This window comes from Gobio gobio (assembly GCF_949357685.1).
Source record: "Gobio gobio genome assembly, chromosome: 18".
NCBI classification, from domain to species: domain Eukaryota; kingdom Metazoa; phylum Chordata; class Actinopteri; order Cypriniformes; family Gobionidae; genus Gobio; species Gobio gobio.
This window is the reverse complement of record NC_137111.1, coordinates 32,628,332-32,731,795: the sequence shown is the minus strand read 5'-3', so window position 1 is coordinate 32,731,795 and position 103,464 is coordinate 32,628,332. Positions and strand designations below refer to the sequence as shown.

Genomic DNA, 103,464 nt, shown 5'->3' with positions numbered 1-103,464 from the left:
GCTTTACATGAGGTGCTGGACACACACTTGACTATGAATGAGAAAGCAGGCCATTTCTTTTGGCTGGTCACCAGAATTGTTATGCTCTTATCACCTCTTGCTGCTCCTGTCTCCACTCAGAGTTAAGTAGCTCAGGAAAGAGATGTTAAAGCTGAATTACGAGAAGATAAAAAGTCAATGGATTTTATATAATGTCCTGTTTTTCTATATATTTTATTCAGTTACAAAGAGCTTGAAGGGATAGAAAAATTTAAATGCTGTCATAATTTACTCACCAACATGTTGTTCTTGTTCCAAACCTGTTTGACTATCTTTCTTCTGTGAAATAGACAAGAAAACATTTTCAATCGTTTTTGAATGTTTTTCATGGAGCTTTTAAGCTTACAAAAAGCTATAAAATAAAATACAAAAGCATCATACATGAATCCATACTACTCATGTGCCATACAGATATATTTCTAATTTATTTAGAAATTATTTTATCCAGCAAGGATGCATTAAATTGATCAAAGGTAAAGACAGCAAAGACATTTTTACAAAAAAAAAAACTGCTGTTCATTTGAACAATCTATTAATTAAAGAACCAGTTTCCATAAACATATTAAGCAGCACAACTGTTTTCAACATTGATAATAATAAGAAAGGTTTCTTTAGAAGCATATCAGCATATCTGAATGATTTCTGAAAGATCATGTGACACTGAAGACTGGAGTAAATTCAGCTTTGCCATCACAGGAATAAATAATATTTTAAAATAGATTCAAATAGAAAAGAGTTATTTTAAATTGTAACAATATTTCACAATATTACGGTTTTACTGTATTTTTGATCAAATAAACTTAGTCTTGATGAGCATAGGAGACTTCTTTCAAAAACATCACAAAATCTTGATGAGTGCATATATATCTTCTGATGCCATACGGTAAATTTAGTTGCATCTTATTAATTAATCGGTTTATCTGGTTCACAAAACCAATTTTAAAATTGAATGAATCCTGTTCTAAAGTTTGCTGACTCAACGAACCAGTTACAGCGGTTAATGGCTCATCAGAGTGAAAGATAATCCGAGAAGAATAATTCAAATTAAGACAGTCTGTCTCTAAAAAATATGGCTTCAAAAGACAAAATTATAACTGCATATAAACAACATTTATAATTCAAAGCATCAGTCCCTGTTCTTTAGAAATTGCATGGAAACAACCAATATTTTTTAAATAAAATCATACAGGTTTGGAACAATGTGCGGGTGAGTAAATGATTCTCATTTTTTTCCCTCACTATCCCTTTAAGAGATATGGAGTTGGGAGGCCCTCCTCTGGCAGAAGTATGTGAGGAAACAGAGATTTATGAAGTTCACTGTTTAGTCAAAGGATGAGTCAGTGTTTTAGTTGAAACAGTATAGGTTCTCTGCTTTACCATACTTAACAGATGTTTTAGTGGTTTTGTACAAACAATGATCAAATGTTTTGTCTAGCGCTTGTGAAGAAAGACTTGTATGCAGTTTTTCTTCAGTAAACTGTGAAGCTTTGACCTGTTAGCAAGATTAATGGCACAAAAACAATCATTCTGCTTTCACTCTGAGCTGTCTGGAGGGGAATACCATCATTTAATAGTGTTCAACAATTTGTTTAAAAATAGAGATTGAAATGTAACAAGCTTTGGGGGGGGTTATGTATGTAAGCCATTGAAGAAAGTGTGATATTGTGTATTAAGATGTTGGAAATACTTCATTTTTAGGGGTGAGGTCGGGGGAAGGGGGTCGTTTTCATTGCATGGTTTATAAACACACATCAGTTTGAAAACACCCACTTTTGCTCCGCAGAGACCTCGGGAATTCAAATAACTATGATGACTATGACAATCAAGGCTTAAGTTTTTAAGGCGACGCACATGAACAGGACACAAGTATATGCAGGACGCAGTTACTTATAGTCACCAGTAGATGTCAGTGCTGTAAAAGTGAAAGCAAGTACAGCATGAAGATGTTCGAATTCAGGGGTTCTCAACTGGTTTGGCCATGGGACCCACATTTTCCCATGGTTATTAAGTCGCGACTCACTTTTTTAGGAATTGTGTATATATATATATATATATATATATATATATATATATATATATATATATATATATATATATATATATATATATATATATATATATATATATATATATATATATATATATATATATATATATATATGTTTGTTTGTTTGTTTAAAAATATCCCCCTCTCCTTGAACTGTCACCTTATCGTGGTGGAGAGGTTTGAGTACCCGAATGATCCTGGGAGCTATGTTGTCTGGGGCTATATGTTGTCTCCCAAGGCAAACAGGTCCTTGGTGACGGGTCAGACTAAGAACAGTTCACAAACCCTTTATGAATACAATTACATCAAGGACTGAGACGTCGCCCGGCATGGTGCAGCCGGGGCCCCACCCTGGACCCAGGCCCGGGGTTGTGGCTCGTATGCGAGCGCCTGGTGGCCAGGCCTCCCCCCATGGGGCCCGGCAGGGCTCAGCCCGAAGGAGTGACGTGGGGCCTGCAGGAGGGAGCGTAAGGGGCTGGTGCATAGTGGATCAGGCGACAGTCGAAGGCGAGGCCCCTGACGACCCGATCTCTGGACATGGAATCTGGCTTTAGGGACGTGGAATGTCACCTCGTTGGCGGGGAAGGTGCCAGAGCTTGTGCGGGAGGTCGAGAGGTACCGACTAGAGAAAGTCGGGCTCATCTCCACGCACAGCTTGGGCTCTCGAACCACGCTTCTTGAGAGAGGCTGGACTCTCTACTACTCTCTGGAGTTGCCCATGGTGAGAGGCGGAGAGCTGGAGTGGGTTTGCTTATAGCCCCCCAGCTCAGCCGCCATGTGTTGGAGTTCACCCCGGTGAACGAGAGGGTCGCTTCCCTGCGCCTTCAAGTCAGGGATAGGTCTCTCACTGTCGTGTGTGCCTACGGGCCGAAGTCTGTCCCACTTTACTTAACATACATTGTATGAATATGACTAATATTTATGAATAAATAGGCCTATAAGGTAAGGCTAATAGCAGTCCCATACTAATTTTAAATATACAAAATCAAGTGAAAATAAAGTGCCATTTTCACTTAAGTGAGCTGCACAGCAAACCAAAATAATATTTAATGACTAGAATACTTAAATTTAGCAAGAAAAGGAACATGCAATCGTCTTTTATTCCCTGTTGTGTCTTACATAAGTGCAACAGCTTCTCAAGCAAGACAAAATCTAGGGTGGTACTTGATTTTTTCTATTGGGATTGGATCATTGTGGTTTGCTGGGATCTCGTGTGAATGGCAGTCAAAAAAATTATTCTAGCTATTTGCTCAGTTTATTAAAATAAAATAAGCTGAAACAACACAAATCTTTATTTTTTTTACTTAATTGCCATTTGCACTAATTTGTATTATGTTAAATGAAATGAAATGTGTAAAATGTTAAGTGAACCTAAACTATTTGTGTTGGGACTACATGATTCATTTCTGTTGCGCTGACTGAATTGGGCAGTGTATTTCTAGTTCCCAGCATGCTTTGCATAGGGATAGATAAGGAGAGTAATGTTGAAATTGAGTCCTGTTTAATGTATTTTTTAGTAAAGGGAAAGTGGTGTTCAGTTATATTTGACATTTAAAAGAGTTTATGTTATGTCGATTTTGAGGTTAGCATTGTCGTGAAGTGTAGACCTTGTGGTTAGGTTGTGGGTGGCTACGTGAAATAAGTCTGTTCTCAATGAGCTGTAACTGTGCTAATGCCAGAGGACAAGTGATTTACTTGATCATTACTTGTATGCTACAAAAGACACACTTTACTTAGCATGTGAACAAGTTGTGTGTTGGTTATTAGTTTTTATAGACATAAAAAATATATATATATTGTTTGATTCAGTTCACGCAGTCTACATATGCAGCTACTCACAACCTGAGCACAAGCTCACCTCTTCACTGTAATGGCAACAAAAACAAAAAAAACTATTCTCTATTAGGCATGGCAAAAATGTATCTAGTTGGAATGACAATTTTTTTAGTAGCCTTGACTAAATTAATTTAAGTTCATACAACAAGATTACAACAAATCATTTCAAACAAATTAGATTTTGTTGGAAAAATGTCATTCGATTTTGTGGAAAAATTTTATGAAATTTGTTCAACAGGGTTTTTTTGAGTGCAGGAAGAACCAAAAAGGGGTTTTCACGGCGATGCAATAGAAGAACCATTTTTGGTTCCCTGAAGAACCGTTTTTTGAAAGGTTCTTTAAAGAACCATTTTTTTCTAACCATTTTCTAGTCGAAAGTACCTTTCTGCGCTACAAAGAACCTGTTGTACAATGGAAAGGTTCTTTGGATATTAAAGGTTCTTTGTGGAACCATACACCCTGCCAAATAACCTATATTTTCAAGAGTGTAGCCCCGTCCTCGCGCCAGTAAACACTGTATACGCCAGTAATGTATCCTGTACACCCTACCCATCATCACACAAAACTTTCTGAATTTTTACATTTTCAAAACTAATTTTGTATGATTTATAAGCTTGTTTCCTCATGGGGACCTCAGGTGGTCCCAACGGTGACACGAGTCCCCATGAGTCTGTGTGCATTCAGGTTGAAGTCCCCACCGGGATAGAAATAGCCTACACTCTAAAAAAAAAAAGGTTCTATATTGCACCAAAAATGGTTCTTGGCTCGTAATCATAGGGGAACCTTTTTTAGTGCTATATGGCACCAATTTTGGTGCTTCAGTGGTTCTTCAGCGGTTCTTCAGAGGTTCTTCAGCGGTTCTTCAGTGGTTCTTCACCGGTTCTTTGACTAAGGTGCTATATAGCACCTCTGAAGAACCGCTGAAGAACCACTGAAGCACCAAAATTGGTGCTATATAGCACTAAAAAAGGTTCCCCTATGATTACGAGCCTTTTTTTTTAGAGTGTACACACACACAATTTACAATTTAAGACCTTACCAAAATACCAAACTTTTGAATATTTGGCTAGTGTATAAGGATTATGTAATTGGTTAGCAGAGACAATGCTGCAATGGTCTTATCAATAATGGATGAGGAATCAGGTTTTATAGCCTATTGGAAATTGTGTTGATATTACAGATTTCAATGCTAACACACAGTTTGATCAACCATTACTACCAGCAATGTACATTTGCAAGTGTCAGTTATACTCATGGCATGGTACATAAATGATCCCAAGCTGTGGGCAGTGAGAGATTCAGGCTATAACTTACAGAATATGTTGTGCCTGAGGAAGGCTTCCACTAGCAGTGCATTAGCTTCAGTGTGGTCAGGAGGAATGGCTGATGGCACAGTATATGTACTCAAGAGACCTGTGCTGCTGCTGTTGTTGGTATACAGTTGCCAATAACATACACTGGTATTTGAGCAAGGCTTGTGACTGTTTTCAACGTATGTGTTATTTAGCACTATTGTGCAAATTTGGTAGCGCTTGAAGAGCTACTTAGACGTTTAGAGAAAAAGTGTCTTTTCACAGTTCTCACCTTTGAACTAATTCTTTAGATGCTCAATGTTCAATGAAGGAAAAAACATTTTATTGCTAGGCAACACAAGCTGTTGCAATGGATTTTCAAAGTCACTAACAGGCCCTGTGCATGCTTGTGTGTGTGTGTGTGTGTGTGTGTGTGTGTGTGTGTGTGTGTGTGTGTGTGTGTGTGTGTGTGTGTGTGTGTGTGTGTGTGTGTGTGTGTGTGTGTGTGTGTGTGTGTGTGTGTGTGTGTGTGTGTGTGTGAGAGAGAGAGAGAGAGAGAGAGAGAGAGAGAGGGGTCTTTTAAACTGTAAGAAAGTTTTAAAAAGTTGCCTTGCTTAAAATACAATGCAACTATAACAATACACTTTCTTTTCATTTCACATCTTACAGTTTATTTACTTGAGTATAAAATGAAACAAATCAAATCTTTAAAAAAAATGGACATCAGTGTTTTCAAACATGCAGCTGTATATGTGAAATTAATTCTACAATTAATACAATTTTGAATAATGAAATGGATTATAATAATTGTATTAATCATTTTGAAATAGAGTTCAAAAATTCCACTAAACTAATGAAATTAGAATGTCTAAAGACTTCGCCTTTAGTCCTAAATTTAAGCTTTGAAAACATGGGAGTGTCCCCATTGAGATCTCTGAGGACACTTAAAAACAATGACAGTGTTTTCAAAGGTCTGCCAGTCGCACCATGCTGTAGCTGCAATAAAAACTTGTACTTTTGATGCAAGCCTCACCCTTTCTACACAGCAAGGATGTGGTATGATCACAAATGGGATTTTTCCTTTCTCAAAGCAGCTCTACATGGCTGCTCTGAACCTAGGCACATTAGGACGCCAGTTGCTTCATCGCTCTCTTACATTAACCGCAGTCAGATGATCAGTTTGGTCAACCACAAAGACTTCTGTTACAGGCAAGAGACGGAACAAGAGATAGAGAGAGAGACACGGAGACTTAAAAGGCAACTGATCTTTCCATAAAAGAGCAAATAAAACAACTGACCTTCATAATAAAAAGGAATTAACCATTGGAATGGTTTTATACTGACTGTAAATGCATAAGATGCATATAGTTAAAACAGTGCAGAACTACACTCCAGCTTTTCAGCATAAGAGTCCTCTTTGTCCACTGACGAATTCTATTAAATTAGTGCTGAGATCAAATGAGAGAACGTTTTAGTTTAGCAAAGTTTGACGAATATGCTCTAGATACGGCTTCAAAAGTGATTCGGTTGGATGAGATATTTCACACTGTTCTGTCATCAAGTTGGTGATTAGTTCGGTACTGATCATGCTGTTCTCCCAGGGACTCGATTTTTTCCCACGTGATGGATACATATTGACCCGATAGCGCCGAGTTCTGCGCAGCCAGTATTAGATTACATTCTCTCATTGTCCTGAGAAATGCAAGGTGTTATTTTTAGACATACAGCCGTGGCCATCTAGTTAGCCTGAGGAGCACTTTATCATGAAGGTGGATAACAAGGTCACATGACTACTGGTGACCAGACACTATTTCTGCTCAGAGAACCGTCTGCAACCTGATAAGTAGCATATCAGGAGCAATTTTGTATGTTTCAGGCACAGCTTAGAGAATGAGTTGTGCATTTATGTCAGAATGAATGATGACAGAACCATTGCATTTATGGACTGCTAATGCATTTGTATCAACTCTCTACTCATGCCAGGAATTCAAGTAAAACAGACAATCCAACAAAACACCAGAGTTCTTGTGTGAATATAGAGGCATTAATAACCAGATGAACCACCATCAAAATACAACAGATCTCTTTTCTGATCTTTTTGCTTGGTGGAATGTAAGGTAGTCAGCTGGATTCAGGTATATTAAATAACCTTTAATTTTCATCTTGACAGGAATTAGTGCACACTAAAGATAGAACTCTTAGATACAACGTTGTCCCTTTAACGGGGTACTGCCCCATTGACAAGGTACCCCTAAAAGAACAACTTTGTGTTTATTAGTACCTTAGAGAAGTAATATGTACCCTTAAGGTATGAACTGTTTTAAGGTATCAACAAAAAACAACTTTTTAATTGTCACTGTGTATTACCCTTAAGAGTACATTTTTGTACCTCTAAGTAGTGGAAAACAATGGTATAATTGTACCCTAAGAACCAATTGTGTACCTTTCAAGGTACAGTTATACATTTTGTTCCCCAAGGAACAAATTTGTACCTCCACTGTACCTTTTATTTTTTTGAGAGTGTATAAAGATGTCCCTTTAAGGGTATAGCCCTAGTGACAAGCTGTTGTACTACTTCCACTGTTGCACTAATTCCTATCTGGATAAAAAACTATGTTATTTAGTATACCAAATCAAGCTTACTACCTTACATTACTCCAACCAAAGACATTTTCAGGGTTTAGATCAGCTAGAAATATCTCCTTAAATAAGCTATCGCATGTTTGGACTTTTTACAGTATCAGCATATATAATGAGAATAGCTATTTGAAAAAAGGGACAATCTCCTGAATATATACTGCCCAAACTTCATGCATAAATACAGGTAAGAAAACTGCTTTCATTAAGCGATTTCCTTCTGTACTGTGCCCCAGTGTGATTTTATTAAGCTCTTATCAAGATACAATTATCAATATCCGTCAAGGTTTTTTTCTTTCATATACTGCATGCATCATAACAACGTAATTACGGTTATGAGGTACTTTCTTAATTTCACAGTTTTATATCCCATACCACAGATTCCCAGTAGCTTTAAAGATATGATTCAAACTAATAGAATCAATATTAGATTATATAGCAAATTCATACACTCATGTACACTCATGACAGGTTCTGTGAGCCTTAGGAATGTTGTCCATCCAATTTTAATAAGTTATGTTCATTCAATTTCTTAATTTTAATTTGCATAGCACTTCCAAAAAGAAATATAAATTTTTATCCAAAACCAAGCGAAAGTGGCAATGAAAACCCCTCAAGATCCAAAAACTAAAACAGAAAACACTTTAAAAATATTTAGTTTTAAAAAACTAATAAAAATTACAAAAGCACATTACAAACAAAAACCTAAACTAAAATCAAAATTAAAACTGGAAATATAAAAAGTGTCTTGGAAATTCTCAATACGAATATCTGACTTCACCACGGACAATTCAAACAACTCCCAGTTGTTAATATAAACTAATACAATACTGTACGATACAGTACTACAGTACCTTTGGGGTAATTCCCGTCCCGAATATATTACAATATAATACTATAGTATCTGGAAGTAATTCCCTTCTCGAATACTTCTAATACAATTCAATACTTCAAGGTAATTCCCCTCCCGAAGTAAGGTGACGGCGTCCCGTCGAGAAGCTACAATCACTACCCCAATCACACATGAGCACACAGGTCTGCACATTTATGTGCATGTAAACCTTAAAGTTGAGTGAAAATCAATGTCGCTCAAGTTTCCTTCTCTGTGATTTGTTCTGGTGATTGGTTTGTAATGATCTAAGCTAATAATTTGACCGTTCCATTTTGTTAAGCACTTTCTGGGTAAGTCTACATGGTCTTTGACCTGAGCATCCTTAGTCTGCATTTTTCTATAGTTTCATGTTGAATAACCCTTTTACAACTTCTGAGGCCATTATATAAAATATTTCTATCACATAAGTAATGATACTATATAAATAATATTTTAGCATTTAAAAAATAACACATCGGGATGGTGTGTGACAGACACTGGTTTTGGCTGGCGTGCAGGTTTGTGTTGTGGTTTGCATATGCTGTGGCAGGATTAAGGGAAGAGGTTGTTTAATAATTGTATGAAGCTGTGCACTGATGCTGGATATGAGCATTAACAATTTAATCTTCCAGTATGTGAATCTCATTTATTATGGGTGGCTGGAGAAAACAGGCCAAACTGAAAAAGCTTTCTTCTTGTGGATTCCATTTCTCGGCATTCCTATCACCCACTTGTTATTATTCTCTCTCTCTCTCTCAAATTATCTCTATCCTCGTGCCTTCTCCACCTCCGCTTGACTACTCCTCTTGTTAAGGGTGTCCCAATCTGTCTGAGTACCGAGTGCCCATCCCACTCTCAAAGGAGCTGCACACACACGCACACACACTCTAGCAAACGCACTTACCACACTGGCAGTCAGAGCACACACAGCTCCAGCCACCAGTTATAAGACGAGAGCCAGTTCCAGTTAAAGGACATAAAGCCCAGCTCCGAGTTCCAGAATGGATGCACTGAAGAAGGGATTCTCCATGGCCAAGGAGGGAGTGGTGGCCGCCGCCGAGAAAACCAAGGCCGGGGTGGAGGAGGCAGCTTCCAAAACCAAAGAGGGGGTCATGTATGTAGGTATGTACAAATTCAACTGAGGGGAGAAAATTCAGAGAATTAGATCAAAGTCAGAAAAGGCTTTTTGCACTGTATAAAATACATTTAATATAATATTGCTTACTTTTTTCTTCAGCAAAGTGTAGTGAAGACGAAGCTGGTTTACATTTGTGTGCCATTTTCATATTTAAAAACGTCGCCAATTGCCAAAACCAACTGCAAAATTACAAAAACATATTTAAAAGATATATATAGTTTGTAGTATAATATAATAAATACGTAATATTATAATCAATTAAAGGAATACATAAAGTCAAATCTTATTGAATTATCTCTATCAAATATATTCAAGCAAGAAAATTGCCAGGAAGTAATTGTTGGGTTTGACCTTCTTTTTAAATTATTAATTTTATCATCATCAGGTTTTTTATTGTTGCTTACAATACACGAATGAAAAAAACAAAATATCACTGATGCTGGCACTGATGCTAAAGTGAAAACCAGGGCAATGAAGATAAAATTGGGGCATGAGCCCATTACTACACGTGACTGCTGTGCTCCGTCACTACATTATGTGAACAACAGCGAGCGTGAAAAACAAACCACCTCTATCCATCTGCCTGTTGACTTTTATCAGATCACAAATTCATCTGCCTAGAGACTATAGTTACTAGTACCGTGGTTATTTACTCTGTCTAGCCCTCTCTGTGTTTATACTGCCAGGAATGGGTGGGGAATGAAGAGGGAGATAGAAAGAGATACAGAAAGACAGAAGAAGAAGGAAGGAGGCACTTTCTGATTTCAATAACCTTCAGGATGCAATCAATCGATGAGCTGTGAGTGGCAGACACATTATGAAGTGAAAAGCCTAACTGAACTCCATTTATATTGCATGTTAAACGGATATGTAAACTACAAGATAGGTCTTATTTTATTTTAATGTCACAAGAAGGTCTAAATATGCGGATCATCTTGCTTTTACACTGTTACTGCTATTACTATAGTACTATATTATATTAACATGTAATATAGGTAACATTTCACAGTATGTGCAGTACAGTTCTGCTGTAAAATACAGCATCTTGTGTGTAACACAATTTCTTGGTTGTGCTACTACGCTCACAGGAGCACACAGCACTGTAATCCCATTCCCTTCCGGTCCACTTCAGAGAACAGGGTCTATCTGGGTCAATACACAATCTTTTATGATTCATAATGGCTCTCAGCGTGTGTACACACCAGTGACAGGAACCTGTCATTCGGTTTTCAGTGTTATGAACAAAGCACAATGCGCTTGCTATATTACAAGGACTTTAACTCATGTTGGAGAACTTATGTATTGCAGCTGGAGGTAGAAGCTTTCCTCCAGACCACACAGACCATCTTCAATCTACTTTAGTCAAAGAAATCTCAAGCCTCTCAAAGAAAAGCAAGGTCACTTTGCACTGAACTGTGACAAACTGCTAACACTTACAGTACACATCTCTCTTGCCAGCTTAGGACTCAACTACTCTATACATAGACATCAATATTCTTTAGTGGGGAAAGACTGAGACCTTGAAAATCAGTTATTCAAAATTGACTTGGAAATACCAACGTTTTAGGGTTTAAAAAAATGTAAAAACAAGAAACATTATAATCTATTCTAGAATTAATTAAATATTCAAGAAATATTTTCGATTCTCCACACTAATTATAGTTAATTTGTGACATTGATCAGGTGACTCTTTGTTCAGATGTTTTTCCATTGAAACTCAAGATGCTCTCAAATTAAGCTGGAGAACATGATCATGGGGTTTGAAAGACTGGTGGAGTTGAGTGCTGCTGTCATTTTAGCTAAACAGCACTAAAGCACAGAAAGTCTCAGACCTTTGGACCAATATATAGATCAGGCTGAGCTCATAAAACTGTCACTTTAATTTCTGTTGTATTATATAACACCGATTTCATCACATAACCGTGTGAGCACAGTCCAGATGAATTATTTTTAGGATTTAAATCCATTATGGATCAGAAATTAAGAGCATTGGGATTGGAGCAGAGAGGGAGGTGATGTAATTCAGACTAATGTATAGAATAAAAAAGCTTTAAATTGTGCCCTGCATTAGTCTGAAGTATAGATCCTGCTAGCGTTATTGTGTGAAAAAAGTGTTGTGGTATATTAATATAGAATATCTTCCTCTAAAATCTACACAGCTATATTTAGTACCACAGTCTCCTCCTCTTAATCTTAGCAGCAAGCTACAGCCGTAGAGACGTTTTATGCTTCGTCATGTAATCAGAGATGCTGTGGAAGTGACATCATATTGCAGCAGGGGTTGGGCGGTAGTAATGTTCTCAATCTCTATTGATTATAACATTAATAATATAAGATTCCTGGTTTGTGTCTGTGTCGTAAGCAGAGGCTAAGCCCTGAAGAATGTGCATGTCTTGATAGTAAATAAGCTCTTTGTCCAGAACAACAAGAACAATGTCATGTCTCTTTTGAGGGGTGTATTTGTTGTGCTGTGTGAGCGCATGTTGGGAAGGAGGAGGAACTATCACAGACACATTGCTGTGGGCTCAAAGGTTCTGGGAAGAAACAGAGCTTATGCTTGTTCTATGGGCCATTCGTGCAATGGAGTTTCAGCGCTAGAGACGCCAGGGCCCTTTCAGAGGCAGAAGCGGGATTTTTCCACTGTTAGCATGAAAGAAGCATCTCAGTAGAAAGGATGTTTCTCAATCTGTAAAGCTTAATAACATTTAGTGGTGCCAATCAACAGCCTGTACACTGAATGTATCAGAGGCATATACTTTCCATGATTTTAGAGTCTCGTCTTGGGTATTGGATATAGCCTTTAGTTGCACTGCCAGACGCAGACTAAGTGTATGGATCTCAGGACAGAACAGGAGCCACAGATATCTGTCTAAAAATAAGATGAATTAGGCACAAGTTTGTGGAAAAAGCATTTGTTCACATGAGTGCATGTCTGAGAGCTTAAAGGGATAGTCCACCTAAATAGTAATAATCTGTCATTCTTTACATCATTTGCTCATTCCAAACCTGTAAAGTTATGAGTAAATGACAGAATTTTCATTTTTGGCTGAACTATATGTAATTCCATCAGCGATATTACTTGTTCACAATTAACTTTTTTTTTTTTTTTGACAGGCACAAAGACAAAGGAAGGCGTCGTGACAAGTGTAAATACAGGTAAAAGATTTAATAGAAACATAACCTAACTAAACAACACTCGTCATTAACCTAAATACCCTAATCCATGGAAAATCTCAAATCAAAATGCAAGGATGCTTTTTCATCTGTCCTAGTTGCCCAGAAAACAACTGACCAGGCAAATCTTGTGGGTGAGAGTGCTGTGACTGGAGCCAATCAGGTGTCAGAAAAGGCAGTGGAGGGGCTGGAGACTGTGGCCGTATCCTCTGGCCTGGTCAAACCGGTAAGGATTTCTTATGCATCATATGCATGTGGCCAATAATTGGTCAAATTAGTTGGATTAAAAACATTTTTAAAAATGATGTGTTAGGTGCACTGTATTATTATTTGGTCGTATAATTCAGTACAAATTCAGAAGACTTAAATTGCTTAAAGGGTCAGTTAACCCAAAAATTAAAATTCTGTCATTAATTACTCACCCTCATGTTGTTCCAACTCCGTAAGACCTTCGTTCATCTTCGGAACACAAATTAAGATATTTTTTGATGAAATCCGAGAGCTCTCTGACCCCTCCATAGACTGCAACGAGATTGCAATAGTCCATGTGAATACAGTGATTCAACCTTTATGTTATGAAGCGACGAGAATACTTTTTGTGCGCAAAAACAAACAAAAATAATGACAAACTTTTCTCTCCTGTGCCAGTCTCCTACGCTATTCATTTCACATATGCACCACAACGCATGCATGTGATCATGGGATTGAGCTCATCCAATAGTGAGCCGGCGTTTTGCTATAAAACCCGGAAGCGCTGTACTTTGTGAATAGCCCAACAAAGTGAATAGCAAGAGAGTGACAGGGAATAGATGACAGGGAATAGATTGTTGAATAAAGTTGTGATTTTTTGTTTGTTTTTGCGCACAAAAAGTATTCTTGTCTCTTTATAACATTAAGTTTGAACCACTGTATGTATTCACATGGACTATTTTAACTAATTTTTAAAGTTGCAATTACATTGCAGTCTATGGAGGGGTCAGAGAGCTCTCGGAATTCATAAAAAATATCTTAATTTGTGTTCCGAAGATGAACAAAAGTCTTACGGGTTTGGAACGACATGACGGTGAGTAATTAATTACATACATTTTATTTTGTGGTGAACTAACCCTTTGATGCACAGTTCAGTCATAAAACTTGTATTTTTTTTATATTATGCTCATGTTTTACTTTCTTACCCAATCATGGACAGGATGAGCTGGAGAATAATGAGGTGCTTTCAGAAACTCAATAAATGCATGAATGCAGTAAAAGCATGCTGAATGATCACATTTACCTCAAAAACATGAACATTAAAGTCTAAAATCTCTCCATTTGAATACATCAAATCATATAGGCCTACGTGTTCTCGCAGTTTAAAGAAACACGCTGACTCTTTGGGACTTACGCTTATTCACCGTATCCCCCAGAATAATCAAGGAACTTTGCTGCCATACTATGGGTGCAACAGGCGCAATATTATGCAGCAATAGGCTAACTTCCGTCAACATAACCAACTTGACAACCTGCTTGCGCAGAGAGCGTGCTGGGGACTATTTTCAGACGCTGCGTAATATCATTGCGCCGCTGCATCCATGGCACGGCAGCAAAGTTCCTTGATTATTACGCAGGAATGAGAGAATAGTTCCTAGCCATATCGTTCTAGAAAATCGCAACTTTTCATTTTCTGTCGGTACACGATGTAACTATAAACATCACACCATGTAAATAGGAAAATGTTGGCGTTATTTTGTCACTTATTGAGCAGTAGGCTAGATGGAGCTGTTTACCTCTAGTCTTTGTGTTAAGCTAGGCTAGTGGTGGGTTTCAGACAGAGTTATGGCACGCACGGAGATGAGAATGGTATGGGGTTTTTTTTACTCTCTATGGGATTTATCTAACTCTGGGGGATACGGTGAATAAGCTAAAGTCCCAAAAAGTCGGCGTGTTCCTTTAAGAGCGAGGCAGAAGCAAAGAATTTGACTCACTGCTCTGCAAGAGTGATGTTCTTTATAAATAACTAATTTCTGCTTTCCAAACATTGATCTGCATTTTTAAAAACGCATCCCAGTTTCATTCAAATGACTATAAGCAGCCATGCATCTGTCGCTGTAATGCATCATCAACAAATATGAACATGAGTCTGACATCTTCCAGAGAGCAATTAACAACAAAACAGATGTGTTTCACACATTAAAAAGTATAGTTGTTTTTTTCTGTTTTGTAAATACCTGACTTGGTAAAAATATGATAATCGTCGATTTAAAAAAAAGGAAAAGAAAAGCCGTTGACAGCTGAGTTGTGTTATCTTTCTGCCTCTAGGGGGAGCTGTTGAAGCATGAGGGAGCTGTAGAGCAGCCTACAGACGCTGGACAGTAACTGAGGTGAGAAAGAAGTTTTGCTTGAAATGGGATTTTTTTTTTTTTTTTTTTTCAGCAAAAAAAAATCAAACCCTTAAAAAACTTTCAGAAACAATAATCGAAAAACTGATTTAAAAAAAATACAACTTTCAGTGGGTCTAAATATCTTGAATTAAATTTAGGCTACTCCTCTCATATTTTTTCCCTAGTTGCAATAAATCAGCATATTTTTGATGGCATAAATCTAACAATCCATTGATCTAATTTAGTGATTTGTACGCTTAAGGGTGCAGTGTGTAAAATGTATTAGGATCTATTGACAGAAATGCAATATAATATACACAACTATGTATTCGGTGGTGTATAAAGACCTTACATTATGAACCGTTATGTTTTTATTAGAATGAGCCATTTCTATCTACATACACCCTTTACAATGAAGTCACCATTTTGCACCGCCATGTTTCTACAGTAGCCCTAAATGGACAAACTGCTCTACGGAGCAATAGCTACTCTCTGCTGTCTCAGACGACATCTTTGTCCTGTGTCGGCCACTGTAGCTTCTCTACGTGCTTCGAAAGGGAGGGGTGAGCGGTGGGCGGTTGCAATTCGCAACATCACCACTAGATGCCGCTAAAATTTACACAGTGCACCTTTAAAACAAGAAGAAGAAAAAATCCAGTGGTATAAGAAAACAATTTTTTTTATATATATAATATATTCTCTAGAAATTTGCATCATGTACAAATGAAAAAAAGATTGCAGTTTAAATTGCTTTTAAATTTTATATGGAATAAACTTTCTCTACAGAAGCATATACATTTAAAAAGCGGTGTGCATTTCATTAAAGGGTCATGATACCCTAAACCACATTTTTTGAGATTTTAACAGAGTTATGAGTGTTGAGTGGTTTCATGACCCTTTAAGCCCATTTGTAGTTATTTAGAGTCATTTTTTTTTTACTTTTTGGTCTTTGATTCAATACATTCTGTGACTGTTTTGACAAACACAGGACATACACACAGCTTTTAAAATCCAGGCAAAACCTTTAGAAAGTGACTCAGAATTTAGGTCAGCATGTTTATACAGTTTTTCTTTCTTTAAACACTGAAACAAATTCAGTGTCATGTCACATTCAGCAGTTCGTGTAGTTTACGGTCTTATCAGACAGGTTTTACTGTTACACACATGCTTCAGCTCACAAATGCAGCAAAGATAAAGGACACACAGACTCTGTAGCATGTGTAGGGAGTTTATCAGTTGTTTAAACAGTGATATTTTACAAATAATGTCATTTGCACAGTATGTCGAGCATATACCCACGTAAACATCCTTCTGTTTCATTTCAGGCTGACGTCACACTGAACGCCCCTGTGATGCTCTGCTTCTTGCTTCAGAGAAGAGAGATCATGAGCTGCTGCTGACTATGCCTGAATATTATCATGCTAAACCTCTGATGGACACTAAATAATGTCTAACTTCACAGAAAACAGACACCCACCTCTCTCTCTTGCTCTCTCTCCTCATGAATAAGCTCTCCTTACCTCACATAGACCTACAGAAATACTATTCACAAGAATAAAACAGCTACTTTATCTAGCTATGCAATATTCACGTATACTGTGCGTGTCATTACCACATTTGTGCAAGTATTACATGCATGTGCTTGTGATTTAGAGATTTGATACAAGTCTGTCTTTCTTACCTGCCCTGAAACTGATACCTACCAGTTTTCCTCCACCCAACACAATGAGGTTCGATGGATGATGATGGTTTCACATGATCATTGTGATGAAAAGGAAAACATTCCAGTCCAAATACACTCTCATTGTTGTTATCTGAGACAGTGTTTGAAACAAGGAGCAGAAAAGGATAAATCACAGATGGGCAAATCCCAAAAAAGAAGGCAATTGAAAGCCGTTAAACATGAAGATGGCTGATTAAATCTGTTTCAGTATTATCTTAAAGTGTGGTTATAGTGTGACAGGGCTTTAGAATCATTCTTATGTAGATTGCGACAGTATCCATTACAAACAAATCACAAAATCTGCAAATGATGAGCAAATGAGCAGTTGCTAGGTTACATCATTTGTTTGCATGCTGCCTCACGCCTACACTTTAACTGATTATAATCATTTACTTGACTTACTGTTTCCAATGAAGTCTGAAAACAGTCGATTTTTTTGAATACTCCATCTGTAATAAATTCATTTTGGTGAAAAATATTTTTTTTTCTCCAATTTTTTCCTTATGTTTAATACAGAATATTGCTAATAAATATATGAGACTATATAATAGACAATATTGCTAAGAAAGCAAACAGGTATAGTTAGCACAATATTTGTAATATAAGAAGCAACTCAATATTCAATATTGATTAACATGCATAGGCCTACAGGCTACATTCAGCTCCACCCTTAAATTCACTGAAACTATGAAAGTGAATTTAATAGCGTCAAGACACGCGCACCCAGATTTCAGATTTCTCTTCCCCTCCCTGTTCCCGGCGCACCCGCACATCCAATTAAATATGCATCTTATCAACAAACAAGGACTTCATGACATACAGCTAACATCCCATATTGCCATTATAATGCTATACATAGAAACATTGTGCCTCAGCCAGAATGTCAGCCTTTATGAAGCTTTCATGTTCTGCATGCGTTATCGAGCCATTCAGCTTTTCCACATTCCAGCTATGGGAGGAGACAGAGAAGTCTATCAGCCCATAATTTTCCTCTTGCTCAGAGGAAAGTCATTTACAACAAAACATAAACAACGCAACCAAAATCAGGAATGGCCACAACAAAATCTATCAACCCTGAACATACCTCCCAAACTATCTCCCTTTCCCCTGACTTATAAAATGAAATCAAGAAATAACTAAAAATAAAGTAAAATATGGTAAATAATACAGAAAATATATACATTTAAATTACATAATTAAATGACTATATGCTCTTATTTTAAGAAAATAGAGTTCTGCTGAAACCCTGCCTGATGATGAGGCATGACACTGGGCAAACCAGTCAAGCAGACTTGCTGTTCTCTTTGTTGACATCTTTCTACTCCACCTAAGCCGCAGTAGCCAATGGGCACACACATCCCTGACATACTTTCATGGAGCTGCAGCCAAATAAAATCTCAAGCATCTTCAGCTCCAAAACACTGACAGATACACGCTCTTGCAAACATCACCAACTGCGCACTCTAGAAACATGTCTTTCCTTTCAGGATTTTTGGGTAATAAAGCAGGAGATTCATTTGTCGACCAGGCTGTGGATAAAGCAGGTGAGTTCCTTCTGTGGGAGAAGCTTAAAGACACTTTCAAGTTATTTTTACATGTAAAGTTTTTGTACTTTTTATGCTTGCTCATTTACCCAGACAAGTATTTTTGAGTTTTATACTACTTTCAGAATTGAAGGGCACAAAACTATAGATGATATAGATTAGATTTTACCTAAAACTATTGGCTCAAGTAAACAAATAATTTAATCTAACTTTCAGGGCGATTATTATGGTTATTATACTCAAACTAAAACTAGTTATTAAGTCAAACTAAAACTAAAAACATGTTAACTGAAGTGAAATAAAATATTAAAAAGTTAGTCAGCTAGTCATTTGTGATTTTCATTTAGTTTACCTTGATAAAAAAAAAAAGAACCAAAACTGAAATATGAATAATGAATAAAAACTATATAGATGTATTTAAAAAACAAAACAGAAAATACAAAAACTTCAACAAACTAAAATGAAATGTAAAAAATTCAAAATATTAATACAATAATATAATAGTATCTCAATACGAAAATAACACAAAACAAGACATCTTTTCATTCATTTATTTCTAATCTGTTGTCCTTTGTACACAAACTCTCTGGACTCGAACTAAATTAAATCATAAAACTTTCTTTCAGGCTGGGAAAGTTGTCTCCCCATCTTTTCACAAACTCAATGTTTCAGTGAACATGAATGTACTGCAATGTTTCACCTTTTAATCCTACTTATAAACTAGCAGTGTTTGTTCTCTAAAAAAAGATGAAATATTTCTTGAGAATGCAGTCAGCCCATTAGTCATGCCACTCCTTATAAGGTGTGAAGCAAGAACGGGCATTAAAATGCAAGTAACTGTCCAAGACTCTTTATTTTTAGACATAAGAAAAAAAAATTATATACTTTTTGGCCACAATCTGATGGGAAAGTGGGAAAGAGGAGCTGTGGTGTGTGAAACATTGTCATATACCTTTAAATAACATTCCTGTTTAATTCTCAGCTGCTGTGGCTAAAAGAAAGGTGAAGGAAAAACTTACTGGAAAGAAACAGGAAACCGATCAGACTGGGGGCATGGGAGGTATTTTCCCAAGTAAAGAGGATAAGGACAAGAAACCAAAGGAAAAGACAGGCGGTGGAATATTTGGTGGCCTCCTTTCATCAGAAAACCCAGGAGGAGCCATCAGTGCAGGAGGAGGCAATGCAGACAGCAACAGCGGAGCAGACAGCAGTGAGTTTGCTCATCCTTCTTAGCAAAACAAAATTATAGTATATATTTTTATGTTTGAACTTCTAGAGATCACAAGTCAAAACCTGATGATTCTAATATTTCATAGTGAACATTACAAAAACGTAAATCCAACATACACAAATATAATAACATATTCATATTTTGTGTTTGATTAGGTTTCAACGATGCACTGGATGACCTTGCTAATGAGTTCGGTGAGAAATGATGTTCTGGCATTTGGGAAAAATCTTTTTGGCTGAGGTTTCCAGCTGACGAACATCAGAAAAATCTCCTAGTGTCATGGACTGTGTTACTCATGTAAATAGTTTGATGTCTCTTCAATATCTTATGTAAGACCACTACTTAAAAAAAAGAAGAAAAAATTACATCCATATTATGTATTTTGTTCAAATAAGTTTATTTAGCATGTTTTTTGTTTTTAATAATACCTTGTGATAAGATGCTGAGTGAATAAAGCCGAAAAAGGTTTTTATTACTGAAAAAAATCTCTTACTTTATCATTTAAATGAACTAATATTGCCTTAATTGCTTAGTTTGCCATAATCTTGGTTGGAAAATCACATTGTATTTAGTCAAAAATGTTAAACATTTCAAAGGACAAATGAAATGATCCCAGTAAATCAGCTGACACACTGCACATTTTCGTATACATTTTATTAATTTTAGACCATTTAAAAAGGCAATACAAAGTCTTTTTTTCAAAGGCCAATTCATATTAAATGATAATATTATGATGAAAATAAACATTTGCTCCCAAATATATGCCCTACCATTTGCATATTGTTAAGAAACTAAACACATTTACCCATTTTAAAGGAAGGCTTTGGGTTATCACTGAAAACCGTTACAAAGAACAGCAAAACCAGAGATTTATGTGCAATATTTTGGTAACATATAAAAAGCCTGAGATTCATCCTGCATCCCATCCATATTTTTGTCAAAACAGGTGGGAGGAAAAAAGTAACCAACTAGAAATTCTAGAAACTGGTCTGAGGAACAACAGTGTGCAAGTGTTTGGCTGTGACTAAGGCTTAATGTTTGTAGTAACTTCTTCATTAACACATAGCCTGAAGAAAACATTACAAAGCGTTGGAATACTGTAGCTCTAAAATAAGGTACATTGTTGTTGATTTTTGGTGTTTCTTTGCAAAACATTACGCTATGCTCTGAGATGTGACAAAGATAGTGAATTAAAGGGGCTTTGGCTTATAGGCTTTTCTAAAAGCCATGAAGAGTTGAGAGGATGATGAACTAGACAAGAACAGAAGTACCCAGATTTCAGATCTGAACACCCCTCCCGCTCTTCCCCTACCTGTTCCCGGCGCACCCGCACATCCAATTAAATATGCATTTTATTAACAAACAAAGACTTCATGACATACAGCTAACATCCCATATTGCCATTATAATGCTACATAGAAACATTGTGCCTCAGCCAGAATGTCAGCTTTTATGAAGCTTTCATGTTCTGCATGCGTTATCGAGCCATTCAGCTTTTTCCACATTCCAGCTATGGGAGGAGACAGAGAAGTCTATCAGCCCATCATTTTCCTCTTGCTCAGAGGAAAGTCATTTATAACAAAACATAAACAACGCAACCAAAATCAGGAATGGCCACAACAAAATCTATCAACCCTGAACATACACTGTAAAATCGAATTAGTTAGACTTACTTGAAAAAAGCATGCAAACCGATTGCCTTAAAAAAACCAAGTAAAGTGAAATAGGAATTGTATGTTGTGCTAACAAATGCTGAATTTGTATAGTTCACTTACACAAGAGTTCTAGTGGCTAAAAAAGAACTGTAGAGAGTACTTGATCTTTTAATTTAGGCTTACTCTTGACTTAGTTTAGCTACCATAGATGTTACCATTGTTGTGTTTTGCATGCTGAATGTTGAAGTCTGTGTGTGACTCAAGCATGATCAGCTGCAAGATATTGTTACAAATATAGAGGGATTATATCAACTCATTTAAAAGTTCCACAGGTGTTTATGACGTAAGTGTTAGCAATACAATTGTAAATGATCGTTATATGACAAAGGGAAATATTACATAGGTTAATTTTAAAAGATGATCTTAATTTCTGACTCATTAACTATAGTTAATTATTCAGTCAGAAGCTAGGTCAACTTTTAAAAGCAACCTATTTATTACTTCTCTTCCTTTGAAACCAAATAACTGTGATTTCTTGTTGCATCGCTGCATCAGAAAGAGAGATTTAATAATATAAATGTTCCAAGTGCTCAACCGAAGTGAACACTTATCCCCATAATGGTAAGTTTTTTTTTTTTCTTTACCAAAATGGCACTCAAACCAATCAATTAATCTTAACTTGTTTTTTCTGAGTAAACAAGGAATAGTATGTGAATAGTACAGATCACTAGATTTTTTCAATTGAGTTAAGACACTAAGTAAAGTTAACTAAAAAGTGTTAGTCAGAATCACTGTTGGATTTTACAGTGTACCTCCCAAACTATCTCCCTTTCCCCTGACTTATAAAATGAAATCAAGAAATAATAAAAAATAGTGTAAAATAATACAGAAATAATATACATTTAAATTACATAATTAAATGACTATATGCTCTTATTTTAAGAAAATAGAGTTCTGCTGAAACCCTGCCTGATGATGAGGCATGACACTGGGCAAACCAGTCAATCAGGCTTGCTGTTCTCTTTGTTGACATCTTTCTACTCCACCTAAGCCGCAGTAGCCAATGGGCACACACATCCCTGACATACTTTCATGGAGCTGCAGCCAAATAAAATCTCAAGCATCTTCAGCTCCAAAACACTGACAGATACACACGCTCTTGCAAACATCACCAACTGCGCACTCTAGAAACATGTCTTACCTTTCAGCATTTTTGGGTAATAAACCAGGAGATACAACTGTCCACCTGGATGTGGATAAAGCAGGTGAGTTCCTTCTGTGGGAGAAGCTTAAAGACACTTTCAAACTATTTTTACATGTAAAGTTTTTGTACTTTTTATGCGTCCTTGTTTTGTGTCCTCATTTACAAAGACAAGTATTTTTGAGTTTTATATTACTTTCAAAATTGAAAATAATTGATGATAAAACTATAGATGAGATTTTTTTTCTGAGATTTTACTTAAAACTATTGGCTCAAGTAAACAAATAATAATTTAATCTAACTTTCAGGGCGATTATTATGGTTATTATACTCAAAGTAAAACTAGTTAAGTCAAAATAAAACTAAAAACATGTTAACTGAAGTGAAATAAAATATTAAAAAGTTAGTCAGCTAGTCATTTGTCATTTTCATTTAGTTTAACTAGATAAAAAAAAAGAACCAAAACTGAAATATGAATAAAAACTATATAGATGTATGTGGCGAGCAGCGAGGCTGAGGGACTGTGAGAGCGGGACGAGGCCGCGGTCATTATTATGATGATGAGCGCCAGCTGCGTGCCGCATTAGCCTCGTGTCTCACGGAGGACTGCCGGGAGTATAAAGGAGGAGCGACGACAGTGAAGGACGAGAGAGGAGGATTTTAATTTGTGTTTTATTTATGTTTTGTTTATGTATGTGTGCGGCAGTCGTCCGTGAGGGGCTGCCGCTTTTACTTTCATTTTGTGTTCAGTTATTTTATTAAAAGTATGTTTATTGTTCGCCGGTTCCCACCTCCTTCTTCCCACACGTACAAACCTCGTTACAATGTATTTAAAAAACAAAACAGAAAATACAAATACTTCAACAAACTAAAATGAAACGTAAAAATAAAAAATTCAAAATATTAATACAATAATATAATAATATCTCAATACGAAAAAAACAAACTCTCTGGACATGTAATGGAAATATAATGTTTCACCTTTTCCAGTTTATACTTTTAATCCTACCTATAAACTAGCAGTGTTTGTTCTCTAAAAAAAGATGAAATATTTCTTGAGAATGCAGTCAGCCCATTAGTCATGCCACTCCTTATAAGGTGTGAAGCAAGAACGGGCATTAAAGGGGTGGTAAAACACACTCTTTTGAAGGCTTGATTGTGTTTGTGGGGTGCACTGTAACATGTGTTCATGCTTCGTTTAAAAAAAAAAAAAGCATTATTTTTCATATATTTGACCTTTATTCTACACTGCTCTGTCCCTCCTTGTAAAACGGTCTGATGCTTTCCGGGTTGTATGAAGCCAGTCCCTCAAAAATACGCAGTGGGCTCAGATTGGTTTGCTGGTCCAGTGTGTTGTGATTCGCTAACCGCAGTGCACGTTTATCGGAAACGTCACGCCGCTTACCTTTACCGGTAGACTGTGCTTTGGTAGTATTAGAAACAATGGCGTCAATAAAACCATACCAATCTGAGCCCGAATCAGACCCAGAACATTTTAGTGAAGATGATCGAGCAGAACCTGTTCAACCTGTTCATTCCTCAAGAGTAAAGACTGCGGAACTATAGTGATCGCTACTGAATGGCTCTGTTACTTTTGTATTTTTAGAACGATTATAGCCAAATATCTGTCGCAAGAACTATTAACCCACACCAAACACTAAACACTGACTTTACTGGCAAGTTAGCCAAATCACACACAGAACCATGTTTAGCAAGCCTGTAGATAAACAATACATAAAAGCTCTAATCAAAGAATCATTTACACTAATGCCAAGTTCGCTGTTGAGATTTTAACGTTAGTGTTTGTAATGTTAGGTGTTCGTCGGATAATGTTAAGTATGAATGAGCATTTAACAGACTGGTTTGCAGAACAGCGTTGTCATCTGTTTACTTCCTTGCTACAACCTATTACAGGAAAACACATCGATGAAAAATAAATCAGACTTACAGGTTGTGGCCCGTAAACAGCTTCTGTTTGTAAATCCAGCTTTCAGGACAAGCCGTTGTGCATATCCTGCATTGAACTCGCGAACATTGTGGAAGTTTTCCTCCGTGAAATGTGCTGCGGGAGGGAGCCCCGCGCGCGTCGTGCATTCACACACTGGCCGCGTTTGTCTCACGCAGCTGACGAAGATTGTGGAAGTTTTCCTCCGTGAGATGTGCTGCGGGAGCCCCGCACGCGCCTGTTCCCTTCTGTCTCATACACACGTGCATATAACATGTTGTATGTTAAACGCTCTGCAACGCACCCCTGTCCCAAGTAAGGCTGAACAAAGCAAGTACCCCAGACCTGCAATGCGGATGAAAATAACAGCGTTTCCTCGGCATCGCGGCAACAACACTCCAGCCTAACTATACCACAACAGCGCCGCGATACAAAATGGCCTCATATATATATGCTCATCAAGCCTGCATTTATTTAATCAAAAATACAGAAAAAACAGTAGCCTAATATTGTGAAATATTATTACATTATATTCTTTTTAACTTTTTATTAATCAAAGAATCTTGAAAAGAGTATCACAGTTTCCATCATTGACATTAAATCCTCATATTAGAATGATTTCTGAAAGATCGTGTGACACTGAAGAGTAATGATGCTGAAAATCCAGCTGTGATCACAGGAATAAATTATATTTTAAATTATTTTAAAATAGAAAACCATTATTTTAATAATATTTCACAATATTGCTGTTTTTTATCAATGCAGGCTTGATGAACATAAGAGAGTTCTTTCATAATGCTGCATAATATTCAAAAATGGTAATATAGCTAATAAAGTCCTTTCACGTAACCATTTAACACGTACAATTAATGCGACTTTTGCTGCTGCATGGTTTTGTTTGTTGTCAGTTAAAATCCATTTAGTCAGTGATGCAATTTATAAAATGAGACAAACCGAAGGAAATCGTTCCACAAACGTTAGTTCGTCTGTCCATGTAATTTTCAACCGATTTATGAATAAGAACACAAAATGACCGCTTCACATCGCCCAATGGAATTTGAACTTGCTTTGCCAGATCACGATTGGTTGGTGTATATACATGACAAACGGGCATTGGTGAATTGTGTAATACTTTAAATTATATAATATATAGATTTGTAATTAAATCAACACGTTAACTCTGATTATGGATGAAAAAAAAAATTGGTTTACTTTTTTCCCGCGAGGCCACAAACTCTCTGAAAGGAACATATTTGGCTCGAGAGCCGTTTCCGAACAGTGGAAAATCAGCTGTCAATCAAAACGCACGCAACCCATAGCAACGCGTTATAGCAACGCCTCAACAGAAATTGTCTGACTTTTGAGCCGTTCGTTACTATTGTATACATTGTCATGTTATAATAATCACATTTATTTAGTTTTATTGACCACGATATTATCATTGATATTTGTCTGAGAGGGGCACTTTTGATTCATTTTGAAAAAGGGCAGGGGCTCGAGCACCCAAAGCCCCCCCCCCTCTGTACGTGCCTGCTGGTGATGTCACCAACCCTGGAGGAATGTGTGTAGTCGCCTACTGGCCGTTTGCTGTAGTTCTTAGAAATTGATTTCTTTAAAAGCAAATATCTCCCTTTGCTTTAAACTTTGAACGTTGTAACTTTGCAGATGTTGTTTATGCTCAAGCAGCAACATTACACACTAGCTAAAGTTAGAATACTATCCAAGACTCTTTATTTTTAGACATAAGAAGAAAAAAAAACTATACTTTTTGGCCACAATCTGATGGGAGTGTGTGGTGTGTGAAACTGGACTACAAAAAATTGTCATATACCTTTAAATAGCATTCCTGTTTAATTCTCCTAGCTGCTGAGGCTAAAAGAAAGGTGAAGGGAAAACTTACTGGAAAGAAACAGGAAACCAATGAGACTTGGGGCATGGAAGGTATTCTCCCAAGTAAAGAGGATAAGGACAAGAAACCAAAGGAAAAGGCAGAAAACCCAGGAGGAGCCATCAGTGCAGGAGGAGGCAATGCAGACAGCAGTGAGTTTGCTCATCCTTCTTAGCAAAACAAAATTATAGTATATATTTTTATGTTTGAACTTCTAGAGATCACAAGTCAAAACCTGATGATTCTAATATTTCATAGTGAACATTACAAAAACGTAAATCCACCATACACAAATATAATAACATATTCATATTTTGTGTTTGATTAGGTTTCAACCATGCACTTGCTAATAAGTTTGGTGAGAAATGATGTTCTGGCATTTGGGAAAAATCTCTTTGGCTGAGGTTTCCAGCTGACGAACATCAGAAAAATGTCCTAGTGTCATGGACTGTGTTACTCATATAAATAGTTTGATGTCTCTTCAATATCTTATGTACAACCACTACTAAAAATAAAAAGAAGAAAAAATTACATCCATATTATGCATTTTGTTCAAATAAGTTTATTTAGCATGTTTTTTGTTTTTAATAATACCTTGTGATAAGATGCTGAGTGAATAAAGCCGAAAAAGGTTTTTATTACTGAAAAAAATCTCTTACTTTATCATTTAAATGAACTAATATTGCCTTAATTGCTTAGTTTGCCATAATATTGGTTGGAAAATCACATTGTATTTAGTCAAAAATTTTAAACATTTCAAAGGACAATTGAAATGATCCCAGTAAATCAGCTGACACACTGCACATTTTCGTATACATTTTATTAATTTTAGACCATTTAAAAAGGCAATACAAAGTCTTTTTTTCAAAGGCTAATTCATATTAAATGATAATATTATGATGAAAATAAACATTTGCTCCCAAATATATGCCCTACCATTTGCATATTGTTAAGAAACTAAACACATTTACCCATTTTAAAGGAAGGCTTTGGGTTATCACTGAAAACCGTTACAAAGAACAGCAAAACCAGAGATTTATGTGCAATATTTTGGTAACATATAAAAAGCCTGAGATTCATCCTGCATCCCATCCATATTTTTGTCAAAACAGGTGGGAGGAAAAAAGTAACCAACTAGAAATTCTAGAAACTGGTCTGAGGAACAACAGTGTGCAAGTGTTTGGCTGTGACTAAGGCTTAATGTTTGTAGTAACTTCTTCATTAACACATAGCCTGAAGAAAACATTACAAAGCGTTGGAATACTGTAGCTCTAAAATAAGGTACATTGTTGTTGATTTTTGGTGTTTCTTTGCAAGACATTACGCTATGCTCTGAGATGTGACAAAGATAGTGAATTAAAGGGGCTTTGGCTTATAGGCTTTTCTAAAAGCCATGAAGAGTTGAGAGGATGATGAACTAGACAAGAACAGAAGCTTCTAAAGTTGCATATTGGTAACCACATGCATAAATGAAATGACATATATATTTGAACGTATAAAATGTAAACGTGAAGAGGGGTTAAGTGATATAACTCAGGTCTGTGCAGACTATACAGAGTCGGGTGAATAATACAACCGTCTATGTGAAGGTAAGGCCAGCGTCATGGTACACTTTGAAGACTTTCTCAATGGCGTTGACATAGGCAGCTGTCCTCAGGTCCAGCCCAAGGTTATACCTGTTGGCTGTGCGCATGATTTGCTAAAAAAGGACAAAAGATGATTTATGTGAACAATCTGATCACTTCTGAAGCAGCATTTTACATCACACAGGCTCTTCATACATCAGACTAGCCCAAACACAGACAAATTAGTATGCTGCCTCCAGAGACAGCATTTTAAGGCATCATACTTGTACTCTCAAAGTGAATATTTTTCTAAAAGGCATCTTAATTATGCTGCCTCCGACAACACCTAATTTTGATCAAATTCTAGGGCAGCATCACATGTATCCTTTATGGAGAAGCCAATATAAGAATACAATGTGATGAGCACAGTGAGAAAATAATCCAAGATGGATATCGAAATGTTGATTATAAACTTATATTCTATTTACCGGTAATATGGAAAATAATAAATCAAATAGCTTTATTTAACAGTCTAATAAACAATTTTACACAATAATTGTGTGGGGTTATGGGGATACTGGACTGAGCAAATCCTCTAACTAATGCTTTAAAATCACAAATTGGGTGTGGATCTCAGAAACAAATGACTGACAGAAACAAAAGCACATCAACAAACAGATGCTGATCTCGGGTTACCAGATCCCAGTCTTACACAAAAGCTGTTGCTAGGTGTGTAACAGGTAAGATTATCTGTTTGTTCAAAAAGGCAGAAAGGATTGTCCTGGAGGGGCATATTAAACTTTCATGTAGAAATGTTCGATACCATCTCACAACCATAATCAGGGAAGTTAACAATTAATCGACTAACGAGTAATTATCATTGATAATTTTGCAGATTAAATGTATCTGTCAGTCTACCTGACAGGGTCAGATTTGTCAGAAGAACTAACATCTCACTGTGACTGACAGGTGTAGTGAAATGCTAAATTTATTATATGACTTAAAGATGAAAATAAAAAAAAATCTGCAGTTTTATTGAAGAAAGAATGATCAGTATTACTAATTTGAACTAAATGAGATATATATAATAGCATGTATAAATGAATAAAGGAATCATATATGTTTTTATGTTTATAGTCCAATTCTTACTATCTATTAACTAGTTGCTTATTAGCATACGTATTACTAGGATATTGGCTGTTTATTAGTACTTATAAAGCACTTATTAATGCCTTATTCTGCAGGACAATATTCTACATCCATTAATCCTACTCAATTCCTACCCAATACCTAAACTTAACAACTACCTTACTAATTATTAATAAGCAGTAATTAGGTATTGACCATAATCTAAAGTGTGGCCATTTTTATATAATATATAAATAAATAAATTAAACAGATATTTAGATATGTATATATACTTACTCTGGCTGATCGCTCCATTGTGTAAGCCAAACCAGAATGAACAATGTCCTTTTCAGAAGCTCCCTAGCAGATGAGAAAAACAAGTTTATAAAAGGTCTAGTAGTCTAATTTTAAATGGTTAATATTATTATGTGACAAGAGATTTTGCATTTATTCTCACAGCAATTCTGTCTTGAAAGTCAGATGTGGGAACAATAGGTATGGCTCCACCATGTTTCCCAAACTTCCTTTCCAGACTCTCCTGGACAGACACTGCCAAAAGACACATTAGATCCCCATTAGGAGTGAGCAAACTGACACATGGATTTATAATGCTATTTTTCCCTAAACAAAAAGCTTATTCTCTCCTACAGCTTCTCTGGGGTTCAAATATGTGACTGATTTAAATATTGATATTAAATATTAAATACAAGTTAAATATTTCATAAAGGGTGCAATATAATATGGTGATGGTATCAGTATATGAATACACTAAATACGCGTTTCACACGTCGTAAGAAATTGCATTAGAAATTTGAGGATTTCTGGACAGGCAGTATTGACAGTATCTGTCTGTCTCTTCCCCTGTTTCTGTCTGCCTCTGTGTTCTATCTAACTGTACCATCTGACTAGCAGTGAATCTGAGGTCATTTTAGGCCAGTCAGATGAAAGGCGGGACAGAGCACATGTTTGTGTTTATGTGCGTTTCTATGTGTTTACATGCCCAGATCTTCTCAAGGGGGCAGCAGTGCCATTGTATTTGCTTGTGGGAGCAGAATAAACAAAGTGAACAAAAATACCACATGACCTATTCTAGCCGAGTGCACCCTAACCTAGTAACATAACCTAGTGTAGCGCAATTTGAAAATGGAAAACAAGCCCTTCTAGAGAACTAAATTAACTGATCATCAGTAAGAGCCAGTCCCGCTGGTGGCCGTCTTGATGCCCTAAGCGTAATTACTTTATGATGCCCGCGGTTGCGGTGTTCGTTACTTTGTAGAGCTGGGGGGGGCATTTTCTTGCGGTGCCCCCCTCAGCACTTGGTGCCCTACGCGCAGCGCGTGATGCACGTGGTGGGAGTGGCGGCACTGGTAAGAGCAGTAACTGATTTGTAAACAATTATACCATTCATGCTAGAGAGATTTCTATCTGCAAACACTTCAGTTTGTTGACCATGTATGTAGCATTGCTTTTTTTTACTGCATGACTATACATCACATTTTCTAGAAAACAAATTTTTGACTTACTAAGGAGATGGTAGTTTGAGTCCCTTTCGTATTTGAAGGTCAGTCTTCCATAACTGACATGGTTAAGGTTCTTCAGCCACTCAAAGTAGGAGACCGTCACACCTCCAGCATTCAGGTACATGTCCTATTTATGGAAATTAATATTTAAACATGTATTTATTTATTTTTATTTTCATGGCAAGATCAAAGAAGTTTATAAACAAGGGCAAAAATGTATTAAAATAAACATGAAATATATTATATATTATATATATATATATACACACACACATATACACACACACATACACACACACACACACAGTATTGACCAAAAGTGATGTCCAGCTTAGGAAAATTGACATCTTCAACTTTTTATGAATTTATTTTTTTGTAAAAGTGTTCAAGATTTTGTAATCATACATAGTTGTGCTTGGACTCAATTATTATATTTGTTATAACGCAATGAAACATGCCAAATTGTGTAGACTAATATTTGGCCAAGCTGTCATACAAAGAAATTATGAACAAATGCAAAAACAAAAACAAGAGAGAACCAATAAAATTTGTATAACTGATTATGCTGTAGTCTATGCTTTTTCCTCTGAGCTTTTTGTTTTTCTATGCATTTCTATGCATTTATGCATGCATGCATAGTAAAATAAAATCTCTAGCTATAGTTTGTCTTTTTTGCTAAATAATTTTGTCAGATAAATACCTTAACCTTAAGTTTAGTGTTTTGTTTTTTTCCTTTATATTTAAAACCTATCAAATACTTTCCTCATATTTTGATCATTTAATCAAATTTGTAGGGTCATAAAAAACAAATATCACCTCTGGACATCACTTACACCACTACAGTAAATCAAATATTTATATTTAATATTAAAAGAACATTTAGGACTGGAAAACGTACAGGGATCACCATGATATTCCTCTCTAGGAATATCTTGTCTGCCTCAGGTGTAGTGGGACCGTTGGCTCCTTCAGCAATGATCTGTGAAAATAAGAAAAATATTTTTTTTTCTTTCATATTCTCATTGCAGTTTCTCTGGAGTGGCATAACACTATCAATAACTTATATACATTAAAATAACTATTGTTATGGTTGGCTCTGTTGACCTCTGACCTTGGCTTTGATATTGTTGGCGTTTTTCTTTGTAAGCTGTTTTTCACTTGCAGCAGGGATCAGGATATTACAGTCAGCTTCCAAGATGCTGCCTTCATATGGGGTGGCCTTGGGGAAGCCAACAATAGTGCCATTGGCCTGGAAAACAAGAGTATTTATTATATTAATACATTCAGATTATAGAGTTGCCGTGTAGTACTGATAAATGACCACAAGGTAGCTGCCTTACACTGAATATTTTTACACTGTGGCTATGGCTAAACAAGAATATTACTACAATGCTTGCCCGGTGCCACAAGAGATCTCTGGTTCTGCTGCAAAGGAAATAAGCAGTTCAACTTCACACTCACCAGCTTATAGTCTTCCAGCTCTTTGGGATCGATGCCGTCAGGGTTCCAGATGCTTCCGTCCAGCTCTCCGATGCCCACACACTTTGCTCCGTTACGGCGCAGATAACGCATGGAGTGCAGGCCCACATTACCAAAACCCTACCCCAGAAATTAGGATACTGCATTAAATAGTATTCATACTGGCAGCTGAGCTGAAGGGAATGTGTAATGCTGATGAATTTAGTGCAAGAACATAGATAAACAAACAAATACACTGCAAAACAGCCAGCATTTCAGTATTGTGTGCTACAGTGAAAAATCTAAACATCCATCAAACAAAATACATTTGCTTCAGAAGTTAAAGATAATATGAATTGCTTTCAGATAATTAATTAGGTTACTTTTTTCAGTCATAATATATTTTGATCTTATGGAATTTGACCTATTTTGAATTTACAGTATGTGGTTTGAATTATGTTTAGACACATTTAGGCAAAAATACTGATGAATAAAATTACTTATTTTCAGTATAGACATATTTTTATATGTATATTGTATTCCATGTTCATGCTGAAGAATGATCAATATTAGCATCTAGGCAAGTAGGCATCATCTTAAATTGGGAAATAAAACGCACCCTGTCCCTATTACTGTAAATTATATTTACATTTCTCTCACATCACAATGAAGTCTCACAAAATACAGTAAAATTGGTAACACTTTACAACAAGATATCATTGGTTAACATTAGTTAATGCATTAATTAACATGAGCTAAAAATGAGCACTGTTAAAGGTAATACAATTCTTCATGTGTTCAATGTTCATAGTTCACAGTGCATTAAGTAATGTTAAAGTACCCCTATTATGGATTTTTGAAAATTACTTTTCATGTGTGGTGTAACAGTTCTAAGTGAACGAAAACATCCTGCAAAGTCTGAAAGTGCACCGTATATAAAGTTATTGTCTCTCAAAAGTAAGTCAATTAAACAAATCGTTTTTTAAATGAGTCCCAAGACGTTTCGTTGTGACATCAAGATGAAACATTAGCATATTGCCCGTCCACTTATCACGCACGCAGACACCAGGAAGAACTTGAACCACCTCAAACACTGCAGCTGATTCCTGTGGATACTGGATAGCATCATGTCGAGAAGACGCTGTGCTCTACAATGTGTTTATTGTGTAAGTATCTGGCTAACCGGCTAACTCACATTATTACTGTCTTACTGAAATACTACTGTAATTCAGCTGTGGGCAAGTATTGCAAAAGTGGCCTGAGAGAGCTCAACTCGCTGCAACTGAAGAAAACACACGCAAAATGGAAAAAACAACAGCAAATTAAGAAAACATCATCATTTTGACAACACGTGCTGCAAATACTCTCGACGCAACCAAATACACAAACGGGCAATGCAAACAAATACAGAAAATCGCTGCTAATAGCACAGAACGCAATAGAAACGTTTCAAGGGGATCCTAACAAGTGACAAACCTTGGTGGGACCGCTTATTTTTCAATGTCTACTCATCAGTATACCATTGTGCAGCGTTTACTACAGTGAAGTTGACCGAGTGGATCTCTGAGCTGGTGTGAGTAAGTGAAGGCGGAGCTAATTGGCATATTCATGAATTCACTAAATGAAGCAAGGGTGTAGAGTTACATTCGAGCTATTTTAAGGCATGAAGACATTTTTTTCAAAGGAATACATTTTTAAATATGTAATTTTGGTGATCAAAGATTAGATTTAAGGGACTACAGGGGACTTTAACTAATGTAGTTAACAAATTTTAACATATGAAACCTTATTGTAAAGTGTTACCGTAAAATTAGTGATAAGTAGATAAGCTGGAAGCACAACATTTGAAGGTTTCACACTCGTTTAATCATTCTTTACGCATATTGATTGGGTGTCTAAAAGCACACACTGAATATTTAAAGTCCTTAGATAAGCAAAGTCAGAATGGTCCATGTCAGCGTATACTGTGCTGACATAGAGTCATGAGATAATGTACAAAATATACAGTGGTACTTTTCTCTTTTAGATAAACATCCTAAATCATTCTTAAAACATTAAGTTTTAAAACAACAGTTTTAGGCAGCCAGTGCATTTTGGACAATGCAATGTATAAATAACTATTCTTTAGCCAACTAATTTGATATGAGTAAAACCTTTAATCGAAATAAGAAAATCCAAACGTAGTATCATAAACTTGAGTGTGGTTTATGTGTGACATGCACAAACCTGAATGACAAACGTCTTGTCTCCAAACCCAGGATTCAGGCCCAGCTGGCTCATGTAAGCAGCCTCATTGACAAAGTTTTCAATGCCATGAAAGACTCCACGACCAGTGGCAGATATACGACCGTGGATGCCACCCTGGCTGATGGGCTTACCGGTAACACAGGCATGAGCATTGATATCCTGATAAAGAAGAATGATAATTACAAAGAGCCCTTCTAAGCATTAGAAGAAAATTGTTTGCATTCAAACAGAATAATCTAAACTGCAAAGCAAATTATGAGGTACAAAGCAATGAGATCGCTGTGCTAGCTTGTCATGTGAGATAAGAGAGTATAAGAATCTGTTGATGTCTCAGTAGATCTCTCATGTCCTTTCTAGGGCTGGACCAGAATATTTGAATATTCGTTCGATGGGTTGGTATTCGATTTTCAAATTTGTGATTCGAATATTCATTGTTGTCGCTTTTTCCGCGAACACCTGGCATCCCGCTCAAACCGGCTCTCATTCGTGCTTGCATATGTTTGCACTATAAAATCACTATAAAATACAATACTTTTTTTCAATTATCTTATAGCCAAGCCATTTTTAATAGCCTCGTTATACTTAATAAATATATTTGCTTCTTCTTGGTGTTCCCTGCACCAGAGCGCACAACTGCACAAGCTTATGTGGCAGAAGCTATGTCTGAGCTTGCATTTTGGGTTAAACTGCGTTCATTTGACATTGTGGAAAATGGAATAATAGAATCAAAATGTACTATCCTTTTTATACGTTAGGGATGTGACGGTGAAAACATTTCCCCTCACCGTTTCCCTCATTGCTGTGCTTTTGCACTGAGCGGCTGAACTTTCGGTTTGCCAATTCAGGGGCGGGTTCAAAATAACTTTTACATCGCTTTGAAACTAAATATCCCGCGACCATCTTGTAATTTAGCTCCTCGCTCTCGTGAAGAATATGATCTGACTGCTGCTGCTGCTGATCTGAGACGCCCGTTAGTTTGGCTCAAGTGGCACGTTCAGTGTTTTAATTGTAGTTAGTCTTAGAGCCCTGCACGGGCCTCAAATCTAGGCCCTAGTCCGGCCGTGTCCGACAGCTTACCAAAAACTATCGGCCTGAGTCCCTGTGATTTTTTTATTTTATTTTTTTATCCTCACTATTAGGCTTACACATCGTTGCAGCCATTAAAATAGTTCAGTTTTGTTTTTATTGTCAAAGTAGTTATATTTCGTTTAGTTTCTTTATTAAGTTAATTTAGAAAATGTTTTAAAGCATTTTTTGTTTGTTAAATTAAAGTTTTCGTTTTTTTTAAAGTAACGACCAAGCGGCCAGCGGCTGACAGTGAGTTAACCGCATGTTTGATCAATTTAGCCTCTCAAATCAACACGGGACTTGTCTTAGGCCATGTCCACACGAAGCCAGAACTTTCCCTATCCAATCTTTTTTTTCTTCCTCGTTTCAAGAAATATCTGCGTACACACGAGAGCATGAAAACGGCTCAAAACGATGTCGTATACATGCCAGGCCAGTATGTGGCACTGTAATTCTGCCACAGAAATACACTAAAAACGGAGAAGAAGAGTTGTGGCTAGAAGGGGTACGGCAACAGTCGGAGGTGAGGTAAAATCTCACAATAAAATAACAATAAATAAATTTGCTACTTACCAGATGTGTTTTATTAACGCATACACCTACCCCAACCCTAAACATACCCTTACAATAATGCAAATACAGTAATTAAACAACGCAGTATTGATGTGCGCATGCCCAGTGCCCGTAGTTGTATCCCTTTTAGTCTTCCCATGACATCACCGTTTCAAAAATATACATAAAATTTAAACATTTAGCCTACTATCACCACCACCACAGTAAAAAGGCATTTTGACAAGCTGACGCTGATGCTGCTAGCAACGGCGCAAATGAAACAAATAAAGTGAAGTGACGTGTTTTTTTAATTTATTTATTTATTTTTTATTTAATTTTTAATTTTAGTGCCATATAGAACCTTTTTTTGAGTAAACATTCCTCCCCATTTTTCTAAATTAACTTTGCAGCCATTAAAATAGTTCAGTTTTGTTTTTAATGTCAAAGTAGTTATATTTCGTTTCGTTTCTTTATTAAGTTAATTTAGAAAAAAGCATTTAAAGCATTTTTTTGATTGTTAATTTAAAGTTTTCTTTTTTATAAGTAATGACCAAGCGGACTGAGTGAGTTAACAACACGTTTGATCCATTTATCCTCTTAAATCAACACTTGTCTTGCTTATAATATATATATATTTTTTTTTGTTGAGGAAACGTGTTCAAAAATAAATAAATAAAAAATAGGCTGGTTGTCTTTACTTACACCTCTCCGCAAAATTAATATAAATCCGATCTTCGATTATTGCGCTAGCATATACACATTTAACGGAGTTCACGTCAACGAAAGCAACAGATATGAGCTGCATTATAGTCTATTCATCAGCTCATTTCAAGATCAAAGACCGCAATATCAGAACGAGTGACCTAAGCACTGTAAGAACATTTCGTCTCATTCGTTTTAATGAAGATGATTGTGTTTTTGAGCATCTAAGACGTTCGTGTTGGCTTGCTTTACTCATTCGTGGTGAAACTCTCAACACTGTGCGAGTCGTCTTGACAGTCGTGGTGTCATGGTCTCATGTTGTTTCCACCAGCGCTGCACACCTCATTGTTTCTTTTAATTAATGAATGTCTAAAATATAAAATGAAGGAAAAAGCCCGCGTTTGAGGTATGACGTGAAAATTGGCACGAAGCCCGGCTCCAGGGGCAGAAATAGGGGCTTAGTCTGTTCTATAACTGAACAATTTTTTTTAATTATTTTTACTAGCTACTATAATATATCAAAACTGGGACGGAACAGATCTGTGTGTTTTATATCACTAGTTCATTGCCCGTTCGCGGAGCATATAAGCCCTGCCCGCTTGAGGCACGCCGCTTCTCCAGATTCCAGCCTTTATTAGAGAGAAGGATATGTTCAGCTCCTTCCCTCCGAAGCTTCGAATATTCGATGTTGATTACTACCAAAGCTTCGAAGCTCAAAAAAATGGTATTCGGACCAGCCCTAGTCCTATCATGTATCTAGCCAGCTCGCAAAAAGTACAGAACGTCACAGCTACCAAGACAAAGCAAACGACTGCCATGGGAGGACAGACTGTATTGAAAGAGTCTGTCAGTAGAGGGTGGAAAAACACAGGGGCGCTTTGTTCTCCTGGCCTCATAAACACCACATTCTTTGTCAGGGACAGTAAAGCTCTAGGCACTGAGTGAGTCATCAATATAACGAGAGGTCTTACAGATATCCTGAGTGATTTTTCAACATGACTACAATATGTGAAAAGGTATAATTGCACCATATCAAGGTAATGTTTGCATAAAATTGCACCATATCAAGGTATAATTGCACCATATCAAGGTAATGTTTGCATAAAATGATCCATAAAAATATCTGTATGCATGCACTTACAGCATTTATCAACAATATTATGCTATAAAAATGTGTTTTTGGGGGAAAACAAGATATGCATTTCCTGAAGTAAGTGTTTGTAGGTCAGCCCAAGACATTTAACGTTTTAAGTTTAGGTATTAGCCTTTTTTCTAATGCAGCACATTATTTAGGAAACCCATTTTTATGACAGTCTAAACATCTTGTTTACAGTCAGCTACACAGAAGTATCAACACAAAGAGAAATCTCTGGTAATCACAAATAACTATGCTACTACAGAGATAAAATATTTTATAAAATGTAGCTATATGCTATCTACATTCTCATCCTGTTGGAATGGGGCACTTTATTATATATATTATATAGTGGTATTTAAATTTTTTTATCTATATCACTGCTTGTCAGTTCAATTACAACATGCAAGTGCAAACATTCCATAAGTAAATACATAAATAATGTCCATAAGTATGTGAGGTCAGTGGCATGATCTGTAATAATGCATCATGCCAAACACCCCAATAAAAAGGGTCTCTTATAGATTCTGCTTAAGCAAACCAGTTGCGTATTACACAAACACTTGGTCACATTGTTCAACTTACATTATGGCCCATTGTGTTAGCATACGTGTCAGCAATCCAGGACATTTCCCTTTCTCCTGTGCTCATATCTGGGGCGGGGACATCGATGCCAGGCCCTAACGCAGGAAACAGAAATGAGTGTGCTACTTCCCATGGCTCAGCTATTTATCCTAACTCATCCTTCCCTCGGGTCGTTTTGACCAATAGAATAAAAAAAAAAAAAAAGAGTGTTCATCAGAGTGGTCCAAGACCTTAGGACTTTTGTAGCACTTGAACCACGAACACACACACACACACACACACACACACACACACACACACACACACACACACACACACACACACACACACACACACACACACACACACACACACACACACACACACACACACACACACACACACACACACACACACACACACACACACACACACACACACACACACACACACACACACACACACACACACACACACACACACACACACACACACACACACACACACACACACACAATTTACTTTATTTGAGGTTTATGTGGTTGTAATAAAAAAAGTAACAAATCCTGATTTGACCCCCTTAGGAAGTAAAACTAAGTCAAAATAAAAACTAAACCTTACCAAAAATGTAAATGTGTATCTGTATGCTTACTGAAGAGATAAGCTCAAAAACTTACTTTAGGACCCAGCGGAAAAGCTCATTTGCTCAAAAGAGCTATAAAGCCATCTAGTGGCAAGAGTAATGAAATATCATGTTATATTATTTTTTTTTCACAAGAGGTCAGCAGAGACACCCAATTTGACCCAATGTGAGATATTTTGAGCTGTTTTGAGCTGGTTATGCATGTATTGGAGTTATTTTGAATTTAAGTTGAAAGAGACACTGTGAAGAATGTGCTTAAATTATATTATTTATTAATCAAATCTAGTAATTTAAAAAGTAAATAAAATAAAAAATATATTAAAATAAAAATCTCCCATAAAAATGCATTAAAAATAGAAAAAAATATTATCAAAATGAAATATAGGCTTTCTGGACAAAAGAAGTATACTTTTCAATCACTTTGAACCAAAAGGGAAGGATTTGCTACAGGATGTGAGGAGAGGATGAGGGTTAAATATCTGTACAGATTTAATGCCAAACGTAAAAACCTCTGTGATAATACATTAATAAGACATGATGGCAACTGTGCAGTCACTGCAGTTTTTCAAGAGAATCTGCATTGTGTTGTCGGAAGCCAGCAATGTGGAAAGCCAGCTCAAAAAAACAAAACAAAACAAAACAAAAACTACCTGAGGAAATGTGGCTCTATTACAAGCTCTTAAAACATATGTAATAGGAGTACAGTTTATATAGCCTTTCAGGCTACAGAAAAAAAATTACTTGGAATGTAGAAGTGGTGTCAATAGTGGCATAACTGTTAATCTGATGCCAAGTATTACCTGACTATTGTTACTGAGTGCAATAGAGTCTAATCTGTGATAGTGTCTAATCTACCGTCCCTGTTTCATTTTAGTCCAAATAGTAAAATATGCTTATCAGATGTCATTAGGAAACAACAAATATTGATAAACTAATGTTCACTATAAATAGAAAACAACACTTTTTTTCCCTGTAATACGCACTGCCTCGTAACTAGTAGGCCCTGACAAAATCTGCAGACTTATTTTGCACTGATACTTGGGGAAATTCTACGGAATTCTACCAAATGAATGGTACAATGTGTTAAGCAGAAGACCATGCATTTTTAAAGGTAGACAAAACATAATGATATTAGCCAAAATACTTCATAAACATCCACAAGGAATGAGGGATGTGTAGACTTTAGCACATGCAGAGTCCAATTCTGCTGAGCTTTTTGCAAAATTCGGGAACAGATTCAGTGTGTGCCTGCTCAAGACTCACCAATGAAGCCCTTTTTAGCCAATTCAATGGTAAACCTTCTTGTGATCTTCTCCAGTTCTGTGTCCTGTGCAAGATAAGAAAAAAAAAATACATCAGTGACTATAATGCAATTAAGAATATGGAAGTATACATTTAGAGTAGTATTCATTTAGCTTATTAACGCATATGAGGCTAGTTATGAGAAAGTTGCATAAATACAATTAACCAAACAAAAAGAAAAAATTGCAGTTAATATTATAAAAAAATGTTTTACGGAGCCCCCAAAAGGGACATGGTGAAGAAAAAAATATGAGATAAATTATTTGGCAATGTTTTTGCATTCTCTCGCAAATGTTTTGTATTCCCCAGAGTATTACTTTGCGTTCACTCGCAAAATGTTTGTGTTCCCCCGAGATAATTTGCTTTCAGTTGCAAACGCAAAGTTTCTCAGCGGGATGCAAACATTGCGAGAGAACGCAAAAGCATTGACTATTTTTCCTTCCATCTTCTTTTCCGACATCATAAGGGCTTTGTATTTTTTTACATTAACATGATAAAAATTCTAAAACCTTTTCTAGTAAAATCTCACTAAGTTCTTAAGTGATCTTACTATAGAAAAATGTTGTCTACTTGCAATAAAAGGTGGGACAGTCCAATAAAATATGTTTAATGGAATGATCAAATCTTGTTTCAAAAGAGATTAAAAGTCCGTTGGGGATTTAAGGATGTAGCTATACATTTAGAAAGTAATGCTAGTTGTAGACTGGGAGTCTGTCATCTGAATACTAAACTAAATACGGCATGTTTAATTCACCAATGATAAAATACAAACAAACAAAGGAATGTACAGAACAGGCTTTAAACCCAGTAGGATTTCTCTCTGTGAGTCAAGAAATCTTCAATAAATATAATGGACAAATACAATTTTGCACTGTAAATTATGTTCTAGCTCATGAAAGACACTGTAACAAAAATAAAATATAAATATAGCCATTAATTTTCAGGAATATTTCAAATTAGAAAGTGTAATTAATTGAACACTCTCACCATATTCTGAAATAATAATTACGCAGGGAATATGAAAAGACTCACAGAGTAATTCTTTGGGTTAATTTTCACTCCAGCTTTAGCTCCTCCAAAAGGCACATCTGTTGAGAGCACAGTCCATGTGGATGATTACATGTTCATACTAACAACGACAACAACCAAACAAATATACACAAACAAGTTAAAGAACATAACTTACCTACAACTGCGCATTTATATGTCATTAGTGAGGCGAGGGCTTTCACCTCATCGACAGACACTTCTGTACTATAACGGATACCTGGAGAAACAGAAGCAGTGTGAGTCCTCATCAGACTAGAGGTCTATGAAAATAATGTCTGTATATCAAGGATCAAAATAAATCACAAGAATTATTGCCCATTTTAACATGTTTTATGATTCCAAGACAGGAGATTTTCTATTGATTAAAGCTAAAGGAAACAGACTACAACCCTTTAATAATGTGTTATATAATTCAAGACTTTTTAGGATTAGTGGACCTTGCCTGTAAGTTAAAATAGCATTAATGATCTGGGCAATATCCTGTTTTAGTAGGAGGCCTGGAAAATTCAAACTGCCATGTGCAGCAAAAAAAAGAAAAAAAGGTCTACAGCTCTGAGAGGGAAATTTTGTGAAGCAGGACAGTCAGTAAACCAACCAACCACTTTGATGACTCACTCTCTCCACTAAACTATGAGGGAAGAAAATCTAGGCAGGGCCCAAACTGGGTGTGGATGAAGCCAAAGTGACTACCCCAAACATCTCTGTTTGCAATCATCCTCAAAAGTGCTGCTTGGACGACACTAGAAAGTTTCTTCATTTCATGGATGATGAGCTAATAATTCATTGCAAATTACTATTAACATCAAATAAAGTTATCAGTGCAGATTTAAAAACAACTCTGGTCTCTTTCCAGAGTTTATTGGTGACTGAGTAAGGAAACTTTATTTTTTTATCAAAAAGGCAGCTGCATTGGCACTTATGTATGCATACTGTGGCACACTTTTGCGTTACATATTCAGGGGGTCCAAGGTCTGCATTCTCTAACCTATTATAACCATGTTTTTCTTAATCTTCTTTCTTATTAAAAGTATAAGATTGCTGATCATCTTATTCTTTACCTGCATAAAAGCCAATATAGTAGAAAACAGTATAGGATAAATTAACAAAACAAAAAGACCAATTTTGACCTCTTCCCCCATGTTAACTGGTTATGAAGCTTTTACACATTACCTTGATCAGAGACATCCTGACACACAGTTCCAAAAACATATGATGTTTTATCTGGTTAACCGATTGCCATACTGACTAAAGCACTAATTTACAAACTCAACACAGTGAACTTTATACGATCTATTCCAAAACTTTGTTGATCAATTCAGCCTAACTCATATGCAATTTAGGCAACTTAAAATGGTGATTAAAGGAAATGGGATACAAGTTATTTTATTTGTTCATTCTACTGTTTAAGATATCTCAGTTTTAAAAAAGGGGATAATAGTTTAAAAATGCTGATAGGATGAAGCTTCCATTCAAGGAAACTGCTGAGAGATTGAACTTCTCTGGGGTCTTCCACCTCCCTTCCTTAATAAAGCATTGCACAGTCAGTCCTGACCAAGCAAAATGTAATGGTCACAAGCTTTATAGAAACAGCTACATAAACACATTCCACAGATAATGAATACGAGTTCACGACTTCCAAAAAGCACACAAATATCTCTGCAAAGATAAAACTGTAATTCATATGATATATAAAAGAACAAAGATAAAGACGCAAAACTATCCTATAAAATAAACACAGGAACAGGACAGGCAGCATTCCTGCTGCAATACTTTACAAATGACGACCTAAAATGGTGAAGAAATGCCGGACCTATTTCGTTATACATTAGTTTAAAAGATTTTCCAATTACATTCTCCTACATATTATCAAATATAAAATGCAATGCGTACAAAGGCATTTATAGACACTGTTAATCCTGCTGGAAAACCCCATTTTAAGCTGAATTTTAACATGGTAGTTGCCTGGATTCTAGCTGGTCTAAATTGGTCAATAGCTGGTCCAAGCGAACATACTTAAGCTTAAGACGGTCAAACTATGATTTGGAACATGGTATTTTGTTTCTGTCTCTTCTATTATGGGCCATTTTCTGCAACAAACCAGCTAGTGACCATCTTTTAGGCCACATTTTGAAAACCTTAGACCATTTAACAAGCTTGAACCAGAAAGAAGGAAGATAATCTAAAAAAAACAGTTTATTGGATAAAGCACATTATCTGTTTATTACACTACACATTCTACAAAGATTGGTGTTTGAAAGTTTAAGAGCCAGAAACGCTTGCACGCGAATAGCCGCAGAGTGTCGCTGCTGCGCAAACGCAATGCAGGAAGTTTTCCCATGTTCATGGCACGCAACAAGGCCTATCATTTATCACTCGCTGTCAAAATACAAAAACGAAGCGTGTAAATAAATATGTTGCAGACACCAGACCTACGTCATCATAATGCAAAACTTCAGAAACGGTGTACAGGTAAGTGCTATGCTAGCTAGCTTGCATGTTTACTCGCGAGAATTAACTTCCTATTATCCCCGGTGTAATAATTAATTAGTAAATTCAAACTTACCTCCTTTACACGGAGTCCTGTGCTGGCTGTGTTGAGCTCTGTAGCCCTCGATCATCTCCCACTCCCCGTTGTCTCTTTTGATGGGGAATGACACGGACAGGACATGGTTGCAGGGCTTAATGATCTTGAGGATCCCTCGGACTCGGTGCCTCTTCTGCTCGGGCGTTTCTCTCGTCTTGAGATCGTGCACGAGTTTGTCCTCCACGATTGAAGCTCCGCGGTCGAAAAAACCCTCGACCATCCTAAAGAAGTTAGGATCATCGTCTTTCTCTGCTACGGCTTCGCTGTAACGGCGGACCCGCATGAGAGCCGCGGAAGCGGGCAGAGCGGAATCGACGCATCCCGAGGCCAACGAGCTGCTGGCGGCTGCGCGTGTGACGAGCTCCCCCAGATACCTATACATGACTTTAACTAACACACTAACTAACAATATCTATAAAGGGGGGGGAAACCTAAGATATACAGTGTTAAAGAATGATCGGGGTGAATAAACGGACACCACAGCACCTCCTTTTTCTGCTACACTAAATAAAGTGTCAGCTTGAAACTGTTTGCGAGTTGTTTTAAACGGCAGACAGGCGTGCCGTGGGTCTCCACCTCAAGCTGGGAGGCGGTCACAGAGCAGGAACCATAAGCAAATAAGGGTGTTTGCAACCTAGGGAAAAAGCATTACAAAAATGTGTAAAGTATTAAAGTTTCTGCTGTCCACAACGTTCAGGCAACACATTTGGACAGCAGCAACTTTAATAATCAATAATAACAGTAATCTCATTAAAAAAAAACTTTATTGTCCACAAGAGGAAAATAGTATTTGGCTTCACAACACACCTCAAGGACACCACCAACGCAACATAATACATTAAAGATATAAAACTATTAAAACAATGAAATTCCCATGTGTAGGCTACATATACAATGTATGCATACATCCACCCCTACTCATATTCATGTCTTTTTGTGGTGGAAAATGTTCTTTAAGAACATTAGGTAGTGTACTTTAGTATGTATGCTAATATTTAATTCAGTGATATTATATATATATATATATATATATATATATATATATATATATATATATATATATATATATATATATATATATATATATATATATACAGCTCTGGAAAAAAATAAGAGACCACTTAAAGGGTAAGTTAACCCAAAAATGAAAATAATGTAATTTATTACTCACCCTCATGCCGTTCCACACCCGTAAGACCTCCGTTCATCTTCGTAACAAAAAATTAAGATATTTTTGTTGAAATCCGAAGGCTCAGTGAGGCCTCCATAGGGAACAATGATTCAGTGGTTCAGAGCGCCCAAGTCACTTGATTTCAGCAGTTTGGCGGTTTGACACGCGATCCGAATCATGATTCGACTCGCTGATTCGATACACTCTGAGGCTTCATGAAGCAGTGTTTTGAAATCGGTTATCACTATATAACGCGTTATTTAGTTTTTTTTTTTTGGCGCACCAAAAATATTATTGTCGCTTTATAATATTAATATTGAACCACTGTACTCACATGGACTGATTTAAATATGTTTTTAGTACATTAATGGATCTTGAGAGTGTAAATTGCTTTGCTCCCTATGGAGGCCTCACTGAGCCTTCTGATTTCAACAAAAAAATGTCTTACGGGTGTGGAACAGCATGAGGGTGAGTAATAAATTACATTATTTAAATTTTTGGGTGAACTAACGCTTTAACATTGAGAAATGTCTTAATTTTTTCCAGAGCTGGAGGCCTATATATAATATTACTGAATTATATATTCATTACCTGCATTACCATCTGATGCCACTGTACTTTGGTATATTTTCATTCATTCCAACATTACAAATATGGAATACAAGTAGTGATTCATCTAAAGGAGCACAATAACAATATAACAATACAAAGTTTCAAACATTATCTAGAATAGTACAGACTAGGATCGGGAGGTATTTAAGAGGGCAAAGGTTATTCTGTTTTCGCACATCCAAACTGGCTTTTTCTTGTGCAGCCGAGGTCATGAGAGGTCAACTGAAGCCCTGCTGACAGTGATTAGTTGGTGTCAGGGTTATTGGTCTTTTCCAGCCCATAATGGAGTAGCTTCATATTTCGTATTTGCTTTCTTTCTGAAACCTAGTATTAGCATTTGTTCAGTATAGTTTGGTCATTAGATGCAATATTTTGTGTTGGAATGGTACATGCATAGAAGGATAATCAAGGGCAATGACCCTGTGTTCTGTGCTCTCTCTCTCTCTCTCTCTCTCTCTCTCTCTCTCGCCCTCCCTCCCTCCCTCTCACTCTCTCTCTCTCTCTCTCTCTCTCTCTCTCTCTCTCTCTCTCTCTCTCTCTCTCTCTCTCTCTCTCTCTCTCTCCCTCTCTCTCTCTCTGCACACAAACAGGTAAGACCCAAATATGGTACTAAAAGAGCATTATTTGTAAATTGATAAAACCAGATGTAGCCTACTTCTTTACTTCACCTGGGGTGACATGGGGAGTTTTGTCATGTCTTTGTGTCAACTGTAATTTGTTTCTGCCTGAAATGCATCCTGTTCTGGAGATCAGCTCTTGCAGGGCCTCTTTGATAAAGATTTTGTACTTGTTTTTTGGCAATCTCCCAGGATATTATGACTCATATTTGCAATGTGTGCATGCTCCATTGCCTCAGACTCAGTGGATCATTGGAGGTAGTTTTTTATGGTATTTCTATTTTTTATGTTTAAAAATGATTACTATTTTATTTTTACAAGATGCCATGAACTCTGTTTAAATGACAAAAAAAACATTACTCTGTCACATGTTGATTTTGCATTTTTTAAAAACTTAAAGTGTACATAACACACACAGTTTCTGCCAGTCTCATGTTATTTTTGAGTACCTATAGAGTAGTATTGCATCCATAAAACTAACGTTGTTAGTTTTATCATATTTATAAAAGACAGATACTGTACACTGTACCATTTCTTTCCGAAAACAGCCGAGCTTGTGCAGGTGTGCAGTGGGTGGAGTACACATACACACACACATACACATACACACACACACACACACACACACACACACACACACACACACACACACACACACACACACACACACACACACACACACACACACACACACACACACACACACAAACAAAATACATCATGGCATTATCCCTGGATAACTTTCAATTCACTATACCAGTGGTTCTCAAAGTGTGGTACAAGTACCACTAGTGGAACTCTATTTACAATGTTAAAGTGGTTGACAATAAATATTCGTATTAGGAATAAACTGCCTCGTTTTTGAACTGTGCAGAGATGTAGTTGAATAGCTACTGTATTTTAATGTTGGTCATTATAGTGGTACTTGGAGAGCCAAATATTTTCTGAGGTGGTACTTGGTATCGAAAGTTTGAGAACCACTGCACTATACGTTTGTGTTGTTTACATTATATGCACTTACGCGCTGATTGCCAACTTATTAGAATCCTGAAGGAGTGTATTTTGGAAATACTCCATCCGTTTTTTAAATTTATTTAGCATGTTTAGCATGAGAACCCAACTCTTTGACAGTGTAAATAAGTCAGAATGCATGAAATAGCATTAGGACCCCCCAACGCCCCCCTTAAACTTAATGACTCTAAAAATGTCATGTGGTGTAATCAAGTAAAAAGTAGTAACCTTTTTTCCATACACCTTGAATACATGTGTGAATCAGCATGAAATTATGTCTGTTCTCAGTCCTCTTTATTCTTGTCTATGCCACCCCTCCATACCCCAGCTTAGGCTACAAATTCTGCCTGCAATAAATCTCACTGTAGTTTGAAAGAACCATGTACGGCTCTGTTATTGGCTCACATGGCGCCTACACCCATCATCTGGTTGGTGAAGTTCTGGAGAGTCACTCATTAAACGGCTGTTTTAAGTGAAAACAACTGATCTGAGGAATGCATACTTGCACAGACACATTAAAATACTCTCAGTTATTCCCACCAGATGTGGAGGTTTTACAGTGTATTCCTTCTTCCTACCTTGCTTGGAATCCTCCACTGACTTTTAGACCACAATCATTTACAGTAATTTAGCTATTTTTCAACTGCGTGTATATATATATATATATATGGTTTGTTGATATATTTAAAGGCACGTTCAGTACAATTTTTGGTATCTTTATACTTTTATAATTTATTCATATTTTTGTTTTCAGTTTTTATTTAAATTTTAGGCTTTACATTTGTTTTAGTAATTTTGTTATGTGCTTTTGTAATTTTTCATTGTTATTTTGAACACCAGGTAGTATATATCAATAATTAGCAAGTAATTCTGAGGAGCAAGTTGGTCCAAATAAAGCAAGCATTTTGCAAATCCCGGGTTGAACTCTGTGATTTGAGAAGCAGTCATCAGTAAAATTACATTTGAGGGCTGGTCAAGTTGTTCGCGTTCGGATGACGTATATAAATGTTAAAATGTCTTTTCTAGTGATGTAGAACTGTCATGAAGTGGGATTCGAAATACAAACGACGAGTCAATTCTTTCTTTTGGGAGACAATAACTTTATTTATCGTGCACTTTCGACTTTACAATTTTGCAGAATGTTCACATTCACAAACACACTGCATGAAAGGGAATATTCCAAAAACCATAATAGGGGCACTTTAATATTTATTTGGGCTTTTGTCTATAGGTTTTAACTTACAGTATGTATTTCTATTTTCTTGCAGGTGGCCACTTTAATCTACCTGTAAATATGATAGAAGACCTGGAAAAATAAATCGTATGACTGGGCCAATATCAGTTCAACTTCAGGACGTGCAATATGGCAAACAAACCAAAGATTCATGTATTTTGGGGTGCCCCATGTCCCCAAGACCTTGCTTTAGAGGCACAGGATAGTGGAGACCAGCACTGGAAGACAGTGGACCTCACTTGGAGTCAAGGCAGGTTGATTCCCAAGGACACTGTCAGAGAAGTTCAGACAGACGATGAGTGTGGTGCAGTAATTAGTGGTAGACTGAAGTCTGCTGGTACCTCTGAGAGAATACCTGAGGGTACAGAGGACAAAACGGAAACATCCCAGGATGACAGTACTCCATCGGGCTGCGAGTGCTCTCAATCAAAGGTAGAGTCTGTTGAAGAAGAGGAGTTGTGTCCTGTATTGGTGACAGAATACCTAGATAGTTGTTTCTCCTGCAAGCAGACTAGTTTAATTGGACAGAGCAGAGACGTAAGGCCTACATCGCCTGTTTCCACAGAGACTGAGTATCTGAGTACATGGACAAAGTCCCAAGCCTTGCTTCTTCGAAGTAGAGTGGCCCGGTGTCCAACTTCTGGATTTCTTGAAGATTTTCTTCTTGGTTCTCCACATACCCCGCCTAAACAAATGGCTTCAGCCTCCTTAAGTTCTCCAGAACTGTACAGTCCAGTGGTCAGCCCTGAAGAGAGGGGCTTGGGAGGAACCTTGCAAAGCTCAGGAGAGTGGCATAATGACAGTCTAAGCCAAAGACAACAGGAGAGAGGGGTGATTCTGGAAATCACATCTGACGGCATCCTCTGCTCTCAGGGCAATGCTATTGCTGAAAAACCTGTGGATCATGAGGAAGCTGGGCTTAATGTTGACTCACCGACTACAACTGCACAGACTTCACCTACTCCCACTACTTCTAAAAAGAGGAAGTTGTCTCAGACTGTAAGTAAAACTAAAGAAACAACAGAGCAGAGGTTAAAATCTGCTGCCCCCGTCTGTGGTCCAACAACACTGCTGGCCAGGTGTAAGACCCATGGTGTAAGATACGCCATCTTGGTTGCTGTGGTGCACCCATGCTACTTAAAAGAGGTCAAAGTGAAAACTGGAGTTTCGGCTGGTACCAGTGTACCTCTAGCAACGCTGATTGTCACCGACCAATCGGACATGGAGATGAAGGTGGTTCTATGGCGGACAGCTGCTTTCTGGGCTCTGACAGTATATCCAGGAGATATTCTGCTAATTACAGGTGAAACCATTGAGACTTCCTCTAGAAACAAACACTTTTGTTGCGTCTGGCAAATATCAGTCTTAAAAGTGCCAAATATCCAGAAAAGTCAGGAATTTATGTTAAATTACATTACGTTGCTGATGTTAATTGTGCATTCTCTAACTAAAATAAGAATCTACAAGTATAATTCTAAATTCATGTTTATTGGCCAAGTTACGAAAGGACTTATAGTCATATTCTTGTAATACAACAATACACTTAATATAATTGCACATACACTACAGTTCAAAAGAAATTAATACTTTTATTAGGCAAAAATACATTCAATTGCTTAAAGGTTGCAGTAAAGACATTTTCTAATATTACAAAAAAAGTATATTTAAAAAATTTCCTTTTGAACTTAATCAAAAAGAAATCCTGAAAAAAATGTAGCACAATTTTTAATAATAATAATAAAAAAAAATTTTTAATAACAATTGATAATAATAAGAAATGTTTTTTGAGCACCAAATCAGCATATTATAATGATTTCTGAAGGATCATGCGACACTGAAGACTGGAGTAATGGCAGTGTTGGGAAGGTTCCTTTATAAATATAATAGGCTACAGATTACAAGTTACCCTATTTAAAATGTAATAAGTAGTGGAACTTTTCAATTACTTTATTACAGTAATGTAACGGATTACATTTGATTTACTTTTGGATTACTTTTTTCCAGCACTGAAACACATTTTTATCACTCGCCATGGTGGCAACTCTCAGACAGGTTGTATAGCCTAAAGCTTTCAGCGACAATATTGATGTAATTGGCAGACGTGGTGCGCTGCAAATTCAAACAAGAGCCAATCAAAAGCATCAGAATAGCATTGCTTTGCTAAACGGTCTTTAAATGGCTGGAGACATGCTTTGTGTATTATTCAACATATCCTAGCTTTTTACAGAAAACAGATGAAACCCCCTTTGTAATCATTATTATTTTCTTAAGTAACAGTAATTTAATTAAATATTTTTTCTCAGTAACTGTAACTGATTACAGTTACATTTATTTTATTTTGTAATTGAATTGCGTAATCTAATTACATGTAACCTGTTACTCCCCAACACTGAGTAATGGCTGCTGAAAATTCAGCTTTGATATCACAGGAATATTTCACAATACAGTTTTTTTTATTATCAATTATCAAATAAATGCAGCCTTGTTGAGCAAAAGAGACCTCTTTTTAAAAAAGTACATACAATATACTCTGGAATCCAGAATTTAGATTTTAAGGCTTTGTCATCCAGTATGTTACTTCATAAATGAAAATACAGAAGTAGCCTAGTGTTCACTGTATTTATAGGAAGCATTTGAAGGAATCTTTGTCAAGAGAATAGGCGTGAACAAAGGAAATGATCTACTAAGGCTAAGCACCAAAACAAGAATATCAGGACAAACCTCTGGGATCATGTCAGCCCAACAGTCAATTCAGTCTATTGTGAAATGCCCACAGTTGTCTTTCTGCATTTTCTTTGGCAGATGTGAAAGTGCACATAGACAAGTGGAAGACTGAGACTGTCCTGCAGTCCTCCTTCACCAGTAAGCTGCTGAATCTGGGACAGGTCACGGGGGAACGTATTCCACCTGGTAATAGAAACGTAATTGCTACTGAGGCTTAAGTATTTTGACAGGTTGAATTTAAAGGTATAGAAGTCATATTGAAATGTATATTTACATGGTCACAAATCTTACCTTATTATGTAATTGCCTGTAATGATTGTCCCCTCCCTTTGTAATGCTGATCTTGTCTAGCCCCACAGAATTTGAACTCTCATACATTGAGAATGCTGTGTACTCATCTGTGTGAGAAGCGCCCCCTGCTGGTATCTCTACCTCCTCACAAACTCCAGGATTTGCACTCCATCCCCTTCATCCGCCTTGGAGCATTACGTCCTGACACATTGGTTCATGCTCTGCTTAGAGTTAAACACAGGAAGTTAATTACAGGTATGGAACTGAATTGCAGTCCAGTGTTTCAGATGATATAGCAGTGTGATACGATAAACATGTAGCGCCATATTTAATTACCCAGGTGAATGGTCTGAAAATATCAGACTGCTGGATGAAACGATTGACCAATCAGAATAAAGTATTCCATAGAAATTAAATAATGTGTTATTATATGTGCTTTGCACAACATTAATTTCACATACTTTAAGGTGCAATAGGTGATTCACTAGAGAATTGTTTTTTGTGTAATGCTGGTTGAAAGTCTCCTCATATCCTGATAGCAATCACTATGTTAAGCGGTCTAAATGTATTTTTATAAATATATGTCATCTGTGGAAGGCGTAGGACCATAAAATGTCTGAATGAAATTATAGCACGTGTTCCCTGTCAGTTAACGTGTGTTTGCATACCTCTGCACATCCTGTTCACGCAGACATCATATGTCATCAGCGCGATAGCGTACACTGTGCAGACAGAGCAAGAATGGCAAACAGTTGTTTATGTTCATTATTGTAGTACTGTTACTCACTGTACTGTAAAGGCCAAAGTATACTTCACTTATTCCGCTTATGCGAGGGTCAGTATACAGTGCTTGTGATGTGAATTTCGTCATCAGAAGAGTATGCGAGTACTGAACGTGCACCGCCAGATTTCTGTAACCGTGCATTCTTTATACGCATTTCATTTTTTTGCAGTTTTTACATGGGTTGTAACCACTGATCTATATAGTGAACTATATACTGTAGATCAGTGGTTGTAACTCGTGGGGAGAGATTGCTTAAAATTATGCATGCGTCGAATGTACGTTCGACTGTATGCATACAATTGCGTATGAAGAATACTTTCGGCTTTAAGTTTTCTCACCAGTGAATGACACATGATGTAATCCAATAACGTTGTCTCTGGTCGTATCACTTCAGGTCTGTGCGCGTTCATGTGTTTTGAAGGAGGTGTGGCTTTGGACAGCGATTTGCAGGGAGGGTGGTGGGATCGTATGCTTTCAATGCTAGCAGGCTAAAGTTAGCATTTCCCAGATCACCTATTGCACCTTTAACAGTCAAATTTCAAAGGCAACTAGAAAAGATATTTGTGATATAAAAAAATGTTTTATGTCAAAAAGATATCGCTGTAAAATGATTACCATTATTGTTGTTGTTAAAATTACTATTATTATTTTTTTATTATTATTATAGTCTTTTTGTTATATATTAATATTTCTTATTTTTATTTAGTAATAATAAAATGAGTCATATTGATATATAATCACAAAATTTTGGGCCAAGCACGGCAAACTGGAACTTTTTAATTAAAAAAATCACATTTTAAATCGCAATATTTATTCGAATTGCAGTTCAAGTTCCCCCCCAAATCGTGCAGGCCTACATTACAGTCCAGTGACCAATCAGAATTGAGTATTCCAGAGAGACGTTTAATACATTTAATAATTGATTTATATGTGCCTTGTACTTCACATTCACTTCACATACTAAACAATCAAATCTTTAGGATCTCTGTGACAGAATGCTGTTTTGCTTGATTTTAGGCTGGCGTGATGAGGTGGAGGGGATATCCAGAGCAGGAGGTGTACTGAAAGCCGTTTTGACTGTGGAGCAAGGAGATGGCCACCAAGGGTCTGTCGTACTTTGGGGAGCTGCACTCTCTTGGCTGCAGCGTTTGGACCGGAACAAAGGTGTTTATAATTCAATGGTTCATATATTCTTGGACAACAGGGGCCTTCGAGTCGAAAAGTTTGAGAACCACTGTAACAAAGCTGAAATATGTTTTTTTATTATTATTATTATTGCTAATGCCCCTCACAGATGCTGTGTGGGAGTTCAGGATGCTGCTAGTGAGACAGGATATGACCTCAGGTTTGCTAGAGCTGCATTCTACTCCATGGGGCACCTGTCAGCCTCTCTTTCCTGATGACAGTCGATGTAAGGAGTTTTACAACACTGTCCGCTCACAGAGGACCACTAGCAGCTTTGAGATTGATCTCAACACACTCCTGTCCCAGAAATACTCTGGTAGGTTTTTTTGCTGATAGTAACAATGCATTTTTAATTAGTATAATTCATCATGGTTACATTTAAGTCTCCCTTGTTTATGTACTCATTAGGCGATGTAGAGCTGAAAGTTCAAATCACAGCATTCCAGTTCCAGAGCAGTCCATCCCAGGAGGCCTCGCTGTTAATAGATGGCAACACGCATATCGAGAAGATCCTGGACGTAGTCTCTGGTGACATCACTTTTGCTGGATGCGGACAGTGCTCTGCAGAACTCGAGACGGATGAGAACGGCATATATAGACCCTGCTACCCTTGTCTACCACACACAGGAGTGCGTCGCTACTATAGGTCTGTTCTTACAGACCTATATTATACACACACTCGTACTGTGTGTATATATATATATTAAAAGAATTTAGATTTAGAAATTAAATTATACAGTATAAATAAATATTTATTGCTAAAGCAGCAAAAGCAAAATGAAACTGATGTTAACCAGTTATCTAGACCTATTCTTTATCTTCTAAACCATCATGACTTGTCTTTCTAGGCCAGTAGTTTTAACTGTGAGAGCTGGAGATGATCAAATATGTGTGCAAGTCCCTCCTGCTGTAGTGCAGAAGATCCTTCTGAACACTCCTCCAGATAAGCTACATAAGACCATAGGTGAGGAACTTCCCCTTTTCCCTCTCCACCAGTGTTTCTCTTTATTCATTCTCTTGATGTTTTGTTTCATTATTGTTAATTAAAAAGTCATTGGATTCTTTTTTCTTTTCTTTTTTTGTCCCAAGCCCCAGCATCAGAGATGAGGTTCATCCAGGTAGTAGCTAACAGGATTAGTTCTATGTTGACACCCATGAAGAATAAATTTCTCTTGACTGTACGAAGCCATTTCCACTGTGATGAGAACAGCATTCCCATCATCCAGAACTTTTTATTATTAGACTTCAGCTCACCAGAGGCATGACAAATATTCATGTAACTTTCACATGATGCTATGTGTTGTTGTTGAAGATGATGATTAAATTATTAAATGATCTTAATGTCCTGTATCATGTCTAATTTTCAAAACAAGTAATTTTGCATATTTTTCAGCTAAAAAAGCCCACCCATATTTTTTAAGGACAGTCAAGTTTTAGCCCTTGTACCAATTTAACCTTTGGTTAACAAAATATTAAAACCTGATCAAAATATTTAAAAAAGTATGATCTTCAGACTAAAAATTGTGTGTTGTGATTTCTTCATTTGAAATAAAAACTGTATTTCAGTGTACAAATACTCTACGTTGTATTATTATGTTATCGTTATCATATTGGATTTTGCTTTTAGTATGGAAAGATTGTTTTTTTATTAGCAGGATATCGGATACATGAGCGGAAGTTTTGGAGAACATGCAAATCACCTTCCGTCTAAGAACCAATCAAACACTCCTATCACGCCACGTGATTTTGGAATTCCCCTTGAGTCGGGGCTTTCCAGTCAGTACTAGCATTTGACTCACTAAAGCGTTCGCATGTAGTTCACTAAATACTATTAAAAAAAACTGGAACAAATTAATTGGATGGATGCTGGTCCATTTTGTTTATGTTTTTTTCTCCAGGCGTTTGCTAAGATTTTAGCAGTGTTTTAATTAGATCGACGTCGAATAGAAACTACACGAGAATTAGCAAACATTACCGTTATCCAAGGTAAGTCTGATATGTACTGAAGTACATAACGTTATGTATAACGAAATTATTACTGAACAGTTTTGTAACAAGGCATGTAGGTCTTTAAATAGTAGATAATAATAATAATAGATTGCTTTCTTATTTGGGAATAATGACTCAGTTGATTAGGGTGCATGGAGAAATCTATTTTAAGTTTGTTTTGAAAACATTTCATAGAGATGCCGTACAGTTCATATGGCGTGCACTCCGTGCATACGGTAATAATGCAAATTAATAATAAAACCATAAACATTTTTAGTTGTCTGTTATCGATAGTGTGTACAAGTTTCGTCCCGTGTATTTTGCTGCTGTTCGTGCGAGGCTGCGGGAAATTCCCATCAAAAGTCAGATGTACTTTTTGGATCTTGCATGTGCAGGGGAATCACATCCCCATCACACACTGTGTACGCGCTTATCATTTCCATCAATTTCAGTCCGCCAGGAGTTCAGAGTCGGCTCGGATGACCCTGCAGAAAACAGAATGGCTGGAGCACTAAGGTACAGATTTATTCCACTATTGCTGTCTCTCATTTAGTGATCTGGCTATATGTGCAGCGTTTTTATTGGACATCATTAGCACGTGCAACATTTAGATGACAGCTCATTGTTTATTAGACTATGCATGCTTCATATGTACACGAATGTAAATGTTCAAAAGTTTTGGGCAGGATTACATAGAGCATACTGTAACCGTAGACTTTTAAGTAGTCAGATTTGCACATTGAAACAAATGTAATATGTAAATAATTAGAGGATTTACAAACAGTGATCCATTTACTTTTCAACTTCATCCATATGGAAGAGCTGAAATGGTTAAAATCAGGTTTGTGATGTTTCTAGTCGAATCACCTTTATTTATATAGCACCTCATACAATCGCTACATTTATATTCTACATTAAAAAAATAAAGTAGACTTAACATTTAAGTTAAATTAAATTCTCTAGTAACATTGTAGTGTATGTGATGCTGCTTGGTTACAGTAAGCATAAATGAATTTTGTGATTCCAAATGTTTTTAAGAGCTGTGTATGTTCAATTAAAACAACAGCTGATGTATTAACATATAATGTCATTGTACATGTTATACATGTTTTGTTGTTGTTAGCATTTTAATTAAGTTTATTATGTTAATATAACTCTTTGGAATAATTTACAGTAATTTTCCCCTTTTGGACGTTTACCGAGGCCTGGGTGGCATCCACTGTTTTAGATTGACGACTTTTGTATTTCTTAATGAATCTTCTTGTCTATATTTGACGTTCTACGGATTTAGGGGTTGTTTGACTGAAGTGAAGATGTTATCATTTCACAGAAGAAGGACAGGATGTGGTCGTGATCCAGAAGAGTTTTAGTCTCTTTTTAGTGACGTCAGGATTTGCGTTCACTCAGAATGAGCCCTGACACCTCAGATAGAAAACTCATAGTTTACTCTACTAGTTGTCCCATTGGTTTAGGTGAAGAATATGTGGTACTATAGAGCAATCTTAGTACAACTCATCCTGAGCAGTAAAACGCTTCCTCATTCCTGTCAGTTGCAGTTCAAGTAAACACTTGTGCAATCCTGTCATCCATTGTAGCTAGTATTATTAACGCTTGAAATGAAACGGAACATAATTTCTGCAGCATTTATTAGTAAATTTATCATTTAGAGATCTTCATCATAATTTCCTGTTTGGTTAACAGTGGAAGTGTTTGTGGCTGGGTTTAAAGATTTGTGGCTGCAGGGGGCAGGCCAACAAATGGGGGGGCAATCCCCGTCTTTTAGGGCTTTTCTCTTGGTAGCTGCATTGACGACACTATGAAGATATCTGACTAATCCGGTTACAGATTGTTTTAATCAGAAAAATGTTTATTTTTGAGTAAATTACACATACGTGGAATTGTTTTTCCCTGAATTGACTCTAAATACAATAAAAAGGAATCATTACAGGAATTTTGTTTCAAAAGTACCTTAAAGGAAGAGAAGGGAATTTGAAAAAGCCTTTGGAAAGTTGAGGGAATTTAGATATGAGAAGTCCTGATATCAGGTTGTGAATATGCATGTACCTGCATTTCTCAGGAATTGACATCAGTGGCAGCAGTGAGCTGGTATTCTGGGGGCTTTCCTCTGTTTTTTTTTCACTGCCTTACTTCCTGGAAGTAACGCAAGCAAGTGAGCTAGACAGAAGGAGGGAGGCAGATTAAAAAAAGAAAAAAAATCCAGTGCACACACATCCTTGTTCTTACACCGAAAGTGAAACGGACTTTGTGAGTCTTTTGTCTGAAACGGGGAGCCTCTTTCTCTGCATTTTGGGTAGGGTAAGTGTACGCCTTCTTGTGTGAAGGTCAGAGAACCCTGTTGTGGGGGAAAAACTGGGGAAATTAATGTTTGATGTTTGGATTCGGCATGCTATCTGTATTAGAGCTCCTCACCTCATGGGTTTTTTTGGAGTGCTGGGTTTGTGTCTGTGCTAGACGGTCTCGATAAGAGTCTTCTCTGTTTCTTCTTCGTTACAGGATGGAAGATATGCAGTATCCAATAGGCCTAAAGTTTGACAATGAGGTGAGCCACATATTGTCAATATATTGCTGCTGTTGTTTGTGTTGTGATCTATAGAAATTTTCATTTGGGATGCCCAATATATGCGTACCATTTCGGTTATCTGTCAGTATTGGAGATTTTTAAAATAATTGATATCAGCTGATCTTGCATATTTCTTTTTAACGTTATCAAACAACCCTAACTTAAATCTAATCTTTCAAAATATGAATAAATTAATAACACCGTTAAATGTAATGTTTTACAAATCTCAATTTATTTTGTACATTTATAATGTTGTGATGCCTAAATTCACTTGCACTGTTATTTAATATTTTTTATTTATTTAGACAAAATAGTATACATTTTAAATTCAGGGCATATTATAGCATAAAACTAATTAATAGCTTATTGGAACTGGCTAGAATTGTATAATTGGTGCAACCTTAATTTTCATCCTCAGACACATTACGCTTTATGCTAAAGGTTTGGGTTTAATACACGTAATGATATATTTGATCTAAAAATACTAACAGTTTGTACATGGCATCTTCGGTCTTTACAGTTTATGGTGGACCTTCCATATCTGCATGAACCTTTTGAGGTGAAGCCTGAACCCTTTGTGACAGAAACGGGTAAGTTAACTGTGCCAATCGTCTTGCCTTATGAATGTATTTTATGATGGGGTTTTGATGCTTTTGTTGTGTGGTGGTCTTTTGAAAAATGAAAAATGACATTTATTTTATTTGGTCTTTTATTTCAGTTCATGGGCCTTACCTGCAGATAATTGAGGAGCCAAAGCAGGTACGTTCCCTTAGGTCTTCACACGGTCTTGACAATTTTCAAATGATATCAAATCTAGCATTCAGGTCATTTTGTAATTGTGTGATGTATTATAATGAATGTGCAGAATATGTGGGATAATTCCAGAAAGTATGCACTGGAATTCCCCAAAAACAGGGTTTTATCAGTGAGTAAGGTGTTATGTAAATAACTTTGTGTGTGTGTGTCTTACAGAGAGGATTCAGATTTCGTTATGAATGTGAGGGCCCATCCCATGGTGGTCTACCAGGGGCCTCCAGTGAGAGGAACAGAAGGACGTATCCCACAGTCAAGGTGGGCTTTGTAATATGGAGATGTATCTATGTATTTAAATAAACAGTACATTTATAAACACACACATTCTCCCTCTACAGGTGTCAAACTACGTGGGTCATGCTCGTGTGGAGGTTCAGCTAGTTTCGCACACAGACCCCCCTCGTGTTCATGCGCACAGCCTTGTGGGTCGCCAGTGTAATGACAACGGGCTATGCTCCATTGATGTCGGGCCTAATGATCTCACAGCACAGTGAGTGAACACGATTACTGTTCATCATGCTCATATGATCTCTTTCCTTGTTATTATGATTGAAATGAATTGCGTAAGGCATTGGGTGTATATCATCATGTGACACTTTTGATTGTTGTTTATGTGTAGTTGTGCAATCCTTATTCATTATCACATCCTCTATGTCTAGATTCAGTAATTTAGGCATCCTCCATGTTACTAAGAGAGGAGTGGTTGAAGTATTAACGAAAAGGCTGAGGGAAGAGAAGAGGAGGGCGAAAGAGCCTGGATATAAGTTTAGTGGTAAGACTGTGATTTTTAATTATTCAACTAGACACACTTGAAGTTGACTGACTGCTTATCGAATTTTCTGTTTACTGCTTGTATCCTCATTTCTGTTTTCTCTTTGTATCACTCATTCAGATGCAGAAGAACAGGCTATTACGCAAGAAGCCAAAGAATTGGGCAAAAACATGGACCTAAACATTGTAAGATTAAAGTTCACTGCTTACCTGCAGGACAGCAATGGGAGTTTCACAAGAGCCTTGAAGCCTGTTGTTTCCAATCCTATCTATGATAGCAGTAAGTTTGTTGTTTTTTATTTCTTTAATTTTATAATTTAGATTCATTTCAAAATGATGCCATTATATAATTTCCTGACTTTACTTTTCATTTGGTCACTTTTTTGGTATACATATTTTGGTAGTGGTATACAATTAATAGTAATAGTAATATAATGTACATTGCTTTGAGAATGTTGTATTTAGTCTCTAATTAGTTATTGATCATTTAAATGTACATTATCGTTCACATGTTTGGGGTCTTCTTTTAAAGAGAAATTCAGCAAGGATGCATTAAATTGGTCAAAAAATAATAATTTCTTTATATTCGTCAGAGAACAAAATGTATCACCGTTTTCACAAAAATATTAAGTAGCACAACTGTTTTCAACATTGATCATAATAAGAATGTTTATTGAACACCAAATCAGAATATTAGAATGATTTCTCTAGGATCATGTGACACTGAAGACTGGAGGAATGATTCCGCTTTGCCATCACAGGAATAAATAACATAACATATTAAAATATAAAATGGTTATTTTAAATTGTATTAATATTTCACAATTTTACTGTATTTTTACTATATTCAAATAACTGCAGCATTGATGAGGATGAGCATAGACTTCTAACAGACCCTAAACTTTTGAAAATGAGTGTAAATAAGAAAAAAAGTATTGGTAATCTTGCTATAGCTAATGTAAAATGTGCTGCTCTTTACCCAGAATCACCAAATGCTTCAAATCTGAAGATCTCCCGAATGGATAAAACTTCTGGATCAGTGCTGGGAGGAGAAGAGGTCTTTCTACTCTGTGATAAAGTTCAAAAAGGTTATTATGATTTTCCGATTTCAAAAAGGATCGGCAGTCATTCACAAACTTTTCAGATCAACTGATGTTTATACTCCTTTGTTTCCAGATGATATTGACATCCGTTTTTATGAGGAGGAAGATGATGCCGGATGGGAGGCATTTGGAGACTTCTCCCCAACTGACGTCCACAAACAGGTGTGTTATAAATTGACACGTGCATAAAAGCGTTTAAAATTCCTGGATTTCACCATTGGGTGTAGTTTAACCTTTTACAACAAACCTTCATTGACACTGTTTTTAATCCCATCAGTATGCGATCGTGTTTAAGACGCCACCGTACCGCTGCACAGATATCACACGCCCTACCACAGTGTTCCTGCAGCTCAAGAGGAAGAAGGGAGGCGACTGCAGCGAACCCAAGCAGTTCACTTATATTCCACACAATCAAGGTTAGTAGTGCTGTGCATCGGTGCTCCTATTGTGCTATTTTAATGGTTCCTAAATTTGTAGGTCTCCTACGATAGGTTTATATGCATCCAAGGTCAAGAAAAACACTTGAATTATCTCATATGCATTGCACATCACCTAATTTCTCAAAGAGTCTGAAAACTGTTCTTTCGAGGATTCAGTCTCTCTAAACCCCTCCTTTACGAGAGCCTACTCTGCTCTGATTGGTCAGACGGCCCAGTCTGTTTTGATCGGTCCTACGCTTAGAGTGTGTGTCGGAAACAAAACGGCCATTACCATATCTGAAAGTTCAGCTCCGGAGGCTTCCTCACCACTTGTATACGCAGTGTTACGAACAGTAGCGATAGCGTCGGTTTACCGTATCAAATCCAATGCGAGTCCTCATCCTTTATAGCATTAAAGTGGATTTGCAGCGATGAAAAAAGTGTTTGATGGTGAGTCAAAGTAGACCTTGTTTGCAGACCATGGGCTGCCATTATGCAAATTAGTGTTACGTTGGTATGTAACATGAAGTGAGACTGGAATAGCTGACGACTCGTTTTGGCAGTTTAGAATCTATTCTTTCTTGAGGAGACAATAACTTTATTTGTGATGCACTTTGATCTTTAAAACGGCAAACCTTTTACATTCACAAACAGCCATTTTACACACCGCGTGAAAGGTAAAGTTCAAAAAGTATAATAGGGGCAATTTAAGACTGAATATCACAACAAACTGTACTACATATATATGTTGCTCCACTCTCTTTTTTTGCATTGTTACATGAAAAAGTGGTGTTTGTAACAATTTTTGTTTTTGAAAGAAGTCTCTTCTATACACCAAGGATACAGTAAAACTGTAATATTGTGAAATATTGTTACACATTTTTTTTTATAAAATATGTATTCCTTTGATGGCAGAGCTAAATTGTCAGCATCATTACTCCAGTCTTCTTATATGCTGATTTGCTGCTCAGGAAACATTTATTATTATCAATGTTCAATACAGTTGTTCTGCTTAATGTTGCTGCTTGAATAAAAGTATCAGATTCTGTAATTAAAAATAAAAAAAAACGTACCACAGTTCTTTTGAACGGTTGTGTAGATAGATTAACCATTATTCTCTTCATTTTTATTCTTTTTCATATTTGCTAACATGTTGGCTCCTGTTACCTCTTAGACAAAGAAGAGGTTCAGAGGAAGAGGATGAAGGCACTTCCTCAGCCCTACGATCACTGGCGGGGGGGAGGACCTCAAGGAGGAGCAGGGGCCTTTGGAGGTCCTGGTTCTGGAACAGGAGGAGGTGGAATGGGAGGAGGTGAGACATTTTAAATTCCTAAACTCAGAGGTTACCCATGTAGATGGTTAATTCAGTTATTCTGGTGGCATGTCAGCAAAAGTGTTCATATATGTATCTGTGTGTCAATTATGCCCTTAGGTTTTCAATTTAATCATTCGATGGATGGTTCAGCGTTTTTCGGATGTGGTGGATTTGCTGGAGGGGCACAGATGTCAGGCTCCACCCCACAGACTGATGGATCTCAGAATCAGCCGACAAACAAACAAACTCAGTCTGGCTCTCAAATGCAACAGCAGCTCTTTCAGATTGGTGAGCATAATCACCTTTCAGGTAGCATTAAACTCGAGACATTTTTAGGTGCATATGCATTCAGTGATGCATGTTTCCTTCCTGTACTGTTTCCAGCCACAGCTCTGCAGAATCGCGCCACTTTAACGGCAAAGTGCACTGCTCGTGCTTTGTTGCAGTACTGCAGCACAGGGGATGTGCGTCCCCTTCTGGTTCTGCAGAGACATCTGTGTGGAGTGCAAGATGAGAATGGAGACACGTAGGTCTTTTTCATATCTCTGCCTTTAAGCTTGTATCCGGTCTCTTGTATCTGTCTTAACGCATGTCCAGTATACTAAATTATAGTGTATGTGCCTGCTACCTTTAAACCTTTCTAGTATAGTTAGTGTATTGTAAGTTACTTAAGAATCTGCTAAATGAAAAAATTTAAGTGAATTTATTATAGCGTAGTAACTTTATTTTTTTATTTTTTTTAAAAATACTTTTAACAATGATACACAGATATATTGGTACTGAATGATGAGGAGGATTAAGTGCAATACAATAGTGATCAGAGTTTGTTTTAATCTGTGTCGTATTTATTTTCCCATAGGCCTCTGCACTTAGCCATTATTCATCAGCAACCTGCTGTGGTGGCACAGCTCATTCAGGCCATGAACAACACCCCACAGCAGAAGCTCATCAACAAACTCAACAACCTCAGTCAGGTAATTTAGCATCTTTATGCTGTGAAAATGCTCGTTTTTATATATACACTTAAGTCCAAATAGATTCTATTTAAGTGACAATAGCATATTTTCTTAGCGATAGATGCTATTTACACTTTTTTTTTGGCAGATACATACTATTTGCGCCTCAGTATTGTTGTACATTAACAAGATGCAATAATAACAGTGTAAATTATTATATTTATTAAAATTATTAAATGGATGCCGCTTTAATGGGACAATAAAAGCACCTAACCTTACCCAATAAATAAATGTATTATTAGTAAACATTCTATTAATTTAGTTTTATGTGATATGCTAACGTTCATCTTTCTTATCTTCTCCAGGCACCATTGCATCTGGCTGTGATCACAAAGCAGCCCAAGTTAGTAGAGATGCTGATGAGAACGGGGGCAGACCCAAGCCTGCTTGACCGAGAGGGCCGGACAGCGCTTCACTTAGCCGCCCACACCGGCGATGAGGCAGTACTACGAATGGTCCTGGGCCTGCTGGGAGAGCGCTACCTCCATTTAATAAACTCTGCTGACTTCTCAGGTGAGTGTTACACATGCCGTTGTCTCTCAGTCTTCATTTAAATGGCGCTGAAAGATTACATGTGGAATATTACAGCACATACTGATATTTTTTTTCACCTTTCCCGCTTCTCAGGCCAATATCCAGTCCATCTCGCTGTAAGGAAAGACGGAGAGCACTGTCTTCGATTGTTAGTGGAGGCAGGAGCAAAGATTAACATGCCAGAGCAGAAAGGTGGCAGTACAGCTCTACATCTGGCAGTGAGGGACAACCTGTTAAAACTGGCCTGTAATCTTATTACTGAGGTAAAGGATTTATAGAGCACTAGAGGTTCTCACAATTCTCACAGTTTCGGTTAGTTTTAGTAAACACTACTTTCATTAGGGGTTCACCAAGTAGGACATTTGAGACTGATTATTACAGTTTAAAATGACTGTTTTCTGTTTCAGTCTTCAGTGTCACATGATCCTTCAGAAATCATTCTAATATGTCGATCAAGAAACATTTCTTTATCAATTATTATCAATGTTGAAAACAGTTGTCCTACTTAATATTTAAGTGGGGAAACTGTGATGCATTTCTACAGAAATTTCATGATGAAACCGCAAAAGAACAGCATTTACTTGAAATGGAAGTCTTTGTAACATTAGATATCTAAATGCATCCTTTTTTTAATTGAATTAGTTTCTTTAAAATAAAATATTACTGACCCCATACTCTTGAACGGTGGTGTATTTTATAACCGTAACAAACACCGATACAAACAGTTCTGCTCTCACTCTCGAATATCATTGTGGTAGCTAGTAAACACAAAAGGTTCATCATCACACAAACCAGAGATACTGGTACCGTTTCACCCCCTATTTAGCACACTTCTTCACCATCACGAATGTTTTGTCTTTAGAAATGACCGTTTTATGTTTGTCATTTGTTACAGCTGAAGGCCGACGTGAATGTGTGTACATACGGGGGCAACAGTCCTCTTCACTTTGCTGCCAGTCAAGGCTCCCCACCTCTCTGCTCCATGCTGATAGCTGCAGGTATCTGAAAAAACTCATTTCCTACAAATTTAATACAGATATCAGATACTTCAAAAGCATGTTCTCATTGACTAGTCTCATTGACATTGGCTCATGTTGTTTTGTTACTAGAGCAAAGATGAACATTTACTATATAGGATGTGATTTAAGTAAGGTCTTTGATAGTTGGTCACATTTCCTGATGTGACATTCATAGGAGTCACTCATAATTAATGCCATTTAAACTGAATAACCAATTGAAATCAAGATAATAATATTCAGAGCCAATGACTGTAGGGAATAAAGGCCCATTAACACCAAGGACGATAACAATAAAGTTAAAGTTCTAAAAATCATTCTCAATATTAAAGAATAGCAGAGTTCACACCACAGCTATATAATGATAACGGCAAAGAGAAACGGTATCGTTGGAATCACTTTCAGAATGATTTTATCCAGCTGATGAATGATAAAAACATTGACAGCCAATCATGCCATCCATCCTGTAGTAACAAGCTCGAGTCTTTAAAGCAGCAGACAAGTATGCGCTTAGAATAAACAGAATGATATAAACTCGCTGGTGTGGATGCTAATATAGTTGTCTTTATAGTTATTGTTCTTGGTGTGAACGGCCTTAAGTCAAGTTTGGGTTCAGTGATATAAAGCTTTGTTTGATGAATCATATCCACTGTCTTCTGTTTTAGGTGCTGATAAACGTATGGAGAACGATGAACCTCTTTTCCTGAGCTCGTCTTCCTCGGATGAAGATGACGAGAGCGAGAAGAAGGATGCCGGTAGGGAGCTTCCAGATGACATGGTTCAGCAAGTTCACTTCATGTCGATATCCTCAGAGAGGGGAGGGTTTAACCCACGCAAGAGACCTGCTGCAGGACACACACCATTTGACCTGGCTAAATGCCAAAAGGTTTGAGTTTTTGCATTCATCATAATTGCATACAGTGTGTGAGTGTTTGGAGGTGGGTGGATGAATAAATACATGTAATAGATTTAAACTCTGAAACACTATTTTCTTCGACAGGTTAGAGATCTATTAGATGGCAGGAAGGGTCCCAAACACAGTTCGCTCGCCCCCAAAAGGACCAAAATAAGCACAGATGACGGTAATGAGACTTTATGTGCTTTATGTTCTTAAAAAACTCTACTACTTCTACTTTAAGCATATGTGACTGATCTGTATTCCTCTTCCTGCAGTGAACCACGGTTTGGACAGCGAGGTGCTCATGAAACTGTGTGGTATTCTCATTGAAGACCATGTACCCTGGAGAGAGCTGGCGGAAAAACTGGGCATGCTCACACTCACTCACCTGTTCCAGGAGAGTGCCTCGCCTTGCCAGAAGCTTCTTGAGAACTATCAGGTAAGAGACTGTCGTGGTTCTCTCGGTTTGGCAACTGCCTTTGTTAAATTGTTAAAGGAACACTCCGACTTTTTGGGACTCTGTCTGACACACCCACCGCTAGCGCCTGAAAATAGTCCTCAGCACGCTCCCTGTGCAAGCAGCTTGTCACGTTGGTTATGTTGACTGTTGCACCCATGGTACGGCACAAAGTTCATTGATCATTACGCAGGAATGAGAGTATAGTTCCTAGCCATATCTGTCTAGAAAATCGCAACTTTTCATTTTCTGTCGGTCTTAGTACGCGATGTAACTATACACATCACAACATGTAAATAGGAAAATGTTGGCGTTATTTTGTCACTTATTGAGCAGTAGGCTAGATGGAGCCGTTTACCTCCAGTCTTTGTGCTAAGCTAGGCTAGCGGTGGGTTATGGCACGCACAGAGATGAGAGTGGTGTATATATGGACTTCTCTAACTCTGGGGGATACAGTGAATAAGCTAAAGTCCCAAAAAGTCTGCGTTTTCCTTTAAATAGACATTGGCTATGTTTGGAACAGCATACCAGCATAACAGTTTCTGCATATAATGCAAATGTTCTTTACCCATGGAATGATTGGATGACTATTGTATCTGTCAAAATGTGTTCTATACAGTCTAGCACCTTGTCGTATGTCGGTGCATTGCTCTTGACTTGACCTTGCATTAAAGTGTAAATAATGAACTGGAATTATTTCCATTTAATTATTATATAAACTCATTATTTAACTGCAAAATGTTTCAATTTAAGTTATTAGAATGGACTTCTAATTACATGACGAATGTGGAGTAAAAACATCAATAAATAAAAACATTTTACATTTAGTATTTTTTAAATAAATGTATTAAACATGCATAATAATCTCACTTTCAAAAAACGTAATTTGAATATTTTAGAAATGTATTAAAAATGCAGAATACTCTTAATTTCTAAAAACATGTATTTGATGAGGTCATTTGACAGCAATGTAGCATACTAGTATTTGATTTGCATAATGAATTGTTTCTCATACTATTTAATTTTATCAAATCATTTATTTATAAAATATGTATTGCTAAATATGGGTACGTTTACACTACAATGATGTTCTAAAAATGGAAACGTTTTTAGCATACAGACTACAGTGTTGTCAAAACGTTCCTATTGATCACACGGATCCACGAAAATGATAAAAAATGCTGTGTGCCAGGTCAATAGTTGGCGATGTCACTTTGTAAAGAAACACTACGTGCCGCCTATTGACTAAACGCATGCGCATGATGTCACCGTTTTCACAAATGCGCATTTTTGTAGTTTACACTGAGACAATAATGGTATTGTTTTCAAAAACTTGCCCTTTGAAACCTGTTTTGATAAGTTTGAGTTTTCAGGCCCCCAAAATACTGTTGTCATGTAAATGAATGGCCATTTAAATGTACTAAAAATGATTTGCTCCACATTCTTCATGTAATTGGTTTACCTTTCTAAAGCCTTTAAATCTTTATGATCAAAACTACAAAAACCTTGTAGATTTGTATGTTTTGTATTTGCATTTGTGTTGGCATCACATACAGCCTGAACGGTTAATAAGTGTGTTTTATGTGTTTAGTTGAGTGGTGGTCCCGTGGACGGCCTGGTGGAGGCGCTGCAGTCTCTGGGTGTGAGTGAAGGAGTGCGACTTCTGACAGCCAGCCAACCCAGAGAAGACAAGCAGAGCTCAGGTACGGATTCACACTCTGATAGAGAAACAGGTCATCTCTGACACCAACACAAAAGCTGTGGTCAGTAAATTGTGAGTAAAACACCCTTTCCTTTCTTCCAGATTCTACAGAGGACAGTGGATTTGGGAGTCAGTCCATTGGAGAGGAGATGGGAAATCCTGCAGTGGGCAATCACTGATTATTAGGATCTATTCATTGAGGACAACTTGGCACTTTATTTGACTTTTTTCAGGTGCGAACTGGTGGACTTCATCTCAATAAAGTGGAAATACAGCACATCACAGGAAGGATTGAAAAGAATCGTTTTGAGGTCAAAAGCCCTCACTGGTATTACATAACTGTAAGACAACATGACAGAAATCAGTTGATACTCCAAATCTCTGAGGTCCGGAGTGAAGCTGTAGGCTTAGTGCAGACAATTCAGTGCTTGTATCTAAACAACAAATCTTCAACTGAGACTTTACAGTAATTTGACAGTAATGCAATTGCCATTTCCCCAGCACGGCTGTAACCTTGGAATATGTCTGCAGAATCGTCTGATATGGATGTTTCTAGTAAGCTCTCTTCTGATATATATGCAGCCTTGAGAAAACGCAAAGATGCGGTGCGATGAAATCACTTTGCTTAATTTTCTGATACATCATACTTTTTATTTAAGTGTATGTTTGGTTGCAGTTATATGTTTGTTCAAAGACTGAGTAAATATGTTTGTGTTTTAATAAAGATATTATTTCATAATTCTGTGTGTCCTAAATGCTGATTGAATAGTACAAAAATGTTTCTTGAGCACGAAATCATCATATTAGAATGATTTCTGAAGGATCATGTGACACTGAAGACGAAGTAAAATTGCAATGATATTATTTCAATATGACTGTTTACTGCATTTAAAAATGAATGCAGCCTTGCTGAGCTTAAGAGACCAAAAAAAAAACTTAAATCATATCTGCCCCCCGTCGAACATTAGAACGGTAGTGTATATATTTATTTTTAAACATATATGAATCCTTTCCGAGTTATCCTTTTAAAACAGATTTATTTTGTCTATGCCTTCAAAACATACAAACATTATAGCATTATTTTTACTGAGCGACTGTAACATAATATTTCACATTTTATACAGCTAGAATGGATAACACACCAAACACAAACTAATTTATAAGAAATAAGTTACATTTACAGCTAAATCTTTGGGTGACACCAAACTACTTGGAGTGGTTAAGTGTTCCCTATAAAAAATTGTATATAAACCTTTTAGTCAATATGCATGTCATAAACAAATACTCAATACAGATAATAAATGTTTAAAATATATAAATAACTCTTTTTCATTAAATACACCTAATATTCATAGTGCAGTGAAGCGTAACTTTGAAGTGCCATTGGATGGAATTTGGGTCCCAGATCTACTCAAAATGCTTTAGTCGGTATATTTTTATGTCCTTAATGTCTGAATTTGATCTACACCACTATCTGATTATGTTAACAGTCAGTTTAGATCTTCATGACCTGCGTTTGCATTAGCATGTTGTTTTACAGGTTTTACAATTTCTTGGATCCTTCATGTTTCTGATAGCAATAGGACAATTCATGAGGTTATGATGAGCAGCATAGCTTACCTTCACTCTCCTACAAAGCAATATTTCACATGAATTCATTTGAACATAAGAACGCATCAGTTTGTAAACAGGTAGAATTATTTCCGACCAAATGACACTCCCTTGAGCAGGTCTCAGTGCAATTGAGGTATTAGATGTGGTTGTTATGAACAACCCAGCTTTTAGTGCCTCCTTTTAGTGTATGTTTTACCACAGCACTGAATGAATCACAAATTTGAAAATGAGTGCCTGAGAATTCAATGGCTTGGCCATTTCCAAATGGGTTTTGACACAGAGAATTTGCATCACGTCATTCTCAAGCTCAATACACGTTACATCAAATAATACAATGGGGTCGGTTATCGGGATGACTTTTAACAACCGTTTCACATGATAACTGGTCATTGTGGACTGAGTAAAGTCACTCGGACATTCCTGTTGAAATAATGACAGCACATAATCCCTTGTGAAAAAGAAGTACACTTAAGCATATTTTTAAAAGAGCACTTATTACAGAACTAATATACTTTAAAATAATATTATTCTGTGTGAACTAAATGTAATTTTTGGAACAGTTAATTGTGTTATTTGCAATGAATGAAAATGTATTACAGTTTAAATTCATATTAAATATATATAGTTGAGTGCTTTTTTGACACAAGTAGGACTTAAGTACATCTTTATAAGCAACTTCATAATTACTTCAGTTGCCTTTGAAATATGGTTAAAGTGTAGTGACAAGCTGTACACTAGAATACAATTTAATGCCATTTCTATTGAAATTTGTAAGTCATATTTAAATATTTTTGTAATTACATATTTGTAATGATGAAGTTGCTATTAAAATATAATAACTTTAAATGTAATATCAAATAACACTAATTTAAAGCACAAAAAGATTATTAAAACATGATGATTTACAATGTACTTAAAAAAAGCCTTTACATTTTAATATATTACAAAGTGCACTTTTTGAAAGTGTGTTAAACACTTACAGTACACTTAAGCACACTTAACATTAACATTTTTGTCAATTTTCCATTTCGAGTACTGATAGATTAAAAAAAATATATATAATAATAATAATAATAATAAATATATATATATATATATATATTTATATAGAGTACTTGAGAACTTGGGGCAGGGCTGGTCTGTCACAGCCATAATGTAAATATTTTAAATATAACACTGTTATGAAAATTAATGTTGACAAATAAAACTATGACATGAAAATATGCCAATCAAAATATGAAAATATGACTACAAAAAAGAACTGCTAGATTACCAATAATGCATCAAAAAGAAACATCTAAAAGTAATAGTTGCGTGAGGTGCAGCTGAAGAGTGAATTAACTTTATTTTGCTGGTCTGGACGGTATGCTGTCCTAACACTAACCAATCAGACATCAGGTACTGCCCAAAATGCCGCAATAACCAATCAGAATTTTTTTTTAAAGCCACAGCGATCATTCTGATATTGATTGATCGTCACTATCACATCCGAGTACTCGAGTACTCAGGTAATCTCAGCTACTCACCTAATTCATTTCATTAATATTATATTATCTGCCAGTCCAGTTTTCTAAAAATATACTTGCAAGATCTGAAGTACACTACAAGTGTATATTCCATACAATTAAGCGCACCTATTTCTCACAAGGGATGTGCTATCTGCATATTATCAATAGTCTGTCCATGATATAAACAAAAATAATGCATTCATATTCTCAATAACTTACAAATGAGGAACTGATTGTCTTCAAACTCTTAGGCATGCTTTGAGACGTGCTTTAAGAAGGTTTAAAGTACAGACTAAATTCTCAAATGTCCTATGAGGTTTTAAAGCGCTTGATCCACCTCAGATGATAAAATGATAGTCTAAAAAGCAAAATCTACAATGCTTTAAATATTTAAAGTGAACAACATACAGTACGTTCACAGGATAAAGAGGATCACTTACATTTGGTTGTTGCTCCCAAGGGTCACCAAATGAATTGTAAAAATCAGCTTGTTCAAATGAAAAGCCACAAGTGTTTTAACCCGACGATCGACAAGCATAATACACAGATAAACCAAACAGGTCTGTGGCGAAAACAAAGACTGACATAAATAAGACAATGTGAGGCTGGTGCTCCTTCTCATCTGCCCGCTAGCAGATTTGGGCTTGCAGTTAGTGGCCAGAAAAGCTTGCTTTACCAGCGGTCTTGTGGGGCACAGCAACCCCAACCACAGTTTCATAATCATGACGACTTGAGGGCAGCCATCAAAGTGAACTGCAGGCGTTCTGGTAACGCTTTATTCAGCCACTGAATGGAGATAATAAGTAACCTCTTTTGCCCAGGTCCTCTCACTGTTTGACAGCCTGTCTGTAGCTGTGTCTCTGACCGTCTGAGCGCTTGGTCCTCTTGCTGCCGCCGCTGCTGCTCCTGCTCGACTCTTTGGTGCTGCTGGCATGGCTGCTGGCATGGCTGCTGGCATGGCTGTTGTCCTGGGGTAACGTGGGGCTGGAATGGGCCCTCTGTAGACCACCGTCGTCAAACAAACAGGCTTCAAATGCCGCCAGGTCAGTTTCCCCTGATCGGATCTTAGCTCTCAGCAGCATTGCATATGTTCCATAGCGTGTTTTCTACAGGATACATTAAGGAAGATGTATAAAATGGCTTATCTGAGGCTTTGAAGTTACCCAAAAATCCCTCAAGGGAAGGGTATAGTGAAAATGTGATGTTTTTACCTCAAAGTCCAGGTACTCTTCCCTTTGTTTGTACTCTTCTTGGTCCTTGCTTTTGGTTCTGCGGTCTATATGTAGGGTCGAGCGCAGATCCTGCAGATCAGCAGAAATGGCTCTAAATCGTGTCTCGTGACACTTAAGCTGCTCCTCCTATTATCGTAAAGAAGGGAAAAAAAGGCTCATTAGAAGGAATTTATTTAGTTAATATGTTAATATATTATTTAAAAAAACACGGATTTATTCAAAAGGAAAAGTAATTAAGCAGTAATACAGTTGGGTAAAAATATAAATATTTGGAAAACTTTAGTATCAGAAATCAAAGTCAAACTGTAACATAGCAGACTCAGGGAGAGCAGAGGGATCTATATGCAGAGATTTATTAGAAGCAAAAGGGTGAATCAGTGTCGTAAGCCGTGCAATAAAGTCCAGGGTCAGAAAGCAACGAAACAGCCCAAACAGGCAATCAAATCCAAGAGTGAAAACTGTATAACAAGGCAGATCATCCAAAATCAAGGCAAGACACAACAATGGGAAAACGCTCAGAATTGCAGACCAGGCAAACAATACTTTGCAATGAACAAAGGGAATCAGGTTTCTTAAATAGGAAGGAGAAACCCTGTGACCAAAACAGAAGATAAGAATTCACGAAGTTCAGTATATGGGAGAGGGCGCCGTCTGGTGGTTAGGAGGGGGAACCTTAAGTTGAGATGTTACAGAATCCCCCCTTTATGGACGACTCCTGGAGTGTTACTTGTCCACCCTCATGGTCTGGAAGCTGGGCTATGAGGGCGATCCCAATGAAAGTCATTGAGGTGAGAAGGGTCAGGGATATCATCAGGGGGAAACCAGGAACGTTTATCTGGCCCATATCCGTCCCAGTCCACTAAATATTGTAGTTGCCTTCCTCTATGTCTGGAAGCTAGGATTTCCTTGACCAGATAAGCTGGACTTCATCAATGCCTAGTGGTCTTTCTATTTTCTTCTTCTTCTAGTGAGAAGAGAAACATGGAACGTAGGTGAGTTTCAGTAAGAAGCTGGGAGTTGGAGACGGTATGCGACAGGGTTTATCCTTTTGATGACTTTGAATGGGCCAATGAATTTAGGAGTTGGTTTCTTGCAGCGAAGGCGGCGCTTGAGATCCCTGGTAGAAAACCAGATCCTTTGACCAGGATGAAATGATGGGGTGATTGTCTTGTGATCCTGTGAAGTCTTTCGCTGTTTTAACCAGGTGTCCACTGCTGGAACATCAGATGGTTCCCCAGTCCAGGGAAACAATGGAGGTCGGTATCCTAATACACATTTAAAGGGGGGGTTAAGCCTGTGGAGGAATGGATGAGTGTATTTTGTGCATATTCTGCCCATGGTAGGAATTTGTTCCATTGGTTATGTGATCAATGGCAATACGAACATAAAACTTTCCACCTGTCCATTTGATTGAGGGTGGTAACCCGAGGTTAAACTTATGTTGATGTTCAATTTTTGGCAGAAAGCTTTCCATACTCAGTAAGTAAATTGGGGTCCTCTGTCCGAGATGATGTCTTCAGGTAGGCCAAATATTCTTAATAAATGGTTAAAGATTGTCTCATCAGGGTCAATAGCACTGGGCAGTCCTTTAAGGGGCACCAACCTGGTAGACTTAGAGAATCTGTCCATTATAACCATGACAGTGGTGTAGCCATTCAAGGAGGGCATTATCAGTAATTCTAGTCTATGGAAATATGGGACCATGGCCTTTTGGGGTTTTCAGAGTATGTGGTGAGTTTTCGAGGTGTTAGTAAATATGTGATAAGGCCTTGCCGTTCTTGCTTCCAAGTTGATATGCGACAGTAAAGTTGAATCTTGTGATGAACAATGATCATCTTGCTTGACGAGGATTCAAACGTTTGGTGGAATGGATGTATTCGAAATATTTGTGATCAGAGAAGAAATACATTGATTAGAGGGGGCCAAATTCCCATTCCCTGTACTCAATGTCTAGTCATTCTTCTAATGTGGATTTGATGGATAATAGTTCCTTGTCTCCGACATGGTAGTTTAGTTCAGCAGGGGACAGTTTGTGGGAATAGAAGGCACAAGGTTGAAGCTTGGCTGTATTACCATCTCTTTGTGTATGGCTCCAATTCCAGTGTCAGAAACATCAACTTCCACAATGAAAGGTTTGTTTGGGTCTGGATGATGTAGGATGGGAGCTGAAGTGAATCGGTTCTTGAGTGTTTGAAAGGCTGTATTAGCAGTGTGAGTCCACTACAAAGTCTTGGGTTTGCCTTTTAACATGGAAGTTAAAGGGGCGGGCAAAGAGAGCTGTAGTTGCGTATGAATCGCCTGTAGAAGTTGGCAAATCCTAAGAAATTCCGTGGTTCCTTGATATTTTGAGGCTATGACCACTGGTGGACAGCATTGACTTTGGCTTGGTCCATTACTACATTACTATGGTGGTTTAATGGAATTCACATTTTTCTGCTATGACATACAGTTGGTGAGAGATAGTTAGGAGGGGGGACCTCAGGTCGGGATGTTACACCAACGTGCAAAAATATGCAAGAAAAAACCCCACAAAAAAACCCCAGAAATAACATAATTTTCCATTCATCACACATACAAATTCACAGCTTCACCAAACTACCAGTCTCTATCATTCACATGCGTATGTATTGAAGTGAACAGAATGATAAGTGTAGTGTGACTGCCCCTTCAGAGAGAGAAATGTCTGGTACCTGTGAGAGCTTAGTGTTTGATCCCGGCAGAAGAGGCCGGCTAAACTTCTTTTGGGAGCCAATGGCTGCTGGGAAGGGAGGGGCAGAGAACATGGCAGCCACTGTGTTGATGCGGGTGATCCAGGACTGCATTTGCTCTGCATTGCTAGGGGTGAAAGGCAGGTACAAGTCAAACAGAGGGCAGCAAAATAACAGAATTCAGAAGATGAAAAAATATCTTAATTTTTCTCTGCTCAAAGAAACTGCACACACAGCCTGGAAAACTGAGCAATTAGCAGGCAGCTGTTAGCAGAAGAGATCGAGTGGAACAGATGGAGCAGAATGAGAGAGGGAGTTTTTGTATGTGTATCTGGGACAGACAGAATAGCTGAGAAGGATCTATCCTCTTGGGAGATACACATCTAGTCATTCATCCGAGCAACACTTTGACAAGGGCGTTACCAGCCCTGCATGTAATCAACAACCAGCCAGTGCATTGGGTGAGCTCAGGTGTTTGTGTGTGTGTTTGAAACAGAGTCGATGTGTATTTTTCTCCTGTCCTATTTCCAAAAGATGAAGCAACATGAGCTTTCCATGAGGCTTCTGCTGAATAATATTTGTTGTCACGCGATGTGACAGTGTCAAAGTAATGCAAAAGTTCCAAAAAGTTCTATGAATTACCATATGATCATTTAAAAATGTATTTATTTTCCTTTAAAGGCCATCCTTGTTTCCAAGGATGTTTAAATCCCGAGAAATAAGCAATTTTAACCAGGACACGGACAGTGTCCGTGTGTCGCCTATCAATGATATCCTCCACACGTTACCCTCGATTTCCAGTTTTATTTTGTAGAAACCATGGAAACACCAGATACGCTTTAACATATTATTCGTTTTATTAGACAGGTGAGCAACTGTTTGGATACATTCATTGACAGAAAACTAATCATTGTTATATAGCTCAACACCGTTAGGCCTAGTCTTATTGTTTAAATCTCATTTTCATGATTACCGCGAGTAGCATGTTTTACCATGCCTAATATCGATTTAGCTTACTGCAGTGTGCAACAAGTGTCTCATAGTAGCTGCAGAGCAAACGCACAGAGTAGCATTATAACATAACTTTCAGCACACTCAAATAATGTATCTAATATGATAAAACAGCACTGCCTTATCTCACACACGCATGGCCAGAAAAAGTGGAAGCGGTCGTCTGTGGCATAATAAAAGCTCCACGAAATTAATTTGTTTTGAGTAAGCGACCTCTAGTGACGAAAAATGACATATTGTGGCTTTAAGTTAAGCACTACTGTTCAAAAGTTTATGGTCAGTACTTTTTTTTAAATGTTTTTGAAAGTCTCTATTACTCACCCAGGCTGCATTTATTTGAATCACACTTATAATATAAATAAGGTAAGAAGACTTACGGGGCCTGGAAGAGAAAGACTCTCCAGTCAGCAGTGCGAAGGTAAAACACATTGGGTCGCTTGCTATAGTCTGCTGCCCGCATGGCTAAAGAATGATGGATTGATACTGCATTCTTCAAGTCCTCATCAGACAGCTGCTTATCTGGACGATATTCATCCTGCAGACAAATCGCAAATCACAAATATTTTTTTTTACAAATAATACCTGTACGGCAACCACAAGAAACTATGGTTCACATAGCATGAGTAATCATTGAGTAAAACTTACCTTTTGCAGGTAGAGAATCAGTCCTTTTAGGACGGCATAAAATGCCTTCCACCCTCTTTTACCTCGTGGAGCTAAAAGAACGATACACAGTCAAATATAACATTATTAAAGTTATAAGAATATGTATTTTTGACTTGTTTTATAAATGTACTTACTTAAATTTACATAATTAGCAAAAGTTAATAAGACTTGTTTTTGGAGATAATTCTTGAATGAAGTTTACTTTTTCTTACCCCATTGGAAAATCTAAATTTTTTTGATTTATGATTAAAACATGAAAGATATGTAGGCTGTATTTGAGGGAAGGCTTACTTTTCTTGCCATCAACATCAGCATGAACTTTCCGCACGAGAAAGCCGTCGTTGTAGACTTGAGCGCTGGACTGTTGTGCAACACTGCAAAGGGGGTTTCCTCCACTGCTGATCCGCTTCATAGTGTGCGATGTGGAGTCTTTCCTGCCGTCCAGCTCAGAGAAAGATTTGCGCAGTTCATCCTCATCGCTGCAGAGTACACAAACAAGAGCAATATTACGAAAAGTACTTTGCATTCTCACCTTTACCCACAGGGTATTTTATGTACTGGGAAATTCTCTGTCAACATTGAACTTTAATTGCTGCTTTAGTTTTTGACTTTAAACACACACATATACATACAGATAGGGATTTAGGGAGTGAGGTAACAAAGCACCATCCAACCTCAATTTTTGTGCATTGTGTATTTAGAGTCACTGATAGGGAATGAAACTGTATCTTCATTGCCTAGTGCATGGCACAGTTTTTTTTTAATCTACAGTACATGCATCCAGCTGAGTGGCAGCTGTGCAGAGAGTGCAGTTAGACACCCTGGAAAGCCCCTGAGGCCTGGACCGCTAAACATTCCTCTAACTGCAACCGAGTACAGCACATAGCCTTTGCCTTCACATGATAATGCTCTCATCTGTTGCTTAGTAACTGCTGGCCTCCACACTGGTAACCAAGAGAGCCAGCTCAGAAGACGGAGCACCATGAGAGAAGGAGGCAGAAAGAGCAGCCATAAAAAAATGGTGACTGACGTGCATTGATTCATACAGTGAATGATGGCCTTTAGTTGAGAATCACACAATGCTAAATGAAAGTGCAATGAAGTGAATCAAACTCAGAAATGAAGGGAGAGAGCGGAGGGATAAAGCATGGGGACGCTGGGATGGATGAAGGTGAAAGAACTGCTGCTGAATATAAGCCAATAAAACAATCACTTGTGCTTTTCTCCTTCACACGTATAAACAAGGGTACAGCAGAATCCCTTCAGGAGCGAACACAGTGTACATGTGAGTGAGTGAGTGAGTATGTGTGAGAGAAAAAGAGAGAGGGCTGTGTTTGAGTCTGCACATTAGCCAGACAAAGATTTCAACCTGTAATTATGAAGAGGCAACTTGTAGTAACCATGGCAACAAAATCTGGAAAGTCGAAAGTAAGAGCTTAGGGAATCAAATAGCTACGGCCAGGTCATAAATACACGTATATATGTGGAAAAAATTGTTCTTTTAGAGAGAAAAAAAGAATTTCAAGTAGAATCTTTAACAAGGGACTCAATGAAAAGAACGCTATTGGATTCTTTATAGTCGAGGTGAAAAGTTCTTAATAAAAATGGAACCGACAACTTGTTAACACAAAGGTGTTTCTAATGATGATTGTGGTGGTAAATTTTACATTGTTCTCTCTTCTGAATCTCTATTTTTTCCCCCTCTCTTTCTGAAAGACTATATAAATAGAGACTTTATCACTACAAGAAACTAAAATAATAAATACCAAGGGGGAAAAAAGTATTTATGATAGCCTAAAGAATCATTTCCTTTCTTATCACTAATGTCGAAAGCTTTTTTTACAAAACCTTTTTGAGTAAAGAATCCTTTGGAGTTGAGTATAGAACCCTAATGAACCTATTTTTCTAGGAGTGCACATAATAAGCATATCTTACTGTATAAATGAAAATGCCTTTTGAGCAGCTAAAGGATTCTTTAATGTGCTTACACCATTTTTAAATCAATAACACTTTTAGAGGCATTGAATTATTTTCAAATGTTTTGGATGACACTGGAAATTAGAATGGTGCTCTTGAATCTGATGCACTAAAAACAGTCACTGGGGAAAACATTAGACTTACATTGTCCACTGCAGCTTTTCATTTTTGATAGAGTTGTAGAGAGCCTGTTAAAAGAGAAAAACAACATAATTAAATCACACAACCCCATCAACAGTCCTGCCCTGTGCGTGTACACGAGTGCGTACGCTCAAACATCCCACTGACGCATCTAAAAATAGCAACCGAAAGTTAACAATAACCATGAACCAGAAACAGGTTGCAGTCTATACTTTTTTCCAAGTAGCATTTCAGTTCAAACGTCATAGATAAACAACCCAACCACCATTAGAAGGAAGGAGGAAAAATTAGCTCATCATTTCTCTGACTGCAAAAGATCTAAATTTCCATGGGCAGTTTTGTAGTTAACAAGTGTTACACTTTCCTTTTTTTTCCGGGTTTGTGGGTGGTTTTGGCCATCCTCAACCTTGCCGAGCAGATCAGGGAAGGCCAGGGGCTTTAAGGAACGTGAGCGAGGTGCTTTAGTGTAACGAAACGGGTCCATCACACTGAAATCCCGGCCACATCGCACCGAACACAGGGAGCGAGAGCGGATACGGCCAGTAGAGTGAATACTGTTTACACCAATCATGATTTTGGTAGATATGGGATCCAGAGATGAGGAAACGGTAAAAAGAAGGCTTTAGAGATCAGACAATGTTCAAGTACACAAGATATTGTCTTCATTCACTTGATGTCTTCTCCCAGTATAATCCAGACCGGCGGGGGTGATCAGGAGAATAAAAGTTCAAATAGCATGTCGAACGATACAGTGGCAAAATCAAAGTCTTTGGCAGTGGCAAAGCTCTTAGGGAGATCCTTAAGGGTGTCACATGGGCATCAGGGCTTCCATAGTGACTCCAACTCTTGCATTATGGATCCATTCCTATTCATTATGCATGTAAAAACATTGCCAGGCCACTGCAAATCCACCAGCGCCATTTTGCATAAAACTTTCTGCTTTGACTGAAAGACCGAAGACGATCAAGGAAGAGGATCTGTGGTTAACATCCAGTTGTTTCCTCGTATACATCCTCAAGTTCACCACACCTACACGTGTTCACCGACGCACGCCGACACGCACACAGGTGCGTTGCAGATGGCTCGTGAGGACCGCAGTGGTGGAAGGAGATAATTGGAGAGAAGAGGACAGACGGAGGAATGCGAACATCATTGAAGCAAATGCATGAGATAAACACACATGGGCTCATGCAGGGAACAGACTGAGAGGGTCTGACTTCCACCCACTCTCAAACTGGCATCCCAAAACTGTGACGTCACCTAGCGTCCCCCTCTGGGACGGAAAAATAGACATCAAACGTGTGAGAGACAGAAGGACGAGACTAGAGCAGGAAATCAGCAAAGAAACAAGATCTTGTTGCTTTGTGCAGTTTTCTCTATTCCACGTCAAATGGTTGAATGTATCAGAAGTTGTCCACAATTCTCTTTCATCCCTTTCTTTTTTCCCCCTTCCTCTTTGAGCTTGTGTCCGAATGCCTGTTATCCTATTTGCAGACTCTTTCACACCTGCTTTTCCCCCCTTCCACAAAACACAGCTTTTCTGCACGGCTGTAGGAACAATAGAGGTTTGACGTCCGAATCCTGCGCTCTCTTTTCTTCTCCTCACAGCCTTTTTCCTCCTCCGTGATGCAGATAAAAAATGGGCTGTGCGGTGAGAATGAGATCTTGTGAGAGAGGAGTGCTCACCCTCCCATCTCTCTCTTGCATTCACAATCTCGGCTGATCTCTTTCACTGCCTCTCTCGCGCTCTGCTTCTCAATTGATGTACCCGTCTCCCAGCATGACTGACAAATCATGGCACTTGAATGTTCGATGATCCCACCCTCCCATGAATGTCAATCAGTTTTCAGGGCTCTTGAACGTGCGAATCCTCACACGCGCTACATGTTACTGCCCTACTCACTCTCATTTTCTCTGCACATAATGTAGAAAAGGTCTGTTGTAACTTGATAATAAGCAATTAACCTGTTGCTCTAATTTATGATTGAGTGAATTATGATAATGCACTGTAAATCATTAACTCTAATTTGAAATGTTGACTTTATTGTATTGGCTAGGAATACAATTAAGAACGTGACGAATTATCAATGTATTCATTAAACATTTAACTTTTTAAATGGGTAAATAGACACTTCAAATGGTTTATTTAAATTCTGAAAAAAATAATAAGTTAAATGTGACAATAAATAATCGATAAATCATTTTTAAATGCAACATTGCTTAAAGCTTTGTACAAATTGCTTTTGCTTTTTTTGCCAAATGAGTTACAAAATTTAATTGGACAGTTCACACGTGGGAGCAGCCAATGAACAGTTGACTTATGTTATCAATAAGAATTATGCACTAACAAGTCACTTGGGATAATGTTGACGCAGAGGAAAGATAGTAAATCAATTTGGTTGGTACGGTTTCTCTTGTCATTTGGCTCATTGTTGCAGCTTGTTCTCTATCCCTGTGTTTGTCACAGACAGCTCTGGCACACTGGGCATCACAGAGTCTGAGTCTAAGTTTATTTAAACATGACCTGCTTTTATTTGGCCATGGTCACAAGGCAGCCAGCAGTTAAACCAGTGAGCTAGGCATAGGGAGGTTTTATCTGCTCATGTCAGAGCACAAGGACTCCATGTGTCCACATTAAAGCAGACAGAGATCCTAGTTGAAACTGCACAACCACCTGGGGTAGTAGTCAAGCCTGCTTTGAAAAGCCAAACACATCTTGCAAATGGAATGCATCCATGTTTGTTGTGCAATGGCTGCTGTAACATATGATGCCTGAAGGACTGTAATGAAGAAACTGAAGCTTGGTTACATTTTCTATGATATAGTTACAGTCTTAGATGTTAACTAGTCAATACAATGTTCTATCCGTGATAAAATACACAATACATTACTTATTATGTGTATTAGCTAACAATAAACATTGGGTCTCATTCGCAAATAATTGTGTGGATTGCGTGGACCTGCTGTATTCATATCTATACACACAGGAGAACTTCTCACAGAAAAAAAAAAAGAATTTGAATTCCGTGAATGAATTTGGAGTATTCTAAATGATCGACCACTTGCCGATGTTAGAAATTTGCATAAAACACGCCCAAACCATGCCCATATAAGGGTTTTCCGCATAGCATTTCAATTCGTCGCCTTTCCAACCTTCCACTTAAGTGTTTTAGAAAAAGTAAAAGCCACAATATGTAATTTTTCACTACTAGAGGTCACTTATTCAAAACAAAGGATCTAGCTTGATGACGCCTCGATTTTGCGGAGCTTTTATTATGCCACAAACAACCACTTACGCTTTTAACGCTCATGAGCAGTGCTGTTTTATCATATTAGATACATTATTTGAGTGTGCTGAAAGTTATGCTATAATGCTACTCTGTGCGTTCGCTCTGCGGCTACTATGAGACACATGTTGCGCACTGCAGCAAGCTAGATCGATATTAGGCATGGTAAAACATGGTACTCACGGTAAATCAAGAAAACAAGATTTAGTGTTAGTTTTCTGTCGATGAATGTATCCAAACAATTGCTCACCTGTCTAATAAAACACATAATATATTAAAGCATCTCTGGGGGTTCTACAAAATGAAACCGAAAATCGAGGGTAACGCAGGGATGATGTCATTGATAGGCGACGCACAGACACGGTCTGTGTCCTGGTTAAAATACCTTATTTCTCTGGATTTAAACATTCTTGGAAACATTTGGGATAATGTAAGTACACAAGTCACCAAAATATATAACATTGTTCTAGTGGTTTTTGGATATTTTAATCCAAAAATCTTACATATTGTGCCTTTAAAGATCAAACTTCAGAACAGCATCTCACACAATTCAATGCTGTAAGTACAAGTGTAGTGACGAATAGGAGGAGCATAATACTGTTTGCAGTGATGCAGATATTCATTAATATCACAATGGAGATAACAAAGAAGGAAATTATGCTGTTCGCACAATTGACTGAAAGAACAGAAACAATTTGCAAACTGAAAAAGAAAACTGAGGGAACAAAATAGGAACGGGAGAGAGAGAATGAGTGCGCAATTTGTAACGCATTTATGATAATACCATGACAAAACCCTCATTTCAGTGAGAAGCCGTGTGGCAGCCAAATTTCCATCTGTCCTCCATGCCACCCCTGCTGTTGCTGGCATGAAGACAGACTTCACACAGGTTTTTCACGGCCGTTAACTGTCATGAACCACACAGGCACTGAGAGCCTAACCTGTTGGCTTTCAGACATCTCTATCTGCTGCCATTTCGATCTTTACTATATTTAACCTTAAAGTCTGTTGTAATATCAAGCAGACAGAGATGAAATAGAGGGTCAAGAGAACAGAATTATGAGAAGGAATATCCAAGTAGCTTGAGAGCCTAGTTAGACAGACTCGACAACTGCGTGGCCTTCACACCCTCACATAGTGGTAGGAGGAAAGAAACCAGGAAAAGGAAGACCAGAGTTAAGAAGAAGAGAGAAGGATGCCATTTGACAGCCAAGAGCTGAGATAAGGAGGATTATATAGATATATGGAAATAACCTCGACAGACAGGGCTAAGTACAGTTCAGCAGAGTACGTTTTTTGCAGATTATAGGGTGAAACAAAGAGCAAGATGGCAGATAGTTAAATAGCTAGAATGAGTGAGAGAGAGAGAGAGAGAGAGAGAGAGAGAGAGAGAGAGAGAGAGAGAGAGCGAGAGAGCGAGAGAGAGAGAGAGAGAGAGAGAGAGAGAGAGAGAGAGAGAGAGAGAGAGAGAGAGAGCACAGAAAAACAGTGAGGGGGTGGGAGGTGATGGAATAGTGCGAGGCACAGAGTGAGAGGGCGGAGGAGAGAACGAGGGATGAGCGACACACACACACAGAGAGAAAGAGAGAGAGAGATGGCCAGAGGAGAGAGAGAGAGTGGGAGGACCAAACGCATGAAAGGTTCCCCGTGATTTTAAAACACATATCAGCAGAGTGGTTCAGGTGCGGCCATCATGGGGCTATTATTCTTGTGCAGCCTGGCCTGTAATCCAAACGAAGGGACTAAAATAGGCAAACCCTGAGCACCAGCACACTGGAGCACAGGAAGTTTATTGACATCAGCTGCGACAGAAATCCTGTACATGACTAATTTTAGTCCCAACACTCAACTTCAGACATGGTGAACACTAAAGTGACAATAAATCAATACAATCAGGCACAGTGGGCCTTTAGTGCATCATTTAACAGTTTAAAAGTTCATCTTGTAGCTATGCTATGGTCTGTCATAATGGTTCTGTCACAACTTAAGTATACAGACGACGAGTTGTATATACATTTCTCCAAAAATATCTACAACGAAAAGTGCTCTTTATATGAATGGATGGATATTTAAATGAACAAGAATATTCCGATATTAATCTGATTATTATGATTTTTGACTGACAGCGTTGCAGTTTCTAGAAATTTGAAGAAGATGTTCAATATATAGAGTATTTATATATACAGTATAGTCAATTCTGAGTATATCAAAGTGCAGTATCCAGACAAGGCTTAAGCTAGTCCCAGACTAAAATGCATGTTTTAGCTGTTTTAACCGAAAGCAACTTGCACTGGCATATCTTAAAATGTGTCACTGCCATTGTTTTGTCTCAAGATACACACCAGTAATGTTTTTTTCTAAGGCACTTTATAAAAGCCACTTAAATGTCCTAATTAAACTAAGGCCTAATCCTGGCTAAGTCTAAACCCTGTCTGTGAAACCAGGCCTATACCTGTATGTTCTAGTGGAAGTCTTCATGGACATTTCTGGATATTCCAAATAAGAAATAATTGTATTTATTAAATTAGTTTATATCGGTTAAATTTAAAGACTTCAATTTAAGGATTTTTTTTTAATCAAAAGTGACAGTAAAGGCTTTTTCATTGATATTAAAATTTTTTTTTTTCAAATAAATCGAGTTCTTTTGAACTTTCTATTCATCACAGATTCCTGAAAAGCTTGTATTACGGTTTCTTCATAAATATTACGCAGCACAATTGTTTTCAGCTTTAATAATAATAAATTTTTCTTGAGCATTAGAATGATTTCTGAAGAATCATTTAACACTGACAACTTGAGTAACGGCTGAAAATTCAGCTTTGCCATCACAAAAATTAATTACATTTAAAAATACATTAAAATTAAATAGTAATAATATTCCACAATATTACTGTTTTGACTGTATTTTTGGTTAAAAAAAAAATTGCAGCCTTGGTGAGACTTCCTCCCAAATCTTACCAACCCTAAACTTTTGAACAGTAGTGTATGCAAATTAAAGCTACTGAAGAAACATTTAAAAATTACATAAATGAGCATTAATGAGTTCAAAAACTAAAATGCATCGTAATAAATAACAAGAGTGGGCCTTTACAATATTTCCAGAAGAGAGTAGCAGCACAAGAATGTGCATGTCTCAGAATATGTTAATTACACACAGAAATGTTTCATTAGCTGTGGTGCATATAAATATATTTTATGGCTTAACCACAATACGGACCTTTATGGAATAATTCATTATGCAATATGCAGTGTGTGAATGTGTGTGAATGCTTGAAACCCCTACAAACCTTTAGAAGGTCTTTTGAGAAGTTTTGGCCATCATTTAGTCCCTCCAAGTTACGAATGAACTGCATGCAGGACATCCTCTTCCCAATGTTCTGAATCAGAGAGAGACGAATGCAATATAAATTTACTGTCAGCTGATGCGCTGACCTATTTCACAGTTCCTGTGCACTCAACAACACTTAAAATACCAACTACGCAGTGGGCAGTAATCGTGTTAATATTTTGTGCAAAAAATGATTTTGCTTCCCCTGACAATCATTTTTACTACTACATTTATGGATGCATTTCTATTTTTATTCCTAAATGTAAAACTGGCACAGCTCAACAGCTCAAAGAATAAAATCCATCCTAAAAACAGAGTTGTTTTTATCCCAACCAGCTCCCTCCACAGAGACTTCAATCATGTACATGTAAAAAATAATAATAGTAATTTCACAATGAACATCTATTATAACTTCCAATTATTTAAGAGTCAGATTATATTTTTTGTTTTCCACAAAGTAGACATTTCAAAAATGTGACTGGGATTCGTTTAATGCATTTTTGTACTGTAGTAAAATCCAATAAAAAATCCACAATCTATTAATGTTTTGTAGTTTACTGTATATTACAATAATTATTTAATACAATAAGTGCAATTTTAATGGAATACATTTTAAAGAAATTCTATTTACAATCCGTTTAGATTCAGAAAAAGCATGTATCAATGTATATTTTCCAATCTTTTAAACGGGCCTTGATGGCTGAACACGGTTCAAAAAAAAATTCTGTTGCTTTTTCTTATTATTTGCTATGTTTATGGTACATCAGATACTCACATGACCATGCAGATCAGTGTTGAGCAGCATCAGGGCACAAGTCAATGTGTGAACACTATCTGAAACACACAGGCATAGATCTCCTATAAGCTTAGCAAGAGCAAGAGCACCCCATAGTGTTACTTTTATTGTAATGCACATCAGATGCACAACAAATGCGCATTCATTCACACGCACAATGCTTGTATGGCTTACCTTCATTTGGTATAGTGTTCGGGTTGCACTGGAGGTATCTTTTAGAGAAATGTGATAGTACTCGCTCCCTCTCTTGTGTCTCTCCCATTAGGGCAAACTCTCTCAAAAACACTCTAAGAAAAAGACAGCAGGAAAAACAGCATGACCCTGTATGACACGTGAAATGAGAGCAAATATTTACTTAACTAAACACGATGGAGCAGCAAGCTCACCTCAACGCCTGATCCACCATCATCCCCGAGAGGTTAAAATAACTTAGATACTCCTCGGCGACCATGCGACTGAAATCATTGCTACACAAGTCATGAAAAGACAAATGCATAAGAAAAGGGGTTTTTGGTTCTTATACTGGGGATCCAAAAATCAGAAAAAAATCCTACAACTTTTTTAATTGCAATCCCCACTGTGTATTTCTCCACATTTTCCCTAAAACGTGGTATTTTTCATTATCAAAGAGAACTTTGCTTTAAAAAAGCTCAAAAAACAGAGCAAGAGGAATGAACTAAAATAAACGTTTTTATTAATGATTGAAATCATTCTCACTTCTTGCTCAGATGACGTGCCACGTCTGACTTCTTAAATCCATCAAGATTGTACAAACGTTTGGCCAGCCGTTTTGCAGCTTGGAGGTCAACTTTGTTGCCATTGGCCAGAGTTTCAGTGCTGCCCATAGCCAATCGCTCGGCCACTTCTGGATCAGACTGAGACACTGGCCGTGATGGCCTCTCCCTGGAACCAAAGGGAAAATGATTGCATGTAAAATGTACATAAGGCATGTGAGACACATTTATTTAAACCAGGAGTTATAGCATTACACAAGGAAATGTAAAGTTTTATCTGTAAAAAGGCAACCCAGATATGATGTGTGAATGTATTTGGGCTTAAATATAAGCACACTGAACTACATATGAACACTGACTATTTGTCAAACCAGGCAAATCATGAGGTTAAATTTGTTTACTTGCCATCTCATATCTGAACCTGATATTCTTAGCACTAGCAATGTGATGTAAATAGATTCTATCTGATGTACCCATTATACAGACGTCAACTCAAACCACAACGTACAGAGAAACCAGCTTTTAATAACAAAAAAGCCTAATAACTTGTCATACCCGTGTACACACAAACATACTTCAGCTGGTATTCAGATGTGAATAATAAGAGGATAGAAAGAGTATAGAAAGAGATGGTAAAAAAGTACAACTTATATTTACTTTTTTGGCAAACTAATACCACAAAAGGTCTGATAAACCAAAACACTACTCTACCTCAGTGACCCAACTCTGCTTTTAAACGACCGCATTCCCAAGTCAGTTAGATGTATGAGCACCAAAAAGTTCATGCCACACACAAATCTCCCCTCTATCATCTGTCTTTGGTTTGTTCCGAAGATCTCCATTCCCAACCTCCTCCAACCGGATAGTTCACAAACAAGGCAGGGGAGGAGACTCAAAGAAAGGGCATGAGGGCTCTGTTTATTCTTGAAACAATGTATAGATAGAATCATGGTCGCGAAAACCAGGAAGAAAAACTTTCCTGTCACGGCTTCTAGGATGTGGGAAGAGCTTTTACAAAGGTGCTCAGTGAATAACAGACACACCTTTGATAAATCTTGCTGTATGCCAGACATCAGCTGATATATTTAGATATATTTATGTGTGAATGACAATAACAACACGCATATTATAACTTGTTTGGTGACAGCACGTGAGCAGGGAAAAATGCAACGTCTTAGTACACATGTACACACCCATCGACTATAACCGGTGAGGTGAATAGTACATACAGAGAGGTTCAGAAAACAATAAGCTCACCTGTGCTGAGGCTCTTCAACATTCCAGTGGTTTAAGAAAAGTGTATAACACGCCTCTTTTTTAAAGATTGGATGACAAGATTTACATACCAATGGTAAAAGGAAAAAGATCACATAATTTAAATGTTTGCATGACGCGACAGCTTAGATAATGATGTCAGTATCACAAAGGGAAAATGTTGTCATTACTTACTCACCCTCAAGTTGTTCCAAAACTGTATGCATTTATTTCTTCTGTTAAACACAAAGGAAGATATTTTAAAGAATGTTGGTAACCAGACAGTTGACAGCACCCATTGACTTCCATAGTAGGAAAAACTATGGAAGTCAATGGCTACCGTCAACTGTCTGGTTACCAACATTCTTTAAAATATCTTCCTTTGTGTTCAACAGAAGAAATAAACTCATACAGGTTTGGAGCAACTTTGAGGATGAGTAAATGATGACAACATTTTCTATTCCTTTACAAAGGATATGAATATTACATTCCATTGACAACAAGTTGCACTAGAATGTTTTTAGCTTTACTGTTAGTGAAAACTATAACAACAGCTTTCAGGGATTTTACTTTTTTAAAGGAATTTCAGAACTCAACTTTTGTTGCGCAATCTCAGTATTGTTATCGTGGGCACTTCAAAATACCGGGGACTAAGTCCTTATTACCAATTATTAAAATTTTTAGAATGCATTTTAGGAATATTTTTAGAGGTTAAGAGGTTAAAATATACAAACTCTGTGTGCGTGTGCTGCGTCAAAGAGTCGTGCACTCTGATGTAAACAACCCCAACGTGAGACACGCTGAATGAAAATGTTCGTACTGTCACTCTCTGACAGTAGATGGCGCTTATGAAACAGCATAACCCCGTGTACAAAGCAGTTTTCTGTTTCAAACAGACATTCAGATTTTTGTATTCACTATGGTGTTTATCACAGCACCAAATACTTACAGGTGCATTGTGTAAATTTTTGCGGCATCTAGTGGTGAGTTTGCGTACTGCAACCGCCCACCACTCACCCCTCCCTTTCAAAGCACATGAGAAGCTACGGTGGCCGACACAGGACAAAGATGTCGTCGTCTGAGACAGCAGAGAGTAGCTAGCGCTCTGTAGAGCAGTTTGTCCGTTTAGGGCTACTGTAGAAACATGGCGCCGCGAAATGGTGACTTTACTGTAAGGGGACCCGCGGTGTATGTAGATAGAAATGCCTGATTCTAAGGTAATAAAAACATAACGGTTCATTATGTTAGGTCTTTATACACCACTGAAAACATATTTATATACAGTATATTATATTGCATTTATGTCAATAGATCCTCATAAATTTTATACACTACACTTTTAAAGAATTAATAGGCTATTTATTTTCAAAATTAAACATTTTTACATTTTTATTTGGACTAAAACATGCCCTAGGCCCAGATATTGATTGAAAATGTTCTGATTCTTTATTAATGTTTGGTAACAGTTTACAATTATTTTCCATTCATTTACATTAGTTAATGTAGATATTGTTCATTGTTAGCTAATGTTAGGCCTAATGGCCTAACATTAACTAATGGGGCCTCACTGTACAATGTTCCCTGTTGTTCTTTTTTGCACTTTAATCTGTTAGAAACATGTTTACTTAAATGTTTTGTGTTTTATTGTATTTAATTAAGTTTTTGATTTAATTAAGTTATTAAACCTGTCAGGAGGACCACACTTTTTTGGTAACTTAATTCAATACAGTGATAAAAAGCTTCAGCAATAATCATTATATGAAATTATGGTGACAGTGTCAGTGTTTTTGTTTTTTCAATGCTCCGTCCATCGTATGATGATCCCAACAAAACAATCTTGACTGTTACCCCTTCAGGTGAAGGCGTTTTCTGGCAATTTACCGCAATTTAACGCCTAGTGAATATGTGTCCTAATTAACTTGCAAATTAACTTTTTTAGTTTAACAAAATATAAAAAATAATAATAAATACATACTTCGTGACCCCCCTGAACCTTAGCAGTCAGACCGCCCAAACTCCCATTTCATTCGAACCCTGGTTAAAACTACTATTCAATTGAGGTCATAATGGTCCTCATAAAAACCTTGAAGTGCAATGGTCCTCAGTAATAGCTATCCAGCAGAAAAGGTGAATGAGAGCACTGAACTTTTACTGTGACAAACTGTGGGTTGCCTCAGGTATTCACCACAAACTACTTAGCAAGTGAAATTAGCTACCTGGAAGTCACTCCCTTAAATTTACATGCTATAATCAAAGAACTTGTGACAATGTACATGTGAAAATGAGGAAAACTTTCAGCTTGCTTGTTGGTCACCCTGAATTGAAGTCAATTCAAACATTCATGACTAGCCTGGTCCAATCAGACTCTCGTACATTTCATTTGTACAGAGAGTCTGGCCACTCTCCATTGACAGGCGTTAACTTCCTTGAAGGCGGGTACTCTGTTGAAGTTTAAAACTATTGGATCTGCCCAGAGCCACTCTGGATCTGCCATAACCAATCGCTAACGTTTGGTCGTGACGTATGTCATCTCAAACTAGCGCAAGACATCAATATCATCGTTCTCAGCCACTCCCTCTGTTCACTGATTGGACCGATTAAAATTTGACCCGGAGAAAACCAGAGAATATACCGCAATCCCAGACGGAGTACTGAAGGAAAATGAAAATTGAGCGGAAGTGCGTAGGAGGCCGGAGCCAGGCTAATTCATGACCACAGTTTATTTACAATTTTTATGATGAATATGTTAGACAAGATTTATATATATATATATATATATATATATATATATATATATATATATATATATATATATATATATATATATATATATATATATATATATATATATATATATATATATGTTAAAAGTGTATAAAAGTGTTATATATTAAGTGTTAAATCTTATATATTTAAGTGTTACACACTCACCTAAAGGATTATTAGAAAAACCTGTTCAATTTCTCATTAATGCAGTTTTCTAATCAACCAATCACATGGCAGTTGCTTCAATGCATTTAGGGGTGTGGTCCTGGTCAAGACAATCTCCTGAACTCCAAACTGGGAAAGAAAGGTGATTTAAGCAATTTTGAGCGTGGCATGGTTGTTGGTGCCAGACGGGCCGGTCTGAGTATTTCACAATCTGCTCAATTACTGGGATTTTCACGCACAACCATTTCTAGGGTTTACAAAGAATGGTGTGAAAAGGGAAAAACATCCAGTATGCGGCAGTCCTGACTCCTGTGGGCGAAAATGCCTTGTTGATGCTAGAGGTCAGAGGAGAATGGGCCGACTGATTCAAGCTGATAGAAGAGCAACTTTGACTGAAATAACCACTCGTTACAACCAAGGTATGCAGCAAAGCATTTGTGAAGCCACAACACGCACAACCGTGAGGCGGATGGGCTACAACAGCAGAAGACCCCACTGGGTACCACTCATCTCCACTACAAATAGGAAAAAGAGGCCACAATTTGCACAAGCTCACCAAAATTGGACAGTTGAAGACTGGAAAAATGTTGCCTGGTCTGATGAGTCTCAATTTCTGTTGAGACATTCAGATGGTAGAGTCAGAATTTGGCGTAAACAGAATGAGAACATGGATCCATCATGCCTTGTTACCACTGTGCAGGCTGGTGGTGGTGGTGTAATGGTGTGGGGGATGTTTTTTTGGCACACTTTAGGCCCCTTAGTGCCAATTGGGCATCGTTTAAATGCCACGGCCTACCTAAGCATTGTTTCTGACCATGTCCATCCCTTTATGACCACCATGTACCCATCCTCTGATGGCTACTTCCAGCAGAATAATGCACCATGTCACAAAGCTTGAATCATTTCAAATTGGTTTCTTGAACATGACAATGAGTTCACTGTACTAAAATGGCCCCCACAGTCACCAGATCTCAACCCAATAGAGCATCTTTGGGATGTGGTGGACGGGAGCTTCGTGCCCTGGATGTGCATCCCACAAATCTCCATCAACTGCAAGATGCTATCCTATCAATATGGGCCAACATTTCTAAAGAATGCTTTCAGCACCTTGTTGAATCAATGCCACGTAGAATAAAGGCAGTTCTGAAGGCGAAAGGGCGAAGGCGAATAATCCTTTAGGTGAGTATATATATATATATATATATATATATATATATATATATATATATATATATATATATATATATATATATATATATATATATATATATATATATATATATATATATATATATATATATATATATATATATATATATATATATATATATATATATAGACAACATTTTAACAAAGTACTAGAATAGCTAAGAGTAAAATACAAAAAAGAATAAAAAAAACTATGTAGATATGTTAAAATAAACTAATAAAAAAAGCTAAATTACTAAAACTTGAAGTTTAAACAGTTTAACTCAATCATACTAAAATAATACTGATACAGACCAGAAGTTTTTCTACTCACCTGTATATGGCAGGGTGGGGGGCATATATGTAATTATCCTCCAAGGCCCCACCTCCCCAGCAGAGCACATAATGAGCCATCACACGAGGCCTGCCCCTTCACATCTCACAAAGCCAGATGACATAAGCTTGCTTATAAACGCAGCATCCAGCCTTCCACATTTTTTCTACCCTTCCCTAAACCTCCCGCTGTCCAGAAGCCCGAGGAGGCTTGTGTGTCCCTCTGCGTCTGCGAGTCCCTTGAACTGTCATTAAAGTCTTTCAGTTGTCGCGTTGCTGATTCTTTTATCTTACTCCAAACTTTTACATGTGCTTTTCGTGCCCATAGCGTAGTCAATGGCTTGATTCAACTGATTATCTGTCTTATTTTCTCTGATTCTTTCTCTCCCAACAGCCTGTTCCCTACTTACGCTTGCCTGGTTGCGTGTGTTTGTGGATGTGTATGTGTGTTTCTCTACTCTTGTCAGCTGATCTATTTTTCGCTGGTGGATATGGTCTGTATTTCCTTTCACAACGGTTTACTCCCCCCTTTCCCCTTTCTCCAACCCTCTCTTCCTCTCTTTGTCTTGCCTTGTTACTTTGTGCCTCCATTAGTCTTTGTTGATCTCCATTTCAACATGGTGCTTTACACATAGTCGGTCAAATTAAAAACAATGTACATTTATATCCATCTATAAGAAAATATAAAGGTCAGAATGATGTGTTTGAATAACGGTTTGCGTTTCTTCAGTATGAATGGCTGTTTAAATGAAATATTACACAGAGGTGAAAAATACAGCCCTGGTGAAACAGTAACAGATTCTTGCTCTCTCTATTTAAAACCCTGAAATCACAAGACAAGTTAATCTTCTCTTACCATGGAGACCGAGTGAACCTGGCAAATATCCAAGTCTATCTGGCCCCATGGCAGGGGAAGGAATGTAGTGGATGAGCCAGGTATCAAAGCAGATAGTGTCGGCTTTCAGGCCCTCTTAAAAACCACACTAAAACTCAGTTCAAACATCCAAACAATAGTATTTATTGTAGGGGACTATTTATATGATGTAATTGTTTTAAAAAAAATTATTGTAAAACAAGTAATAGTGTTTTGCAAGTGTGGACAGAGCTGCACTCCGATTTATTTTGACAGCGGACAGGAAGGAGTAGTTAGGGATTATAGGCCTAAACACAAATCTCACCCTGAGATTGTGGGTCAGTCACAGCCCCGGAAGGATTTTATGCAGCAATTTCCAAGGAGAACTTGTTTAGTTAGGAACTTTCTCCTTATATGACTGCTTGCTAAATGCAACTGATCAAAAACTATTTCTCTGAGGATGATTTGAAGCTAGCCCTGCATTTTAAAAGACAGGAAAGAGCATGATCCTGAATAAAATAGTTCACACTAAATTCATCAATGGCATCAGTGAGAGGAATGCATCTGAAACTCTTACCTACACAGAACAGATCATCCACAAAATCAACTGAGCTAGTAAAACACTACCTTTTATACACATTTAACACGATCACATAGCTCGGCACTGCCCTCTAGTGGCAAATAATCAGCTGTAGATTCCTTTTGTAAACTAAACCCTAAATTATTAAGCCCATTAAAGTCACCATGAAATCAAAATGGACCATTCCTATTTTTTTATGGAACATTTCACTATTATAAACAATTTATCCATGCACATAATTTTGAGAGACAACCTGTCACTCACACAAGATCACAGCAGTAGCAAACCACAAAGACCCAATCAATTCCCAATGAACACAATCAAGTCCCACCCTATATTTCCCACCCAAACGTTTCAGCTGGATATACAGTACGTCACAATAGGGAAGAACAGACTGACTGATTGACTTGAAAGCCATTTCAACTGGTTAATAAAATAGTTAAAATGAACAAATTACATAGAGGTGTGAGTACCATCTGTCATCAAAACACCTGCAGAATGCCGAGTAACTACGAGTTGACACTATGCTAAGGATAGGAATGAGTTTGACTTTGTATGCGTGTATGCACTGCCAGCTGTTTCTCTTCTAATGTGTATAATTACTTATTATTCCTGCTAGTGTTTATTTTACCGACGGGGTCGGGGGTGTTTACATTACAGTAACATATCTGTTGACATGCAGTGATGGGATATTTATCATAATTCTCATTAGAAAAAATTAAAACACCAGACTGCAACTAACCTTATGGCAGCGTCTGTGTCAGAATCCGGCCCTGGGGCTTGATCAGAGCAGGATCCACTGCAGAACGGACTCTCTTCTTCAGTGACACCGCTCTGGGAAGCGGCATACTCTATAGGATTAGACCCAGCAGGTGGGTCGGGGCACGTTAGTGGAGCAAAGCTCAGTTCGATGATCTGCTTGGCACTTTCGCAAATCTGACTCTGGATCTCAGGAGTGAGAGTCGGAAAATCAAAAGTGAAGACTGGTGGGCCACTAGGAGTAATGTCTTCACTATCCAGGCTGCTATAAGAGGTGCCCTTGGCACGGTGTGACTCCATAATGCTCTCAAAGTGTCTGCTGAAAGAGTCCAAGCCATCTGCTGAGATCCGGCAGGGGCTGGTCACAGATATGGGAGATTTCAAAGTTGTGTGGCTGTCAGGCTGGCAATCTGGGGGACTGTAACAAGTCATAAGGAACATAAGGAACATAAGGAACATAAGTCATAGATGCCTTTGAGTGGTTTGTCTGCATCATTTAAAATGAATTTAAAATGTTTGATTTGCAAATATGATGACACCCTTCCTAAAATGTAAATTGCAATTATACATTTTCACATATAAAAACCCAGTTAATTGTGCAAAAAAAAAAAAAGTAAATTATTATCTAAAAAAAAAATTTAGTAAGTTGACAATGCATTTTTTTTCTACCCACCATTAAAATACATAACAGAAACTACTAAAAATATGGGTGTCAACAAGATAAGATAAGATCACTGTTTTTAATCTCATAATTAGACAAGCAAATGTAAACTTATTTTATACTATAAATGTATTTATTTATGTATACATTTTTATACAACTTTTCTCAACACTTCTCCTCAGACCTCTTAGCACTCCATTACAGTCTCCCTTCTTATTCTAATTTACCCCAAAGTCTTCAAAATGGAGCCAAGCATCAAGAGACAGGCATACAAAATAAAAACCTTAAACTAATCATCTGAAAAGGTTTGAAATCTAGCCATTTTGATGTTCTTTTGGTCAAATGAAATTCCAGTTTGGATGGTTGATATGTGTGTGAATTCACATATGCATAGGTGCTGTAGTATCTATTCCACACTCACCCTCTCAGTAGTCGACTAAACACTTCATCTCCCTCAGGTGTGGCATTTTGCCTCTTTTTGTCGCCTTGCATCCTCACACTGGCCCAGCTCACCACCTCTTCATCTTGCAGCTCCTCCTCACCATCTGTGTGTGGGCACAGCATTCCTTCCAGGGGGCTGCTGCTGTTAGTGCCTGAGGTACCCAGCACACTGCGGTTACTGCCAAAAGCAGAGTCCACTTCCTCCTGTTCTGCTAGCATCACCTCATCAAGGTCTGTTTCCCTGTAACAGCGCAGGGGCACCGCATCTATGTCTGTCTCTGAATATTTGACAGTACGTTTGATGATGCAGGTCTTATTGGATGACCCCACTGTGGAAAGATGGTTGATCATCTCCACTTCGACTTGCTGTACATCATGGCATGAGGATTTTGAAGATTTACAGTGTCTTGTGTATGTTGTTACAGGCCTTAGGGGGGTGGACAAAGGTGGAATGGGTGTGGGAGACTCACTGGAACAGCCACTGGAGGGTGCAGTGGAGGAGCCTGAAATTTTTGTGAACAACAAAAAACAAAAGGATTAATGATGACACTCATGGTTTCAATTTTAAAAAACACAAGGTTAGTCAAGACATCCCTATATAATTTTGTATAAATGATCACAACAAAGTCTATCTAAACAGACAAAATGCATACAAAACACAATTATATTTAGCATTTCTAATTTACAGTTTCAGTAAATGGTTTTAGCCACATTTTAAATATTTGTGCAAAAGCTTTTATCCGAATGAAATTACAAAAATAAAAAATAATAATTCTATGTCCTTAGGTCCTATAGCTCAACTGGCAGAGTATGGCACTGTCAATGCCAAGGTCATACGTTCGATTCCCCGGAAATTTGTCTACCGATAAAAAGTATAGCTCAAAGTTGTTTTAGATAAAAGTATCTGCAAACTGTATAAATGTCAAGGCGAAAGAAAGGAACAACCACATAAAATAATTCAAGTGACTCATTCTCCCCTACCTCTCTCTTTGACATCAGTGAACTGAAAACACCTACACACAGTAAAGAATTCAGAACTAATTAAATCTAAAAACCCATCTGAAGGCCATTGGAATTATAGAGAAAGTGAAGAAAGTGAAACAACATAAAAACACAGAAAAAAAATTCTAGCAAAGAATGTAACATTAATCCATTGAAAAAACATGACATCAAAGACAAACACCTTGAGAAGTGATGAGGAAAAAGAAAAAGAAAAAAAAGACGAGTTTTACAGAGAAAGCTGATGTCATCCTATGGAGGATGACGCTTGTTACATAATTGGATTAAGCATTCGTTGAGGCAAACAGCTTGTTTACAAGGAAAGGCAAAAAAAATAAAGATGGGTGACATTTCAGAGAACTGACTCCTGGAAGTCTGAGTTGAGCCCTTCTAAGAAATTCTCACCTTTTTTTACACGTTGGTCTTCGGAGTGGGACCCAAACAAGAACTCCCATTTGGCACGAGCCATCTTCTGAGAGTGCAAGGAAGGCCTCAGCAAAAATGGTCCACTTTCAGACTACAACACACAATTGAATTATCTGACAAACAGCATACAACGAATCAGAGCATTAGATTCATCTAAAGATCTGTACCTAGATGGAATCACCTGTATGCCTGTGTTCCCAGAGTCAGAACTCTTCTGGCTGGTTCTGCTAGATGTCTCAGAGGATAGGCAGTCTTTCTCATGTAGAGTGCTATCTATAAGGCTGCCTGTGACTCCACTGGAGCTCTGTGATGCTGTACCACTCCACTCTTTTTTAGCCCGAGTGTCACTTTTCATCTCATTCCGCTGCATTGAGGCCCTACAATGGTTCTCTTGAGATCTCGGTGTAGCTGGACTATTCCTCTTATGATTGTTCACCTCCCTCAAGCTTTCCTTTTCTCTGGCTAAGCACTCTTCTATCTCATTCTTTTGGTGAAAGGTCCAACTTGCTGAAGTCTCTGGGTTAGGCCTTGTGAATGGTCTCCTGCTACTATCTGGACTCTCTTTGTGACCTTTGAGACTCTCATACTTCCAAAATTCATAATTAGGTGTATGATTGTTTCTTGTGTACTGGGAAGGCAGGTGCCGGTGCAAAGTCGGGCTGTCCTTTCCCTGCAACTCTGTTCTCTCTATCCGTGGGTCTCGTATGGGAGAGGTTGATAATACATCTGATCGGTTCAACCTTGCTGGAGCTGCAGGAGATGTACTTCCAATGTGGGACAAACGAGGGTTTGTTTGAACAGAATGGTGATCAGTCTCGACAGACTCGTGTTTCCAATTGTGCTCCTGAACAGGATGTTTGCAATTAGAGTGGGTTTTTGATCCAGAGCCTTGGAAGCTAGCATAGAGTTGAGACTCTCTTGAATGCCCCAAACAGGGACTGTCAGACCTCACTGTATCTGTCGACGATGGGGCTGGGGATGGAGACCTCCTGGCTTCCATAAATATGGAGAGTTTGGTGGCTTCCTCCGCTAGTTGACGAGCCATTTCGGGACTTGTGGCTGGGGATACACTCCCCCTTCCACTCAGTTGGTTAGCTCCTTCTTCTACCTTATTTTTGGAGTTGGCCAGGTTGAAATTAACTCTGTGGGCTTGCCGTGGACTATCACTCATGGAATGATTGATTCGTTGATTGCTAGATGGTTGAGTTACAATCATAGCTGGTAGTTCATGTTGAATGGCTGTAGGCTTACAGGATGGTAAATTCGGACAATACCTGTACCCTTGTGCTCTTTGGTTTGAGACCTCCTGAGTGTTGACAGTTGAGTGTGACATGGTAAAGTAAGCTTGCTTAGCATGGTTAGATAGTTGGTCTGTAGCAGGGCTCCTAGGAAGTCTATACAATGAACTATTCCGCTCATGGTCCATGATTGTTGCTTTAGTGGGCAGGGTCTTAGAACTACGTGGTATAACCGGTGACCCAGACCAAGACCGACAGCGACGTTGTTCTCCTCTCCTGACATCATGACCTCTATCAGGGCAGTTGCCTGCCAGTTTTTGCCTTAGTTGTGGGGAACCAAATTCCTCCAATGCCCGATGGGTGGCTTCTCTTGCAATAGAGTCTAGAGTTGCCCGCCTAAAGCTGGCGGTGCTCATATGCGAGTTCCCCAAACCTTGACTAAGCTGTTTTGAGCTACAGTTGTTAATGGATTCCAAGCTGTTCTCCAACCACACTGGGTCACTAAGTCTTTTCCTGAGGTGAAGAGGAGTAGCTCGATTCTCCATTGTTCTGTTAAAGGGATTCTGAGGCTCGCTTTGGTACAAAGAACTATACTGACCCTCTACAGATTTAATTTTAGCTTTTTCAATGTAACTGAAAGTGGCAACAGATCGCCTCCCTTCATCTCCTCCCTTCATCTTAGTTTGGCTGCATGCCTTACGAGTTCCACTCGGAGTAGAAGGGGCAGTAAACCATCCTGAGAAGTGAGGTTCCTTTCCAAAGAAGGGGTCACGTTCAGAAGGAGCACACACCAAGTGACATGTATTTCCAGTGGGTCCTGCTTGAAAAGCAGATAGTAACTGGTTTATTTCATCATAAGGTAGACTCTTTTGGTGTTGGGTGGCCGGTTGTTCTGAGTCATGTCCTGGATGTAGCTGAAAACTTACTGATTGTCTAGATGTGGATTTACTGGAGACCAGGCTCTGAGTGCTGCTTCCACCTTTATGCAGGACTCCACGTGGAGATGTCCGGCCATGTGGGGCATTAGGGCCACTATACTGAGACTGTTGAAGGATGTCTGGTGCTGTCAACATGAGGGAGCCTGTTTTCTCCACATCTCCTAGTTCTTTTTCCTCTTCATCAGCAACAGACCTTACCTCTACATAGAGGTGGAGAATTTTACCCGATTGAGACATGACTGACTAAAAGCAGCCTGCAGATAGCACAACACCTGTTCTCTGTAATTGATTAAACAACACTGGTCATCTTGTTTGCTCTGAACGTTTGTTGGCGTTCACATCTGAGAGAGAGTTTGGATGGACTCCAATATCATCCTCAAAATCACCTATAAGAAGAAAAAAAAGAAGAGAATTTCAACTCTAAGGGTGTGCTAAAATCTGTTGGAACAAGTTCCTCCTTCCCTAAGGAATACACATACTTTATTTTAAATAATACAAATAACATATTACACATTAAATAAATAATTGGATAATTTCTGATATAGTATTTTTATGTGACATTTATACATTGACCCACATATTCGCTATAGTCTACGCTACGGTATATTGAACTCTCATTTGAAGTGACATCTATTAAAAAGGAAAAATAGTATTGCACAAATTTCTCTAAAGTAAATATCTTGTGTAAAGAGACTTGTGAACTAACCACCTTGACTCCTCTTGCTATACTGTCCTAATGGCAAGATGATCTAAATGTGTAACATGCTAATTAAAGAATGTAAAGCAAACTCCAGATACGCAAGCACCTTGGTATTGCTGCTGGCAGGCTCTGTGCCTCACTCCCTCTTCATATTACATGCATAGGTGACTAAAATTTGCTGTAGCTCTCTCAGAAGTATAGTAAGGTATAATATGAATACCTACTTGCCTTGAAGGAATTAATGAATGAATCTTTCCTTAGATGTAATAAGATGATACTAACACGCAAACAAATCAATTCAACTAGCATAGTCTTTCTGGTGACTCTGACCAAAGAATCCATGCTGGTTAGGCTAGCTGGTAGCTAGGCTAGCTAGCTGCATTCAAAACATAACATATCCTGGTGACCATACAGAACTATATAGATTTTTCTCCTGTAATGCATTCAGAAAAGCCTTAACATCTGCATTATACTGCAATCACCTTTACTAAACAATGAAGTCAGTTCACGTTAAATGAAATCCAGTTAACCTACTGCATACAGCTCAGAGAAGAGATGAGGCTGATCATTACAAACTGCCCTAGAGGATTCACTCTCTTTGATGCACATAAGCTATTCTAACCTCTCACATGCAAGTCTGCCACAGCTGCTTGTGTTCTGTCAGCTCTAGTGAGAGTGGGGAAGTGTGGCTGCTATTGGACATGTGCCAGGTGTTGCGCTCAATTGATTGAGTCGCATGCACCCGGCATCATGACCACCACTGCAGTTATGGGGGAGGAGGCAGGGAAGGATAGTGCATAGTTTTTCTTAAAGACCACACATGTATGGGAGCTATTTAGCTCTCGCTCTCTCTATCCCTACATTCACACACACACACACACACACACACACACACACACACACACACACACACACACACACACACACACACACACACACACACACACACACACACACACACACACACACACACACACACACACACACACACACACACACACACACACACACACACACACACACACACACACACACACACACACACACTATGCAAATGCTTCCTTTGTATTTGTAAAAGGTTATTCATTACATTTACAAACCCAACACTAATAATGCCATTGTAGTTAAACTACACAGGTAGGGAGACTAATACTTGAAATAACTCATATTGTAATTGCAGTCAGTCTGAATGGCTGAAGCATTTGGATGTGAATAGAAGATTTTCACATTCAAAGCCCATTTTTTGTAGTCTTCCTGCAGTCCCTCAGCTGAAATGTATTGACTGTCTGCTGCTTGCCTAGTAACTTAATCCGTTTTACATGTTCCAAGGTAACCTGTAACAACTTGAAATTGATCCCCTTTTAATTAACTCTTTGGATCAAATTCCTTGACTGAAAGAACATGCCACATTCATGACAATATACTGTCAGATGTCTGTCTGTGATAAATTAGCCAGAATTAACTAGAAATATTTGCAGACGTAGCAAGAATACGATTTTGTTTATATCGCTACTTTAATACATATCTTTAAAACAAAAAGTGGTTTCTTTGTATTTTCATAACAGGTACTAATAAGTTTCTAATTTGCTTCTGCAAATACTGCAAAATTAAATTTACAATTTTATGTAAATTATGGAAGAAAAAACAAACACTTTTAAAAAAGTGTTTAAAAGTCCCAAATATTACAAAGAGGTAGATGGTGGAGTTAAGATCTAAAAAAATATTGTGAAGCACTGATCTAACATGCCCATTAACTATTTTGACATTGGTGTACTATTTTATTTCTGTAATCACTGAAAATACCAAAATTAGCTGAAGGAAAGTTATTCAAATAGATATTTTTTATATATCTACATTCTGTTACGCAGGCAGGCCATTTAGACCTACTTTTTCTGTGCTGTAGCTAATAGGATTCCCCCAACCCCTCCTCCTATCCTCACTCCTGTAGCTGTTACATGAACAGGCACATAGAAACCAATTACAGTCAAACCCCTCCCTTTACCTGTTAACTCCCCTCTCAACAGCTCCGTCCCATCCACTACACAGCAGCAGTGGGAACCCAGAAAATTCCCTCCTTCAGAGTCTTCAGAAAAACTGGCTATTCATGTGTTTGTGCCTCCCTCTCTTCTCCACAGAAAACAAAAACAGCTCTCTGCGCCTTAATGGCTCACGCATACTGGATTTACGCCACCCACACGACTTAGTGCGTCTTCTCCAACGTCCCTGCCCCCCCCACACTGAAAACCTGTCTTAGCCCCAACAGGACTTCCTGCACTCACTCTGTCACTCATATTCTTAAGACCCACCTCATTCTAGAAATGAGCCAATCAGGTGAGCCAGCTCTCTGTCTGTTCTGTGACAGGTGGCTAAAGGTTCAGCTCACTCTGTGGAGGGGGCCTAGCCAGAGGGAAAGCCCCTTGTAAATAGACTTATACAGTAACAGGGGTTGTGAAAAGGCCGCTGGGATTACAACCAGTGATCTGAACAAAAACAATCCGTTCAGCAGACAGACATACTGTCACAGTGTAAAAAAACTCTCTAATTTTTAAACTATTAATACAATTATACTTTAAAGTGAAAAGTAAATGACTGTCATGCGGCAGAATCATATTGATTAGCTGTGCGTGCATTAGCGTAAACTCTTAGCTACTTACAGATTATCTGTAATAGTGTCAACAGCACTATGTCTAGCTTCTGTTCCCAGCATGCATTGTGGCATGAATATATTTGTTATTTAACTTTTTCATTTTATTGTTACTATATTATTGCTGTATTTGCTGGCTTATTTTGCTGTTGTTTGAGATTTTGCTACAGTTTAC

The 103,464-nt window shown here is 37.6% G+C and overlaps 6 protein-coding genes across 7 annotated transcripts; 4 read left to right on the top strand and 2 right to left on the bottom strand.

Moving 5' to 3' along the window:
* The first annotated feature begins 9,562 nt into the window (after positions 1–9,562).
* On the top strand, positions 9,563–17,588 carry sncga (synuclein, gamma a). The gene is made up of 5 exons (XM_079843022.1): positions 9,563–9,844; positions 12,975–13,016; positions 13,133–13,260; positions 15,333–15,394; positions 16,720–17,588. The coding sequence occupies exons 1-4, from the start codon at positions 9,724–9,726 to the stop codon at positions 15,387–15,389; spliced, it is 348 nt and encodes a 115-aa protein (XP_079699148.1). The 5' UTR covers positions 9,563–9,723; the 3' UTR covers positions 15,390–15,394; positions 16,720–17,588.
* Positions 17,589–18,482: 894 nt separating this feature from the next.
* LOC307142495 (uncharacterized protein) lies at positions 18,483–20,647 on the top strand. The gene is made up of 3 exons (XM_079843417.1): positions 18,483–18,661; positions 19,644–19,871; positions 20,048–20,647. The coding sequence occupies exons 1-3, from the start codon at positions 18,589–18,591 to the stop codon at positions 20,095–20,097; spliced, it is 351 nt and encodes a 116-aa protein (XP_079699543.1). The 5' UTR covers positions 18,483–18,588; the 3' UTR covers positions 20,098–20,647.
* A 6,477-nt stretch (positions 20,648–27,124) lies between these two features.
* On the bottom strand, positions 27,125–44,665 carry glud1a (glutamate dehydrogenase 1a). Its single transcript, XM_079842994.1, has 13 exons — positions 44,079–44,665; positions 41,652–41,732; positions 41,498–41,553; positions 40,427–40,490; positions 38,542–38,636; positions 34,479–34,658; positions 32,256–32,393; positions 31,906–32,043; positions 31,693–31,773; positions 30,798–30,921; positions 29,732–29,823; positions 29,572–29,634; positions 27,125–28,280 (listed from the first exon to the last, which is right to left on the bottom strand). The coding sequence occupies exons 1-13, from the start codon at positions 44,479–44,481 to the stop codon at positions 28,161–28,163; spliced, it is 1,635 nt and encodes a 544-aa protein (XP_079699120.1). The 5' UTR covers positions 44,482–44,665; the 3' UTR covers positions 27,125–28,160.
* On the top strand, positions 43,834–55,299 carry shld2 (shieldin complex subunit 2). Its single transcript, XM_079842993.1, has 9 exons — positions 43,834–43,984; positions 48,779–50,047; positions 51,547–51,654; positions 51,820–52,014; positions 53,561–53,707; positions 53,838–54,044; positions 54,137–54,374; positions 54,577–54,692; positions 54,818–55,299. Exons 2-9 carry the CDS (start codon positions 48,874–48,876, stop codon positions 54,991–54,993), a joined length of 2,361 nt encoding a protein of 786 aa, XP_079699119.1. The 5' UTR covers positions 43,834–43,984; positions 48,779–48,873; the 3' UTR covers positions 54,994–55,299.
* Positions 55,300–55,457: 158 nt separating this feature from the next.
* nfkb2 (nuclear factor of kappa light polypeptide gene enhancer in B-cells 2 (p49/p100)) lies at positions 55,458–69,080 on the top strand. Of its 2 annotated transcripts, XM_079842066.1 has the most exons (24): positions 55,458–55,714; positions 56,170–56,233; positions 58,232–58,277; positions 58,819–58,888; positions 59,017–59,057; positions 59,271–59,369; positions 59,450–59,601; positions 59,771–59,883; positions 60,004–60,162; positions 60,866–60,970; positions 61,059–61,147; positions 61,263–61,401; positions 62,579–62,716; positions 62,837–63,007; positions 63,104–63,245; positions 63,579–63,693; positions 64,041–64,248; positions 64,363–64,532; positions 65,165–65,267; positions 65,951–66,171; positions 66,286–66,367; positions 66,459–66,622; positions 68,232–68,343; positions 68,445–69,080. In XM_079842066.1, exons 2-24 carry the CDS (start codon positions 56,217–56,219, stop codon positions 68,519–68,521), a joined length of 2,733 nt encoding a protein of 910 aa, XP_079698192.1. In that variant the 5' UTR covers positions 55,458–55,714; positions 56,170–56,216; the 3' UTR covers positions 68,522–69,080. The 2 variants fall into 2 exon arrangements, with proteins under 2 accessions (XP_079698192.1, XP_079698193.1); XM_079842067.1 differs by lacking the exons at positions 55,458–55,714; positions 56,170–56,233 and adding an exon at positions 57,864–58,033.
* Positions 69,081–71,717: 2,637 nt separating this feature from the next.
* psda (pleckstrin and Sec7 domain containing a) lies at positions 71,718–102,820 on the bottom strand. The gene is made up of 17 exons (XM_079842065.1): positions 102,648–102,820; positions 97,951–100,331; positions 97,749–97,860; positions 96,325–96,847; positions 95,226–95,660; positions 87,328–87,513; positions 86,997–87,077; positions 86,785–86,897; positions 86,590–86,648; positions 85,774–85,863; positions 79,203–79,246; positions 77,373–77,560; positions 77,061–77,131; positions 76,793–76,950; positions 75,387–75,531; positions 72,676–72,822; positions 71,718–72,570 (listed from the first exon to the last, which is right to left on the bottom strand). The coding sequence occupies exons 2-17, from the start codon at positions 100,180–100,182 to the stop codon at positions 72,292–72,294; spliced, it is 4,863 nt and encodes a 1,620-aa protein (XP_079698191.1). The 5' UTR covers positions 100,183–100,331; positions 102,648–102,820; the 3' UTR covers positions 71,718–72,291.
* Between the last annotated feature and the right edge of the window lie 644 nt (positions 102,821–103,464).

Bases quoted from the DNA above. Each gene is read 5' to 3' on its own strand.
- sncga (XM_079843022.1), top strand. From the start codon at position 9,724: ATGGATGCACTGAAGAAGGGATTCTCCATGGCCAAGGAGGGAGTGGTG. The intron at 9,845-12,974 runs GTATGTACAAAT...TTTTTTTGACAG, and splicing joins AGAGGGGGTCATGTATGTAG to GCACAAAGACAAAGGAAGGC. The intron at 13,261-15,332 runs GTAAGGATTTCT...TTCTGCCTCTAG, and splicing joins CCTCTGGCCTGGTCAAACCG to GGGGAGCTGTTGAAGCATGA.
- shld2 (XM_079842993.1), top strand. From the start codon at position 48,874: ATGGCAAACAAACCAAAGATTCATGTATTTTGGGGTGCCCCATGTCCC. The intron at 51,655-51,819 runs GTAATAGAAACG...GATCTTGTCTAG, and splicing joins GGGGGAACGTATTCCACCTG to CCCCACAGAATTTGAACTCT. The intron at 54,693-54,817 runs GTGAGGAACTTC...TTTTGTCCCAAG, and splicing joins TAAGCTACATAAGACCATAG to CCCCAGCATCAGAGATGAGG.
- psda (XM_079842065.1), bottom strand. From the start codon at position 100,182: ATGTCTCAATCGGGTAAAATTCTCCACCTCTATGTAGAGGTAAGGTCT. The intron at 86,898-86,996 runs GTGAGCTTGCTG...TCTTTTTCTTAG, and splicing joins ATGGTGGATCAGGCGTTGAG to AGTGTTTTTGAGAGAGTTTG. The intron at 86,649-86,784 runs GTAAGCCATACA...TGTGTGTTTCAG, and splicing joins GAACACTATACCAAATGAAG to ATAGTGTTCACACATTGACT.
- glud1a (XM_079842994.1), bottom strand. From the start codon at position 44,481: ATGTATAGGTATCTGGGGGAGCTCGTCACACGCGCAGCCGCCAGCAGC. The intron at 41,554-41,651 runs GTAAGTTATGTT...TGCTCTCAACAG, and splicing joins ATATAAATGCGCAGTTGTAG to ATGTGCCTTTTGGAGGAGCT. The intron at 31,774-31,905 runs GTCAGAGGTCAA...TTATTTTCACAG, and splicing joins CCAACAATATCAAAGCCAAG to ATCATTGCTGAAGGAGCCAA.
- LOC307142495 (XM_079843417.1), top strand. From the start codon at position 18,589: ATGTCTTTCCTTTCAGGATTTTTGGGTAATAAAGCAGGAGATTCATTT. The intron at 18,662-19,643 runs GTGAGTTCCTTC...TTTAATTCTCAG, and splicing joins CCAGGCTGTGGATAAAGCAG to CTGCTGTGGCTAAAAGAAAG. The intron at 19,872-20,047 runs GTGAGTTTGCTC...GTGTTTGATTAG, and splicing joins CAACAGCGGAGCAGACAGCA to GTTTCAACGATGCACTGGAT.
- nfkb2 (XM_079842066.1), top strand. The intron at 59,370-59,449 runs GTGGGCTTTGTA...CTCCCTCTACAG, and splicing joins GGACGTATCCCACAGTCAAG to GTGTCAAACTACGTGGGTCA. The intron at 64,249-64,362 runs GTGAGTGTTACA...CCCGCTTCTCAG, and splicing joins AAACTCTGCTGACTTCTCAG to GCCAATATCCAGTCCATCTC.